Genomic DNA, 144,179 nt, shown 5'->3' on the forward strand with positions numbered 1-144,179 from the left:
TCCAAAGGGGTCAGTTTTTATACCTTTTCTGACTAGCTAAAGTATCTTTATCACGCATTCTTTCTGAAAATCCGAACTTCTAATTGGCTGAGCCATGTCAGTCCACCATTAGGTCATATTCTCCTGACCAAGTCCGGGGCCTCATCATAGCCCTTATTGTTCTTAGTTTCTCCATCCTTTTTGCTTCCTCAAGAAAGATACATTCTCCGAGCACAAAACTTTTCACTTCCTAATCTTGGCAGGCCATACTGCTTCCTGTCCTTGGAAATGTCACCAAGAACACCTTTGACTCGACCACATTTGCTTCTGCATTAAACGTTGTCAGTTCAGCAAAAATACTCTTTGGTCTGCGCATGAGTGAAGGCTTCACTCTGGTCAAGTTTCATATTCTGCAGCACTGCCAGCCATTTTCTTAGGCCCATTCGTAAAACTAATGTATAAACAAACACAAGACATCAATTAATGAAAGATTTAGAATTCATTCTGTTACCCACCCTCCTTTGCTAATTATTAACCCATTAATAAATGTTACCTAGCCAAAACATATAAAGCAGCAGACAGGATTCTTTCTCAAACGTATGCCATATAAAGACAAAAAGACATAACATAAGCACACACAAATAAGCACATGCCATTAATAAAACAGCCGCATTTAATTCTGACAAAAACAATAGACAAGGTTAGTTTATTATTTCCCACGTACATGTAGATGCAACATAGAGCACATATATGAGCACATGTATTAGTCCCTTGTGTCGTGTATGCATTTTAATCTAGGTTGATTAATATAATTCACTTCATGCTGATTAATACGATTATTTTATTATGAAAATTTAACTTTGCGAGTCAAAACAAATATATTTCTCAATCTCCCTCCATCAATAGCAACATCAGCAGTTTTAGTGCCTTAATGACAACCGTGTTACCCCCCCTAAAACATGATCAAATGGATGCTGGTGCGCAACACTTGACCACTGCCACCTTTTTAGGAAACTGCAAGGCATTCTAAAGACTAAATATATAACATACATTTTTATGGGGGTTCTAGACGATGATAAGAAACCCCTTTGTATCCATAAAAGGCCAAAGTTGTGCATCACTCCAAAGGCATACTTTCAGTCCATATACTAGGTTAGAATTTTTCTTTGGCTAGAATATAGGTTCAGATAAAACTAATAGGCTCAGCAATTTGATCAGAGTGTACAGTGGGTAGGTGACAACTCTCCACAATTTGATTCACAGTGCATACAGTATAATCAGCAACTAAGACACCATCATAGAAGGAAAAAATCCCATGACCAGGGTATCACACTTCGGGAAGGCAAAACGGTCATTTCTCTTTTCAAACATTGTGCCCTTTATTAGCCAATTCAGGGAGGATATAGATGGAGTCCTCCTTGCAATGATTTAGAGTAACAGATGCCAAAAGTAAATTACTAACATATTGGACTAAATTAGAACCATGGGGAGAAAGCAACATATCTAGAGCTTTCATCAGGGCCTGGGAAATAATTGAGGGGGACTCTGTAAATCCTTGAGGAAGTTGGGTCCATTAAAGTTGGGACCCCCGAAATGTGAAGGAGAATATATACTGACTCACCTCATGTGTGGGGATAGAGAAGAAAGTGGAACAAAAATCAAACACAGTATACCACTGAGCATTTTCGGGAATGGAAGAAAGGATGATAGCAGGGTTGGGGACACAGAGAAGCTTGGGATTACCACTTTATTAATGGCTGTGAGGTGCTGTAACCATTAGCTTTCCTTGCCTCACCTGTCAGGAGAATTTGGGTATTTCATCTACAAACAATAGGCACTAAAACTCCTTGTTTAACTAAATCTACTATCAGAGGGGCAATCTACCCCTCTGCTTCAGGCTTCAGAAAGTAGTCCAATATTCTAGGAAACTTCTTCTGAGGAAATAGCTTCACATTTATGGGTTCTATCGAAGAGATGTACCCCACATAGTTAGCCCTTTTGGACAACAATGTGAATGGTACCTGTGAAATCAATTCAGTTAAATCAGAGGATATAGTATCTTTACTTACTTCACTTTGGCAACTTTAACTCTCGCATATTTGTGTGAGTGCCTGGTTTTCTTCTTGTCACAGTACATTGAAAAACACCCCTTCCAGAGTGCAAAATACCATACAGTTAAGTGTACAGAGAATGTTCCAGCCTAACAGATTAATTTGAAAATTAGGCTGAGCAAAAGGGAATGTTTATCACTATTGGGACCCAGAAAAAGTGCACAACGGGTCAGGATTACAGTGAGAAACTGATTAGAAAAAGTGACTGCATTTATGGACATGCCCGAGAGAGGTAAAGTGCAAGAATTCTGATGTTTATAAGACCTGAGCGGCTAGCACCCATGTCAATGAGACAGATAGTGTGCTTACTATTAATGACACAAACTACATAGCGGCCTATTCGACCTGCAAGGATAAGGTATTCCTGGCACAGTCTAAATCTCTCAGGTTGCCCTGAAATTCAGGATAAGAGTTTTGGTAATCTGATGAAACCCAGACTGAACAGGGCGGACCGGTGCATCAGAAACAATGTTAGGACAGTTATGTTTGCAGTGCTCCAGCTGTCCCCAGGCAAACATGACCCTCCCACCCCTGCTACCAGGGCCTCCCTGGCTCCTTACGTTGCCTTTCCCAACTTTTCCTCCTCGCTTTCCCTCCCCACTTTTTTCCTCCTTTCCCGGCGCTCCCCCCTACCCTTAATGGTTCTTTTCATGTTCTGCAACTTCAATTAAAACAGTTTCAATTCCACATTCTCTTTCTTTCTCTCATGTGATGCTACGCAATGGTTAGCGACCGTCACTATTTCAGCCAACTGCTTAGTCTTCCATCTGATGCAGATAGTCATCAACTGACTGCCAACATTGAGTAACAATCCCTGCACGAAGACAACGCCTACAGCTTCCTGAGCTATCTCTGTGGGACAGGCAATACAAGAGTATCACTTAAACACATCGTTAAGTCTGTCTATATAATCAGCTGGTGCTTCACCCTTATTTTGCTTACAATTCGAGAATTTAGCCCAAGCGGTATTTAGCAAACACACATCCAGATTCGCATTCAACATGGGTCCTTTGCTTCACTCAACTCCCCTTCATTACCCTTGGCAACCCTTGGCCATGCTGACTTCTCCACCAATCCTTTTCTCATCTGACTCAGCAACACTAATCGCAACAACTGACTCATTGTTTATTTCCAACACACTCTGCAGTTCCTCTCAGAACTGAGTGAGGGTTTCCCGCACGATAGGGAACTTATTCTTAATATTCATTAAATCAGAGGGGGTCCAAGGAATGCGGACTGTTATTCTATCCCTGGCCACTGGGTAGTCTCTCAAAGGAAGATCAGTGGGGAAGGATGGGTCCTCATCAGCAGCGTCACTCGAATAAGGAGATGGGAAAAGCCTCCTGGAGAAAATTTCTGCAAGCTGCCTCAAATTTTCAAGAGTGATAATAGTGATTCAATCTCTACAGACTCTATAACCGAGGACAGACCGGTCCCTGGTCCTAGACTGATCCACTGTAGTATCGGCAGTCTCTTGGCTTCTTGCTCACAACCCTTTACCAGGTGGTTTAGTGTCAGTCAGGGCCAGACTGGCCGTAGAGGGCACCGGGCATTTTCCTGGTGGGCCAGAGGGGTAGGGGCTGGTTTTTAGTGGTGGGGGACAGTTTTGCACCAGTGCTGCAATATCGCCCCCCTGTAATAAAACCGGCAGCAGTGCTTAAGCGGAAGCAATGTTGCTTCTTGCTTCATTACTCCGCCCCGCGGCCGGTCCGGCAGAATTGCCAGGGCTGGTTTCTGTTCCCAGTCCCGCCCTGGTGTCAGCGGTTTTCAACTGACCAGTGTTCTTGCTTGAAAAAGATCCGTTGAAGCATAATGCTAAAATACATGAGCTTGAGGACAGTTTCAATATCTTTTCCTTCAGTACAAGTCTATTGAACCTAATCACATGACAGAAACGTTGTTACTTTTAGGAAAAAACGTATCTAATGAGCATGTGGTAGGATCTTCTACTAGATGAAGTGTTTAAGGAGAAGATATCATTCATGAATAAAACACTCGGTTCTTTATTCTCCCATAATCCCACTTATTATTGCCAACACTAAATATGAGGTTACGCCTTGCAGAATTGTTCAATAAGATGGCTTATGGGTTGTAAAGCGAAGCATAAGTGAGGCCAGAGGACACTTTAGATGAATTAGAAACAACTTCCGTACTTAATTATAGAATATGTCATCACACACGGATATGCGGAAATATATTTAAAAAACAATGTTGAATCATATTGGAATATATGATATGTTTTCACACTAGAGATAAAAAAGAAAGCTGATATTTATTATTTGAAGGAATAATGTACTCATAAACATACATACGTAGGATATTGCAAGCCTACTCGGAATTTCCTGACCTTTTGTAAGTACTTGGTGTAAGAACTCCCCGGTGGGTTGCAATATTCTCAGTTGCTTACAGTGCCATGTTTTGGACATTTTTCATATTCATTTTGACATAAGTAGATTTATTATTTTGCAGCCCTGTGTATTCGTTATTTTCAAGCCCTCTGGGTACATTATTTTATGGCTTAAATATTATTTTTTTTTATGGGGAACTTGGTCATTCCCTCCGGCTCTGTAAATGTATTCTTTTGTGACATGCATATTTGCATTCTTCTCTGGCCGGCATATTCATTATTAGCCAGTCCAGTATACTTATTCATTCCCGACTCTGCATCCACATTATTTTCCAACTGTGCATATTCAGTCTTTACTGGTGCCTGCTGTTGACCTTGACCTGTTCTCAGGATAGGACGCTCCCCCCACCGCCCCAGCGTACCCTGCTGGTGATGTGTCCTCTGTCTGCTGCCCCTCGCTGCTGCTGGGAGTTCGAGGCCCTCCTCCACCCGCAGGCCTGCGCCTCATCCCTGTGGCCCAGTGGCTGGCGGTAAGTATTCGGTCTGATCTGCTGCCTGTTTCCCATATTTGTATTGTATTTGTTGCCTGTTTTCTCTGTGCGCTGCTTTAGTGACTGTTTCCTGTATTTGTATTGTATTTGTTGCCTGTTTTCTCTGTGCACTCCTTTAGTGACTGTTGGCTGTATTTGTTGCCTGTTTTTCTGTGCGCTGCTTAAATAACTTCTTGCCTTTAGTTCTTCACCGCCCGCTCCCTGCACTCCCCTCATTCCTTTCCCGCCGTTGCGTCACCTGCAGCCCCGCCCCCTCCTCTCCCATTCGCTTCCCGCCAGCCGCCTCCCAGCTGCTTCTCCCTCCCTCCACCCCTTCTTAATGCAGGATGCTGCGCGGCCTCGCCGCTGGCGTGCCGGGAGCGCGCCAGAGGCAAGCCCGTCTGCGCCTGTCCGCGCCTGTCCGCGCCTGGACCGTGCCCCGTGCCAGAACTCCTCGACCCTGCGCACCCCACCGCACCATACCCAGCCTCAGCTACGATGCCAACTCTCTTCACGCTCTCAACACCGGCCGAGACCAACGCTGCAACCAGGCCGCCCCGAAACGCACCCATGGGCTCTTTTCCTGCCGCAGCTGCAGCTTCACCTGTGACAGAACCACCAAACCATCAAGGACCTGACCCAACCACCTCCGCTGCATACTCCTCAACACCCGCTCCGCACGCAGACACGCCATCGAGCTCTGGGACCTGCTCGACGCCACTGCCCCGGACGTAGCCTTCCTGCCCAAGACGTGGTGGAACTACTCCTCTGCACCAGACATCGCCATTGCCATCCCAGACGGCTACAAGATCACCCGCAGGTACTGCGCCAATGGCATTGGAGGAGGAATTGCCATCGTCCACAAGTCCACCCTCAAGGTCACCACCCACGCAGACGACACCCTCAACGCCGCCGAACACCTGCACTTCCGGATCCACACCGACCCCAACACCACCCTCAGAGGAACGCTCGTCTACAGAGCCCCCGGACTCTGGGCCCAGTTCAGCGACTCCATCGCCGACCTCGCTAGCACCCACGCACTCGCCTCCACGGACTACATCCTCCTCGGGGACCTGAACTTCCACCTCGAGAACAACAATGACGTCAACTCCACCACGCTGATCGGCAACCTCGCCAACCTCGGCCTCAGACAACTCATCACTGCACCCACCCACGTCGCCGGCCACACGCTGGACGCCGTCTTCTCCACAAGCACCCACGTTGCCTTCGACCACACCACCGAACCCCACTGGACCGACCACCTCTACATTCACTTCACCTTCAAAATACCAACCACGCACCACCGCACCCAACAGCTGCCTCGCCGCGGCTGGAGCAAAGTAAACGAAGACCAGCTGCTCACCACCCTCTCCCAGAACCCACCCACCGACCCCACCAACCCAGACGTCGCAGCCCGCAACCTCAGACAGTGGATCGACGCCTGTGCCAACACCCTCGCCCCAATGAAGAAACCCTCCAACACCAATGCCAGCAAGAGAGCCACCTGGTTCACCGACGAGCTCCTGGCCTCCAAGCGCGCATGCCGGAAACTGGAGAAGAAGACATGGATCCACGAACGTACACCGGACAACCACGCAGCCCACAAGGCCGCCACCCGCAGACACTACCACCTCATCAGATCAGCCAAGAGGTCCTCCTTCAAAGACCGCCTGGATAACAACACACACAACAGCAAAGAGCTCTTCCGCATCGTTAAAGAACTAACTAACCCCAGCGCCAACACCAACGACATCCCGCACTCACAGGAACTGTGCGACTCACTGGCCATCTTCTTCCACCGCAAGATCGCAGACATCCAGGACAGTTTCAACACCACGACCAACCCGACCACGCCAGACTCCACCCTTCTTCCAAACACCAACAACACCAACCGCCTTACCTCCTGGTCCAACGTCAGCGACGATGAAACAATCAAGGTCATGAACTCCATCCACTCAGGATCTCCGACAGATCCGTGCCCACACCACATATTCAACAAGGCAGACGCAGCCATCGCCCCCCAACTACGGAAGGTCATCAACATCTCCTTCGAAACAGCGACATTCCCGGAAAGCTGGAAGCACGCCGAAATTAACGCCCTCCTCAAGAAGCCCAAGGTGGACCCCAAGGACCTCCAGAACTTCCGGCCCATCTCCCTGCTCCCGTTCCCGGCGAAGGTCATCGAGAAAATCGTCAACATGCAACTGACCCGCCACCTCGAAGACAACAACATCATGGACCCGTCCCAATCCGGATTCAGACAAAACCACAGCACCGAGACTGCCCTCATTGCCGCCACAGACGACATCAGGCGCCAATTAGACAACGGCGAAACATCAGCCCTCATCCTCCTGGACCTCTCGGCCGCCTTCGACACGGTCTGCCATCGCACTCTAAAAACATGCCTCCAAGAAGCCGGTATACAAGAGAAGGCCCTCCACTGGACCACATCCTTCCTCTCCGGCAGGTCACAGAGCGTCCGCCTCCCACCCTTCCGATCTGAGGCCACCGACATCATCTGCGGCGTCCCCCAGGGCTCCTCCCTCAGCCCTACGCTGTTCAACATCTACATGGCCCCTCTCGCACAAGTGGCCCGCCACCACAACCTCAACATCATCTCCTACACCGACGACACTCAGCTCATCTTCTCCCTCACCAAGGACCCACGCACCGCCAAAACCAACATCCACGACGGAATGAAGGCCATCGCCGACTGAATGAGGAGCAGCCGGCTGAAACTGAACTCGGACAAGACGGAGGTCCTAATCCTCGGACCCAACCACTCGGCCTGGGACGACTCCTGGTGGCCGACCACTCTCAGGACAGCACCGACACCCACCAACCACGCACGCAATCTAGGATTCATCCTCGACTCCTCCCTCTCCATGTCCAAACAGGTCAACGCCATCTCCTCCTCCTGCTTCAACACCCTCCACACGCTTCGCAGGATCTACAAGTGGATCCCCATCGAGAAGAGAGTAACCTTCAAGATACTCACCCACGCCTACAAATTTCTCCACAACACTGGACCCCAATATATCGACGAAAGAATTTCCTTCCACATACCCAAGAGAAAACTCCAATCCACCAACCTCGCCCTCGTAGAAACCCCATGCATCCGCAGACCAAGAACGGGTGGAAGAGCCTTCTCTTACATCACGGCAAAGACTTGGAACAAGCTCTCGATTTACATCAGACGTGCACCCACTCTGCACACCTTCAGGAAGAGCCTCAAGAACTGGCTCTCCGAATGACCCAGAGCTGCACCCTCTACCTCCCCCCCCAGCGCCTTGAGATCCTCACGGGTGAGTAGCTTGCTTCACAATTCCCTGACTGATTGATTGATTCCTTTCACCCCATGTGAAAGGTCCTGCATCACCCTTACGCCTGCCATGAGGCAGGGGTAAGGTTATGACGCATTGGCGTCCTAGAAGTGGCGTAGTGAAATCTCATAGATTTAACTGCACCACTCCTACGACCCTTTCTTGCGGGGGAACGCCCATCCTGTAGACATTATACCTAACGCAGGTATAATGTATCGCAGGGGGTTACGACGTGATGCATCTGCCTAGATGAGTCACTTTGTAAATATGGTACTACATGGCGCATTAATTATGCCACCGCTGCATCACTATAAGTGCCGCAACTGCGATGCAAAAGTGGCGTAGGCCTTCATAAATAAGGCTTCGGGGCTTTTTTCATTGTCAGATGGGCGCCAGAGTGGTTCTTAGGGAATCAATTCATGCTTTGGAAGTGTTTCTGCATTTATTTCATCAGACTTTGACACAGGGCCAGAGATAGAAAAGTGAGACAAGAGGAAGAAAGAAAAAGATCGAGAAAGGGAGAAAACATAGCCTGCAAAAAAAGTCCACATTTGTAAAGCGCACAATCACCCGTAAGGGTCTCTAGGCGCTGGGGGCCGTCGGGAAGATTAAGCGAGCTATTGCCCAGAGTCACATGGTGCCGGTAACCTGCCGCCGGAGCCGGGGATCGAACCGTGGTCCCCAGATTCCAGCGTCAGTCGCCCTGGCCGCGGCGCCACACCTCTTTCACTTCCTCTTGCAAGGGTGAGATAAAGATGCATGTAGTGTAGGGTGGTGAACGAAAGAGCATTTCAACAGGGCACCAGTGGGCTGGACTCCGGGGAAAACTTAGGGCCATTGCACTTGTTGTGTCGTTTTAGTTTTTAGAAATTAAGCCCTTCTGCTATTTTGATTTCATTTTTCAAAAACATTTCCCCAAAGCCTCGGAGTAGCAAGGGAGGAGGGGGCACGGGCTCTCCTAGACACCGCCCGTGGTCTATAATCACAGGGCACAGCGTCGACACAAGAAGAAGGGTCTTTGAAAGCTGGCCGCTCCCAGCTGCCAGGGCTGTATTTATCTATTTTGGTGCTGTGGCTGCTCCCAGGGACGCTTGTGTGGGCCCTTTGTGTGGCAGCCACTGCAAAATAAGTGGAAAAGTACAGAACTGCGGATGTTTGTTAGTCAGGAAAGCATCCCGTCAGCCAACAGCAATAGTGCCCAAGATGCAGCGTCTGTGCCGTTGCTATGGACACCGATGTCAAGCCGACCCCCCATGCCAACACCGCCAAGCAGTCCATTGAAGGGCCACTGTCAGCCGCAGGGGCGTGCATCAAAGGGACACAACGCAGCTTTAAAAGAGCAAGATTCAAATTCCGCCACAGTTGTGTTTGGATCTCAAACCGGGTGCCCTTGGACAGAATTAGGACAGTTATCTCTGGGAAAGAAGGATTTCAAAGAGTCCGAAGGGGTTGGTGAGGGCAAATAGAGCCCCCGAGGGCCACAAACCACGTAAACTCTAAGGCAATTTGCTTCTAGTCCTGGGTGAAAGGAAACACAGGGCCTCTTTCTGCACAGCTCAATTATGTGACCTCATCAGAGTGAATGCAAGAACTATTGACTTTGGCAATGTGTTTCAGCCATGTTGCACACCAATGTGGCTGTTGTTCAGCATGGCTAAAAGTTAACGTTGTAGAGTGGAGTAGAGTATCGTAGAGTGGATTTGTTGGTGTAGAGTGTCAGAGTGATGTAGGAGAAGTAGACAGTGGTGGCTCCTCCACTAAGGCGGAGGAGCGTCGCCCCACTGCTCCAAAGGGAAAATAAAATTATAACATATTGTTATTACCACTTTATTTTCCCTATTGCAGTTAGTAGTGGGGCAGGGTTGCCCGGAGCAGGGGAGGAGTGGTGTACACTCCCTAAAAGCGCAGAACTGTTTGGCCAGCACTCTTGAGCCGACCAAATTGTTCATGCGCACTTTGCATGTTCCTATCAGCCTGCATTGCACAGCCTGGTCAGGAACATGCACAGGCTCCCTGTTCCAGTCTGAGTGCCGATCCAAGGCGCTCATACCAATCACAATGCTTGGAGGAATAGGGTGGAGGGGATTGATGTAGTGGGGTAGATTGCATTGGAGTAGACTGGGTGGATTGAATTTGGTTAGAGTGGTGTGGATTGGAGTGGGGTAGAGTGGAGGGGATTGGGTGGTGTAGAGTGGATTGGAGTAGAGTGGGTTGAATTGGCATTGATTGGAGTAAAGTAGGGTGGATTGGAGTGAGTGGGTGGATTGGATAGGGTGAATTGGATTGGAGTGGGGTGTATTACATTGGGTTGATGTGGGTTGATTGGATTCAAGGAACGGATTGGAGTGATTGGACTAGAGTGAGGTGGATTGGAATGGAGTGGGGTGGTTTGGAGTCGGGTGAATTAGAGTATTAGTATGGAATGAATTGGAGTGGGTGGATTGGATTTGACTGAAATGGATTGGATTGGAGTGGATTGTGGTGGATTGGATTGAACTGGAGTATGGTGGATTGGACTGGTTTGGGTGGATTGGACTGGAGTGGAGCGGGGTGGATTGAGTTGGATTGGGGTGGACTGGATCAGAGTGGGGTGGATTGGAGTGGGGTGGGGTGTTTCAGATTGGAGTGGATTGGATTGAAGTGGGTGGATCCGATTGGGGTGGTTTGGAATGGTGTGGATTAAGGTGGGGTGGGTGGTTTGGATTGGGGTGGGGTGGGGTGGATTGGAGTGGCGTAATTTGGAGTGATGTGAATTGTAGTGGGGTGGATTGGATTGGAGTTCATTGGATTGGAGTGGGGTGGATTGTGATGGATTGGATTGGGCTGGAGTGGGGTGGTTCGGACAAGTGGGGTGGATTGGACTGGAGTGGGGATGGTTGGATTGGAGGGGTGTAGATTGGGCTGGATTGGAGTGAAGTGGATTGAAGTCTGCTGGAATGGATTGGAATGCTATGGATTGGATTGGTGTGGGGAAGATTGGATTGATGAGGGGTGGATTGGATTGGTGTGGGGTGGTTTGGGGGTGGATTGGATTGAGAGGATTGGATTGGAATGGGCGAATTGGATTGGGTGGATTAGTGGGGGGTGAGGTGAGGTGTGGTGGATTGGAGTGGGGTAGATTGGATTTGGGTGGATTGGTCTGAGGTGGATTGGAGTCAGGTCAATTGGGCTGTACTGCACACGTATGTGTTAAAGCATAATTTCGGAAATTATACAAGATCACATTCCAATATTTAGAAAAAAATAATGATAATCTTTTGCGAACAGTTTCTACGAGCAAAAACAAAATCATCATCTTTTGAAAACAGGGTCTACGAGCAAAGACAAAACAAAACATGTGTGCAAAGGAAGAAAAGAAGACTTGGAAAATAAAGGAAAATTAACTATAGAAATACAACTTTATAATTGTGTTAGTCAAGCTGGGCACATGTTTGCCAGTCACACGCTTTCTGTTTGGTGGACACTAGAATTTAAAAAGAACAAAATAGTACCTCAATCACATCGGGGGCAGCTGACAGGCACTGATTAAGTTGAATCAATCAGTGCTTGGTCCCTGCTCCTCAGAAATAAGCAGAAATGATGTTTGGCCTGCAGTGACTAATTGCAGGGCTCTAAAGAAGAGTGCCACGCAAGCCAACAAATGGTCAGCAACAGGCAGGCTCCAAGCCCTTTTTTTGCCATCAATTGTGTCTCACAAGTGAGACACATACGCCAACACATGCTATCACAAGCTCGACCAAAAAAGCACTGGCAAAGCCAATTGGGGTCGCTTGGAAATGTTCAGCCAGTGAAATGATTAGCTTTATCTATGCCGAATGGCTATATTAAGAATGTAGAAAGCAAAAAAACTTTGCTTGCTACACTTTGAGGGTGTTCATCACGTTCAGTGACTCAACATGTGTTCTTTCAAGACTAGTGTTTTGGATAGCTGCATTTCTATATGGTTGGGGAGTTTAATATAGAAACCTGCAATAAACCCTCTAGTAAGATGTGTGGATATACAAGTATCCATGGGGGCAACCAAACTAATTTCCCACACAATCCATATGATGAGGCTCTTAATGAACTGATCCTCAGATATACTTTTGAGTTTATGGAACATAAGGAAAATGGATATCCTCTTTCCTGGGGAACCATTCTGGTTCTATTATCCTGGTATCTGTAGCTGGGCTTAGATGGGTGGACTCTTATTGTTCCAATCCTTTTTAGCAATCATCACCCTTTGTTGATGTTGCTTAATATTAAAACACAGTAGACCAAGGGACCACAAATGGCGGAACATATAGAAACCCATGGTACAAATGGTATTATCCTCAGGTGGACACATCTCAACGGAATTGCCCTATTAGAAAAAGTGTTTAGGACTACCCCAATTCATTTTCCACCTGTACTAATCAAAATTCCCTGCCCTGCCAAATTATAGATGCTTTTATTAAATTATTAACAGCCATTGCGGGTAACTTGAGATCAACTAGAAAGAGGTCTGATAACAAACCCATTAGGTGTCAAATCGGAACCTGAAGAAAGCCCTCCACACCCACCCCAGAAATAAGGACAATATTTTAACCTTGAGACTTGCCTATAAGCAAATGCTAAGGAAAAGAAAAGCAGAGCTGCAGGAGGAAGCATGGGCAAAACTGCAAAAGGTAGCTGAAACAAGGGATGTTACCCTTTTTTGAAAACTATAAATCTGCCCTTCTTGAAAGATTTGTCAGCTCCTTGGGTAGTGTCATCAGTCTAATAGGACGACTGGCTGAGTCCTTATGGTGGAATTTTCAACCCAGCAAACCAAGACCTGGAAGCTTTGCCTGGAGCAATATGCTTTGTTGGGCCATCATACCTAAAACCATTTAGTCTAGTGGAGGTTACTACCTTCTTGGAAAGTTTTGCTGCTGCGAAGGAACCTGGCCCTGATGGGGTCCCAATTGAAAAATTTAAATCATGTATTAATTTTTGGGCCCCTATACTGATGCAAGTATGCAATGCAGCAGCCAGAGGATATCTGCCCTCATCTTGCACAGAAAGTATTATTGTAATGTTTTTTTAAAAAGGGGACGGGGGACACAAGGTGTTATTGCCCAATATCCCTCTGCCAAACTAACGGGCAAGGTTGAAATCTTGGGTGACAGACAATCAGATCCTAACAGACGTAAAACATGGTTTTAGAAGAAATGTGGGCACCATGGAACAATGTATTCACCTTCAACCGCTCCTCAGAAGATTTACCCTGGCGAAAGAGGGCCACCTCCATTTATCTTTTGCTGATTTGAGTAGTGCTTTTAACCTGGTAAATCACACCAAGCTGAGGCAGTCACTGGTTAAGATCAGGCCCCCACTGGAATTGTGAATTTTTTGTCGCAGCTATATGCACAGTTCAAATTAAGGGTACATTACAGGCTAAGGGGAGAAGTTGCATCCCAGTTTAAAATAACCTGAGGAATTCAACAAGGCTGCGTCCTTGCCCCCCTTTTATTCTTATTTTATATTAATGGGGGAGATGAGTTTTTACAAAAGATAAATGCAGATGCTCCAAAAGTTGGCCAACGTCTAACACTGGTACTCCTATATGCTGACGAGGCTGTCCTGATATCTGGAACTGGTAATGGTCTCCAGCTCTTGATAGACAGTTTCACCACGTACATGGAGGACAAGGATATGGAAATTAATCTAAAGAAAACCTTTACTATGACGTGTGGGAAAGGGAGACCCGGGAAGAAAACTCATCACATTAAGGGAGCAGCATTTGCTCAAACAGAAAGTTTTATATATCTAGGTGTAAATTAATCTAGTAGTGGCCAATTGAGGACTCATGTAGAAGCAGCAACACTGAAATTCATTAGATCCTCAGAAGCTCTTTTTAAATTTGCATAAAATATTGGTAATAAGCCCATTAGAGAGCTGTTGACCCCATATAGAAGTAAATTATTTCCTAGTGTTAATTATGAGGCTCCATTGCGGGGACTAGCAAATTGTAAATTGTTGCAGACACAAAACAATCTTTATCTTTGCAGATTATTAGCTGTGCCCCATTCAATCTCCTTTTTATATTGCTCATAAGGAATTAGCAGCCCCATATTTAGTGAATGGCTTGCAGACAAGTCCCATCATACTCTGGTATAACTTATGGAGCAATTCACCAAAGAGATAATAACAGACTGTCTTACTTTGGAACGTAGAGCAAGAATACCTTGGTTGGCATCTGTAAACAGTTTGCTAAAGGAGGTGGATGGGAAATCGAGCATTGATGAGCCAAAGGGAGTATTACAATTAAGTAAGAAAGGTTATAACTTGATTTTCATGGGGAAAAGGATAGCCGATAGAGAAAAGAGAGAGTGTATCCAACCGACAGTGTCAATGTACCTCTCATGCCCCATGCAATCAAATTCCCAGCACTACCTCATCTTAGTATCAAATATTCAACAAAGATATTATTTAACAAGACTGCGAATAGGCATATTGCACTTTTTGGTTGCCTTCCCCAAGATGGGTTTTTGTTCCCAAAAGCTACCTAAATGCCCATGTGATGGCAAGTCCCATCAGAATACATTGCATTTTTTTATTTTTTAAATCTTTAATATGGATCTGAGGAAACAAATACTCTGGCCTTTGTTTTAGTTTTTTAAAGAAAAAAATATTTATTATAAAGATGCTTTCAATATTATCCGTAATCCTAATAATGTGAATCTGTGCTATTGAGTTTGTCAATGTTTCATATGCCATCCAAAGAAGGAAACATCTGTTATACCTGGACCCTCAGCTGATGTTTTTGACAATGCCTTTTAACATGATGACCATTAAGTTGGTGCCTAGCTTGGTATCTGGTGTCCTGCATCTGTACATCTATCTATCTATCTAAGTTGGGAGATCCTTTTTATGGATTTTACATAGAACTTTTATTAAGATCTTTTGTAAATTGTATGCAATTCTTTTATGGATATTTTTATCTGAATAAACATTTATTTGATTGATTTGATTGACTCAGCATGTGCATGTGTTGTGTCATCACATGCATTGCCATGACATTACGAAGCAACATGGTGGCCATCTTAAAATTATGTAAAACAATGTTTTTGTTGTTTTCTATACATTTAACACAGTCAAACGCCGCAACTACCTTTGCAACTACCTTTGCCACTGCCTGCAGAGGTTTATAGATTATAACTCCACTGTCATTGGCAAAGCCAATAGCGGCTACCATTGTGGATCAATAAGGGCATTTCCAAGGCAGTAATTTGGTGCATGGCATGCCACAGAGGCACACGAGAGACATCTGGGCACCACCAGGGCAACTGAGGGGTTTCGGAAGAGAGGGCAGGAGAAGAGAAATGGGGGCCTCAAGGGAATTAGAGTTCGAGCATGCTCTGAAAACAAAAACATGCGCCCCAGTAGTGTGCAACACAAATGCAAAATAAACAAGAAAAATAGTTCCATGATGTTAACAGTGGAGGGCTACACTGCAGTCAATTAAAAGCAATGGAAAAAGAACTACTCTCCAGGGGAAGGATGAACATAGAATAGGGGGAAAGCCACCAATAAAAAGAAGAGAACTGAGTTGGACAAGAATGTCATCTAATCATGTGCAAGGGTTTACTCTGAAGTATTGTATATAATAATATCTGAGACAGACAGCTGCAGTGGTTTGCATCAAAACCGAAAATAAACATGGACAGAAAGTTCCATATTTTTTACCAGCACACAGGGGCGGCTCCTCCGCTGTGGCAGAGGAGCAAGGTCCCACTGCTGTTGGGCAGCACACCACAAAAATATTCAATTTTTGGAAACCTGAATACGGTTATGAATAGCACTGATGTTTCAACCCATGAAACCATTGGTTACACACATAGGATGAGCAGGAAAAAATGTGCTGAAAACAAGTTTTAACTCATGTGATTGATGCGGTAACAGCTGTTGGCTGTGCTTTACCCTTTTTGTGTGAAGAAAGCTTGCAGTGCAACTGGGGGTGCTGTACCTGTTCTGTGAAGCTTGAGCTTCTCCTGCCAATTCAGTGCCTTTCTGGGGATGCTCAGCCTGTTCTTTGAGTAATTGAACATTGAAACGCTGTCTGTGCTCTTCATTTCCTGTGCTTCAGAGAAGCCTGTAACTCTGCTGCCTGGATGGGACCCGCTCAGCGTGTGTGTGCAACACTGCTGTCCAGTCTGTCTTTGTCAAGTGTTGTTTGCACAGGTGGGGGCTGATGTGCACAGCATTTCTTGGGCCACTGCTTATATTTGTACATATTCAGTCGGGCCATCAAACTGGTGTGCCCTGCTGGAAGTAAGTGCGCCAGATGCGTGCACACAGTGCAAAGGCAACTGCCCACTCAGTGTTAACTTCGGACTGCCCCTCGTGCACAACCAGGCCCTTTTTAGGTCTGGTTTGGCAACGTAACTCCCTGCAACACGTATTGTTACCAGTTCTTCGAAATGTACATAGTATGGGCTTTGATTCCACCAAGAGAAGTATTGTTCTCTCACCTCATGCTATTGACTATTTGGTATTCCCTTCCACCTGCCAGGAAGTGGTTCCATTCAAATGCACAAAGGGCTATTTTACTTCTGAAAATTTCTCTTGACAGTCATGCAATTTGTCACTTTCAATTCTTTATCCCCGTACGGATTTTATTACAAAAAAACCCAATCTTGAATTTGCTAATTTTTGTCAGTAATGGCAAAGCTAATAGGGTAGGCTTTAAAGTGATAAATGACGGGCGTGCAACACATGTAAACAGTATTTGAGAATGACTATGTTTACATGCACAGGCACTTTAAAGCTAGACTTATTGGCCTATGTGTGTAGATTGTGACCTCCCTACTGTCATCTGGGATCAGATGCTGAGGTGAATGCAAAACACGCCTCTAAACGCTCCAATTAATCAAATAATAAAGATGTAAAACATAGGTCAACAAAGAAAAATACTGTACATTGACTGGTTCTATTGCTTGGACCACACAGATGTTTGTGGATATCAATAGAGTTCCTGGTTCGGTATTTCTTTGGCAGGCAAGTTAGAGGGCGAAGGGCATAGCATATTAGCCCTTGTACCACATGCTGTTATGTCATTACTAGTGGCGCGTTCTGGCCTGACTGAGATTGGTGATTTCAGCCATGTCACTGACCAGATATGGTCTGCACCACAAGTAATCAGAATCTTCCGAGTCATACAGGAAGGTCGGTAGAGTCTAGGCGAAATTTAGCCGGCTGCCCCTTTGAATCTTTGGAACACGGATGCATTGTGGGTGACTTGTTCTCCATGTCTCTCAACTGTGATCATCCCCATTTAATGTTTAAGGGATACACTCAAAAGGCATGCAACATTTTCCATGAGTTCCATGATGCGGTGCTGGTTAAGGTGTCCCTCAATGCCTTCCAAGCAATATGGACACAGCATGGACTAGGATGCTTGAGAATAATTTCTGTACCACCGCAAGAAATTATGAATGGTCCACTCTAGATCAGTTTGCTGTTCGACCTCATCGTCATTATGTTGTTAAAATGTGCATGAAGTCAGACCTCGCGGTTAGTTGAGGCCTCATGGGTGTGATCGTTCAATGTTATGTTACAGTCTCTCAGACAGCTCTAAAAGTCCGTACCTTGGATAGGGGTTCAATGTGTCTGGTTTGATCTCTTGGGGCATGCCTTGCATGGCAAACATATTTTCTACCTTGGAGCATCATTCTCAAGTGAAACAGATTCAACAAATTCCTTGACAGGATATTGGGCGCATATATGGGCCATCTTAACAGCATTTTAGGCCCCAGGGCAAAGCAGTGCACTGGGCCTTGCCTACACAAGCACTCACAGGAAAAAAAATGCTTAAAGGAAAATTTGGGCTATATTCTGGTCTGCATGGGACCCCTATGCGAGTGGGGACCCCTGGCAATTGCCAAGTGTGTCTATGCATTAGGAGGGCACTTTATGGGTGTAGAACTGGCGTTTTAAGGGTGCAGTGAGCTCTTGTGCAAGCAAGGAATATGGGCCCTTATGTCATCAGCTACATGTGGGGTGTGGAGGGCCCCTCACACCCATGGTCCCACCGTGCACTGCACCGACTGCACTATGGATATCCATGCCAGTGTGACTAGCAGATGTTCCTCCTCTGGGACGGCGCAGACATCCATAATTAGATTACCCCACAGGGTCTGGCACCCCTCTCCTATGGTGATGGGATTAGAGGGTTTCGACAGAGCTGTGATCGGGGTGCACTCCGCAGCCGTCTCTTCTACCCAAGCATTCGATCCGAGGAGCCATACCTTGGGTTTAACATTGTTTAGTCGCCCTTAGTGAGTGTTGTGGAAACTAGGCTAGGTGGTACAATAGTGCAGGTCACACACAGAACTAAAGCTTCCAAGGTGAAGCTGCGTTTGAGGCTAAGCTGCCAGATGGCAGGGGGCACGGATGGCATGAGATGCTGAGTTATTGACACCAGATCAACAGCGCAGGTCAAAGTTGTACTGTTGTGTTCGATTTTAGATTCCGAATGGATTTCCCGATTCATGCCCTTATATAGGCATAGAAATCCAGTCCTTATTTAGGCATAGTCCATGCTACCCAAATGCAGGCATGGCTACTTCCATCCGTTCATCTACGTCACAACGAGTTCCTGGAAAAGCAGACTCTTAAGCCGTTAGGGACTTCCCCTTGCCTGGATTTTGATTTCTCCAAGAACTCATTTATTATGCATGAGCATCTATTCCTTAGGAGTTCATTCATGACGTTCATATGCCCTACTTTACGTCAATACTGGCATTCCTAAACACCTTCAAGGTATAAATATACCTTCACTTGCTACGGCAAAGCACGGTGTGGTTCGGTGCAGTTAGACTACCTACTTGCACGACGCAGCTCGCTACAGCAAGTGCCGAAGGAAGCCAACTCTCCAGGTGACGCACTGACCAGAAGATGTCATCCTCCTGCCGAGAATCCAGCTCGAGTGTTTCTGACTCCCCTTTGGGGGGTGTTGGGAAATCGAGCACCGAGAAAGAGATACCAACCTCTCTCATTCTAAGGTATGAAGCTGATTAGAACCTAGAGAAACCTTTGGCAAAACTAAACCTATGCTAAAGACAACACCTACTTCTTCCCTCGTACTAGACCTAGGTTAGGTACACTGGGGTAGGCGTATTTTAAAAGCACCAGTTGAGTATTTTAGTCTGTGTTATTTATGTATGTATTTTTATATATAGCAACAGACAATGCCATTACAGTACTATTTTATATTACAGTTTACGCTGTACGCATTATACTTTGCATTCTGTCTAACGATTGTAGCAGTTCATATCTCTTGCATGAGAAATAGGACTGTTCAATAAACCCTTTTTATTGAAACGCACGTCTCTCTATTTCTATGCAGCTCTGTAGAAACGAAGCACGCACGGTTGACTGAGTGAACTAGTTATCTATTGTATCCACAACTCTGGAGATATTGTTTCGATTCTAGGGGAAACAAAGTTGTCATGTTTATGCTACTACCACTCACTAGCCCCAATCTGGGATTCCCCTGGTACACCGGATTGCTTGTTAGATAGACTGGCTCTCCCTTTGAGAGCGGCAGGCCTTACGAAATGGGGGGGGAACTGTGTAACAACTCGGCACTATTAAGTTGGGAATCCTTATCGAACATAACAGAGGGCTCCATTACAAGATTCAAATTTTATCAGTTGTCTTATTGGGGGGGGGGGGGCAGCGTTGGGTTAACGAAGAGGAGATCCCACTCTTGGAATTCATCAATAGGGTGGGGGGATGGAAGGGGGAAGTTGCGCTCTGGTACAACACACTTGTGGGAGCAAACGACAATCTAGAAGCTGAAACCACCAAGCTTTGGGACAATCTTCCAGTCCAAAACCCAGGGGAGGTGCTGAAGGTTTGGACGGACTCATTTAAACTTTCTCAAAAAATCATAAAACCATCCAACCTTAGAAGGAACCACCTGTTCACGCTATACAGGGTTTACTGGACTCCAGCGAAGCTCTTCAAGCTCTAGGCAGAAGTACACTTTTGTCCAAGATGCAAGTTTCCAGCTGCAGACGACAGACACATCTTTGTCGACTGCCCTGAAATTACGAGTTACTGGGGAGAGGTGTGCGAGTTCCTAGAAGAGGCTGTATTATCCCCAATTACTTGTAGTCCTAGATTGATTTTCTTTGGCCTTCCCCCTGATTATGATATTAGAAATTGTACTGTACAGTTTATTTTCTACGTCATTGTTATTGCCAGGACGGAGATCTGCAGGGAGTGGAAGTCTGTAAACCCCCCCAGATTCGTAGACTGCTTAAGAAACATCATGGCGGTTAGTCGTTTAGACATGTTGTGTGGTGGGGAAAGCGCCATTAAGATCTGGTCTGCTTTAAATGCATGGTCTGAGAGATAACCTCCAATGAGTCCAATGATTATGCCAGAGGTTAGTGGTCCTGTCCTCCCTAAGTGGCAAGATACATCGTGAATGGGAGTTGGATTAGGAAACGACCTACCTCTGGGCGATCTTCATTGGCTATCCACAGACTCCAGGGAGGGATCAGCTGGTCTGTGATAGTGGCCTGGAGAAAGCCTATCTAGAGTTGATATTTTCTGGTGGCATTTATGAGGACAAAAAAGAAAAAGAAAAAAAAGAAAAAAAATGTTTATGCGGTTGTCAGAGACGAATCCCTTCTTGTTTATTCGAGAAAGTTTCTAGTGACCTCTGAGTTAGCTGGCACACACAATTAAGTTTAATATACTCAATAGAGACATACTGACCTCAGTCCTATGTCAAATCTATAGTGTATATTATTTTAATGCGCATATCCTATTGGGAATATAGGAACTACACTGCAGTACGTCAGCAGTTTGATGCCCCATTTTCGCATTCCTGTAGGCCCAGAAATAGTGGTAATGAGAGGTTTGTGATTAGTGAGGACTTCACATTTGTTTTTAAATAGCTACAGATGCAAAGTTGGTACACCCGCCCACTTTATTGCAGGGCATATATATTTCTCTTTTACTTGCAGCAACAAATGTGGTTGTTGCCCAGATGTCCAGTGTTTGGTTTTGTAGTACCATTGTCACTGCACTAGGTCAGACTGGCCACCATGACTGCTACACTGGCTTTTCAGGGGTCAAGCTACTTCATCGTAGATCTTGTAACAGAGGACCTTTGGATTCGTGTTTCTGGTTTTTAACAATTTTTTTATTCTCACTTTACAGGTCTGGGTGAGACTAAAGCTGCGTCCAGCATTAAAATCTGTATATTTATAAAACAGCAGCATGTCGTGTACATTGATTTGGCAGTAACTGGTGGGAAATCTGGAAAGGGTAAAAAAAAATACAAGAAAAATCTTGTAATGACACCATCGTGCAAGCCTTCGAAAGAAGAGGATACATCACATACATTGGATCAACATTTAATATTTGATTACATGGTGCCTCTTTTGAATTCTCTTTTGCACTTAGTTAATTCTCACTCTGGTTTTGGGGTAGTGATCAGGGTGGTGATAAATCAGCTGCAACAGGTCACAATTCCGATGAAGCTGTAGGTAGTCAAAGTAGTTTGCATCAGTTTAACCAGTGTTAATTGCTCTGACCTGCTTCAGCTCTGCCTTCTCTACCTGGCCAGCAAAAGGTATAGCTGAAGAATCCCACTGCGCCCTTAAATAATTCACCTTTTGCCACTGCAGAGGGCTGGCACTCAACAGGCCTCAGTGCTTCGGTGTTCAGTGAAGGATGTTCCGTAGGTCAAAATGTCATCGTTCACATTCATGATGCCTGCGACTTCTCTTTTTTATTTTAGTTTTATATGAGGAATAAAACATTCAAAGTAACCATTATGGACAGTAAGGACTATCTACGCCAGCAACGATACCATGACATAGAAATGTTACCTTGAATATCACTCGAAACATTCATCCTTTGCCCTCTCTCCGTCCTCTCCCACAATATCTGCCACATTTTCTGCATACTATAAGGTTCTCTGGCCTGAATAGTAAAATTGCCTAATCCCACATTGTAGGTGAATTGCGTCTATAAGACATTATAAAGAGAAAGCAAATAGTATGAACTAGAAATTACAAACTAACGAGGCACTCCACAGTGTCTGCCACTGAGTCATATTTCAAAATATTTTTATTGAAAATAAAATTTTACATATCCATAGAAAAGACATTCTTAATACTGTACTGGTCTTGCAAGATTGCGGCCTGGCGGGGCCTGAGAGAGAAAAAGGAAAGGAGAGAGAAAAAGAGGGGGGGGGGGGGGGAGGTTGGTTATCGTTCCAGGTATGCGTCGAGAGCTTCCCACATATTCTCCTTGGCTGTATGATTTGCCGCCTTTTGCTTGGCGGTGATATTATCTGCCCCCCTGAGGAAGGTTACCCAGTTGAACCAGCGCTTGAAAGTGGCTTTGCTGGTGTCTTTCCAGTCACCCAGAATCGTTTTCACTGCAGCCGTTAGAAGGACATCGACCAGGTCTCGTATTTCTTTAGACTGGAGTTCTGTCGCTAGGAATGCAGTGGCTGCCCCGGCTAGTCCTCTTTGTATCTTACTTCCCGTTATTGTGTCTATGACGTTGTAGACCTTGCCCCAGAAAGCTTTGACTTTGGTGCACTCGAATAGCATGTGAGATAGGTCTCCCGTGGCACTCTGGCAGTTCCAACATGTGCTGTTATCGCTGGCTCCAACCCTCCCTAGTTTCGCTGGTGTCCAGTGCAACCTGTGAAGTAGCCAGAATTTGGTTTGTGCTAGCTGTGGTGTGATTTTGTTTTTGGACGCTGTCGTCCATAGTTTGGCTCTTTCCACTTCGTTCAGCTGTCTCTGTATGGTCTCCTCCCAGAATGCCAGCGTCTTGTTGTTTAGGGTTGTGGTGCGTGGTGTGATTAGCTTGTAGATTTGTGCTATTTGGTGGCCCGTCTTGTTTAAGTTTTGTGCGTATTGTATGATGGTGGGTGTTAGTTTCGTTAGTCCTGCTTTGGTGACAGCTGCTTTTATTTTGAGGAATTCGTAGAACTCCTTGTTAGGCAGGGAGGTTATCTGCTGTAGTGCCGTGTAGGTGAGTGGGGTGTTCCCTGCTTCTAGTTGCGAAGGCGTAGTGATGCCTCTGCTTCGCCATACCATGCTGTCTAGTGTTTTCCCTTTGTATGTGACTTTGGTGTTATGCCACAGAGATTCCCATTTGGTACCTTTGATACTCACTGCCATTTCCCTGTCTACTCTTAACAACGCTATCTTTGTGTTGTGAATTATTGCGTTTCTGGCTTCTGGGTGCTTGTGGGCCGTGAGGGCCATGATTGGGTCTGCGCCACCCAGAAGACACCTTTCCAGGTCCAGCCACACCGGCGTGTAATCTGGTGCGGGGGCGATCCAGTGCAGACCCTGTTTTGCCAGGGACGCCTTCTGAAAGGCTTTGTAGTTTGTGAGGTTCAGTCCGCCTTGTTCTTTTCTAAGTCTGAGTTTCGCTAGGCTCATTCTTGGTTTTTTCCCTCCCCAGAGGAATATGTTGATGCTTTTGTCTAGGCGTTTGTGGAATTCGGGTGTGAGTGTGAGAGGCAGCATGGAAAGCAAGTAGTTTAGCATGGGGGTAACCATCATCTTTATAGTTTCTATCCTACCCCACCAGCTTATGAATTTGGGGCTCCATGTGTCCAGCTTGGACTTAATTTTTTTAAGCATCGCTTCCTCGTTATGGTCCAGTGTTGCCCTTAAGTCCCTTCCGAAAAGGAGGCCTAGGTATTTTAGGGGTTTTGTTTGCCATGCTAGGCCGGATGTACCCAGGACATCCTTGGTTGTGTGGCAGTTCATCGGTTTGCACTCGGATTTCTCCCTATTGAGCTTATAGCCTGAGACATGTGCATACTCCTCTATTGTTTGCACGAGTGCCTTAATTGACTGTTCTGGGTTGTTTGTGGTGATCAGAATATCGTCTGCGTATGCCGCTAACTTGAAGGCTTGCCCCTCTATCTGCACCCCCGTGATCCGGTCATTTGACCTGATCATGTGGAGGAGTGGTTCCAGGGCGAGCAGGAATAGACCCGGTGATAGGGGGCAGCCTTGCCTTGTCCCTCTCTCTAGTATGAGTGTGTCTGATGTGGCTGCGTTAACTACCACTCGCGCCCGGGGGTTTTTGTACAGGGACATGACCATACCTCTGTATTTCTCGCCTAGACCAAACTTGAGCATGCATTGGTTGAGGAAGGGCCATGAGACTCTGTCGAAAGCTTTTTCCGCATCCAAGGCGATCATGACCGCCTTTTCCGCGCTGTTGGCCGTTCGGTTGATTAGGTGGCATAGCAATCTGGTGTTATCTTGCGATAGTCTGTTTTCCAGGTAGCCCACCTGAGATTTGTGTATGAGCGCGGGGAGAAGTGCATTTAGTCTGGCGGCCATGACTTTTGCATAGATTTTGCAGTCCACGTTAATTAGAGAGATTGGTCTGTAGTTGTGAGGGAATTGGGGGTCCTTCCCTTCTTTGGGGATGACAATAATGTTTGCCTCCGCCATTGAGTCTGTCATATTTCCGTTTTCTGCACATGCTCGGAATACTCTGACAAGTGTGTCTTTGAGTAGCGGTTGGAATTGTTTATAGAAGGTGGCTGTGAAGCCATCTGGTCCTGGGGCCTTGTTGGGTTTTAGTGAGTCTATGGCCATCCCAACCTCCGCTTTAGTTATATCTTGGTCTAGGGCCTCTCTTTGTTCGTCGCTTATACTGGGTAGGTCCAGGCCTCCCAGCAGGCTTGCCCCGCCATCCGCATCTAGCGATGTGTCCGCTGTGTATAGTTCTTTGTAGAACTTCCTGAATGTTTCGAGGATATGTTTATTCGCTGTGTGTGTTTTATTGTCTGCATCTGTTATTGTGGCTATGCAGTGCTGCCTTTGCTTGGCTTTCAGGTAGCCTGCTAAGGCCTTCCCTGCTTTGTTCGCCGAGCATAAGTTTATGGATTTGTATTTGTTGATCCACGTGGATGCCCTCTCGCTTAGGATTCTGTTTAGCTCATATTTTTTCTTTGTTAGCGTTGTGAGTGTGTTCCTATCTGTTAGGTTGGCCGTGTGGTTCCTTTCTAACCCCTTGATCTGCTCCTCCAGCTCCTTAATTTTTTTGTTCCTGCCCCTGTTCATGCGTGCTTTGATGTTTATGAGTTTCCCTCTTATTGTTGCTTTAAGCGCGTCCCATAGTGTCGCTGGCCCTGTGTCAGCTGTGTCATTAAATTCGAGATAATCTTTGATCGCTTCCTCTATTTCCGTGATATTGGCAGGGTTTTCGAGTATGTCACTGTTAAGGCGCCATCTCCTGCTCGGTGTTTCGTTGTGCTTGCCACTCAGGGAGAGGGATACGTGTGCGTGGTCTGAAATTGTGATGGGTCCTATTTCCGTCGTGTCAGTCAGGTGTGTGTGTGTGTTGGACATGAGTAAGTAGTCTATCCTGCTGTATGAGTTGTGCGGGTGCGAGTAGAAAGTGTACTCTCTGGCGCTCGGGTGTTGTAGTCGCCATGGGTCCGCTAGTGAGAGTTTGGTGCATAGGTTTTTAAGTATGTTCTGTTCTTGTGAGGCATGACTAGGTCTGTGTGGGTGCCTGTCAGTTGCGTTATCCATCGCCTGGTTCATGTCACCTGCCACGATTAGTAGTTCGCCCAGTGGGACCTTGCTAAGTTCAGTTTCTAGATCCTCCCAAAAGTTTTTGTCCCCTGTGTTTGGCCCGTATATATTGGCTATGTGTACCCTCTCATCGCCTCTGTTGATTGATGTGATCAGCCTCCTTCCCATGGTGTCTGTTGTGTTTTCGTTAGCCTGGAACTTCCCTTTCTTACTGATCAGAGTAATGACCCCTCCCTTTTTGTTGACTGCCGGTGAGCACAGTACTTCGCTTATCCAGCTGGCTTTCATTCTGTTTGCGTCCTCTGCGGACACTCTAGTTTCTTGCAGGACGTATATGTCTGCCTTCAGTTTGTAAAGGTAGTCTAGTGTTTTCCGTCGTTTGACGGGGTGGTTAAGCCCTTTGACGTTAAGTGACACTATCTTTATGTCTGAGGCTATCTGTGCCAGGCTACTATTGTCGGGAGCCATCATGGTGTGCTGACTGTGTCGCTATACCTACGTGCACCCGTTGTGTATTGCCCCTTTGCTCTATTCTTGCCTGGTGGCAGCCACGACACACACGCCTCCCCCTGAGGTGTTGGATGGGATGGGGGTATAGAAAAGAGGATAGAGAAGAGAAAGAAAGAAATGTACATCCGCCAGGCTCTGATTGTCCATGCAGCAGGGCCTCCCCCCCGACCCCCTCCCCCCCTCCGCCCCCCCTCCCCCCTGTCAACGTACTGTAAACGTGCGACAGCAACGGTTCCCGCCCTCCGCTTCCCCGGTTCCATAAAAAGTCTGAAATGCCCCCGCCCCTCCTTGCCCCCGTGCTGCGCTTTTAGGCAAAGGATATGGTTGTCAGATGTCCAAACCCCTGTTATTGACCTTGTGTGGTTGTCCATGCTCCGCTGGGTTTGACAGGGTGGGGGAGTTCAGTGTCTCTACACATAACCAAAAAAAAACACATTGTTGAGGTAGTTCTGTTCTCCGATGCTTTACGTCCTTTCCTTTCCGTCCCTTCCTTGAGGTAGTTGTTGTACGCCTTCCGCTTTGCAGTGTCCTTTGCCGCCGTGTCATTTGCCGCCCGCTGCCCCCTTCTCTTCCGTCTCTGAGCTATCTGATGACGCTCTTCTTTTTGCTGTGCCACTGAGTCATATTGACATAGTATCCAAACAATACACTTTCCACTCCAGGTCGCACTAAAATTTGCAGTCAGTTTTGTAGGTTTTGTACAGTTAGGACCTTTGGAATGGTGTTACCACTTTCGGTAAGAAAGAGGCCCTAGTGCGAAGCACCAACTTATCAGGTAAGATGGTCAGGTAAGGAGGCTTAGTTGACAGAGCCTGCAATTCGCTCACCATCCTGGCAGAAGTTATTGCCACAAAAAAAGGCTTTTGGATGGAATGCAACTGGAAGGGGCAGTTGTGCAGGTTCAAACAGAGCACGCATGAGGAAGGTGAGGACCAAATGAAGGTCCCACTGAGGCATGATGAAAGGGGCGGGTGGAAACATATGTAGAAATAGATTTAAAATAGGGAATTTAATTTAATTTAAATAAAAAAAGGTTGGCCTGGTAGCTTCGAAAAGGCAGACCAGGCCAAAAGTCACCCCTTAAGAGTGCCCACAGAAGAGCCATGTTGGGCAAGGGTCAAAATTAATAGGAGAACTTGAGAGTGAAACAGAAGGAAGATCAATAGATTGTTCTGTACAATATGTTACAAATTTGTTCCACCAGCAGGCATACACGGTCTTGGTAGAGGGACGCATGGCAGCCAAAAGAACATTACAAACTTAGGGAGGAAGGTTGAATGCCATAAAGTGCACCGCTCAGTCCACACGCAAAAAGGAGTAGAGTTTACAGGTTCAGGTGGAGGACCCTTACCTGCTGCTGCAACTGAAGATCATCCCAAAGGGGCAGGCTGATTGGAGGATCAATGCTTAATTGGAGAAGCTCGTGATTCCAACCTCTCCGTGCCCAGTCCAGAGCCAAAAGAATTTCCTGGGCCCAGTTGCTCCAGATCTTCTTGAGCACTCTGAGCAGGAGTGGTATGGTCGGAAAGGCGTAAAGAAAGCCGGAGCTCCACTAGAGTTGAAAAGTGTCTCCGTGTGGGAGTCTCCTTGGAAAGTCCAGTGCGGAAAACTGCTGACATTGCGCGTTCTCGGCAGAGGCAAACAGATCCAACCAGGGCTCTCCCCACTGTTGAAAGAGACCTTGCATCACCTCAGGATGGAGACACAATTTGTGATCCACTAAGCATGGACGGCTGAGTTTATCCCCCTTGGCATTCAGAGAACATGCCAGTATTGAACCACCAGCGATGTGCCCTGCTCTCGCAGCCATGCCCAGAAATGCAGGGCCTTGTGGCAAAGGGTCCAAGACCCCACCCCGACCTGTTTGTTATAGTACCACATGGCCGTGGTGTTATTCGTGAACACTTGAACCAGCTTTCCCTTGATTGAATGAAGAAAGGCTTTCAATGTCAAGCGAATCGCACAGAGCTCCAGCAGGTTAATGTGGTGCCAGAATCTGCCAGAGACCAGAGTCCTCTGAGCTCCACCTCTCCCAGATGACTGCCCCATCACAGGAGTGATTCATCTGGCACTATTGTGTGATATGGGTGGGGAAGGAAAAGAGGTCTGTTTCGGACCAAATCGTTGTTGGTCAGCCACCACTGCAGGTCCTGCACAATTCCCTCTGAGATCTGGACTATGTCGGAGAGATTCCCTTGATGCTGTACCCACTCGAACTTCAGATTCCACTGCAGACCCCACATATGCCATCTGGCATGTGTCACAAGCATGATGTAGGGGGCCCATTTTCCAAGCTCGCTTAGAGTCATTCTCACCGAAATCCAGGATAGAGGCTGAAACAGCAGAACCCGAGCCTGAATATCCTGGACTTGCCGCTCCGGAGGATTGGCCCAAAACTACACCATGTCCTGAGCAGCTCCGGTGAAAAGAAGCAATTGAGAGGGAGTCACGTGTGACTTTGGCACATTGATAGTGAACCCCAGCGAATGCAGGAGGTTCACCGTAGTCCTGAGGTAGGAGAGCTGGGGCAAGGTCACCTTTAACAGCCAGTCGTTGAGGTAGGGGGAAGACTGGCACCCCTCATCTGCACAAATGAGCTGCGACCACCAGCATCACCTTGGTGAAAACCCGAAGGGCACTGGTAAGGCCAAAGGGGAGCACGATGAACTGAAATTGCTCATGGCCTACCGTAAATCGCAGGTAGTGCCGATGAGCAGGCAGGACGGAAATGTGAAAATAGGTGTCCTGCAAGTCCAATGCTACATCCAGTCTCCTGGGTCCAGGGCTAACAAAAGACCTGAGCTAGAGTGAGCATCTTGAACTTTTCCTTTTTGAGGAAGTAGTTGAGGGCTCGCAGATCCAGGATAGAGTACAGGCCCTTTTCCTTCTTTGGGACCAGAAATTAGCAGGAAGAACAACCACAGCCTACTCTGGCACCGGAACCCTCTCTATGGCTCCCTTGGCCAAGAGAGTCATGACTTCCTCCTGAAGGAAAATCAGGTGATCCTCCGTCAGTTGGTCATAAGTCAAAGGCATGGACAGAGGGGTAGTCTCAAAGGGAATAGAGAAGCCCCTTCGGACTATCTGAAGAACCCACCTGTCTGACGTGATGTTTTGCTAGTGGTGGAGATTGGGGCTGATCCTGCCACCAACTGGCCGCCCATGATCTTGAAGGGTCAGACTCGGAGGCGGAAGTGGTGGGGGAAGTGGTGGCCTGACCGGACTTCTGGCAGCCTGACTCACAGGGTAGGAACAAGTTGTGCCCACGTCCATGCAGAGGTTGTGGAAATTGCATGGCCTTTTAACTGGGGTATGGCTGGCACAGATGAAAGCCCCTTCCGTAGCCACGAAAGGGTCTAAAAGCAGACGAGGAATGTGTGGCCACTGAGAGGCCCAAGGACTTATCCATAGCCTGTGAGTCTTTAAAGCACTCTAGTGTCATGTCTGCTTTGTCTTCAAAGAGACAGGTGCCATCAAAGGGCATGTCCATGAGAGAAGCCTGGACATCCCCTGAAAAGCCATAAGTTCTCAGCCAGTCATGTCGTAGAATAGCCACCAATGACATCGCTCTGCCCAGCGAGTCGGTCGTGTCAAGCCACAACAAATGGCGAACTTTGTTGCATCTGTCCGGTCTGATACTGCTTGGGAGAGGATGGCCCGGGCCTCCTCTGGCACTTGTGGCAGCACTTGCCAACTATTTCCCACAGGGATTGGGAATAACGGGCCAATAGGCATAAAGTGTTCAGGGACTGCAATGCAAGGCTTGCAGAACAAAAGATTTTCTTAACCCAACTCTCCAGCTTCTTGGATTCCCTCTCCGGGTGTGCAGACGGGAACGTGCCTAGTGAGGTAGAGGCTTGGACCGCCAAGCTCTCCGGGGTAGAGTGTTTGGTGAGGAAATTTGGGTCGTCCGGTGCAGGGCGATTGTCCTATTCACAGTAGACCCTGTGCTGGAACCAAGTTCCCAGAAGGATACCTGTCAAGGCCTCATTGAATGGCAGGAGGGATTTCGAGGAGGAGACACCCAGCTGAAAACCTCCATCAAGAGGTTAGTCTTGACTTCCGCTAAAGGGAGCTAAAGGTGCAGGACCTCAACTGCCCTTCTAACCGCCATAGCATATGAAGCTCCCTCCTCCATAACCATGGTAGGGGGGAGAAAGAAGGCTAGAATTTGGACAGAAATCTAGTCCAATGGCCTCATCCAATTCCTCATACCAGTCCATTTCGTGTTCAGGCTGGTCTTGCAAAGGGTCCAGCGACCCTTCCCAGTCCTCCTCCATTCGTAGCCATTCAAAATAAGGCTGAGAACCGACCTAGGACCCAAGGGTGCCGTCAGCGCTGGAATCAGCATCAGTAGGCGCAGATCTGGCTCAGGGTCGTCGACGTTTGTCCAGATCCACCACTGGATCTATTGGGGGCATTGGTGTCAGATCTACCAGTGCCCCGCTGGAGCCGCCTCTCAGCCTCCAGGGCCCAAAGGCATGCTGGGAGGGTCAAGTCACCCAAATACAGGGACGCAGCGTCATAAAATTCTTTGAGCTGGGCAGGGGTCGCTCCAGCTCCCATGAAGGCAGGGAAGCGAGGAGCCGACCCAGGTGCAGGTTCCGTAGAACGAGGCCTAGAGTGCAGAGACTCCTCTGTCACGTAGGCTGACAGACGGGGAAAAGTTGGAACACGCTTCAACGTCGTGTTTTTTTTTAAGCCTCCTACCCGACCTGCCAGACGACTTCGAGTGGGAGGACAAGGACATAGGACTCCTGAGTGATGCCCGTACCTTCCTCTCGACCAAGAATAAAACCTCTGGGGTGAATGACACAGTGCTGAGTGCAGGGCCGCAAACCACTTTAGGAACCGCTCTTCAAAGCTTTCGAAGCCATGGCCCAGCAGTCGAGCAAGACAAAGTGGTGGGAACGCCCCAGGCACCATACATAAATAAAGTAATCCATCACCGACATGGCGTGGTGGCAGGCAGCACATAGTTTGAATCAAGAAGTCTTCTTTGACATGTTGGAAAAACATACACCCCAAAAAATGTTAGACAAAGCGTTGGAAAAACCCTAACAAAAGGTGACAGAGGGTAGCTCTCTTCACGGTCTGAAATAAAACAAACAACGCAAGCACTTTGAGGTGGCAAGTATATCGGGGACACGGATATCAGAACTGCGGAGATGGCACAGACAACATCACATTGAACTGACCAACGCCACCTAATGGCGCACAAGGGTATTGCTCGAAGAAAAATCTTCCAGATTCATTCCAACGCCTGGGAAATTCAATGGTAACGGATGTGCGGTTCGATATCTCCATCAGATTCAGAGGTCAACATTTTATCTGTTTATAGCGCGTCTGAATTTGAACTATAACGTTGGCACAAAGACCCTTTTTATTATCCCATGTGGATATTTCAAGATTGACATCAGAAATGTACAATTCATTGGGTGTTTGACATTCTGTGAGGATCTTTCAATGCAAGGGCTCCAGATTTGAGTTAGGGCTAGACAAAGGATCTTCAGTATAAACAACTCATTAGGTAGACGCCTAAGTTAGTATGTCAAGTGTGGCAAAAATAAACACAGCTGAAAATAGCCTGGCCCAAAATCTACAACCTAACAATGAGGTGACCAAACAATGTTGTCACTGGTGCATTTCTAGGTCCTTTAGAGTGGTAGCATTCAAGTCAATGACTATCTGGCAGTTATGTGTTCGATGGGAGCACTTGTAATACCAATACAGCACCCACTATGCCATCTCCAGGTGTACCTAAAGTCTAGGGCCCAACATTTTTTGGTGGCATAGGTACGGACTTGACCAATGCCACTCACCGACCTTAAATACATTACCATTTCCCCTGGGAATCATACTTTTTGGTTGTCAACAAGAATTTCAAATATTAATATCTCAAGAGCTGGATGAGATAGAAGTATAGTAAAAATGGTTCAGGAATCATAAAAAAACAGAGCTATCAAATACAGCAGGACCTCTATTCCAGCCTCTCAAGGTCCACTATCTTTTCTGTCTGGCAATGGGACAGGGGAAAATGCAGGGGCAATGCAGGAACAGAACAGGCTCGCCAGGTCAGGGACATGTGATGCAGACCTGGCCAGCTGGGCTTCAGTGATCTTGTTGCTCCTGCCTGACCTCAGTCTATTGAGATGTCCTCCATGAAGATTGTCCTGTTAGTTTGGCGGTGTGCACATCTTTCAGAGATCAGGTCAACCTCTTTTGGAAGGTGCAATCCAGCTGTTTGTGGAGATCGATAGGATCATCAGCTCTCCAATTTGTGAACCCAGTAAAGACGCCCTAATGCATTTATAACTGTATTGCATGGGCCCCATATTGAAAAAGCGCCGACGTATTGGACTTCAAAAATGCAATGTTTATCATCGCTGACATTCTGCCTGGGTAAATTAAAACGGAGATGGTTCAAGGGTGGCAGTATTGATCCTCCTCCTGTGGCCATGGCAGGAAGACCGAGCTAACTAGAGCGGTGTGTTTTTGTTTGTTGCAAGGTTCATGCACAACCTCCAATCACGGAGGGGTGCAGCATCCCTTTGTGACCACTTTCCCAGGACTTTTGGAGCAAGGAGTTTGGTGAAGATGATTTTGCGTATTGAGGGCCAGAGTGACCAGCACAGGTTGCAGATGCGCGCACCCCAGAAACAGAGCAAGAAGATGGGGGAGCGGGAAACCTACCGCATCACGGAGATGGGCTGGGAGCCTACAACCACTCATCAGAGAATACGTTTGAGGGAGGTTATCCTGAGCAGTGGTATGTCCACCTTGAAAGAATGTAGCCTGCATGAAGGAGGGTCCTATCTTGTATACTACACATGCAGGGACCAAGTGACTCCACCAGTCACTAAGTGTGAATAAGCCACGTATATGAACATACACCCAAGTCTCATCATGTCACAAAATGAAAGCAAGCAACACCAGTTACTGTGACTGGTTGGACCTACACCTGTGGGGGCAGTAGGCATCTCCTCGCTGTTGTAAAGAGGCCTGTGCCACTAAACTATTGATTAGCTGCCGCCACTGCCAGTTACCTTAGTCTTGGTTCAGGAAGAAGCAGTCATCCTCACTCAGATTGGGGCACATTTTGAGAATCTCATGGGCACAGAAAATATTAGAAAAGTAAAAGAATGATGTACCTCCAGTGAACGTGCGTGATTGTCGGAGCAGCACAGCACAGTACAACAATTCTAAACATGCTGAGGACTGAAGTCCCAACATTCTGCACCTACACTGCGTGGTGAAAGCTCCCACTGGTGTTCTATGTGAGGCCTACATTACTGCCATACCTCTTGTACACATTCGTATGCAAGAGAGCCTTAACTGATGCTGTTCACATTGAACCTGGTCGGTTTGTGAAGAATGCTTGCACAGTCGATGCCATGCTTCACTTGTTCAGATTGTGCAACTGAACGTTCCCTAGCTGCTTCTTGTGCTGGCCCCTTTGTGCGTGTGAGGGAAACCTGCACTCCTGTGCACTGTACCTGTTGAGCTGCACATTTCCATGCTGCCCCTCTGTGCGAAGAAAGCTCATACTATTGCAGCCTATACACAGCATCTGCTGTCGAGGGGAACCTTTGATTGCTGTTGCCCGTTTTACTTTCTTGAATGTGTGCGGCAAATCTTGATCTACAAGTGCTAACCCAGTCGTTAGTGCCTGTGCCGAACCCGTCCAGTAAGGTAGCACGGTACTGTACTGCTATTGCCAGCGCTACACATAAAATGAACAGACAGCAACATATTTCCTAACCATAGTGTGCATATTGTGTAAGCAAGGGACACCTGCAATGCTGCTTCCCATGATGCACCAGAGACAGCTGCCCTGTGCTTCACCTGTTTCACTTGCAAGAAAATATTGCAATGCACGTGCCCATTCATAACTAGGGGCGTAGCTTAGTAACTGAGATTCAGGCATGTCAATCTCAAAATTCCCAACTAAACAAGTGGTGGGCAGTAAGTTGGAGGGACGAGATGAACAAGTTTCAGGATGGACTGCTCCCTTGAGCAGCAGGGTCAGTCCTGATTTGCATTAGGTGGGCCTTGGCAGTAGCACAGTGGCGAAACATGATAGGTTGGAATGCTACTTAGAGCAATTGCCACAGGTTTGTCTATTTACAAGTATCTAGTCCATTACTTTTTGGTGTTTGATTTCTAATAGTATGCCAGAAAACTTGAGACTGGTGCAGCTTTCCAAGCCTACTATTGCCAATGTTTGTGAATTTCAAAGTGTAGTAAATATGCGCCTAATCAAAGAGTACTTCTATGAGTGCAGATTTACTACTTTTTTGGTAAATCAGTCACTATATTTGCACTCTAAAAAATTAACAAGTTAAAAGCTCTTAGATAAGTGAGAAAAATCAATCAATCACCGACAGAGCAGAACCAACTCACTGCCCGCAGACTCACAACCCAAAACACCATCCCCAGAAGCTAGGCCCCTGACAATCCCACCAGTGTCTGCTAGTTCTCAAGGGGAACACATGGCTAGTATCACGTATGACACAATGCCCTGGAGTCCGTGCTCTGGGATCACTTATTTTAAATGAATTTTAACTACACACACTCTTCTTCATCTTTGCTATAAGAAGTCTAGATGGAGATTTGTTAAATCAGTGCGTTTAGGCAGGGATTGAATATGCTACTTACCAGTATGCATCTGCTCTTGGCATGTAGGGCTGCTGACATTTATATCTATAGCATAGATCGCCGCCTAGTGTTGGGTCCGGATGATTGCACATTGTTGTCCTGGAAGAGTCTTCGAAGTATCACGAGATAGGTGGCTCCTCCCCTGGACTACAGTGCGCATGGGCATCGACTCCATCCCCAGATTGTTTTTAGCCATTGTGGCAGAGATGGAGTGAAAAGTGTAAAGGATGTCCATGCTAATGACTGAATACAATAGTATATCTGCAGCTGCGACAGGCACCGGGGAGGAGGGCGGGCGATATGAATGTTAGCAGCCCTACATGCCAAGAACAGATGCATACTGGTAAGTAGCATATTCAGTTCGAGGCATGTGGGCTGCGAAATTCATATCTAGTGCATAGAATATATAGCAGTCCCTCCATTATCGGCGGCCGCCTGTGCCAGCTGCAGACGTTTGAAAAAGTGTTTTTAGAACAGCCTGCCCTACAGCTGCTTGCTGCTTGGAGTGCACATCTACACAGTAGTGTTTAGTAAATGTGTATGGGGTAGACCATGTGGCTGCTCTACAAATGTCTTCCAAAGGGATATTACCAAGGAAAGCCATGGAGGCCCCCAACTTGCGGGTGGAGTGGGCTCTCGGGGGGGGATCGTTAAAGTGCGCTTAGCCTTTTAATAGCAAATTTGAATACACTTAACGATCCACCTGGCTATACCTGCTTTGGAAATGGGGTTGCCTTTGTGTTGGGCAGAAAAGGCAACAAAGAGTTGTTTCGTCTTCCTAAAATCTTTGGTCCTATCAATGTAGTACATCAAAGCTCGTTTAACGTCAAGATTGTGGAGCATTCTTTCAGCCACTGTCTCTGGATTTTGAAAGAACACAGGCAGTTCAATAGTCTGATTGACATGGAACTGTGAAACCACCTTAGGAAGAAATTTAGGGTTAGTGCGCAGCACCACCCTGTTGGAGTGAACCTGTATGAATGGCTCTTGTACGGTGAGCGCCTGGAGCTCACTAACACGTCGCAGTGACGTAATGGCTATGAGGAAAGCCACCTTCTATGTTAAGAACTGAATCTCGCATGAATGTAGAGGCTCAAAGGGTGGACCCATCAGTCTGGTGAGGACCACATTAAGGTTCCATACAGGAGCTGGCGGGGTCCTGGGAGGAATGGCCAGTTTCAGTCCTTCCAGAAAGGCTTTAATGGCAGGCACTCTGAAAACTGAGAGATGCTGCCTGTTTTGGAGATAAGCCGCTATGGCGGATAAGTGTTTCCGAATGGAAGCATATGCTAGATTACATTTGTAAAGATGTAACAAATAACAAATGATGTTGTGAGTAGATGCATCTAGCGGGTTGATGTTGTGTTCTGCACAGTAAATGACAAACCGCTTCCATTTTGCCGCATAGCATGATCTGGTGGTGGGCTTTCTCGCCTCCCGTATGATATCCATGCAATCGGGAGGCAAGTTAAGGTAGCCAAATTCTAAGACCTCAGGAGCAAGATCGCCAGGTTGAGCTGTTGCGGATCTGGGTGCTGAATGTCGCCATGGCTCTGCGTCAAAAGTCTGGGTGTGAGGTGCAGCCTTTGATGCGGTACCACAGATAGTTCTAGAAACGTGGTGTACCCTGGTTGGCGTGCCCACGTTGGAGCAACCAGAATGAGTGTCATCGAGTGTTGCTTTAGCTTTCGTGCCACCAGCGGTATTAGAGGTGCTGGGGGAAAAGGGTACGCAAATTTGCCGGACCAGTTCATCCATATCGCATTGCCCTGCGACTGTGGGTGCGGGAACCTGGCGGCAAAGCTTCGGCATTTTGCGTTTTCCCTTGTGGCGAACAGGTCTATCTCTGGATGACCCCACTGCTGGAAGTACGGGTGGAGTACTGATGGATGTATCTCCCACTCGTGCATTTGGTGGCTGTACCTGCTGAGCAGATCCGCCATCTGATTGTCCTTGCCCAGGAGGTGTTCCGCCATGAGGAAGATGTTCCTCTGAATGGCCCACTTCCACATGCTCTGAGCCAGATGAGACAACTGTGGAGAGTGTGTACCTCCCTGCTTTTGAATATAGTACATGGCTGTCATGTCCGTCCGGATCAACACGACTTTGTTGCACAGATGTACCTTGAATGCCTTCATTGCCATGAAGATTGCCATCAGCTCCAGGTGGTTGATGTGCATCTTCCTTTGTTGTGTTGTCCATAGTCCCTGCACTGTGTAGTGGAGTACATGAGCTCCCCAACCCTGGAGAGAAGCGTCCGTCGTTAGGATGATCTGTGGAACAGGCTCCTGGAACGGTCGGCCCTTGCAAAGGTTGTGTGGATTCCACCAATGCAGAGAGTTGTATGCCCGACCGGTCACCAACACTAGGTCGTTCAACTGTCCTTGAGCCTGATTCCACTGATGTGCCAAGCACTCTTGAAGCGGACGCATATGTAGTCTCGCGTGCGGGACTATGAAGATGCAGGAGGCCATCATGCCTATCAACTGCATGAACACTCGTACTGGAAGCGAGTGTTGCGGTCTGAATTTCTGGATCAGCGACTGAATGCTGTTGATCCTCACAGAATTTAGCTGAGCTGTGGCTGCCAGAGTATCTATTGTCGCGCCTAGATACTGCCGCACATGGGCTGGCTGAAGGTGCGACTTTGGATAATTCAGTGAGAATCCCAGATCGTGAAGAAGGTGAATGGTGTGGGATATGTTGGCAGCGCACTGCTGAGCCGACTTTGCTTGGACAAGCCAGTCGTCCAGATAAGGGTAGACGTGAACGTTATGTCTCCTGAGGTGCGCAGCCACCGTCGCCAGGCATTTTGTGAACACCCTGGGCGCTGTGGTCACTCCGAAAGGGAGGACCTTGAATTGGTAATGCTGATTCTGAATGGTGAATCGGAGGTATTTTCTGTGTGATGGATGTAGTGGAATGTGAAAATATGCATCTTTGAGATCTAACGTTGCTAGGAAATCCCCTTGATTGAGCAACGGAAGAACCTGCTGCAGCGTGAGCATGTGAAAGTGTTCTGAGAGAATGTACTGGTTTAGTGGCCTGAGGTCCAGTATGGGTCTGAGGGACCCGTCCTTTTTTGGGATTAAGAAGTACAGGGAGTACACCCCTGTGCCTCTGTCTTCCACCGGCACGAGCTCGATTGCCCCTTTCTGCAGCATGACGAGCACCTCCTGCTACAATAAATGCAAATGCTCTGTTGACATAGGACGGTGCCTTGGTGGGATGTTGGGTGGAGTGGACGTTAACTCCAGACAATAACCGTACTGGATACGTTTTCTGACCCACCGGTCTGTGGTGATGGATTTCCAGACTGGCAGGAACTGCTGGAGTCTCCCCCCGACAGGTGTTGTATGGTCGGGGGGCAGTGACAAGGCGTCACTGTTTGTTGGTGGCGGAGGATCAGGAGTTGTTGTTTCCACGACCTCTACCCTTGGTGCTGTTGCCACGATAGCCGCCTCTACTCTGCTTGTTGTAGGAGGTCTGCGCCCCACCTTTAGTGTACTGTGTTTGCTGGGACATCTGGCCTCTGGAAACACCTCTATTGCTTGAGCGACGAAAAGTACTACCCCTGAACTGCTGGGACTGGAGAGCCCCCATGGACTTTGCAGTCTAGGTGTCTTTAATTATTTTTTCCAGGGTGGTATCCACCTCAGGTCCAAATAAGTGATCAGGGTTTACAGGCTGATTGAGGATGGTGGTTTGTATCTCTGGTTTGAACCCGGAGATTCTGAGCCAGGCCTGACGCCGCAACATTACACTTGTGTTAATGGCCCTGGCCGCGGTGTCCGCTGCGTCCAGTGCACATTTAATAGAAGCATTTGAGATAAGCTTCCCTTCTTGAATGAGCATCTCCGCTGCCTCTTTATACTCATCTGGCAAGTGTTGTAACAGAGTCTCAAGTGTATCATAGTGTGCCCTGTCATATCTAGCCAAGAGTGCCTGAGTGTTTGAAATACGCCAGATATTAGCCGCTTGAGCCGCCACCCTCTTCCCTGATGCTTCTAGCACTTTAGATTCCTTGTCAGGGGAGGAGCATCACCAGTAGTTTGTGAATTTGCCCTCTTCCGGGCATTAGAAACAACTAGAGAGTCCAACGGCAACTGTCCCTTGATGTAGGTAGGATCGCCAGGTGCCGGCTTATACTTTTTTTCAACTCTGGGGTCTATCACCCTGGCACGTGTGGGTTCTTAAAAAATGTCTGCAGCATGTTTTAAAACACCCTTTAGCATTGGCAGAGTCTTGACAGTCTTTTCAGAGGTGGAAAAGGTATCAAACAGAAAGTCCACTTCAATAGGGTCAGCATGCAGCTGGACGTCGTGATTTTTAGCTGCCCTCTCAATTAGAGCATTAAATGCCGCAGAATCCTCAGTAGGAGAGGTTTTGACAGTATATACTTGAGTGTCCGGGGCAGTTTGCGGATCCCCCGGGTCCCCAGCATCTGCCCATGAGTCATGGTGATCCTCAGGATCAGTGTCGGCAGGGAAGTTGTACTCCTCATCGTCCCCTTCCCCAGCCTCCACATCTGAGTAAGTGGGTGAGGTTGGAGCAATGTCCTGAGGCCGCGGATTAATCGGTTCAACCAGAACTGGGGAATCCGTAGAAGCCTTTTTCCTCTTCAAAGGAATTGTGTATGACTCCATAGGCTGTGCCGGCGTGATCTTTCGCTTGTAGAAGGAAAGTTTACCGGTGTCGGCGTCGATAAAGTGTTCCGACTGCTCCTCCAGTAGGGGTTGTCGATGTTTTGTGCCTACAACGGCATGAGGAGGCTTCGGCCCCGTGGACACCTTCCCGGGCGCGTCGTCGACCGTTCTGGGCGCGAACGCCTTCGGTGCCACTTTCGGCGGCAGCGTGAACTGGATCGGCGCCGTCGACTTTGGCGGCTTGGCAGCGGGCTTCGGGGTGGAAGTATCCTTCGGATCGACTGCGGAAGCCTTGTGTCTGATGCGTTGCAACGAGTCCGACACCTGCTTTGTGAAGGATGCGGACGGTTTTGTCGACCCAACAGGTGTTCTCGGTCCACCAGCATGTGCTGACTCGAGTGTAACAGTACTTTTGGCCTTTTCTGGCCGACGTGCAGGATCGACAGCTTTTGGAGCTCCGAGTCCTCTGTCTGTGTCGACGGCCTTCGGCGCCGACGGTTTTGGGTCGGCGGCTTTGACAACCGGTATTTGTGCCCAGTCTTCGGCTCGACGCCCTTGAGCAACTTCGGCTCGACGCCCTTGAGCGACTTCGGCTCGACGCCCTTGAGCGACTTCACCGGATGGACAACCTTCTTCGTCTTCGGCTGCCCCGACATGTCTGAAGACGAGGAGGGGACCAAAGCGACAGGCGTCTTCTGTTTCGATGGCGTCTCTATCACTTTCGGTTTTGTCGAGACCGAAGCTTTCACTTTCGGTTTCGATTTGACCAATGGCGGCTCCGTAGAAGTGTCCGTAGCCGGGCCCGGAGGCGAGACCGTGGATCCAGGTGCAAGATCTTGGGTAAGGCCATGTGGCGATTCCTCGACCTGAGCCTTAGTTATTGTTCGAACGGGGCATAGCTCTTCACCCGAGCTATCTTCCGTGGCCCCATAGGCCTCATTGTCGTCTCCTACCTCGTCGACGACGTCTTCCGTGTCGAGCATTTCGACGTCTGCGTCGTAGTTGGAGTCTATCTCTTCCGCTGGAGTTGAAATCGGCTCTCGATCTTCCTGCTCGTCTGCTTCTTCCCCCTCGAAAATGTTCACCGGGTCAGGGGCCGTCTGCTGGGCCTCCTGGCGCGCTACGCGCCAAAGTCGAATCGTCTTCTTGGAGCGAAAACGGGAACAAGCCATACAGTTGGCTTCATCGTGATCCGGCGACAGGCACTTGTTGCACACCGGGTGGACATCGATGTGGGGATACTTCGAGTTGCACACGGGGCACCTTTTGAACGAGCTCCGTTCCATGATGTGTCGTCGAATAAGTCTGGTTGCGTTGACTGGGCCTCGAGCACCGAAGAGCCACGAGACTCCTCTGGATGTCCGACTCGGGAACTGAGCCGGAACAGAGCTGGGCACCGAACGCAAGACAATACCGACGCTATAGGAAAAGGCCTTTGGGCCTTAAGGAAAGTTTATATCGATTCCGATCTTGAGTGATCAAATATGCATCCGAACCCAATGGCGGAAAAAAACAATCTGGGGATGGAGTCGATGCCCATGCGCACTGTAGTCCAGGGGAGGAGCCACCTATCTCGTGATACTTCGAAGACTCTTCCAGGACAACAATGTGCAATCATCTGGACCCAACACTAGGCGGCGATCTATGCTATAGATATGAATTCAGCAGCACACATGCCTCGAACGCATGTTTCCAGGCTTGGTCTTTTACAAACCATTTTATCAAATGACTGAGGGCCCTGTGCAATAATCCCAAGACGGAAATAGAGGTGGGTGCACAAAGGAAAACCAGAGCCAGAACTGAGAGAAAGGTCTGGCTTAGCTTTTAGAGTCCATGCATGAGCCAAGTCACAAAACGTATGGCATGCATATCGTGCAACAAACAATGTAATTGTCTCTTTAAAATTCAAAAAAACTATATTTCTGGAATGTGCAGAAGCATTTTGTCTTAGTACATAAGATTAGATCACTGCATGAAGAGACCTTTATTAAAAGGGATAGTTTTTAAACATGAACTTAGCAATAATAATGGCTCTCCTCCTCCCCCAACAGCGCCATTAATGAACTAAGAGGCGGCAGTAGTCCTGTCAAACCTAAACATGGCCTATATTCTTATTACAGATGGAGCAACATTATAGACTATTAAACATAAGAGGTGCTTGTATAGCGCACATTACTTTAACTTTAGCATTTAAAACTGCGCTAATACGCGGTTACTGTTTTGACTTTTATTTTTGGACCACAACAAAAACAAGGATGCAGACATACGACGCGACTCAGACCCCCCAGGCCCGACTACCAAGCCAAGAAGACATTTATTAGGGAGATGTAACACCCTAAACAACACCACCCCCGAAGTTAAGCCCCTGGATGCAACTTGCACTGCTATTTCCCTTGCCCTACAGGTTCCTTTAATGATGCTTGCTTGCCAGTGCTAGTGTCTGCACACCACTTTGAGAGAGTGATGCTGCCCCTGTAACCTACCATTACTTGAGTCAGACTTGTACAGCAACTGCACATTCTGTTCATGGTTTGTGTTGGAGACAAAAGTGTCCCGCGGATTCCTGTGCTTCAAATTATGGGTGTGTAAATGTGTGTGCTTGAAGCTTGTCCAGCATCTGTATATGATCTATTTCTTTGGTTGGACGAAAGCTTGCACTCGTGCAGTTCATAATCTATCAGTTCAGAGTATGAAAATAGTGTGGTGTGTGCCGCACTTGTTCTGCATGTGAGGAAAGCTTGCACGACTTCTAGCAGTGTGTTTCCCTCTTGTGTAGCTTGTAAAGCTGCTGCCCGTGATTTACCCGTAGCGTAAGAAAACCTTGGTTGGTAGGAGTCCGTATCTTGCCTGTTTTGGATGGGGGTTGCTTAACTGCTGCTGCCCATACTTTACACGTGTGTGCTTCTACGGATCTCTGCACAGCTGTGATTTGCGATAAGTTTTGTGCATGGTGGGGGTGTAAAGAGAAACTGCACTGCTTTTGCTTCTGCATTTTGCCACGTATGTGGTTGTACTGTAATGCAACATTTATTTAGTGCTCACGCCCCTAGGTAAAGTATTGAAGCACTTACAAACATGGGCAGCATGCTGCAAAGTGTAGGGTGTGAGTGTGGAAGGGAATTGTTTTTTGTTTTGGTCCTATGTGGGAAGTGCTTCCATGTCATGCATGAGGACCACCCAGATGTAGAGATCGTACAATAGGATGCAGCACTTAGCAGATGGATGGACGAAGAAGTGTGAGATCTAGAAGGGCACTTCATGGTTTTCAGTAAGCTGGCAGCTCTCAGCAGCTTCAAAGGTTCCTTTGGTATATCTTATCAGTCCACTTTGCTGGTTAATTAAATGGGTTGCCCGTTCTGATAAAGTTGTTTAAAGTTTATGACGCGTAGCCTAAATGTTCCATATGTGACAACATCTTAGCCTGGCTTCTTGCAAATCTCACCTGACACTGTTGCCTGTGCAGAGTGTGAAGGAAGGCTGCACGGATGCTTTTTTGGTGACACCTTTACTTTTCATGACAAAAATGGGTGCTCATGCACTTCATAAATGTATCGAAGGGATTTTATTAAAAGACAGGTGAACACATCATAGAAGCATGATTACACAGAAAGGCGAGGCGAGACAATAAAAAGTGTCCTCGTGGCGCAAAGCCCCTCAACTCCATCTCTCCTAGCAGCTGATTTGGGGCTTAAGGCTGGCGGATCATGTTCTCTCAGGCTTGTGCGTGCTGGCGGCCATTTTACGCATTTCTGTAAAAGAAAGAAGCAGGGAAAAAGAAGTTAAGCAATCAAAGGGCGACACCTGCTGGACATATGCGGATTAACATAACAGAACCAGAGCAGAGAGAACAAGCAAAGCAAGCAGTACAAAGAATTTGCGTTTTAGTTCAGACGTACAGCCAAATCCGCACTTTTGCTCACTCACACATAATGGCTCAGATTTACTATGATTTTGCGTCGGGATTTGTGTCGATTTACTAAATTACGCAAAGCCACTTTGCAAGGCTTTGAATGGTTTAGTAAGTACAAAGTAATACAAGGCAATGCAAAGTGCTGTCGTGCGTTATTTTGCGTCGGGTAGGGATGATATGGGTGGATCCTGGGCATTTCCATTCATCCACCCATGTATTTTGGTTCAAACCCATATTCACAAAGACTTGTAAAACTAGGTTTGCGCTAAACGGGCATCCCTACTCCACAGAAGCATTACGAGGAGAAATATCTTTATTTCTCTCCTTTACATCCTCTTTCCATGTGTGCAGGATTCTGCAGAATACATTACAAGGAGGAATATACCTCAAAGGGTTGTTTTTGTACAGGAATGTTAACCTTCCTGCACAACAGTACCCTGCTCGCAACACAGGCACCGTTGTACTATGTTACAAGGTTGCTTACAATGGCGCTAGACAGCTTACAGTGCACCACTGCAGGAAAGAGCAGCATTGCATAGCTTTGTAAACATGGAGCATTTCTGCTCACTCCCCTTCATGCAGTGCTACGTCACGTTAAATTATAGTGAATGTGCCCGATGCATCTTAAAAAGTATTGTAAAGGCGAGCAGCATAAAAATGTTAACAAATATGTGACAAACCTAAAGGGACAGTGTGCGTATAGATCCAAAGGTCTTGCCTTGCAGAACTATCAAGCCTTCCAAAACAGAAAAAAAGCGGATGCTAGAACCTAGAACTTTTTTCGCCTTCATTTGGGCTCATCAGCCAGGTATAGCTGGGTTCCAGTGCTAACTGGGGCAAAACCAGTCCTGGGTTGCTAGTGTTCCAGTTCATGGAGGACCTGGACTGGCAGTTCGGGCTAGACTGTACCCACTGGAGCAGGGTCAAAACTGATTTGCATATGGCTGCATCTAAACTGAGATGGCATGGGGTGCAAAATAACAATAGACTGAGATGCAGCCCAAGTAATTACAAGTGGCTGAGATTAATTCAAACATTCTATCCATCACTTTTATGTATACTTTAGTGTGTCACCCTAAGTGGGAAGAGTATGCCTAGACGTGGGTCCAGTCCACCCTGTGTCACTGAAACCAAGCTATACCTGGCAGCTGAGCCCTCACTAGGGTGATACCAGCCCCCGGTTACTTGTGCTTAAATTTATGGAGGACCTGGCTAGCAGTTCAGACTGGAATGTTCTCACTGGAGCAGGATCAAGACTGATATGCTTAATGTTGGATCCAAACTGAGGTAGCATAATGTGTAAAATAACGATGGACTGTGATGTAGCCCCGACTAATTATCAGTGGCCGGATTAATTCAAGCATTCCATCCATCAGATTTTTGTATACTTCAATATCATATTTTGAATAGCCACACAGAATTGTTTATTTGCAGTTTTAAATAATGTGAACTAGATTGATCAGCGTAGCAGAGCGATTTGCATAGGAGAGTGGAGTTCACCAAAGTACAATGTGAAAATGGCAAAGGATATAAATTACACCCCCAAAATGAGGATATAGATAGCTAGATAGAAGAAAAAAAAGATTGGGAGATATAAGGGTGAGTGTACGCCATGAAAATGTTATGAGCATATAGTCCTACATGGTGGAAGGATCAAGAATATATTCGTTTATTTGCAGCAAAGTGGGTTGACAGAGAATTCTCAGTGTCAAAGTGATATGGGTAAAGTCCAGAAGTCAGTCTTCTCTCCAGCGAGATCTAGTTCATGCCTACTTTGCCTTGAGTCACAGACTAATAGTGATAGAATCCCATCATACATGGACACCTCTATGGAAAAGTAAATCCTTGAGTTCATTTTTGAAGTTGCCATAGGACGGGTTAGCTCTGAAAGCTGAAGGGATAGAGTTCCCAATGCCGGAGACACTTCCCAAGAAAGACTGTTGTAGAGGTTTTGTTTAATAAAACAAAGGAGTTTCTAGGAAGACATATTCTGCACTTCCAAGAGAAGAGGAGCTACCTGTGAACATTTGTTGTGGGCCAAGAACGTATTGTTATTCCTATTCCATGGGTTTGTGCACAATCCAGACCACTTTAAATCAGGGAATTGTGAAGCGCGCTACTTACACGTGAGGATCTCAAGGAGCTGCGCTGGGATTCTGCTAGGGCGAGGTCGACGGAGCGGAGGATTCTTTTGGGCACGTGGAAGGAGACTCTTTCATTGAGGTATTGGGTCCAATGTTGTGGAGAGATTTGTAGGTGTGGGTGAGTAGCTTGAAGGTTACTCTCTTCGATGGGGAGCAACTGGAGGCCTCGCAGGTGTTGGGTGATGTGCACATGTGCATGCAGAGGAGTCTGGTCGCGGTCTTGTGGATGGTCTGGAGTTTGCATAGCAGGGAGTTGTTGATTCTAGCATAGAGGGCGCTTCCGTGGTCCAGTCTGCTTGTTAGGAGTGCATGGGTGTCCGTCTTTCTGGCTTCGGAGGGATCAGCTGGAAAGTCTTGCAAAGGATGCGGAGGGTGTTGAAGCAGGCAGAAGCAACGGCGTTGATCTGGCGGGTCATGGTGAATAAGCTTCTGCCTTCAATGGAACACCAATTTTAAGGTGAACATGATCTGGGTGTGCTGGTCTGCTCTTTTTGTGCTGGATATGAGTACTGCTGCCGGAATGAGTGCTGCTTTTAATGGTGTTATGTGGATTTTGGTTAGGTCAACTAGCAGGGAGTTGCTGTAGTCCAGTCTTGACATCTGTCTGAAGTCTTCTGGGGGAACCAAAGATTTGATGTTCTGAAGCCCTCGAATTTCATGTTTCGCTCCCCTTAAAAATGGCATTAATATGGGCATGCAGATTCAGGAGTTTGCCTAGAGTGAGGCCTATAAATTTTGCTATCTTGACAACGGGTGGCTTACACGTAGATTTATTGAATTTAGGCGAGTTTGCACAGGACTGCATCCTGAAACTCCTTTGTCTGGGGACGCAGTTTCAGGCGGTAGACATCCAGGTCTAAAAGGTTTTCTAGAGTTTTCACCCGACTGACTATGTCCTCAGGGTAGGAGACTTTCAGATATAGCAGTCATAAGCGTATAGATGTAAAAAAATGTTGACTTGTCCTAGGATGCAAGTGAGGGATTCGGGTAGATACCTGAGAGAGGTAGGAAGATGATGGAGCTTTCAGAATTCCTTTTTGAAGAGGCAGATTTGTAGAGAGAATTTGGTAATTTGACTTGCTGTGTGTGAGGCAGCGCGGAAATACAACATGGCTGACATCTGTGACGAAGCCCCAACAATGGAGCGCGCTCCAGCTCTCCTTGAACAAGGGGTGGGAGACTCACCTCGTCCCTGGGAAGGGCGAGACAACAGGCACAAGAAGGGAAATGAACGAGGAGAAAAACAGCAAGGAGAGACTCTAAAGCGAGACCTATGGGAGGACATAAAGGAGAGGGGCTGGAAACCAGAAGCGGCAACCATGGTTCCTGAGGAGGATTTACCGTTCAGAGTATATAACATTGAGGAGCAAGCTACTGGAGCATCCAAGTACCCAAGAGACACCAAAGCCAATGATTCTGAAGATGGACAGTTGTGCTGTGCCAATCACGGTCCCAGTGACTAAAGGATTGAGTCAAACGCCTAGGATGCCCATTCCACGGCCCAGGAGATGGGTCGGGGTCAGAGGCAAGTACCAAGGAATGCGCTGGATTTTTGGTGGGCCTGGTGGGGCACCAGGAAATAGAAGGCACTTGGGGCAGAGAGAAGTGCATGTGGATGGAAGGGTAATTCCATCACCAAAAGGTTGTAGCCACAACTTCCTATTGTACACAATCACCCTTGCCTGGTGAAGGAGGCACTCTGGTGAACCCCCTAGAAAAAGTGACCCGTTCCAAATCCTTGTTTTGGATTTTTTCCTTTTTATTTTTGTGTCTGTTTAATTCGGGTGCCCTAAAAGACACGACGCTTCCTGAAGGAAAGGAGACCGATCACCAACAACTGAAGCCTTGAGAGACTGATTTGAATCTACTCCTGTCCTTTACTCTTTTGTTCTTCCTGTCTAATAAACATATACGCAACACAAACCAACACAGCGTGTATAGCGACAACTTCTACTACTACACTATGCTTAGTTGAAAAGGTAAGATCTGAATCATATCAGAACTGTGCCACTGGTACCCATTTGTTCTTCTAGAGATTTTAGCACTGAGGCACGACTGACCTTGTCGAATGTAGCAGAGTGGCCAAGGAGCACAAGGTGACCGGATTTGTCACTATTCGGCATACACAGCGCATTATTGACTATCTGAAGTATCGTGGTCCCTCTGCAGCAACTGGCTCCGAAACCGGACTGGAGTTCATTCAACAGTTTGTGTATTTCAATTAAGTTTTTTTTAACCTGCATTTCAAAACAGCCATCCGCATCCTTGGAAATAATACATATGTTTGATACAGGAAGGATTTTCATCAGGCCTCCATAGTCTGTATCTGGTATTTTTAAACGAGGAGTCACTAGGACAATTTTTAGGCACTCTGCAACTATCCCCCTTTAGCAGATTCCTTGATTGGGCTGGTTAGGCAGTAAGTGAAGTACAAGTTAATCTTAATGGAAAATCAGGTGGGATAGTGTCCTAGAAGTACACCAAATAATTTTGCGTTACTGATGAGAGTTATCATGTTTGTGGGTCAGTGCCAATTCACAAAGTTCTGAGATGGAAAACTCTACCCTTTTAACTTTCTCTTCACAGAATTTAGAGAATGTATTCACAACACTCTATGGAGTCAGAGATAATAAAATATATTAGGGCGTGGTATTTGATGTTGAAATGTTTCGTTGGCCTATTTTTTTCCAGGTTGATTTCCAATCAAATTAAAGTGCCCTTGCTCTTAAATATGTTTTTTTGTGTTCTTTGCATTTTTTTCCATAGGGCTTGGAGGTTTTGTTTGGCGTAGTCCTTGCACCATAAACGTTAAGTGAATCTCAGACTTCTCTACTCCGTTAACTCTTATATACCCTTGAGCACATTTGATATTACTTGGTCTCTTTTTGTTCAACATCTATCATGAGCTGGTTGTAGTGAACTAGCATAGCATTAGCATTAAATTTAGTTTGAGCGGGTCATTAGCTTCAAAGAGATTTAGGATATCAGGACTGAATTTTAGGTCTCGCTTGATAGCGCAGCTGTAACCAGACATAATGTGATCAACCTAGTACAGTACAGAGAGATGCTTCAGCTTTGCTCACATGTTGGCAGCCAGGAGTACATTTTTTGATTGGGCAGAAGCGGTGTGCTTTCACAGAAAAGTGCTTCACCTCCACACAGATGTGGTTATTTTATTTATCCAGGAGCCTGAGCTAGCAGCCAGCCATCTGCCTGAGACTGAACTTTCGGCAGCACACACATGGCATTGTAATTAGGGCTCCCGGTTTTATGGTATTTATTTTTTTTGCCATTTCCATCCGTATTTATCCATATTTATTTTTTGCTAATTTTAGGAATTTTATTAAAAGACGAGTGAACACATCGTAGAAGCATGATTACACATGGTTTACGGAGAAAAGTCATGCCAGATTTCATGGTTGTGATCTGGTTATTTTGAAACATTACGACAAAGCAAGTAGACATAACCAACTTGTTGTGAAAGCATGTGTTAAAGACAATATACTTTTAAGGATGGCTTGTTGTTACACTGTGCTACGTCTATAGGCAGGTATTTTGTTAGATGGAATCTCGCAGATTACTGTAGTAGTCAAAGCTTTTGATGTTGGTGGCCCACCCACCCAAACAAACAATTGCGATAGACGATTTGTACTATGGCAATTTTGATTAGGCTCCATTATAGGGAATTTATATTGTTTTGACAACTGCGTTTTGTACATACCCGTATTTTATTACGATATACTTGATTAATGTCTTGTGGGAAGGCTTATGACTAACAAAGTAGGTCGGAGTTGGTTATGGTGACAAGCCAATGATTACGGTTATTTGCCTGATTGTTTACAATGTATCATTATGATACAGGCGGTAGGCCTGACATGCTGGTTGTCAAAAGCATTTCTTGCAGTCAAAAGGCGTTTAGGTATAGATTGGTATTGCTCTGTATTAAAGCCCACTGTTCGATATCGTGTTGCATGAAAATTCAGAGATTACTGTAGTAGGTTTTGATGCAGGTTATCTCCTTTGGCAAACAAGTTTACACAATGTAAACAGTCAGAATCCTTGTATGGCCTTCCTAGGAGAGACTGTATATTGCTTTGCCAACTGTAATTTTGTATACTATGTAATTTTAGGACTGCGTGCGGATGGTGGTCTTGTGGTAAAGCTTAAGCTCAGAACAAAAGGCCTCAGTAGGTTATAATCCAACCATAACATCTAGAGGTCTGAATGGTTCAGTAGAAAAATATTTTTATATTGCCATAGGTATGATCTGTTTATTATGAAACATTATGACAAATGCACTAGGCCTGACGTACTGATTGTGAAAATCATATGTTAAAGTAATTCGGCACTTAAGGGTGGATTGCTATTTCTGTATATTAAAGCCTACAGATAGGCATTTTGTTACATGAAATGTCACATACTACCTTTGTAGGGGTAGATGTCTGTGGTGGTTATCAAATCTGACAAGCCTTAGGGGTAGAGGATTTGCACTGCAATAATTCTTGCTATAACCTCTTATTTGTCCACCTGGATCGTTAAAAAAAAATACACATATTATATATATCCATATACATATACACAGAGGACCTTTGGGTCAACTCTGTTCTGCCACTGGCCTGCCCAAGTGTCATTTACACTTTTCGTCACTCCATGGCAGTTACTGCATGGGATAATGGTTCAGTCCACATCAGTCATTGGCTCTCTTGCCATGTGAATGATGTTATTTTCTAAACGCATGTGTAAATCAACCTGAAAATGAGTGTGCTTTAGAGTCAGGGATGAATGCCCAGTTTTTTAGTCAAATTTCTGCTTTCATTTCTTTGCTCTCCTCTTTTTTTATTTAATGTTCTTTAACAGGATACTACAGCTCTCCAAGCAGTGCAAAAAATCACCTGCCTCATTTCATCTGCAGTACGTCACTTCCCAGGTGACCAGTTCCTCTAAAGCAGGAGACCATCACGGAATGCCGTTGTCCGCAGTGTATCATGGTTTTAACAGTCCAAGAGTGCCAACACATTGGTTCTAAATGCGGCAGCAAATCTGAAACTTTAAAATGGTGACAGACTATTGCAATACCTCTGCAGGAAGGACATCCACTGATATTTTTAGTTTACTTACTGCAAGCATATGCCTAGTATTTAGTCGGCAGCACATGCTCTTTTTTCTATGGTATGCTTTTAATTTATCTTGCATATATTGTTGAGTTTGTGTGTGTTTTAATGCGGTAGTGTGAGGATGAATGTAGCAATGAGTGGATGGATGAATTGATGTGAGAGTGTAAATTACAGTGTCAAAGTGCATGTGTGATGACTTATTGAGTGCCTTAACCCATCGATGGCACAAAAGGGCATTCATTCATAAGCCAGAGTTAGTTGCATTGCCATTGCTTGTTAACGCCTTAGCTGCGGCCGTTATTTCAGCGCAGTGCTGGGCGTTCCAAAGAGTGGACGGGGCCGCGTCAGCCGTTGAACGTTCGCAGCACCAGCCAGGTAGTGCTCCGAACGTTAAGCGGCCGACGGCAGCAGCAATGGGGTTAATATTTACTTAAGCTTCCAACTCGGGTTTTACTTATGTTTTAACTGTCCCCAGATTTACGTTTTAGTGCTGTGGAGGTAGAAAGGTAACCGGGTTAAAATTTTACAAATCTAATGGCGTCCGTATTAGATTCATGCTGTCTGATTGCACCCTTTTCATGTATGAAAGCGGAGTGCTTTTGGTCATTATTTTGGTGGACAGTCGAAAAGTTGCTGTATTTTTTGAGTCACTTCTATGTAGGTTGAAATCCCAAGAAGATGGTGGTGGGACTGGACTTCACTGCAATGAGTTCTATCAGTTGTTCAATAAGCAGGTCGTTTTCGACTGGTAGATGGGGAAGTGGGGGGGGGGGGGGGCGGGTAAAGGTGAAATACGGTAGATTTTTGTCGACGGGCAGAATTTGTAAAGTAGGGAACCATTCCATTTTCAGATTTTTGCATTGTGTGGCAGATCTGTGGATTAGGGCCATCCCGCCTCTTATTTATTTTTTGCAATCTTAGGGCCAGATTATCATTTTGACAGCCTTGGAGCAGGCTGCCACGCCAGCGCCCCACTCAAAGACCGCCAATCCTGAAGTCAGTCAACCCGCCGGATTGCGAGATGTAATCCTGTGAGGCGATACTGCGGCAGCAGTTGCACGGCTGTGCCTTTCCAAGGCTCATAGGAGAGCCTTAGAAAGGCACAGACGGAGGAGCGCTGCAGCCCATTCAAGCATGGACAAAAATGCACAATGTTGTGCATTTCTGTCTGCGAAGGAGCAGGGGGGTGCAAAAATACAGGGGGGGGCACACCATGTACCCCCCCTCCCCCTTGCATGCACCCCTATGCACAGAGGTAAAAGGGAGCCCTCCAGGGCCCCCATAGTTTCTTCACCATAAACCTTATCATAGCGGGCTCACCACCATGAAAAGGAGGGCAGTGAGGAAACTCGTAATATGCTCGGTGGTGCACAGCTAAACTCTTAATCGGGTCTTAGTCTAGTAATTGACATCCTACACAGAATGGAAGTTGATGGGGCAACTGATGGTTTCTTCCCATGCAACATTTTCTTTATCTCTATGATTTTCAGCTCTGTCTTAAAGGTTTCCTCTCATGAACTGGTATTACAAGTAAAGAAATAATGTCAGTGTTTTGCATCCTTTGCACACAGTGATATTAATTGGCTACGAGACGTCCAGGAATACTCTTATGACTTTGTGCAAAGTTTTTGTGTCATTTTTCTGGAGTTTTTTTGTGGGGCCAAGACAGCTAAGCGGTCTGTGGTGAGATCTAAAAAAAAGAGGCAGTGTGGGGCTCTAATCATCAGAGCACAGTATGTTATACATGTATTGGCAACAAATACCCGAAGATTGAAAGAGGGAAGACAGCAAGATGAAGAGGTATGACCAATTAATGAAATAGTATTCCTACGAGCGATCATGAGAACTTCATTTAAGGTAGGGAAGAGGACCTGATCATGCTCAGGTGAGCTATTTCATGAGTGTACAGGGAGACTAATAGTCTTCCCGTCAAATTAGACATTTTAAGTGTTGGGGCTTTAACAGCAAAGATAATCTGAATACTCAATTGTAAGATTTTGTTCCAGGGATTGGAAGGAGTAATCTGGGTGGGCCAGTATAGTTTATGAGAGCTAGCATGTAAAGCAGGGGCTTGTTAGAGTTATGTTTTGGTGCAACACAATGTTCACCAATTCTCTGGCCGCCAGGAATGGAAGGGAAATCTGGTGGTAGCAATGGGAAGTGACACTCAAGGCAATTAATGCCTAGACACATATTGTCCTGTTCTATTGAAAGAAAGTTCTGGAATGCAAGATATAAGTTGATGAACTGAGTGCAATCCACTATAGTGTAGACAAGGACCGTTTGTCATCTGGTGTACATCAAACCACACCTATTATACTCATACCAGCAAGTTCCGAAGTACCTTGGGGCTTCCCTCTAAGCCGAATTCTCTTCAACATATACATGGCCCGCTGGCGGTCCTAGTGGAGAGCTTCAGGATAAGAACAGTTTCTTATGCAGATGACACCTAGTTGCGGGTACCAACTGAATCTAATCCTGCTCAGGTATGAGAATCCTTGAAGGCCTGTGGAAATATGGATGAATAACTGTAGGCTCAAATTAAACTCTAAAACAAAACAGATATTAGGATCATTGATAATGCATCACCGATCTCGTCCTGCTCATGGTGTCAACGGGAGTCAAATTCTACTCTGTCCCTCAGAAACCAGATCACCCTAGTTGCAGCCTTCTGGTTTGCCTTCTAAGAGTCCTAAAAAAGAATATACAATGCAATAGGTCTCGCATTCAATAGAGTTTGAGCTATTAGCATTGTAAGGGACAATGCCTTTTATTTATGTTTTGGGTTTTTAAACATAAATAAAAGGTATTGTCATTCACAACACTAATAGTTTAAACTCTCGCAAATGCGAAACCTATTGCATTACAATAAAGGGCCTTCTCGACAGCTTGTTAGATTGTAAATATCAGAGGAAGAGACCAGCCTGTGAGGTCTTCAAAGTAGTGTTAAGTAGTGCAGTGAAGATGATATGTAAGTGATGTGAAACACACTGACACAAAGTGTGAAGTGAGAGACATATGATCCGAGCTATAAACACTAACAAAGCGCTCCAACACCTTTCACTCTGTGATTACATGTAGCTGCTCAGAAGGAAGAGCAGGGGGGGCTCTTTCTTGCCCTCTCTATGATTTGAGTGTGCAGTGTGGCATTGGGTAATGTAATCGCCATCTTTGGCCTAATAAAAACACCCCAGCTGTAGTAGGGCCCTGGCATCACCTCCTGGTGCAGGGCGGGCTGTGCTTTACGGGAGGGATGGATGGTCTTGGCTGCAGCTCTGACCTCGTACAGTGCCCCTGCTATTACTAGTGAGTGAGAGGCACAGAGGTGGTGGTAGAGGTGGTGGTATTGGTATTTATATATGGAATTTATAAAGCACCGGTATTGGTGGTATAGTTGGTATTGGTGGTGAGATTGGTTGTTTTTGTATTATTGGAGATAGTGGTGGTATTAGTAGTGGTGGTGGTAATGATGGTATTGGTAGTGGTATTTATTTATTTATGGAATTTATAAAGCGCCGGTATTGGTGGTGGTGGTAGTGGTGGTATTGACGGTGGTGGGGGTATTGGGGCGGGTATTGGCATTGGTGGTATTTATTTATTGAATTTATAAAGCGCCAGTATTGGTTGTATTGTTGGTAGGGTATTGGTGGTGGTATTGATGGTGGATTGATGGTGGTGGTGGTATTGATGATGGTGGTGGTAATAAAACAGGCTTTTGAAAAATACCTATCAGGTGGAGTAATGTAGATAACATGTAACACAGATGTGCTGTTGTCAGCTTCAGCCCATGAACACACAATTATGTGCTACCTGGAATTCACATGACTTCATTTGCTAATCATTTCTAAATCCATTTTACTTGGGGTGGGGGGGTTGACACAGACAAGAGAATGCAGGGTTACAGTGATTGAAAGCGGATTTCCGTGTTACGGGGCTGCCGTGCTGCTCAAAAAAACACAAGCGGTTTCCGCTGAAGCAGAGCACGTCCGGCCTGCAGCAAGAGGAACTCAATAAAGTAAATAGTGCTTACAGGTCCCAAGTAAAGGGGCCCGTAGCCATGGGAGGTTACAAATGAAGACAATGCCGTACTAAGGAGGGACTAACAAGCCTATTAACATATCCGAAGGCAGCATCTACGAAAGACATGGACACATGCAAATGAAAAATATTGGAGGAAAGTGGGGCCGGCTTCTCTCTCATACTCTACTACAGCAGTCTTGCAGAGCGAGCAGTGCATGCGAGCTGCTGCTAGGCTCAACATACAAAAATCTTGGAATTGCTTGCCTTAGACTGGAAAACCATCATACATGATAATACTGCCTCCAGACTCCACTATGCCAATTACCTGTACCTAGACCTCCCTAGGAGATGTACTCAATGGATCAATTAGTACAGAACACAGTGTCACAACTCATTCTCAAAATTGCTCAAAGACAACAGTCTGTGACCAAACACTTAAAGTCTCTCCACTGGTTCCTGATCCAAGGCAAAATTAATTTTAGCGCCCTTACTAGAATTTATAAAGCCTTTCACAGGACTGGTCCTACATACAATTGGAACCAGTTTCAACACTACTGTCCTACATGTACATTATGCTTGTCTTCATCCTTACTTCTTAAAATCCCCAATTTCAATCTGCTCAGAAAGGCAAGATCCTTTGTAACCAACTTCCCCTAAAGATACGCTAACTTCCCACTGTCTTCCATTTGCAAGAAGCTGAAACACTGGCTCTATGAAGTAGATCATTTTTCACACATTTGTTATTCTGTTCACTTCTGTCAGTGTTCCTTCTTTCTCTCTAGTGCTAGGATGCCCCTGATGGCGCATTTGATACCCTTAATACCTTTCCTCATTCAAATGGTTAGTCTTTTATTTATCGGATGGAGAACACCAATAAGCAATTAGGGCATTGTAGGAGTTACCAGCTTGTTCAGTTTCCCTTTAAACTTGGCAGCCTAAACCACCTACTTAGAGTGGCAATGGAAGGCTTTAGGCCATTGAAACATGAGGTAAAGGTTGAAAAATAAGTAATTCAGAACCCTGTAAGATTCTGCGCCTGCATAAATGATTTCAGCCATTCAAACACCCGCTGTATGAAGAAGAGTCCATTCAACTGATGGATATTTTGCTACTAAGGAAGGAAGGTCTCTGTTTTGGTTAAAGTGAAAATCAGATACCATCTTAAGGGAGAAAAGAGAAGGAACAGCTCCTCAGTTAAGAACATATCCGTGTAAAGAAGTGCTCCCAGTTCTCAAAGTCTTTTTGGCGATGGTGATTGGCATAAGGAAAAGAATGTTGGGGGTTCAATGCTTGGACTGGAATTCAATCCCATCCAGCTGCTCAAGATAGACAGACTGTAATACTTTCAGTACCCAAAGAAGGTCCTAAAAGGGGAGGGTATTGAAAAGCTTAGGCCCCTGAAGCATGAAAGTCAAGAAAGGACTGGAAGATTTTATAATCACCTCTCCAGTGCTCACCAGAGCTCAATAAAAAAAGATCATGGCCAAGTGGATTCAGAGGGTGGGCAGCACATAAACAAGTACCCCCACTCAGGAATTCTAAAACCTCACAACGAGGGAAGCCAAAAAAACATAAAAAGGCACAAAGAACAGATTTACAATGATGTGGATAGATTTCAGTATGACATCCTGCCTGCACGGTTTACAGGGTTAAGAACATCACTCTCCATCTGATAAGGGAAAGGACACGGAGAGCCAGCCAAAGAAGTGGTATGTAAGAAAAAGGTAGAAGAGGAGGTATAGGAGGAGGAGGAGGAAGGACACACTCCTATGCAATCGCCATCTGGTAGTGAAGAGGAGACTCGGACATTTGAATCGAGAAAGGTGCGACAAACACCAAGGATTGTGCACTCCTGCTCCTAAGCTGTGTTTTTTTTAGGGATAAGTGGTAGCAGACAAAAGTCAAATAAAATAACCTTTGAACACTTGACTGAGGAGTTAATACCACCTAGTTCATACCACAAAGTCCAGTATCCTTAAATAGTCTGAAAAACAAAATGCAGTCTGTGGCAAACAAGTCCAGTACCTACTAACCAAACCACTCAAAGCCACAATTCCTGCTTCTGGCTCAATCCTAGGGACAAATGGAAAATCCTGCTCAGAATACCTGCCTGAATGCAAATCAATCCCCAGACAGCATAATGCTTGCAGATAGGAGGGGAAAGTCTAATCACTCAAATAGTTTCACTGCCAGGGAATTGGATCTCAATCCCCTTGGTAATTTACAAGGGTCTTAGTCACAATCCTGTCTATTTGGACATGGACTGAGCATCCTAACCAGTAATCTACAAATGCCTGGGTATAGGTGGATATTGCAATTAGATCTCACCAGTTTAATGATGGGGATACCTTCCACAATGCCTAAGGACCTTGAATATAGGGCGATCCAAATGTTTGTCCTCATTCCTTTATGCTAGCATTTGTGGTCACCTCTAGAGGGGAGAAGGTTCACAATACACTTCTTTCAGGAGGTTGTCTAGCACTAGCCGCAATTGGAACACTTCAGAGACAGGCTATGAAATGGACAGTATGTATGAATTCCACTTTGAAAAGGCATGGCATATTAGGGGTGTGAACTGCATATTAGTCTATGACATGCCAAATACAAACGAACAATCATTGGTAAAGCAAGAGGTCTCACTTCTCAAAGGAGTTACCTGACCTTTCAGCTTTGTAGGTGCTTTTTAGCAATGTTGAACTTATTTTTTTTTTAGCAATGCTGTAGTGACAAAAAGAAGAAAATGATGTGTTTTCTGATGCAGAGCAGCACTGGCAAAAAGTAAACTAGGTCATAAAAGTGCAATTATTTACTGCCCCGGGAGCAACTATCGGAGTTTCCTCCTTTAGGGGGGGGAGGACTTCAGGAGGCTGGCGTGGAACATCTCCTCCGGCTCACCTATGGACCCGGTCCTGCATAAGATCTGGAAGGAGTATGAGGTAGAATTATTTCCTGCCCTTCGCCAGATCTGTAATCAGTCCTTGACCAGTGGCATTGTGCCCGGCCGATGGAAGCAGGAGGTGATATCCCCGCTGATGAAAAAACCTTCGCTGGATCCAGATTGCCCTAAGAATTATAGACCAATCTCGTTGCTTTCTTTCCCGGCAAAGATTGTTGAACGTAGGGTCAGTTGTTTACGGTCTAAACATTTGGAGCAACACCAGCTGCTGGAGGATTTGCAATTTGGCTTCCGCCCTGCACACGGGACAGAGACGGCCCTGGTTATGGCTATGGATAAGCTTTGAATGCGTGCAGACAGGGATCAGACAACCGCTTTGATCTTACTCGACCTGTCTGACGCATTTGATACAGTAAACCATGAGATCCTCCTGCATAGATTGCAGGAGGCTGGGGTGAGGGGCTGTGCCCTGCGGTGGTTTCGCTCCTTTCTTGAGGACAGACAGCAGGCTGTGGCCCTCCCCCCTTTTCAATCTGCGTTCTCCCCAGTAACACACGGGGTTCCTCAAGGCTCGGCAATCAGCCCTATCCTGTTTAATCTTTATTTAAAACCTCTGGTCTCCCTGATTAATTCATATAAGATTAATACGATTAATTATGCGGATGACACTCAACTGATTCTCTCCTTTGAGGGGGAGGATTCAATATCGGTTGAGACCTTCCATGAGTGTTTTCGGGATGTTGCTTGCTGGCTGCAGGTTAATTCCCTGCAATTTAACGCTGGCAAAACGGAACTGCTCCTCTATGCTGGGAGCAAGATTCCACACCCTTTTCCGGTTAATCTCTGGCCCCCTGAAATAGCCACTAAGGTTTCTCCTGTTAAAACAGTGCGTAACCTAGGGGTTATGCTGGACAGCAAGTTGACTATGGAGGCCCAGGTTGCAAAAACTGTATCCTCCTGCTTTGCCCTGATTAGGTCTCTTCGTAAGATTATGCCACTTCTTCCTTCCTCTGCTCGGGCTCTGGTGGCCAGATGTACCATCCTGAGTAGACTCGATTATTGTAATGCACTTTTGCTCGAGTCTCCCAGTTCTCTGCTTGATAGGCTTCAAAGAGTCCAGTCTGCGGCGGCCAGAATGGCCCTGGGAGGGCCTAGAAGAACGTCAGCCTCCGCAGCCTTGGCCGAACTTCATTGGCTTCCCCTCAGGCAGAGAATACGATTTAAGTCACTCTGCCTTGTTTTTAAGGCCCTTCACGGGCTTGGACCCAGATCGCTGCAGGCTAAATATACCTGGTACTTCCCCGCCAGGGTGCTGTGCTCCTCGTCTGCCCGTCTAGTGAGAGTTCCTAGTTTAAAAAAAAAAGTCAGGGCTGGGGAAAGATCTTTCAGGGTGGCTGCGGCAAAGCTTTGGAACAGCCTACCTTGGGAGATTAGGCAACTAGATGAACTTCTCCCGTTCAGAAAATCTGTGAAGACCTGGCTGTTCCCTAGGGTTTGAGTGTTGTTCTACAGCTGTCCTTCGGTCATGTTCATGGAGCTCCAGCGCCCGGATGCCTGCAAGGCGACAGTGCGCTTTACAAGCTTTATAAATAAATAAATAAATAAATAAATAACCTCCCTTCTCTACCCCTCCAGATTTCCTTCCTCTAGGAAACTTGTTATGGCTGATCATCCAGACTATCTCCCTCATCAGTCAGAAAAGTATCTAGTTACCACCACGGATGTTTGAGAAAAGGCTTTTCTACACATTGTTGAGCATAATGTTCACATTGAATCTTAGTTTTTGGAAGTAGTCCCTACTACTTAGGCCCCTTTCTGGCGGTTGCCAGGGAAGGTAGACTCACTATAGAGGTCAGAGGTCCTGAGACTGAAACCTTTAAAATGACATTAGGAGCAAGCTAAGAGGCAGAGAACACTACTACAGATAGCCCTCTTGCGCGGCTTTAGCTGTTTATTTTGGTTACATTTCTTCCTATGCCCTTACAGGTTTCTTCTTCCTTTCCTGTAGGGGACTCTGAACATTAGGACATGAGGATAACAGTTTACTTGGGAAAGTGCTCTCCACATGACTGCTTCTCATCAGCTAATACAAAAGCAGAATAATAGCATGTGGAAGTATGCCTGCAGACCATGCTGCTCTTTAATATGATTTGTAGATATGTTACCAAGGAAAGCAAGTGTTGAAGCTTAGTATCCACTCGAAAAAAACCTGATCTTTATTAGGAAGTGTAGGTTTGAAGGAGCACAATTTACCAGCCACAGAGAAATATCAAGCTCTGTGAGGGTAGTTCCTCTGTGCTGTCGGCCAAAAGAGACACCTCTGATTTTTGTTTTTCAACGCCATTTGAATACTCCTGCAGTGCATTAGTGCTACCCTGCTGTTGACACGTCGGCAAATTCATAGATGGTGACAACTGGTCAAATGATTGCTGTAAATCCAGTCTTCTTCATACCTTTGTCCCTGCAGCCTCCTGCCTCCTCAATAATGATACGCGTGCCTCCCTGTGGGAATTCGGAGTTCTAGTTCACTGACTGTGCAACAATAAATATCCTACTATAACATCACTCAATGTCACGTATATGAAGAATTTATCCTCCCTTATCCCTATCCAAAGTGTATCTTGTCTCCTTTCTTCACTTCATGAACACATTTCTAGAATCAGGGATGTTGCCTCACCTCACTAAAAATGGATAAATCCTACTCCTCTATGAAAAGCCACACTTGAAACCAGCAAAACTCAACAACTCTGGTTTGTTTACACATGTTCCTTTCCTTTGGGGTACATCTAGCTCTAGGCTCATCTAAACAATAACATTCTCAAAGATTACCCAAGATGATAATGACATCCTCAAAAGGAGCACATCATGACTCGTGCTCAGCATGCCAGTCATCTGTTAGTCCCAGTGAGCCCCGTGCAAATTCTAGATTTGAAGCAGGGCTCAGCATTTTCTGTGATGGGATTTATCCGCACACTGTTATAACAGTCAATGGTTCACCATGGGCCCAAAGCTACATTCTGCAAATTTCCAGAAATGCTGATGTGAGCCATGGAATATGCCCCCTCCTCCAATGTAGCTTTTACCTCTACCTATGTATCCTTGAATCTTACAGTAATAACTGATGTCGTCTTGAGATTACAGCCTCTGTGGTATTGGCTTTGTTTAGGATTTCTGAATCTAGGGGTGCTTTTTGTCATGTTACATGAACTCATATATCTGCCGGTTACACAGTATAGCTGCATAGACTACTTTAAATTGCACAAGTCCCAGCCCATGGTACTTTTAAGTTAAAAGTCCTGCATCTGTCTAGTCTGCCTCATTCAAAGCCCAGTCTCATACATTTTAGTAGGTGCCACGAATTTCACAATTGACTCAAATCTTGATTCTGTTTTGTATGGGTCTCTATCCTCAATTAAATTCTAGCCAACTCACAATTCCTGTTCTTTCCTTCCTTTTGTTTATTTACTAAGCTTTACAATCCTTACTTGTATGTTCTTGATTTACCTGCTGCCCTGTTCAATCTCTGACACCACTATTTGTGTACACCATCTATTATTTTCGGCATGGTGCCTTCCAGGAGTATGCGAGCTAAGTATCTGCACCATGAAAGCAACATCACAAGGGTCACCTGTGCCTTCTATGAATTCTGGGAGCAGGACTGTATTACAACCCTGAACTGTCGCAATTAGCTATATTGTGCATAATCTTTCTTTCCCAGTTTAGTGAATGTTGTCTGGTACTAACCTCTACAATGCCTGTTGGCAGTAGTTCAAACGTGTATGGCTCTAGCCACAGTGTTAAATTAGTGAAGCACTACTGCAGTAGAGGTATGTCTGCACCAGTAGATCACAAATCAAATGCCCATTTACTACAGTACTATCAGCGTTTTATCCTCTGTCCCCCTAGAGAACGCAGAGTTGGGGATCTTCCTAGCTACCCCTCGCAAGACTGCATTATTCCTGCAGGTCATCTACATCTCATGTACTCTCTGCAGTCACAGCAGAGACACTTCTCCAGTTCAAGCTATGTGAGTCACATGAATCCTGGGATAAGTAGACCAAAGCCCAGACCCAGTACAAAGCTATTCTCAAGTGCCTGCTGTACTTTGGCGGTGAGGGCCCCATCTGCTTTAACCTGATAGAAAGTGTGGGCTGTACACTCGAGGAACAGGTGGTCTGTGAGGAATGTGTAGCACGGCCTTAACCGTACCATCTTTCAGAGCCAAGACCAGCACCTTACCTGGGAATGATAAGGGGCTTTGGGCAGAGAGGGGTTGGCCAGCTGGACACTTTTGGCAGCCCAGCTGAAAGGAACCTAGATACTCAACACAAAAATAAAACAAACAAGGAGGTGAGACTAAGAAAACTTTAATGGAAGTAGGAGTGGATGACTGTAGTGTGCCTTAGAGTTGGACAGTTGACTTGTGGTGTTGAAAGAGAGAGACTATTCCTTGAAGGCACCAGTCCTCTTTTTTTTCTTCTTTTTTTTTGTTTGTAAAGCGCGACAGCTGCCCAAGCAAAGAAGCGTCCCGGCACTGATAGCAATGAGGTGGACAAGATCAGGGAGGGGCCCCAGGGAAGGCCTACGGAGTGGTAAAGAAAAAGGTTTTTATGGCTTTCCTGAATTCTAAGTGACTGTTGAGCCCACGAATGTGGGCGGGCAGCGAGTTCCAAAGGATGGCCACTCTGTTCCGGTAAGAACGGCCTCGGCCGCGAACCCTCCTAACCCTAAAAGCAGGTTGGCCATGATACCAGGAGAGGCAGATTTCAGGACTTTGAAGGCTATACAGAGTGCCTTGAACTCAATCCGCCTGGCCACAGACAGCCAAATGGAGACGGGGAATGAGGAGAGATCGTGCGGCCGCGTTTATACCCTCTGTAACCTATGTATTTCTGTCTTGTTTGCTCCCAAATACAGTGCACTGGCGTAATCAAGTCTAGACATAATCAAGGCCTGAATGATGATCTGCCTTGTAGGGGCATCAAAGAAGTCCAGGATGGGTTTGAGCCCTCGCAACAGCAAAAAAACAGGTTCCAGCCACCTTTTTAGTTTGGGTCTAGAAGTTGAGAGATGCATCCATCCAAACCCCTAAGTACTTCACTGCCTGCTTGGGGGAGGGGGCAATGCCTAGGCTCTTGGGCCACCACAGCTCATTCCATTGACCATGGTCTTCCCCCACCAACAACATCTCCACCTCCACCTCCACCTCCAAAACGCAGCGGGCTCAGGCAGGAGCCCTGTGGCACCCCTTGCTTGATGAGAAAGCTGCCAAAGGTGAGGGAGGGGGGGGGGGGGGTCTATCACCTGCAATATCCTATCAGCAAGGAACGAGGCAAGCCACTTCAGGGCTGATCCTACAATTCCAGCCTCCTCCAGGCGTCGCAACAGAATGGCATGGGACACTGTATCAAATGCAGCACTGAGATCAAGAAGTATCAGTGCAGACGTCTGCCCTGCATCAAATGCTGTCCAAAGATGGTCCGTCACAGCCAGGAGCGCCGACTCTGTGCTGTGGCCAGGGCGAAAGCCATTTTGGGAAGGGTCTAATGGGTTGTTGGAGTTGTCCGTGATCGTTGAGGCCCAAGGTAGCAGGAGATCGGCCGAAAATGTTGGGTCCAAGAAGGGTTTTTTAAGCAGCGGTATCACCCTGGCCTGTTTCCAAGCTGTAGGCACGATCTCAGTATTGAGAGTCCCATTGATCACGTGTCCTAGGGGGAAGTAAGATAGTGGATAGAATTTTCCGAAATTGGTCAGGTTTCAGTGGATTGGCTGGAGAGCCGGACTTGATTTTGGAGCTTAGAGCAAGTAATTGATCTGGAGGAATAGGTGGAAAAGCATCTAATGTGACGTTGTTGTGGTTGCAAGATACCTCAAGAGGGCCGACTTGGTCAGTAGGGAAGCACTTATAGATGACTTCCACCTTCCTGACAAAGAAGGTGGCGAGCTATTCACACTGCTGATCAGTGGACCTGCAGCACCTTTCTGAGTTTTAAGGCAGGAGACTATCAAAGAGATACTCTTAGCCGGGTTGGTACTCTCGCCGATTTGCTGAGCATAGAATGCTGCACGCTTGACGTGGATGGTCATATGATAACTTTTAACGGCTACCTGGTAGCGATCCTTGGAGGCCGGGTCAAAACTCTCTTCTCCAGATGCTCTCCAGCCTTTTACAGATTTTGCACAGTTCAGCTAATTTAGCTTTCTACCATGAGTTGGATTTTTATCTACAATTCATGGACAACTTGGCTGGAATCCGGCGATCCAACGGCTGGTTAATCAATCGGTAAAGGCCGAATTAGCCTCATTAGGGTCAGCCAGCAGAACTGGGATGGTGGAGGAGAGGTGGGCTAGGAATTGGTCCCAGTTCAGTTTATGCCACGGGCGTTTAAGGTAAATTACGAGCTGGTGTGATGCCCTGAATGGACATGGGGACTAAATAGTGATCGGACCAACCCATCGGGACAGGGGGTTGGACAGTAAGGGAAGGTATATTTGTGAAAACTGGGTCCAACAAGTGGCCAGCCGAATGCGTTGGCCCTGAAACCAGTTGATCAAGCTGACAAGCTGCAAGATCGGCCACAAAATTAGCTACATCGGAGTCAGAGTGATTATCCAAATGCAGGTTAAGATCTCCTGCGACTGTAAAATTCGAAGCATTAACCGCCAGAGCGCGGACTGTCTCGATAAGAGCTTCCATGAAAACTTTTGATGGACCCAGGGGTCGATAAACAAGTACGCCTGTCATAGTGTAGTTAGGATTAAGGGCGATTTTAAAACAGGCAAATTTACAGCCAGCAACAGGCTGCTTTATAAAGGTGCAGAGGTAGCCGGTTTAAAAAAAAAAAAACACGATACCCCCGCCTCTAGTTTCCCTATTGAGGATATAGATGTTATAAGTCCTTTTTGCTGGGGGGGGGGGGGGGTCAGCTGCGAGGGGTTACTGGTATGACAGGCATGAAGCCACAGCATCTGCAGCCAAAAGGACCCTCTAAGCTACCCAGGCCAGATTGCTTACACCGGCCAACCCGCATCCTGATTGCTAGCAACTCATTCTGGGCACAGGTATACCCCATTTTATCAAAAATGGCAGCATGTCTGGCGACGAACTGGCACAGAGGGGCTTGCCTTCGGCACGGCCGGGCTGTCTCTTACAAGGTTAACGTAGGCCCCACAGACTTTTCCAATCACATTTTACTAAATAATGTGGAGGTCAAATTATAAAATGAGAGGTTTAGGTGGGCCCCTCCTCAGTTGACATAGTGATGGGAAATTCACTTGACTATACCCGATATTAGTTACCTGCCACACCTTGAGGCCTGATTCGTCGAGACAGTTATCCAGTCAGGGTCACACTTATTGGATGCCGACAGCTTGGCTGTGCTCTCTGGGGAGGAAGTAGCTGGTTTAGAGACGCTCACCTAATGGTGCTATGTAATGTCAGCAATCCGTCCCAAAGCACAGAAGTCAACAGCCATTAACAACCTTTTGGGAGACCATCAACCATCTGCTGGGGCACCTGACCGATGCCCCTTCTGTGTCTGCAGACAAGCTGGAGGAACTGGCTCCCAGATAAGCATAGAAGCTCAGGACACTTAAGCAGATGCCAATCTGTAAATGTTGCAATTAAAGAAAGAAATGGCTTTTCTGCGACAGGATTTTTTACTATTCAGTGTCGGAGTTTGACCAGTCCATCCATAAAGATGACGGCAGGGTAGACCAATTAGAGGAAATAATGGCAGTTGGAGCACATCATAGAGAGGTACTGGGCACCAGAGTTCAAGAACTGGAAACTCACCATCAGGGTCTGCCTGACCGAGTCAATGATGGGTGAAAATAAAGCCTGCAGTGTTAACTTGTGCATCAGAGAGATCAGATCTCCGGCAACGAGCTGGAAGATTATGTGCAGCGCCTCCTTAACTCTATTCTGAAAAGAACAGAAGATGCTGCCATTGACCTCTGAGCATTCTATGCGTTTCAGATAGCAAAGAAATTGACTCCAGGTGTGTTGACCTGGGTGTACTTTAAGGCGAAGGAGGATATTTTGAAACCAACAAGGTTAACTGACTCCATAGTATAGAAGTACCTTTGTCTTCCACTGCTGTTCTGCCCTGACATTGACAAGTAAAGATCACTCAAAATAGTAACAGGTCATCTTCAAAACAAACAGATCCCCTATAAGAGGGCCTGTAAGTTCTGCTGGATGTTAACTTTAAATGGGAAATTGACGGTTGTGACTTCAATAGAAAAGAAAGCATGAACTTTGAACTAGATGTGGCGAGGAAGGCCCAGATAAAACAGCAGAAGTGCTGAGAAAGACATGGCAGAGACAGCAGCCACAGAAAGCCAGAAGAAAAGCCACCAACACGACACAAAGAAACAATTATTCAGCCAGCAACGCTGAGCCCTATTCCAATTAAAAGATCGGTCCTAAAAGGGGCCCCCTGAAAGACAAAACGTACTGTATAATAATTCTAAAATCAAGGAATGATCACCTAAGAACTGACCATCGCCTGGTAAAGTAAGTGCATGATAGACAGATGATAGGGAGGGGGGGGGGGGTGCGGAGAGATTGCTCACACTTTTCACATGCTCTTTTGTTTTATCCCTCTCTTCTTCCTTTGCTGAATTCTAAGCTCTTCCCTCTCTTTGCTTTTGACAAGACCCAAAGTCAGAGAGCGAGCCCCTCATACTGCGAGGTTAGACCACTGTTCTCGATTAATACTTAGTAAGCAAATACGTTAGGGAGTTTTTATGTTCTGATATTGTCTGTTGCTAAACGCATTATTAGTGGTTTATGTAACCTCTTTGACACCATCTTCAGTAAGAACCAGTTGGCGAGATGAACTTGGTTTACTGAGTTCTCTCGTAAGTGTCACTGATACGAGAATGCCTGGGAGAGACTGTATGAATCACGTTGAGTGGATGGATAAATTGAAGCAATGCATGTTATCACCTCACAAAACTTAACATAGCCTCAAGTGCACCTCGCACGATAACATACCAGCCACTAAACAGTGAAACAAAGCACTCTTGCATTGGCTTCATGTGAAGGGAGCAAATAACGTTGTCCCCCTTAAGGAGACCTACCTCCTGTCCACTCTTGCATTGGCTTCATGTGAAGGGAGCAAATAACGTTGTCCCCTTTAAGGAGACCTACCTCCTGTCCACTCTTGCATTGGCTTCATGTGAAGGGAGCAAATAACGTTGTCCCCCTTAAGGAGACCTACCTCCTGTCCACTCTTGCCAAACACCTTAAGACTCAATATTTTTCTATACCGGTGGACTCCACTACCTCACAGGTCAAAGGGGTGCCTATCCAAAATCTGTTAAGGCATTCAGAGTCTCCAATTCCTTTTGTAGAGACAAAGAAGGACGAATAGCGATCTGGCGAGGCATGCTCTAATGGCACCTGCTCTCAACAGTTTCAGTATATGGACCGAACAACAAGGAGAGTTTCTATCACCACTTTCTTCTTCATATCACTGCCTTTGTGGTTGACCGTCCAGTGATAGCTGGGAGATATAATCTTACCTTGAATCCTGATATAGACAAGTTTGCTGCCCCCATGGCACTCAACCCCTGCCCTACCGGCTGACAGGAGGTGAGACTGATCTACACCTTAGATGTTTGGTGACCTACGCACATGGTTAGAGAGCGCAGGAGAGTTTACTCTTTCTCCTTAAATGTCAATAGGTTTAATTTGAGAATAAACTTTCCCTGATCTAAGCCTCTCATGCAATTGTGTGCTCTCGAACCATGCTCCGGTTCTTCTAACACTCCAGGTGGCGTTGGGGACCCCATGCTTCATTCAAATATTAGGGTAGCCTCAGAGAAAGACTTGGGGGAGAATAAGACAGAGGCCAGTTATATGGGACACAGTCAAAGTTGTAACAAGAGGTGAACTGATCAAACACAAAGCTACCTTCTGCAAGACAGCTAAAGCTAGATGTCTTGAATTGAAGGCCAAGATAGCTAGTCTCGGGAGCGTGGCTTGGCAAGCCAGCATGGCGGACTTGTGCTGAGCGAGCTCCGTCCAGCCCGTAATTAATCCGTCATTTATCCTGACTTTCCAAAGATAATTTGAACCCCACGGAGACCCTGCAGTCCCTCGACATTGGGGACACTGTCCTGAGCTGCAGCTGGACTTTTGTTGGGGCTTGTGGCAGCGCTGGGGAGCCTCGCCGGGACAGGGCCTGCTGGGGGCGCGGGCCTGGTTGCCCGAAGTGAGACCGGGACGCAGCGCTACATATTGCCCGACTCCTGCGTATTCCGTAGCGGCGGAGGCAAGGAGGGACATGCGCTGAGGCCGATCGGCAGACGGAAGCAGCAAGAAGGGGCCCGTGGCGTGGATAGAGGCCGGGGACGGCCCGGAGGTCAGATCGTACTGCGGAGGTTAGGTGCACCGCCTGGGGACGAGGGGCGACGGGCTGTACTCAGCACAGTGTGTGAGCCGGGGGTCCCCCGACCGCATGGGGTGGGCGCATACTCATTGCGGCCAGAGAGTTCCTCCCTCAGCAGTGGGGAGGCCTGTAGTGTGCGTGGCATTGGGCTTGGGCTATAGAGAGCACATGAGCGAAGCTATAGATCAATACCGGACGACCAATATGAGATCCGTTCCTGGAGCCGGGACATTCTGGGGGGCACTGAAACCCACACCGAGGCGGGGTGGACATCTCCTAGTGCACTTCAGCATGTAGGGAGTGCTGGGAAGAGTTGCTGCAGGCAGAGGCAGGCATAGAGGCACTAGAGTGCAGGAGTCGGGAGACACAAGTTGGCCAGGCTCGGAGACAGTTATTGCTGGCTCATCAGACTTATGCAGCCCTTCTGATAGATGAGGCCCGACAAGCCTGGCTGGCAACGCAGAGTATATCTGTGGGGAGACAAATCTAGTAAGATGCTACATCGACTGTCGGGGGGACGTTTCATTCTCAAGTCCTGTCAGGCATCTTGGGTCCAGCGGGTGTACCACTTACGGATCCTCTGGCCCTTACGAAAAGCTTTGCCACATACTATGTGGATTTGTATTCTCCCAATGAATGCTTACACCCCGCCACTATTGATAAATTCATAACTGATCTCCTGCCTAAGGCCGTCTCAGATGAGATAAGGGGCCAGTTGGAACTACCGCTGACGGATGAAACACTGGGCGAGGCATTAGTGGAACTGAATCCTGGGAAGGCGCTGGGGCCCGTTGGGTTCCCTAGTGAATTTTTTAAAAGCTATTTCGTGCTACTGGCCCCTCATTATCGATCTCGTAGTGGAGGAGGCCCATGAGCGAGGATCACTTCCCCCGGATTGCAGACATGCGGAGGTGGTGGTGTTTCATAAGCCGGGCTGGCCCCCGGAGCAACAAGCTTCCTATTGCCCAATCTCTTAAATATGGAGACAAAAATTCTGGCCAAAGCTCTGGATAATCGTCTTCTGCCTCACATCACCACGCTGGTCAACCCATACCTAGCTGGGTTTATGCCCCAGAGGGCCACCAGACATAACATCAGGCGTGCACATGTGGCAATGGCGGCTATCTGGCAGGTGGGTGAACCGGCAGCGCTTCTATTGGCTGATCTGGACAGGGCGTTTGACTCCCTGAGCTGGGTGTATTTTTTGCATTATTGCGAAGACTCAACTTTGGACTGCGCTTCCTTTCCTATCTAATGCTCCTATTCACAGATTTGACTTCGTCGGTGTGGGTGGCCGGTGCGACCTCGTCCACTTTCTCTATCAGGCGGGGCACGCGGCAGGGATGCCCAGTGTCCCCTTATTTATTTGCTCTGGCTATGGAGCCATTGGCTGCATGGGTGCGCATTGATACTCCGGTGCAGGGATTTGAATGGGCGAAGGGACTATCAAATAGAATTGCATTATATGCGGACGACATCCTTTTCTTTCTCACAGCCGGGGATAAAAAGGGGCCGCGGCTACTGCGTATCATGCAGATTTTTGGGGAGGCATCTGGATCATATATGGATCCCCATAAGTCCACGTTATGGATTCTCTGGGATCGGAAGAGCGCGTGGATCTCCTCTGTCCAACTGGCGGTGGGGGGCCAGAAATACCTAGGCATGTTTTTGTCAGATGTGCCGGCGGTATCCTGGGAGCGTAACCTGGTTCCGGTGTGGTAACGAATACGTGACGATATCAAGTCCTGGTCTCGAATGCCCCTGTCCATATATGGCAGATCGGCCATTTTTAAGATGGTGGCACTCCCCCGGCTACTCTATCAGCTACAGAACCACCCTTATCAGATCCCGTCCCGATGGTTGACAGGTGAATGCACCGCTTGGGCAGTTTCTATGAGAGGGAGTTGGCGGGAGGGGGGTGGGGGAGTGGGAAATCGGGGAGGGTGCGGGTAGCTTTGCGAACCTGCTGCTTGTCCACTTACTGTGGGGGGCTAGCGCCCTCAGATATTCGGTTGTATTATCAGGCCTCACACCTGCTGGTTCTTAATGAGTGGTGGCACGGCAACAGGGATGACCCAGCATATGTGGTGGAGGGGCAACTTATGGGCCACCACTCGCTGCATACACTCCTATACTCAGAGCCACTGCGGGGCTCACTTCCGTCGGCTACACGGGTGATATTCCCGATCTGGAAACAGGCGCTGCGACGGACGTGGAGGTGTAACACGCTGACCCGGGAGACTCCCCTGTGGAATAAGGGGTGCTTACCACAGCTGGCAGCCCTACTAGGATTCCGGGGGTGGGATAATATAGGCATCTCAGTCCTGGGGGATGTGATGAGGGGGCTGACGTTCAAATCTTTTCAGGACCTTCAGACAGAATTCCTCACGCCGCAGTCCCCGTTCTAACACAATCTTCAATTTAGGCACGCTTTATCCCCAGCTTGGAAGGCATGGAGTCCCTGCCAGAATTCACCCCACTGGAGCCAACATTATTTATGGGGGACCTCAAATACCATAACATCTCTCAGATCTATCTGTACCTGTCCCCTCACTGCTCTTCCTCACTTCAGAAAATCCAGGGGGACTGGGAGGGAGATGTGGGTCCACTGGAGGAGGAAGACTGGAACGATGCCCTGGCTGCTCCGTGAGGGGCGGCCATTGCCATAGGACTCCACCTCATCCAGTTCAAATACCTACACAGGGTTTATTTTACACAAGCGCGCCTGTGGAGGGCAGGGCTGGTAGCCTCTCCTGTGTGTCTTAGATGCAGTCGAGAGGAGGGCACATTTATACACACAGTCTGGCACGGTCCTTCCCTAGATCGTTTCTGGAGGGGAGTGTTTACCTGCCTCTCGGTGGTTCTGGGGTAGGAACTCCCCCGTACATCGCGGTTGGCTCTGCTGCATGATATGGAAGGAATAGGAGGCAATATTTACAAGTGGCATCTAAAGCAATTGGGCTTCGCGCTAGCGAAAAGGGACATTGCCAGGGGATGGAAGGCGCCGAGGGACCCCTCGGTGGCCGCGTGGAAGAATGGCTTGGATTTCTGTATGGGGCTCGAACAACCCATTCTGGTTGTTAGGGGGTGCCCGCACAAACACTACAAGATATGGAAATGCTGGACAGATTAACGGGGCTTGTTATTAGATCCACCACCAGCGACAGAGGCTCACCCTTTGGGCTGACTTACATACACATGTTGGGAGTGTGGAGGTGCTGGGTGAGGGGGGGCCCGAGGGGGTAGGTCCTCCTACTTAATTTGTAAGCTTTGCTCAGGGATGTAAGGACTCAGTGCGATCAGGGGGGGGGGGAGCGGAGTAGGGGTAAATTGTTATGTTATTCATGTTTTCGTACATCTATGTGAAAACTGTCAAAGCCATGACTTTTGTATGGTCTGATGTGCAGTCTTCTCTGGAGAGCAGAGCCCTGCAATATATGTGCACCGTGACAAATAAAAATTTGTTTAAAAAAAATAAATAGATCTCTAGTCTCAAGACCAAGCGCAAGGGAATAGTCCGAGAAAGGTTTACAGGGGCCTTCACTCCTGTAAGATAGAACTAGAACTACTGATGGTTAAAGACGCAGCCCATAACTTACTGAGCATTAAATAACTATATTAGGAGTAAGGAGACAAGCCTGATAAGCTGTTAGCATACATAATAAAATTAACTCGAAAATTAAATCCATATTATTAAGACATCGGATGGTGCACTTAAAAACTCGGATGAGGAAGCAATTTTGTACAGCACTACAAAATGGTGACCAAGACACTCCTATCTTTCAGAATCAATACCTTGAGGGAGTCCCCTTTCTAGATATACTTCAAGACCTGTTGGAGGGATTGGAAGAATCTATCTCAGAGAAAGAAATAAGGACTGCTATAAATTCTTTCCCAAACAGGCCTCCTGACCCGAAAAGTTTCATCTTTTTAAATTCTAGTCAATCCCCTTAACTAAACTCTTTGCAACATTCACAGTGACAGGTAAGATCACTTTTATGATGGAGTCCAGCCTCATGCTTATATTAAAGCCAAATAAAGATCCATCTAGATGTGATTCGTACAGGCACAACGTTTTGTTAAACAGTGATGCCAGGATTTTCACCAGAATGCTCACAAACGGAAGTTGGGATTTGGCCACTAATAGTTTCACCCTACCTAACAAGCTTTATATGAGAAAGGAAAATGGGAGACAGTACACGATTAGCCCTGAAGTTGATTGGTGTATCCTCTCGAGACAACCTACAGTTAGTCCTTTTCTCGCTTGATGAGCCGGTCTGGGCCTAAAATCAGAAGTTTAATATTAGCAAATTTTCAAGAGCCTTCAACTTGCAGAAATGTGATATCTCGACTGTCAGACCCCATTTTTTGACAAGAGGCATGAGGCAGGGCTGTCCACTGTCTCAATCTATGTTTGCATTAACAATAAAGGCTCTGATTCATAGAGTAAACACTAACCCCAAGATTACGGGTAGATCAGTAGCAGTGATCAACGCACTCCTCAATAAGCCCACAGCTAACCTGAATCAACTGACCAATCTCCCTGCTCTGCTATGCATCCAAAGTGATTAAGAAGGCCATCAACAAGCAACTCACAACCCACCTTGAGCTTTACCATCTTCTAGAGAAAACTCCATCAAGATTTAGGAAGAACCACCACACCAAAACAGCACTCATCGCAGCCACAGACGACATTAGAACTATCCCAGACCGATGAGAAATAGCTGCCCTCATCCTGCTCGACATCTCCGTAGCAATCAACAGGTTCCCACAACTCATCCTCTCTGTGACAAACAAGAAACCACCACCAGAACCAACTTCAGCAACTACATACCACTGGTTGCAGACTGGATGCGAACCAACTGCCTGAAGCACAATTCTAACAAAATAGAAGTATTTGTCTTCGGCAACAAGAACTACCTATGGGAGGCTATCAGAGCTAGTACCTACACCCACAGACCAAGCAGGAAATCTAGGGAACATCCTAGACGACAAGCTTTACAGAACGGCTCAAGTTCACCCAGTGAGCACCTCCAGCTTCCACATCCTATGCATGCTGCGAAAGATCTTAAAATAGTCAGCACACCAGACGGGTCATCACACAACCACTCATCCCCAGCAGGCTGGACTATGGCATCAACTCTCTACAACGGAATCTCAAACCGCACCACACCTCAGTACGCTTCACTGGCTCCTCAATCACACGTGCAGACAAATCAAACTTCTCATGCATACATACAAAGCCCTACAAACACATGACCAGAATACAGCCACATACACTTGCCAACCCACCAGACACCTACGCTCTGCCTCATTCTCACAAACTACCCGCATCCACAAAACCAAAAGAGGGAGGTCACTCATTCTCCTACATCGCAACCAAGTCATGGAACAACAACCCATAACACATCAGAGTCTCCTCCTAATTTCTAGAGTTCTGCAAGAAGCTGTAGACCTGGTTCTTCGTAGAAGCACCTCGGAGACCACTCAACCATACACCCGACCAAGCTCTTGGAAAGCCTCGTAGGTGATGTGTGTTCTATCGAGAAAACTGTTGAAGTAGATGAAGGTAGCCTTGTTCGCAGAAGTTGTGCTGTGCTTTTTGACAAATCCCACTCATTCTCTTCCTAAACTGTTAGAAGAGTTGTAGATATTCCAAACGTTTTTGGGTTTTCAAGTGAACTACAATAAATCAGTTGATCTACAACTGGGGTGGAGTCTTGCCACCATAAGTCACTTAAACGTACAGGATTAATGTCCCCCCCCAACCTTTGGTTACCCTTTTCAAAGATTTATACAGATGGGGGCTGCTAGAGATCTCATGAAAACTGAATAACGTTAAAATTACCCTCCTCCCGAGGCTTATGTATGCTGCAAGAAAAATACCCTTGATTTTTCTTCTTAAAGTAATTCAAAACATACAGAAAAAGATTATGGTCCTTCACTTGGAATGACAGATCACACAGAGTGGCGAGAAATTTCTAGATTGATCCCAGTGGAAGGGAGGGGTGGGGTTATTTATACATATATAACCTGGAACGAGCTCCTTGTGAACATCAGATGCTCTCCGACCCTGCACACGTTCAGGAAGGACCACAAGACCTGGCTTTTCGACTGACCCGGAGCTGCCCCCTCCCCTAGCACCTTGAGACCCTCACGGGTGAGTAGCGCGCTATATAAACCCCTGATTGATTGATTGAATTCGTAGTGGCACAGCTATCTCTGGCCTTTACCTTTTTTTTCCAATTTTAAAAAAAATAAAATAAACAAGCATTGGAAATGCAATAGGTCTCGCAGCATTAGAGTTTGTGCTTTTAGAATTGTTTATGGGTTTTTTTTTTTAAATCTTTAGCATTTTTGTTTCCTGTAGGCAATGCCACATAAATACAAAATGTGTCATTTACAATACCAATAGGTCAAACTTTCCTAATGCGAGACCTATTGCATTCACCCTCAACCCCTCACCCTCACACAGTGCAATAGGTCTCGGAGCATTTGAGTTAGAGCTTTTAGATTTGTTTATGGCTTTTTTTTCTTTGTAATTCTTTAGCATTGCCTACAGGAAACAAAAATGCTAAAGATTTAAAAAAAAAAAACATAAACAATTCTAAAAGCACAAACTCTAATGCTGCGAGACCTATTGCATTTCCCTGAGTGATGCTGTGGTGGTGCGATAGATAGAGTGAGGGCAATAGATAGATAGATAAATAGATAGAGATAGATAGATAGATAGATAGAAATATATAGATAGATATAGAGAGAGAGATAGATAACTAGAGTGAGGGCGATAGATAGAGTGAGGCAAATAGATCGATATATTGATAAATAGATACAGAGTGAGGGCGATAGAGTGTGGGCAATAGATAGAGTGAGTGCGATCGATAGAGTGAGTGCGACATATAGATAGATAGAGTGAGGGCGACAGATTGATGTGTGTGGTGTGTGTGTGTGTGTGTGGTTGTGTGCGGTTGTGTGTGTGCGGTTGTGTGTGTGGTTGGTTTTTTGTGTGGTTGTTTTTTTTGTGTGGTTGTGTGCGTGGTGTGGTTGTGTGTGTTTGTGTGGTTATGTGTGTGTGTGCGTGGTTGTATGTGTGTGTGTGCGTGGTTGTATGTATGTGTGTGTGCGGTAGGAGAAGGATACATGTGGAAGAGAGCAGCAGATCTGCACAGAAGAAAAGAACAGGGAGTTGGAGAAGGGGGCGGGGTGGAAGAGAGCAGCAGATCAGCCCCGGGAGAAAAGAACAGGGAGTTAAAGATGGATGCAGGGTGGAAGAGAGCAGCAGATCAGCACAGGACAAGAGAACAGGGAGTTAAATAAGGATGCGGGTGGAAGAGAACAGCAGATCGGCCCAGGAGAAGAGAACTGGGAGTTAAAGAAGGAGGCAGGTGGAAGAGAGCAGCAGATCAGCACAGGAGAAGAGAAAAGGGAGTTAAAGAAGGCGGTGGGGTGGAAGAGAGCAGCAGATCAGCACAGGAGAATAGAACAGGGAGTTAAAGAAGGAGGCGGGTGGAAGATAACAGCAGATCACCACAGGAGAAGAGAACAGGGATTTGAAAAAGGGGCGGGGTAAAAGAGAGCAGCAGATCAGCAGATCAGCACGGGAGAAAAGAACAGGGAGTTAAAGAAGGATGCAGGGTGAAAGAGAGCAGCAGATCAGCACAGGAGAAGAGAACAGGGAGTTAAAGAGGAGGTGGGATGGAAGAGATCAGCAGATCAGCACTGAGTGGTATTTGGAGTGTATGTTGCATTGAGTGCAGTGTAATTATGTTGTAAATAATGATGTGGCACTGAGTGGTATTGTGTGGAGTGTATGTTGCATTGAGGAGAGTGTAATTATATGGTGTAGTTATGTGGCACTCAGTGGTATTATATGAAGTGTATTTATGTTGCATTGAGTAGAGTAAGTATGTGGCGTGTAATTATGTGGTACTGAGTGGTATTATGTGGAGTGTATTTATGTTGCATTGAGCGCAGTGTAATTATGTGGCTTGTAATTATGTGGCACTGAGTGGTATTTGGAGTGTAAGTTGCATGGAGTGCAGTGTAATTATGTTGCAAATAATGATGTGGCACTGCGGCAGAATGGGTAATGCTGTTACACAGCTGAGCCCATGTACAGAGCCTGGGGCACAATAAGGTGGAATGAGGCACCGTAAGGAACAGTGAGGTGGAGTGAGGCGGAATGAGGCAGAGTGGGGGATGCTGTTTCACAGCTGACCTGGGTCCCTGGTCTCTGGGATGTCAGTCTTGCCAGGACGATTGCTCCATATGGACTTGGTCAAAGATGCAACATACCAAAATGTCTCTGGTTGGATACATATAAAAACTTATTGTTGATAAAACGTTCTGCAATGACGAACAGCACAGTTTCCCTGTGTTTTATTTGGGGCATGGGAAGGAGACCGGAAATTGTGAGAAGTTTGCAAACCGTGTATGGACGCTTTTTTAACAAAATATAATATAGGAAAGTGAAAGGGCGATGTTTATTTTGACTCAGACCGCGGGCGAGGCTTCTCCAGTCACTGATGCAGTTAAAACTCGCAGAGCGGAGTGGTTGAACACGAGAAAGCTCCTCATTCTTTGGCGTCCCACCTCACACGCTGCAACCCAATCCCCGGGAAGAAAAACAACAAAAGTCTGGTTACTCGAGCCTTGGGTTCCCAAGTAGTGCAAAGCAGGCCTTCTAGCGCTTCAAAGTCTAGTCAACACTAGCCATACAATTATAAAAATAATAGCAAAATTAATAGCTTTGTCATTCACAATGCCAATAGCAAATGTGACACCTATAGTATTTGTAATGCAATATGTGTTGTATTTATGTGAGACTTGGATATATTGATATTACAAATAACAATGGCTTTTTTTAAAATAATAATAATAATACTTAAATAAAAGTTGTGTAGAGAGAGAGAGTGCGAGAGAGGTGTGTAGAGAGAGAGAGAGAGAGAGGTGTGTGGAGAGAGAGTTAGAGAGAGCGATGTGTAGAGAGAGAGCTTGTGCTCTCCTGGCTCCTCGGGTCGGTTTAGTGTTAACACGTAATTGACAAACCCATCGTCAAGCAGGATGCCTCTGTCTATGTTGTTGCCCACTGGCGCCTGTTGTCTGTTTCAAGCAGAAGAGCTGGAGAAGGCGGATGCACATGCTGCTAAGGGAGAAGGGAGGGGGTACCCCCATAAGAATGGCTCTGTCTGCCTTGTCCCCAGTGGCGCCAGTTGTCGGTTCCAAAGTAACACTTGCTAATTAATAATTGTAGCAGAGAAAATGAAAAAAAACGACACAGATGTGTACCAACAGAGTGTAGAACCGGTATTTCTGTAACAAAATGCACAACCACGCAAATGTTTTTCCCTTCAGTAAATACTTAATGTAATAAAAGCGCTTGTTTTTTGAAAATTACCTTGCACCTCGCAAACAGAATTCCTTAATGCACGCGCTCTATATATTGTGGAACAAGCATACTAAGCCCTGTTGAGTTTTCAAACCACATGTAATATAATTGGGCATGTATGAAAATGAACTGTGCTTCCCTTGTGTACTTGTACACAAATGTAAAGGAGTAGTGCGAAATAATTCCAGGCTGTATCCTGAAAAGCGATCTTTACAGGTTATAGGTTGAATCCCTTCAATCTTGTACGTTTGTTTCGGTACGTTTGTTTCGCTAGCAAGTGAAATGTTGGTGGTTTGCATGTAAGAAGGGATAGATGTTATATTTGTCTCAAAATACGTAGCAAAATAATTAGATGTATTAATTTAGTGTAAACTTTTAAAGCTTGTAGAGATTTCCCTGCATTGGGTTCTTCATTATGCGCCGTTAGTTATTGTCACACCTCTCGGTTTTAGTAAAAAAAAAAAAAAATTTCATCCACCCCAGAGACTTAATTGCAATTAAATAAAACTTCTAAATTCACCGATGCACAGAGACATACAAACGCGCAAGCACAGATGAAAAAAAAACGTGCAAACACAGACCAGGCACACCTTTGGAAACCCATCCACTTGCAGCCGTATACACTGATGTATGCAACTACACATGCATGCAGCGACCAGCACATACAAACTTACACACGCACATAAATATACACACAAAAAAAGCATGCACAAACATATAGGGCATTAGCAATTTACACACACATAAAGAAGCACACATATGCAGGCACTCCTACATACCTACACATATTCACACTCAAACACACATGCATGGAGGCATGCTCCCGCACATATACACGCACACGCTCTTGTCTGTGAAGCGACTTTAATGAAACATTTATTTTAATCCTTCAAAAAATGCAACATTTTAAAGTGCTAATACGGTGGCAGCATGTGGGAATGCCCTCTGTGTGGGAGTACACATACTAAACGTGGTTAGTGGGCATGTGAAGCGTACGCTGTGTGGGAGGCGGGTTCAAATAAAGGCATGGACACATGCTCCCGCACATATATACAAACACTCTCTTGTCTGTCATGCGACTTTAATTAAAAATTTATTTTAGCCCTTTAATAAATGCAAACTTTTACATTGCTAAGACGGTGGCAGTGGGTGGGCATGTCCTCTGTGGGGGAGTACACAAAGTAAACGGGGCAGTGGGCGGGTGGAAGCGTCAGATGTGTGGGAGGTGGGTGCAACTAAAGGCACTGAGGCATGCTCACGCACATATACACTCACACGCTCTCGTCTAAAATGCGTCTTTAAATAAATGTTTATTTTAAGACTTTATAATTTTAAGACTTTAAAATATTTAAACTTTGACAGTGCTAAAACGGTGGCAGCGGGTGTAAATGGCCTCTGTCTGGATGGACGCAGGGGCAGTGGGCGGGTGGAAGCGTCCGCTGTGTGGGAGGCGGGTGCAAGTAAAGACAGGGCAGCTGGTGGAAATAAAACTGCTAAAATGAAATGGAAGAAGGGAGTAGGTGCATGCGAGATGGTAGCGTCCGCTGTGTGGGAGGCGGGTGCAAGTAAAGACAGGGGAGCTGGTGGAAATAAAACTGCTAAAAGGAAATGGAAGAAGGGAGTAGGTGCACGCGAGATGGAAGCGTCCGCGGTGTGGGAGGCGGGTGCGAGTAAAGACGAGAGCTGCTAAAAGGGAAACTGCTGAGAGGGATTGGGATAAAGGAGGGGGTACATGCGAAACAAGACGGAGGGAAGAGAGGGGAGGGGGGAGGAGAAATGCGAGGGGCCAGAGCGGGTAAAATAAACAAGACGGAGGGAAGAGAGGGGAGGGGGGAGGAGAAATGCGACACGGCGGGAAGGGGCAGGCAGGATGACTCAGGGGAGGGGGCGGAGCGGGGCAGAGCGGCATGTGGGTGTGAAGAAGCCGGGCCTTTGAAGTGAAGCTAAGCTTCACTTCAAAGGTGTCGGAGGAATGCGGGCGGCTGTGCACGCGCTTTTAAGCTCAATGCACATGCGCATTGAGCTTAAAAGTCACGGGCACTGCAAGGAATCGCCACGATTCCTTGCAAGTTAGATAAAGAGTCGATGAGCCCCTATAGTCTCGCTTGCTCGATGCGCATGCGCATCGACAGGCGAGACCTAAAAACACATTAGTACTGTATGGACCAGGTGTCCTGCGGGGTGCGCTCATCTAACCTACTCTGGCTACCACCTCGTTCAAAAAACTTGTGGGACTGGTTATTGACCTTTGGTGATATTCCACCATAGCACTGACAAAAGTAGTTCATTCATATCATGCAACAACTCACCTACACCCCCTCACTCAGATTCTTAGAAATCCAGACTTTCCACTAGGAATGTATGACAGCAGTTACTCCACCTGGTCTGAAGGCTTATTGCGGTTCTGGGCAGTATGTATGAGATAGGAGCACTTAAAACTAGAGATGTGTGCCAACAACTTCTTCCTGAAGCCACGGGATCTCTATAGTCAACCAAAATCCCTAAAGATATGGACATCGAAATTTCAGAGGACTTTTGCATACTCATTTAGAGAAGGGCGTTTGAATCTCAATTTGCGTAAAATACTAAGAAACCGGTTTTCAAAATTATGCTGGATGGTACTTGGCACTAATTTGCCTGAGGGCAGAGTATGGATCCTCAGTGGTTGCCAACATGGAAGTGATGTATCTTGTACTTATTATCATTCATATGGGGAGATGGGGAGGGGTGTGGGGGTTGGAGGGAAAGTTGGAGGGGGAGTCGGGGGGTGATGTGCAAGGCTTTTGGGAGCGAGTCATCCAGGAAAATAAAGGTAACACTGGAGTTCATCTGGCACTGAACTCTCAAATGATCTAGTAGGAGGAGGAGGAAGAATAAGCTTGTTTGTTTCCGCTGTTGACACTTACTGGTAAACTGAGATCTCTGCAGTTAGCAGCGATATTAACAGTATCTCAAAAGTGCAGGGCTCATCAACCCCCACAAACACACACACGTGGAATCTTTAAGCTAATGAAACGTGGAGTAATTTTGCAAGACAAAGTAACTCATTTTGAGAGACTATGGACTCCCTAGCTCACATATCAGAGACAAACCCTGGGAGCTCTTCCGCCCGCACACTCAGCTGTTATCTCCAGTTAACGAGAAGAAAGCATCTCCTACTTAATTTGGATGGGTGGGTGTGGGGCGAGCGCACGATCGGCAATTAAGATGATTGTACAATGGCTTTTGGTGAGAGTGTGGGTGATTGGTCTCATGTAGATCGTTAGAAAGTATGGTACTACCAGGAAACAATGTAGTGAACGTTCCACCCACTTACCTACATAACATGGGAATATATTAAGTGTTGATCAGAACTGGTGTCAATTTAAAACGTTAAAATAAAGTGTTTATAAAAAGGAACATTAATAATGTAACCAATATAATTATATTCATCACATACTTTGCCAACAAGCTTACAATAAAAACAGTCTCAAAAGTTTTTCAGCCATTTAATGTCCTTCAACTTCAAGTTGTCAAAAGTCTGTTTTACAAGGAATTTAAGTTAAAACAGTTAGCAACTCTATGGCAACAATTAACTTTTCCTACATCATATAATAAGAGGCACAGATAGTCATACAATATATTAATTAATTATAGCCTCCAAATTATGGAAGTGTGTATTCTTTGTAATGGCATTATCGTGCAAAACCCACAAGACTGATTAGCGAGAGAAAAAAAAAATTGCAACAGCTTCACATCAAGTTTAAAAAATAGTGCTGATTTTTGTTTAGAAAAATCAACATATTTACATGATCTGCTGTTAGTCTTGTAATAAGACAGTTCTCAGTAAGCCCAGCATTGGAAAATAGGCGTTCTGCAGGGACAGATGATGCGGGAACACACAGGTAACTCTGTGCCAGTTTTCCAAGAGTTGGAAAACGCTGTGCGTTGACCTTCCACCATGCTAAAGGACTACATTCCAGGGAAGGACATGGTTCTCTGAAGTAAGTGTTTAGTTCATTTTCCACTGCATTCTCCACATTACCTTTTACAGAATAATCTTCACCTAAAAGCATAACAATGGCGCTTTTCTTGGCCTCACACATTGTTTGGGGGGTTGGTTCTGCTAGTTCATTCACTTCAGTCTTCATTGGTTCGATTCCAGCCTTCGGAAGATTTTCTCCTACTGGGGATGCAAGCTGAAGAAGCTTTGATTTAGCTGTAACTTGGAGGACAGGTGAAAGAAACTGCATGTGCTTATGGCGTGGGTCCAACATGGAAGCAATCAGGGCTGGTTTGGCAGCTATGGCAGGATCATGGGGCTTCATTCGATGCTCCAGAGAGTGACGTACAGCAGCCTTGAAATTAGCAACATTTCCATTTTCAGCAGGTGACCCACTTCGGAGGTGAGTTTGAAGGAGGCTGTTGCAAATTGGATAAATATCTGAAATTGAGAAGGACTGTTCAGCAGATACTGCTGCTGTGGCATATTTTAAAGTGGAAAGTAGTGGCAAGATATCTTCTATGAACTGCCAGTGCTCATCTGGCATCTGAAGCTTTTGGGCAGCAGACTGTTTAGTTACAGAGCCATCTGAAAGGACAGCTGTTATAGCCCACCTCTGTTCACAGAGTCTTTCAAACATGTTATGTACAGACATCCATCGACTGCATGACTGGATCAGACAGTGCTGCTTAACCTGAAGCTTAGCTTGCTTTCTTACTAGAGCTTCTGCAGCCACTGAGCAGTGGTGGAAGTGGGCAACTAGTCTATTTGCAGCTGCAACAACGCAAGCAACGCCACAAGAAGAAAATCCATCATCTATGGCAAGCTGCAAAGTATTGTTAAAACAACTGATAAATTCCCATGTGACATACTTGGGTACGTCGGCAAGCACATCGCTTGTATGATCAAGTACGCAAGCCAAGACTCGTCCTGCCAGACCCCATCTTTCAACCACCAAGTGCAGCTTCTCAGCAACATTTTCTGCGGCATGATGCAATGCTAGACTTTCAGTATGTAGAACTGCTGATCGAAGCTCCCAGTTTTCAACATAATGACAAATTACAGTCATGTAGCTCTCTGCAGTCAATGCCGTCCAGCGGTAGGTGGTGAATGCTACTTGAACAGCAGCTCCCAAGTGTTCCCTAAGAGACCGGACACAGTTGTCATAGCACATTTCCAATCGAGACATCACCGTCTGTCCCCCTGGTACACAGTATTCTGGTTCAACAAAACTCATCAGCGAACGAAAACCTGTGCCCTCAACAACACTTACAGGCAACATATCGGTGATGATCATGGAGCACAACAAATTGGTCACTTTTTCGGCACGTTGTCTGCTGCATTTTCTTGAATTGCCGGACTCAACTGCCATCGACGTTTGATTTTTCCTTTCTTTTGCACATGATACAGAGGGATGCTTCAGCCTCAAATGGTTCAACATTGTTCCGGGACTATTTGCATACTTCAGCTCAGTTGCACACATTTTACACTGAACTGCATCGTCTCTAATTTTTGTGAAATAATTCCAGGCTTTACTCCTTTTTGCTCTCTCCATTTTCAGTAACCTCAAAGGACCCCCGTACTCCTGATCCTTTGCAATGTCTATATCACCCGTGCACTCTGTTGACCTCTGCTCTCATTAACGTTCTACCAGAAGCACAATGACCTCTTCAATCAAGAAAACATTTACATTCTTTCATTTTCCTAATAGTCGATCAGAAAGAGTACATGCATGAGGCGGTCATGTACTAATACATATGTGCAGCTGCTTATACAAGACCAAAAAAACGTTAATCAAATCACACAGATTGCTCTAGTAATGTGTTCGGGTCACACATTCTAAGGCGGATTAAGGGCATATTGCTAGAGGACTGGGCCATTGCCTTAACACAGTGGACTGCCAACCATAATATATTCTCCAGAACATTAACATGAATTTTGATCAAGCAAACTAAGCCAGTATAGGTGCAGGCATATATGGGAGCAGAGTATATATAGAATCTTGAATGCTTCAGTACATTGAGATTTGACCAAAGGTGTAGGAGAGTTTTCAACCAGTTTTTGATAAACCATCTAACTGCCTTCGAGGAAATGTACCAATTCTTGAGGTAAAGCACAACAAATGGGGTATCAAAAGGCAAAGTTCTGTTCATACTTCTGAGCAGATCAGTGCACTTTTCAAAACAGCTTTTTATTCAGGCAAATAAACCAAACAATTTCCATGTCGGAACATATTGACTGAAGGACGAGAACAACTGTCTATAAGAAATGCATGTGCAGCAACCTGGCAGCCCTGACGGTCGAAACCGTTTCCCCACCTTCGCTGGCGTTAGGATGGACGTTGACGACGTTCAGGCTACTTCTCTCCAATGTATTTTACTTCTTTCCCAGTCTTCTTTAAGGTGTCCAGTAGTTTGTCCACACTGAGGTCAGACTCAATGCAAACAGTCTTGTTATCCAGATCAATGTTAAACTCCACCCCTGACAATGAAAGAACATTTTTAATCATAGTTTTTATACAGCTCCAGGCATGCTTCAACGTTAGACACAAAATACAATACAAGACATAATCACACAGAGATGAACAGCGGGATAATGCCAGAGAGAGGACATAGAAAAAGAAAAAGCTACTTACATGTAACTGCATTTCTCCTGCAATTGTATAGTTCATAGATTGATATCCATCATTCTCTTTTTGGAGCAGGGAATCCCAGGTAACATTACAAATAGCAGCGTGGGTTAATAAGCAATAGAACAGTTTCCATTTCACAGCATATTTACTTTATTGTGATAGTCCATCAGCCTATAAGGTTAATAAGCTCCTCCTGAAATTCACCAGTATTCAGATTTCTAAGCACTAGCATGTAAGGAATATAAAGATCTGGGTCGTATAATGATACGCACATGTGCGCAGAGATGTAGAATGAAACTTTGAATCCATTTTATTTTCAAGAAGTGCGTGAGCTACTGCAAGAGAGACAGTTCATCAACACAGACATTAGAGAAGTTGGTGTCAGTTTCCTAAAGTATTTCTGCAGCAACGCAGAAACATAAAATTAAAAAAATTAAAACACATATTCCTCTTTTCTATGTTTTTCTGAGATGCGGTCTCTGTAGCAACACATGCACTGCAGACATACATTTCTTGAAAAAACAAGACAACAAAACCTCATTCTACGTTGGTGTGCATTCAATCATGGCATTGCCTATACACAACTATGCTGGATTATTCAGTAGTACTACTAAAATTAATGATACCACTTACATAGATTGTCCATTTCATGGAGAAGCTTTTCTGGATGTTCTAAGGCCATAAGGAGCTAAGTGAAGCTATTGATTAATATTTCTACATAATGTGGGGTGGATTCAGAGCCAAGCCACCAACACCTAGTACTGCCTAATCAGTTGGGCTTAGCTACATCTAACAACCTTCGTACCATATTTACAGTAATGAATAACCTCAGTCTAGAACAAACAGCGGTCTCAGTCTCTTTGAATGCGGCAAAGGCATTTGATTCAACTTTTGTCGTCATTGCAGGCTCGGTGTGGGCTGGGACCCTACCTGTTAAGATTGATAGATTTACTATGTTTGAGCCCGAAAGCTTGCATGTGCATAAATGGGTTTGTATCAGCATCGACCACTGGCATGAGCTCGGAGTGTGCGAAATGCATATCACAACACTTCCTTTACGTCTGTTTATCTCTTGATATCTATGTTTAGAGATGATATGTTCTAATTCTCCTGGGGTTCATTTGTCACCCATACTAGGGGAAACTGTAAAATTTGTATGCCGGTCAGGGCTACATATAAACTGGAATACATTGGAAATCTTACCTCTCGCGTAGGCCACAGCTCCGATGGAGACAGAGTACTCTTTACGATGATACTCAAACTCAATTTGATATTTAGGTGTTAAGATACAATTGGATAGCGATGCAGTGCTCACAGAAACCATGGTACAGGGCTTCTGTTATCAATGACAGGACAAAGTGTCCCTGTTAAAATGGTTATGTCTATGCTATGTTACCCGTTTGTCAATTTTACAATAACACCTTATAAACACTTTTTAAAACATGCTCCTTGATTCTGAAATTTACACTGGGAGGGAAACGGGTCCAAATGAGATGGGATATTTTAACATTGCCATATGCCAAAGGAAGCAAGTAGCCCAGATAAGCAAAGATTCGGGAGACTGCTGTTAAATGATACATTAAATATTGTTAGAAGGTACAGTTCTATGCACCCACATCACTGCAATACTTGGGTATGTTGCCAAGATGACTTAAAATAGTAAGAAAAGCACTGTTGCTGTTCCTGTCGAAGAGACTGTGTGGCTATAAGATGGATGAAGAGCCTGTTGCCACAAATAAAAGACTAGTTCAGGAAATTTGCATAATATAATGAGAAACAAGAAGCAATTGCGACACTGAAGACCACGAGCTGGCTTCGATGGGCTATATGGGTACCACTTAAAGGATAGCCGGAGAACATCTTGGATGCAGTTAAGTACGCAGAGAGGAATGTTTTAAAGGTATAATAAGACCAAGGAAGGGATCAGACGGTTTAGAACAAAGTGTTCTGATATTGGTCTTTCGGGTTAAGCACATTAGGTGGGTAGATCTGGTATAAGGGATGTGAAGGCATACCCATGGATATTTGCTGTGCAAAGCTGGTGATGCATATTTCGACAAGTGCATGTAGTTGAGGGTTCATACTTAAATCAATTACTCAATGTAAGAATGTGTGCACACAAGTGTGGAATTCATAAGACTGTTATAATATATATATATATATATATTCTTGACTTTGTGGACTGGTTAAAATCAGGACCACTGTAATTATGGGATTGTGCGGCCGCGGCATTTTAAGCATAAATACAGATTTGCCAAATTAGCCACATAATTCATTATCTGCTGCGTGATCTGCAGATTTCAACAAAACAAACGTTTCTAGCTCAAACGGTTTAAAGTTACCAAAAATGCAGCAACACATGTTGCGCAGTATAAGACCCTTGCAAAGGTTGACTGGTCACATTACAGTCTTATTGCTATATTGAGGTAATAAACGGGTACTAATGAGGTGCAACCAATACCCAAACAGTGTAAAAATGACTAAATAATGTAGTAATACTATCACAAAATGCACTGCATTATGCCCCATAATTTGCCTTCTTGCTGCATAATTTAACCCTGCCCTGCTTAAAATGATGGGCCAATACCCTTTAATAAAAGTATATTAGCTCTCAGCTAGAGGCTAAGTAGCCAAAAAAGGCTGTTCAAAAATGATTTAATGATTCATTGTACAAAAAATGATTTGTCACTGTACGTTTATCTGGCTCTGGATAGAGTTGAATGGTGGACCGTTGCTGAACCTTGAGACCACATTCAGTAGTAGATAAGGCATTCAGCAGTTGGGAAGATAATTTCACTGTGCTAATCACCAACTTTTTTCCATACCGATGCATAAGTCACAGTAATAAAAATAGCTCATGCGTTTTTCAGAATATATCTAGTTTGCCGGACTGTTGAAGTGTTCGGACTCCCGATGCTGGATGGTCCGGGGCCTTTCGGTCTAATGCAGTGAGCTGAGATCTTAATGTAGAAACTGAACCCTTTCTTTAGATATCAGAGCCTAGTCAGTTTTATGAAAAGGTGGTTTGAACTTTTTGTACAAATACTGCCCAAGTTGGAGCAATGAGAATTAAAGTGGATAATTTCTCCTTGATTTCTGTGTAAATGTGCAGGTTGAGGAGAAATTAAAAAAATATGCAAGCAAACATCCCAAACTAATTAATTCAAATAGGCTACTTTTGCCCACTGCTCCCCCATCCAGCTTACAACCAGTTCCTGTTATCCAACAGTTTGCAATTCTTGTGCTCTCCTAAATCCATTTAAAGCTATATCCAATTATAGAAAAACTACATAGTTATATATTTTCTCATTTGACAAGGGTCCAGAGAGACAGTAGCCATTTCAACAATGGCAAAAGCAGAACTGTGAAGGTCTAACTTTTTCTATAACCAGTGGCAAAAATGAGATTTCATTCCAGAAAGCTTTTGGGAGAGTTTACAGGAATAGACTCTGTAGGAGAGTAGGATTTGCTTACTATGGTTACCTCCACTTTTTGCTGGTGTTTCACTGTTTTTCGACTTTAGTCTGGCTGGGGCCCTGCTAACCAGGACCCCAGCCTAGCTGCTTCCTCTCTAAATTGATTGCATGTACATTAGGTACATTACAGATATGTTACTGGGTTACCCTTGTGAGCCCCTAGTATATGGTACCAAGGGCATAGGTACCCCAGAGTCCTACCAGGGGCTGAAGCATGTATTAAGCCACCCCAGGGAAGCCTTCCAAAATGGCACCACAGGACTGCGAATGCAGCCTGGGTACGGTGGTGCATGCACCCCTTACTAAGATTATAGGTTACCTAGATCTACCCTAAATCATTGACACATATAAGCCTATCAGTCACTCCTATGGCAGGACTTATCAATCCTGAAGGCAGAGTGCTTGGATTTGGGTGAGGGGTGCCCATGCAAGAGCAGGACCCCTCTGCAGCTTTCGGAGCCTATTCTCTGAGGCTGTTCTGTGATGCAGCAAGACCATATACTCTTTAGTGCATTATAACCTCGCAGTTAATGGTAACTTTGGAATGGCTGCATGGAAACATGTCGTGTTTGGTGTCAAACACATTGGAATCCTTCTGATACTGGATCCTGGAACTTCAACGCTCTACTCAAGACTAGAGGACGGAATAATCTCCCTTGGGGTCAAGAAGTGACTCCCCTGTTCAAACAGGCACCAAAGAAGCATCTTGCCGGTCTGCATTTCCGAAGCTCCCGCCAGACTCCGAAGTATTTGCGACTCAGGACACGGACCCCCAGACTTCTCAGAGGCCAACACAAGATCCCAGCAAAGCCGAGACCCACAGCCTTCACAAGTGACGTGGGACCAGAATTCCTGGACACCGTGCACATTTGCTAGTGCATTGACTTCGCGAGCTTTCCCAAAGTTGTGCATTGGGCTACTTGTAGTCCAAGCCCCGAGCACCATCTTCAGCAAAGATTGTGGGCCTACACTCCAAGAGTGTTCCGTGAGCCCGCTTCTAGCAGTTCTGATAGAGGCCCCTTCGCGATCCCTGGTCCGTTGACTGGTGGGTCCCACGAAGGTAACTCTACTTTCCTTTGGGCTTCCCTGGTTGCTCCAGACGTGCCCCACCTTCCCACCGAGTGGAGAGTCCCACAGACCTTGATGGTCTGCACCGAAGCCAATCTCGGCTTTCTGCGTGGGTTGCTGTTGCCAAGGCTTGTTGAAGACCCCTATGATGAAGCATGACACCAAGGGCTCTTTTGGTGTGTGAGGGGTATTTTAACAAACATTGTGTATGCCTTACATATCTAGGCAGACAATCCCCTTTGAGGTGATTTGCGGCTGTGTTCAGACACTGCACGCATCCCCCCTGGGTCCCCTGTGTCACTACCTTGGGTGGTTCCAGGTGGCCCCAGCGGTTCTACAGGCTCTAGGCCTGGTCTCTATGTCAGTCGTGGTTCTTATACCATTTTCTTAATATATGGTTTGGTACGCCCCTAGGGCTCAACGTATATTGTGCTAATTTACTGTGTGCTAATTAAGTTTACTGAATGTACTTTTGCCTCTAGCCTCATAAAGAGACTAGGGGGATGTGTTTAGAATAAATACATATATTTTATATAGATACCTGGTGTGGTTCGCCTTTCATTTGGTTATTCACGAGATTATAGGCTGGTAAAACAAGCTGCTTTACGTTCCTCCAAGACTTAGTCTGAAAGCTGCTCTCCACAGCTACCACTAGGATAGCTTTCTATAAAAGTTGTCTTTAACCTACCATCAAAAAGGGTCGTTTGGACTGGTGCAAGGTGCCTACTAGAATAGTGGACAGTATATGCCAGGCCAACTTCTCACAGACTGTACACTATTCTGCACTGCAAGCTGGCAAAAAGGAAGACTCTATTAGAGTACTCTTGTTACCAAACACGCTTATTACTGGATTTCCTCCCCATAGTTAATTTCTCAGGCTTCCGGCGCAACTGTAACCAAAAGGAGGATTTCTTCAGAAAAGCTGAAATCCTATCAGACAAATTGATGTTCAGGGGCTAACCAAAACACCTCGCTCCCCAGGCGCGCCTGCTCTGGGGAGACATTGTTCACACCAAAGACTAAAGAACCCAATTCCAATAGATTAGTATGCGTTACTGTTTTTTCTCCAGAATTAAATTTTGTCTCACAATCATTAAGAAACAATGGAAGATAAAGGCAGCAGGTGACCTTGCGTTGGAACCACCAAAGCTGTCTTTTAAAAAGGGGCACATGTTTAAATATCACCTTGTGAGGGAAGCTATCCCCACAGAAAGAGCACCAACTAAATTAACAAAACACTGGGGGATCCCATCTTTGATTGGCCACTATAAATATGGCCAGTGCAGCGTATGCCAATAATATATAGAATCCATACCTTTTGAACATGGGGACCTACAGATACCTTTAAAGAATTTCTCAAATTGCAATAGCTGTAGCTTTTTTTATGGTATAGTCAGTCCTTGTAATAAACTTTGTATAGGTAAAACACAATGAAAGCAAGATTTGCAAATGCCGGAATCTTCTCTGCCCCTTTAGTAAAGCACTTCATTAAACGTGGCCACTCCTAAAATGATGGCAAGTGTTCGTAGGACACCAGAAAAAGCTGGTGGAATTGAGCAGTTACTAAATGAAGAGGAACTCCGATGGCTCTTGCGCATTGACATGATGAGAACTGGCAAGAAGACTGGACCACTTTGGTGTAACTTCCTATATAAGATACTGTTGGTCGCACAGACCCCCTAAGATTTATGTTGTAAATAAAGTAGCACAGTCCTTGTAAGTAGTTTATTCAGGTAAGATGGTAAGTTAAGAAGAAAAGGATAAAAGCCCCACCAGGGGCAGTCTCCTGCCGCTCAGCCCTCCATCCAACTGACAGTCTCATACGCTCAACATTCTAACAAGCTCTCACACCAAACATTCTAGGCTGAGCAGCATGAATAAGTACAATTTACTTGGAACGTTGCCTCACACTATAAGGGCTAGTCACGACTGCTACTCCTTTTTGCCACTATTTAGGCAGCTATGTTTATTCTTTTACTTGGTCTGTTACTTTAACGGGATAATTATTGGTTTATATATTGCCCTTATTGTAATTTTTGATTATGTGAATTGTAATATTATACCTGTCAAGGGTTTGCTTTATTCTGTTCCATTCTTCCATTTCATCACAGCTGCTCAGTTCTCACTAACATGGTGATTACATACTACCTTGATCCTCTTTCTGTTTCGACTACTATGCAACATACACACTAACCAGACTTGTGGTAATGTCTTCGCAGATACCGCTCCAGCCGCAGGAGTTGGCACCTCTCATATCTTCTTTGAGAGCATCTCTCCTGGACCCTCCGAGCACATCCTGATCACGCTTGTACGAGTCCTCAACTGGCCTCGCTTACCCAGCTATTGTCGCCAGGAATATTGCGGAGTCCCCGACATACATTGCGTCTGGCGAGGATTGTTTTTTCGTATCAGTTTACTAAATTACCACTCCCCAGCTCATCTCTTTGTGTCTATAGGAGAGTTCCATTCATTTTCCACTTCATTTTCCTTAGACTAAACGTCCTTTGAACTCGGAGGTACTGGACAAGCTCCATTCAGAAGTTTACCATTTGCATTTTCTACCCTTTCACCACTTATGTGTGCCTCTTCTATGACTCGCATATTGTCCATTTTTTTTGTATCCACAACTGTGTCAAAAGCCTTGACAAATTGTGAGTATTACCCGTGTACCTTAATTCTGGCAAACATTTTCGAGCTCTTTATTCATTTATTTTTCCAGTACTATTTAGGGCTAAGTTATACACCTAGAGTACTGATGACGATTCTGGTATTGGCTTTGGGATCGAAACATTGACTGTAAATGCAGACCTTTTCCACATTGCGTACTGAACAATTAACCGCTGTATTCAAAAGCCTGCACACATTAATTGTGCACTTAATACATCTGTGCATCAAAAGTTACCTTTGCTAACTGTTATGGTGAGGTTTCTTCGTTCTGATTCTTTATCTAGAATGTAAGGTGAAGAACACTCCAACACTAACCTTCTGTTGTGTTTATGTACAGAATCTGCAAATATCAAAGACTCATTCTGGCATGCAAGACACAGTCCATGCTCCCAAATAAACTAAACCTAAGCTTCTGGAACACAGAGGCAAGGACAAACAGCACCCTCATACATCTGAATCCACCTCCAGGAGTGATTCATATTGTACAGTGGCCAGACTGGCGTTAACTCAAACTGATGAGAAGCAGATTTCAAGTATAATGTACTAAATATTTCTTTCCCTCCAGTACAGCTAAGATCTCCTGAATGCATAGAAGGGGGTGACAATCCACAATTACTTGTTTATTAACTGAATGAAGGTCACACAGTCTAAACATTCCTATTTTTTTTTAAACAAAAAATATAGGCAAGATCCACTCAGAAGCTTAAACAGATTCCTTGGCAAACTAAGCAAACAACTCTTGCAAAATTAGGGCAACTCCTTCCTGACAGTTACTGGAACAGTCCTTAGTTTACACCTAACTGTATGGCATTTTTTAAACTGTATTTCATGAGAAAACCCTCTCACAGTTCTAAAATATTTAAGGAATACGCTTTTTAATTTTTCTAACACTTTCTCCAATTTACCATCGGTAGTAGTCGTACAAAAGTGACTCAAAGTCAGTCACACAATATACTAGATATTCAGGAATGGGACTGAGCACATTGGCCATGTTCCTTTGATGTTGCCAACCTAAAACTCGTTGACCATACCTAGAAACAAACACCTTTCCCATAATGAACCCCCAACATAAAAAATATTCTGCCTAGTAAAACATGCATATCTGTTTTTCTAGGTCACATTGGTGTTAGCTTCATCACACAATGTTCTTGTCCCGCACCAAGGAAAGCTTTATTACAATTTTTTTTTTTATTAGAGTTTATATATAGCGCGAACTAGACCCGAGAAATCGGGTAGTATCAGAGAGTTTTATTTTTCACAGCTCTATGAAGCAAATATGTAACCTTCATGTTGCTCAGAAAAAGGAGGAATTTATCTTTAACCACCGGTTCGTCAACTGGTGAAAGTGTAAAAATTAAAACATTCCACCACAATGAGAAGTTCCTCAGTAGAATGTTCCTTGAATCAGACTTATACCTTTGAACACTTCCTAATACACGGCATTTACTTAAACATAAAAGGTGGTAACAAGGAAGATGTTCAAAGATATCCTGATCTTCCAACCTCAACAAGTTAAGAAACACTTTCTTTCTGTTGGAACTGAAAGAATCCCCAACCATATCCAGTATATCATTTTTAGGTCTCATCTAACAGCACTGTTGCTGCGAGGGGTATCGTTTACAGTAAAGGGCTTGGAGCCCCCACATTACTTACCATTCCCTCGCCTGACTGTCAATCTTTTTAGCTGTCTCCTAATTAGCCACCATATGCCTCATGCCACTTTCTTTTATTTCTCTGGAGCATAGACCAAGTACCAATTGATTTTGTTTAATTGGTGTCCTTCTGTTCCTCGAGCTGCGATTTAAGATACCTACTTATTTTTTTATTTTTAAACCCAACTTTCACTGACCAGCATTTTTTCTACCATTGACTTTGTTCTACATTACTTTTTTTGTTCTGCGCTTCCTTTTATCAACACTTTTGGGTTGCTTAATTTCTTTTGTACTTTAATATTTCCTTTTACAGGAACAAATAAATGGCATGAATGTTTAAAAACAGATCTGAGACTGCATGTGTGCCACGGACTCCAGAAGCAGCTACCCTCTCCAATCTACCCAACTCCACTTCAATCTACCCCACTCCACTGCAACCCACCCCAATCCAATCCAATCAGCCCCACTCCAATCCACTACAATATAGCCCACTCAACCTCACTCCAAACTACCCGACTACTCAATCTAGACCATACACAAATCTACCCCACTAGACTCTACCCCCAACAACCTACAGCAAACAACCGCACACTACCCCCACCCTAATCTACCCCACTAACTCAAACATATCCCACACCACACCATCCCAAATTACTCCACTCCAATCTACCCAATTCACACCACTCCAATCCAATCTACCCCAATCCACCCCACCCCACCCCACTAACCTTTAGCCATTATGAACAGCAGCCTTCCATCAGACCTTCTATTCCCACCAAGTTAAGTAACAACATTTTCTTTCTGTTGGAACTGAAAGAATCTCCATCAAAATCCAATATATAGTTTTTAAATGTTGTAAGCCATTTCTCCCATCGCATTGATGGCTTTCCAGGTTCATGTAAAAAAAGGTGGCTGTTGATTAACATACCCCATGTTGTACTATGTATGTTGGCTTTAAATGGCAACCACTGGCTAGTAAACAAGGTTTCCATCTTTTATTTTATTTTTTTAGTTATTTAAACAAATCAGTGCATACTATGGGTATTCTTTCCTAACCATACCACCATAACACGTTAAGTAGGGACAGAAAAGTGTGCCATGCTGGCTTGATTCATAATGACCAACTAGCACAGAACACATAGGCCTCATTGCTGTAGGTGTTTTATGCACTGCAGGATTGCAGACAGGGTCACAGTTGCCAAATAAATGGTACCTGCGAGACAGATTCACTGCCAGCGTTCCAACAAGAGTCCTGGTTCTTCACCTCTTTTCTAATAAGGTTTATGAGGGTGTATGATGTGTGGAAACATCTTTGTGCAGCAAATCTTGGGAAAGATTTATTAGTAGGCTCACCATTAGAGCTAAAAACTCACAGTGAAATTCGGTAACCGTGAAAGACTCTCAAAGCTAATACATCGTAGTCCTCCAAGAGGTTCAGGTTTGAGGAGAGTCAGACTCCTGCCCTAACTCCTATTTTTCTTCTACCTCCTCTTTGCTCTGGTCTGTTTCAAGAGACTCTTGCAGTGTTTGAAGGGTTGGGCAGAAGAGATGTATGTCAGATAACCAATGTGCGAGTATGGCTTACAAACACGAGAATCATGAAAGTCAGCCGAAGTGCGGAGATGTAGCTGTCTGTGGTTGGCTCAATGTAATACAAGATGAATTGTGTGTAGGCAGAGTGAAGGTAGTGGTGCATCTCAAAGAGCCAGCAAAAATCACTCAATGGGTTTCTGCCCATTAGTGATGAAAAAAAGAGGTTGTAGACAGGAGTTTGAGTACGAAGAGCCCGCCATTAACAGAGATTGTGTCATCATAAGGGGGTGGTCACCAAAAAGGTTCGGTCTGACAGCAAAGCAGAAATGACAAGGACTAGGCATCAAGAAGGGCAGAGTGCCAGATTTTAACTTGACTGCCAACAATGAAAAGGTGGCTGTCAACCAGGGCCTCATCAAGTAAGAAATGCAGAGTCACTGATATGGAAGAACTCATCAAAATGCTATCACTAAGAAGTGCAATAGTTGATGGCAAAGCAGGTGGCAAAGCAGTGATGATGCCATTTGAGAAAATATATTTCACTCTCAAGAGGGAGACTACCCGTCAAGAAAAAATGGGTTTAGAAAGGCAGTTTTGATTTATTTGTGACCAAGTATGGAAACTTCAGACTTTCCTTTTATGCAGTTTTGAGGGTAAGAAGCCAGAGCACTCCTTGCAGAATCATCCCATGCAGAGGGAGTATCAATTGATAGGGCCTCAGAGCCGAAAAAGGAGGTCTCCTTTTTCTGCCTTTAAGGGGTTTTGTAAAGAAGGTACGGCAAAGAGCGCAGTTCTTAGGTGCATCATGTAGGTGAAATCAATAGAAAAGATTTATGTGGATGATCCACACTAAACCTTGTTATAAGGTGCAAGTGGCATGTAACTGGGAAAGTTCTTTGATATTCCCTGGAACAGGGTTCAGTATTAATCTCCATGCAAGTACCCAGGCTTTTGCTGAGTGTAGAATGATAAAACCTCAGAAGAGTGCCAAGAAACAAAACACAAAGATTATATGAAAGACTGAAGATAAGTTACTGCTGTTGAAAATCAGCCAATGCTAACGAAATAGATGCAAAGGCCAGAGCTATTGATCAGGGCTCCTTTACACAAACTATGGGTTCTACGCACTTGTAGAACCAGGAACCAACAAATCTGTGGCATAATAGGATTTTCACCCTTTCAACACAACTTGCAACAGCATTTCTGCTGCAAGTACTAGATGGTTAGTGCTCTATGTTAGTGCTGATGAAAACATCTAAAGCAAACCACTTCAGTCCCTGTTTGAGGGCACCGTCTATGATCTACTTCAAAAAGTCCCTGTGCAGGTAGTCATATCTTTTAAGGGTACCAAATATCTTATATGAACTACAGCAGTAGATTAAACCCTAATGCTCAGGAGCAGAAAGACTTATGTAGATTGAGATCTTGTTTACATCAAAACCTCCACTTTGATTGCATTCTGTTAATTATCCAACTATACGAAGGTAAACCCACGTGGAGCCATTTAAATTAAAATCCATCAGCATTACCTGTCGCTCTCCCAAAAGTAACTATTTGTTCTGATAAAACACAGCAATGGAACATGTCCTGCCCTTTTCAAACTCTAGACAGAATGTGTGATAGTTAAAGAACATCTAATGAACAAAACAAGAGTATTCCAAAGCAATTAAGGAGACCATCAATATGGAGCAAGAAACGACTTCACTTAAGGCGTTTTGAAGAATACCCTCACTCACCACCTAGTGATGACATGCTTCATCATCGGGCCCCACAGAGGGGATCTAGCATCCCCTCTGTGTGCTGCAACGCCAGATCTACTGCGGAGCGGGTTGGTGGGCAAGGACAGTGCTGTGCAAAGAATATTAAGTGAGTGATGTGAGGTTTAAAAAAGTCTGTAGTGTATCAAAATTAATTTTATTAGGATCACTAAGGACTTATCAATAAAATGATGTGTAGGAAATACGTCCACAATTATTCAAGTGGTAGTTTCCTAAGTCAGTCGACATGTTTCAGCCACGAAACGGTGTGAATTTACCTGGCATTCTTCAGGACTTGGTGTGAGTAAACCCTGGCGGTATGGACTCTCTAAGGTCCACCCTTACCTAGGGACGTGAAAGTGAAAATAAATAATGAAAAAGTGCAAAAAATTAGAAAGAAAAGCTGTCTTTCTAATAACTCCTGGTTTAGGAGGCTTTTTTAAACCTCACATCACTCACTTAATATTCTTTGCACAGCACTGTCCTTACCCACCAACCCGCTCCGCAGTAGATCTGGCGTTGCAGCACACAGAGGGGATGCTAGATCCCCTCTGTGGGGCCCGATGATGAAGCATGTCATCACTAGGTGGTGAGTGAGGGCTTTCTTCAAAACGCCTTAAGTGAAGTCGTTTCTTGCTCCATATTGATGGTCTCCTTAATTGCTTTGGAATACTCTTGTTTTGTTCATTAGACTGATACTGGGGTGTAAGAGTATCCCACTACCCTACCTCTCCTTTTGTTTTGATATAGTTAAAGAACATCAACATATAAAATAGATTGACAACGATAACAGGGACAGCAGCAAAGTAAATAACATCCAGACACAGTTCAGTTGTGATAATGATTGCATCAGTGCAACTTGACATTGGCATCGGCAAATGCAGTGCAATCTTCGCTCAGTGCTAAGAAAGAAGCTGAAAAAGAGAGAGGGAGAGCTTGCACAGATATGATCAAAAGTACGGCCTATCAGCCAGGGTGACTGAGAAAGACTGCGACCAACACAGAACAAAAGCATGTTTTTGGCACAATAGTATTGTGCTGCTGCCTCGATTTCAAGACTTACAATTGTGCTACTGGTTAATGTTCAAGTGCACTGAAGTAGAAGAAGAGAAATCAGTCTACTGTCACCACGGGGAATGAACGACTGGGAGTAAAAGGCATGTTAACCAGACCTATTTTCCTGTGCACTGGAGCTCACCAAAACACTCTTCTGTATTAACATTCTAAACCATTTTTTCATATTAGGTAGTAGGGTGAGGAAGCACATCCCAAGCCTTGTCAGCAGCAAGATCTACACTGAGGAACTGGCAGGCCAGCCATAATGCATCAGATGCTATCTCACTGCCATTCCTCATTCAGAAAGCCAGGACAGGTAACTTTGATGTAGCAGAGACTGAAGCATGGATTGGATAGCAGATACAGTTTATTAATAAGACTCTTCTGCATTGACATATAGGCCACTAGACACATGTATATTTGCAAGGCAAAAACTCTAAGGAGATGTTTTTTTAACCCAGGTTTTTTTATCCAAAGCTAGGAAAGGAAATGTAGAAAATTTGAAACGTACAAATAAAGTGTAGCACCTACAGAGTACGGGGAATAGGTGCTGGATGGATACTGGTGCAGGATCACAGGGCTGTTTGGTGTGGATTATTAACTAAGGTACAGTTGTGTGGATACTGTTCAGGTGGAGGTAGCGATGTAGGTTGCAGGTGATTGCCAGTAGGACTTATACAGCTAGGTGGCGGTGATAGGATTAAGGCAGCAGTGTAAGGTGTACGTATTTGGGGTAATGAAGAGAAGGAAGCAATATGCGATGGGCTGAACAGCAAATGGGTTTTCAATGGGATATGCGGAGAGGGGTGCTTAGGCAGCCTTGTTTGACGGAGGTATAAGCCACAGAAGATCCATAAAGTAAGGGGTTAAAAAGCGCTGTAGGGTTTTTATGGTCTGGCTTGACAGCACAGCTGTCACCCAACAATGACATGAGATCACTAGGAGAGGGACTTTGGTTCAACCCACCTATTGAGAGCCAGGAGTACATGGTTTGAAGCCATGTGCTTCCACAGAAAAGTGCTTAAACTCCACACAGCTGGGACCGTTTTATTTATTTAGCCAGATTCCAGAGATTGATCTTTTAAGGGCACACACACACGCTAGTAAAGCATCTTGCATAACTAGATAATTTATGGTATTTTTCTCAGGCAGCACCACAGGAGGAAGTCCTAACCTAGGTGGATTAGGTCTGGCTTGACAGTGCAACACTTACCTAACCACTTAACCTACAACAATATTATTCACCAGTTCCTTGGTCCTACGCTAATACATATTCATTCCGGCAGGATCTATTGATTATACTTCACATTACCATATAACATTATTTTAAAGCCAGACCTATTGGCATTGCCAATGCTTGTTTTGGTGATGGCAGCACACGAGTGAAAAGTGGGAGTCTGGAGGAAATATGGTTGGTATGTGTGGCAGTATAAATCCAGTTGCCCCAGAGAGTTCAACCAAGTATGCAAGTTCAACCTCAATGTACCTTTCAATAATAGATTTCATTTTTGGGTGATAAACTGGATTTAAAAAAAAAAAAACACAGAACAGCCAAATATTATGATCGTTTCTAATTGCAAATTACCATTTTTTGCTGTAAGCTTCCACTGGCCACAGTAAAAGTCAGACACTAAAATATTGCCTAACTCCAAAATGAACCACCGACATGGTCGTTGTGAAAGATCTTCCAACGGGGAGGTCAGGCCTTGCAAGTAGATGCAACTGTGACAAATGATCCTCTAACTAACATTTGGGCAGATCAGATCCCAGTCATGGCATTCTATTGGCAATACCTTTCCATAAGCAGTGAATACGACCAGGTGGTGTTTCCTGACATTGGCAGGCATGTGGCGCCGGGTGTGGCGCATGTTGAGACTGGTTAGACTAGGAATGTATATAGGTGTAGATACATCTATTTATTTGTCGTTTTTCTTGTAGTGCGGTGCATCCACTACCTGAGCTCGTGCCAGGTGAGGTGGTGCTGTTCCTTCCCATCACGTGGGTGAGTGAATCTAAATTTGTAAATTTACGAATTGGTGATTTGTGACCGAATTTGACGGTCTTGAGGATGGTCAATAACTGTTTATGACCAGCACAAACTACATAACATTATAATTGATGGCACAACGTGCATGTTATTTAATTTTACTTTTCGACAATGTACCCTTATATATACTTTTTCCTCCTATGTTTAGGATGAGAAGATGATCATACATACACTATTCAAGTGATATGGTTTATTTTGTCTAAATTTAAGCAGTAGCACTAATGGTCCTGAGGAAGCAGCAGGAGATCTCAAGACTCCGTTCGTCTGCAGAAACATGTCGACCTTACATCTCTTTTTAGTGGTCATTTGTTATACTACTAATTTGCACTGTTTTTACTGATTTAGGAGTGTGAGGGTGTATATTAAAAATTGTTTTTCCCGATCACGACCTAATTTTAGAGCCTTCTTCTCTTTCTTTTCACAATACACTTTTTTCTAAATACTGCTACTCAGTTCCCCATTAGACACGCCATTCTTTCACATCTGCATCAACATTGTGGTTACTCCTGCGCATGGTGTATCACCTGCCAGCACAGGTTTTTACCCCTGAATGTGTTATATACATATGTACAAGAGATCCCAGATGATGAAGGGCGGTCTCGATGGTGGACTGATGGGAACTCGTTTTTGTTAAACTATTCCCTGTTGTTTTCTTGTATATTTAGGTACATTGTTCGCGTGGACTCACTGTTAATTAAGGTTGGTGTCAATTCTGTTCAGGGGGTTTAACAGGTAGGGTCTTAAAACTTACCCCTGGGACCTTTCTTTGTGTTTAGTTATTCTATGCAACCCACCAGCGAAAGACAAAGCAGCTATATTCATACTCGAAGGTAGAAGGTCAGGCGACAAAGACATGAGGAGAAAATACACAAGCCGTTGTGGAGCAAACTAAGCCTATTCCAATAGGTCTTTCTGTTCCTGGTTACGGTCACAACATGAATACTTTGATGCCTGGGTATCCTTGTGCCACTGAAGCTGCTGGTATGAGCAGCCTTCTTCCCTCCAGACACTAACATTCCCACAGCACCAGTACTGGATTAGTGTAGGAATACATGTGGCAAATACCAAGGTCTGAGTGACAGGGGAATGTTAATCTTTAATGAGAGCTGAAGGGGCTCTGCTGGGTGCAGACCTTGTTCTCTGAATAGAGGGGCTTCCTGAGGGTAGTGATTCAATAAGGAGACCAAACAGGCGACAGAGGATGGGTGCAATTAGACACGCGGACAGATGCCTTGAACTGTGGAGTAAGTTAAAGCACCACTGCAGTTAGGTGTTTGCTGCTGAATAGACATAGGGATTCATGGTTTCTAATTAACTCTTTCTGAACAGAAGGGTGACCAAGACTTTAATAAATAAAAAAAATGATGACTTTAGAGTTCACACTTGAAAGATTGTGATGCCGGGCTTGGGTAGGAAGGACCTTTTGAAAGGCAGCTATGAAACCATGCAATACAGTCCACAGACTGAGCACGGCATGAATGTCAAGAACAGGCTGAGGTTTAGTACAAAATGGTGCCTTACATCTAGGGTAGCCGTTGAAATGAATAGTGGTCAGTGTGCATTGCCATCTTAGACGGCATGCAAAGGAAGACTGGTAGCATCAGGGCACTGCATCAAATTAGGAGTAACATGGTCTAACTAGAGGCTCAGTATGAGGACAGTACCAGTTACACTTGGGTTAGGGCCAAGACTTCAAACCAACCCTGAAGCGAGTGGGGGTTGGAAATTAAGTACATATTTAAAAAAAAAAAATAGAGTTCACTGGAAAAAAAAGTTACAGCTGAATTATAAATATGAACGCACACAATACAGGTCATAACTCACGGTGTCCACCATGCACAAAACACCTTTTGCCAAAAAGGCACACGCACGCAAAAACATTCAACAGGAGAACAACATGGCGAACACCGCGAATTATGATGTGTTATGGGCATTCATAATCAGAACGGTCAAATGGTAGTTTTACATGTTTAATCCAGAACCAAAACTCCGTTTTTAACTGTTTTTTTCAGTGGAAAACTATATCTCACAAAATGCTTGTACACAGAGCAAATAGAAACAAAAGCAAAATTCTCTATAATCACTGGAAAATGTTGAGAGACTACGGAGAATTCACAACAAATATTATGGCATGATGCACGGCAGTGGAGTAACTCTGTAGAGGCAAAATGCATGAAGCAAGCAGAAACCCTACCTTGCGTTCCACTCCTGTAATACCAATGCAATATTTGGGAAACATCCGTTACAACGCGGATGTTTCCCCGCGGTGCTGTTACGACGCGTCCGTAACAACGCAAGTCGTTACCACGACTTGCGCTGGAGGGCGCTAGAAGATTAAAAATAGTAAATTTACTATTCCAACACCTTCCCTAGTGTCCACGGGGACTGGTGTTAGAATAGTAAATTATACTATTCGACATCCGCGCCCCCAACGCAAGTCGTGGTAACGACTTGCGTTGTAACAGCACGCGTTGTGACGGTACGCGTTGTACCGTCATACATCCCAATATTTTATCCCAAATAGTACATGGGTGCTAGTAGGTATCAACTAGAAAGAAGCAATCAGCAAGCGAGCACACCCACACAATAACACAGCTTATGAATTGTAAGGGCAATCTGTGTTAACGTTTATTTTCCAGTAGGAGACTGTCCCTAATGAACCTACTGATTGAAAATGTAGTTTCACCACAGATTTTCGAGGCTGTGCAGAACGGTTTATTCTCTCTTGCCTCACAAAAATCTTAGGTTAGGACCTTCGCTCTGCTCAAGTCAATACTCACCATCAAGCTTGTTTAGGACCCTGGTGACTGCACTTGAGCAGCCTTCGCATGTCATGTCCACAAAAAACTCCCGCTTCTGCAATATAGAAAACGTAATAAGAGAAAGTCAGAGGGCCGTTATACCACTAGTCAATGTAGAAGGCTATGTACTCAAATACACCTGCAGGGACAATAATCACTGTGAAGGCGGAGAGGCTGTGTGAGTTGTAATAACATCTGAACGGATTAGGCTTAGCATGGTAGCAGATATCTGGTGTATTCTTTATGCACAGTAAGTGGACCAGAATCCCTTTCTGCTGCATTTGACCACTGAACAAGAGAAACACAAATAAGTTGGTCCGTGTTAAACACTGGCACCAATGCACATTAGATCTTAGGGGGTGTTTGAAAGATATACTCTAAGGTAGCAGGATAGACTTGATATTCTGTGGTTTACGACACAAAATAACAAACTTCCAAATATTACATGCAAGGTGTGCTAAGCAGTGTATATAGCGGAGGCTGCAGCAGCAGTGCAAGCACTCCAACAGAGATACATAAAAGAGCAGGTGCAGCACAGGCAGCCATAAGGAAAGAAAAAAAAATAATCAAGATTGGGACAGTATCCTATTGTGGTGTTCCCTGATCCCATCTGTGTTTCTAGGCAGGCAAGGTTGAAGGCAGGGTCCAGCTCTGGGCCGTTATATTCCAAACCATGTTGCAGGAGAGGGCTGCGCAGGGACCAGCTGCAGACACCTATTTTTTTCTCAGATCTAATGTGTCATCAGTCAGAGCATCTTTGTGTGGCAAATGTTAAAAATTGGGCTCCTGGTTGGCTGAGGTATGCACCCAGGCCTGTCAGGAACTACCCCTCTAGTCAGGGTAAGCAAGATACACAGATGAGGTAACATGTGCTCACCCTCTGGCACAGAGCAGGCAGGCTTATCAAAAGAAGCACTACATACAGTAATTGTACAACACGCACAGCAACAAAACGAATACACCATAAAGCCTCCACTGAAATGATATAAATACAGTAAATACTTTTCAGGATATGCAAATTATCAAAAGCAGGTAAAAATAAGCCTTTCTTAAGTTAGGAGCATAAGAAAGTACAATCAAAACACAGTTTTTTTTAGGGTTTTGAGTGTAGGAAGAACACTTGTGTTTTTGACGATTATGCGCGGACATTCCAATAGGGTTGCACGGAGTTTGGCTTCACAAAACAGAGGCTCGGAAGTTATGCGGCTGGCGAGGAGTGGTGCAAGTCATGGCCAACGTGCACAAGCATGCGATATCTTTAGTGAGTCTCCCCGGGACCACCCCGGTCCTTTGTACACAGAACCTTCTCCAGGCGCTCGACTCAAGCAAGGCGAACCGCTGACTGGAGGGCTGTGCCTCTCTCCCAACACACTGCACATTTGAAACACAGAACAAGTGGGCGATCAGAAATAGTCAGCTGCAAACACCAACAAGCATTGAAAATGCAATATGTCTCGCCTTTGATTAAGTTAAAGCCATTTGCTTTGCTAATAGTATTCTATTCTAGTTTAATTATTTAGTGTATGTTGTAATATGAGCATATTTTGCTCTCCCCTCGCCCCTTTCTTCTGCCTCATGCTATTGTAGACTTATTTCAAAAAAGATCGAATCAAGGTGCAAGGTGTTTTAATTTTCACCACACCTGTCCTAAACATTCGTTAGCTCATTACTCAGAACATGAATATATACACATTACACACAAATTCAATATGCCCAAAGGGGAGAGGGGAAAGTGCAGGGGAAAGAGATATACATTTCTTGATAGTTCAACATCACTATTCAAAAATTTTTCAATTGCGTATGACCATATTTTAGAATCACAAGAAAAAGTTACATAGATCCCCGGAGGTGGGGTCAACAACAGTGTGTGAACATCAACATAATATTTTTTATACAGAATCTCTTATTTAGCTATATACATTAGACTGTTCTAGTTAGTAGAGAAAGTCTACGTTTCGACCCATAGGATGTAGGACAGTAGATCCTTACTACGCGGGTCTTCGTCAGGACGTGAGGGAAGGGGAGGAAGGAAGGGCTGTTCCTGCTCAGGAGTCAGATAATGGCCTGATAACACATAGTTCTGGCCGTGGCCGTGTGGAATAGTGGAATTGGCTGTACCTCTGCAGTAGTGCTGTGTAGGATCATTGAATGGGTGTCATTGTAGCTGTTTTTTATATTTTGTAGATTGGGTCCATACAGCGTCAATTTCATCAATAAATCCAGAATAAATTGTATAAGGAACGTGCGAGCCAGCGTCTGTCCCGGTCAGAGCACAGTCAAGATGTGCTGATAAAACGTAATCCGTATAGAGAAAGCTGTATCTCTGCTTTAGTATGGAATCCTTCAATGCGCTGTCATTGTGGTAGGAGGGTTTTAGTCGTGAATTAGGTCCACAAAACGTCCACGCTCCATCACTTACTCCGAAGTAATTTTGGTAAGCGCGCGTGCGAGGCAGCGTCTAGCCCGGTCCCGGAAAAATCAGGATTTTTCCGGGACCGGGCTAGACGCTGCCTCGCACGCGCGCTTACCAAAATTACTTCGGAGTAAGTGATGGAGCGTGGACGTTTTGTGGACCTAATTCACGACTAAAACCCTCCTACCACAATGACAGCGCATTGAAGGATTCCATACTAAAGCAGAGATACAGCTTTCTCTATACGGATTACGTTTTATCAGCACATCTTGACTGTGCTCTGACCGGGACAGACGCTGGCTCGCACGTTCCTTATACAATTTATTCTGGATTTATTGATGAAATTGACGCTGTATGGACCCAATCTACAAAATATAAAAAACAGCTACAATGACACCCATTCAATGATCCTACACAGCACTACTGCAGAGGTACAGCCAATTCCACTATTCCACACGGCCACGGCCACAACTATGTGTTATCAGGCCATTATCTGACTCCTGAGCAGGAACAGCCCTTCCTTCCTCCCCTTCCCTCACGTCCTGACGAAGACCCGCGTAGTAAGGATCTACTGTCCTACATCCTATGGGTCGAAATGTAGACTTTCTCTACTAACTTGAACTCCTACAGAACAGTCTAATGTATATAGCTAAATAGGAGATTCTGTATAAAAAATATTATGTTGATGTTCACACACTGTTGTTGACCCCACCTCCGGGGATCTATGTAACTTTTTCTTGTGATTCTAAAATATGGTCATACGCAATTGAAAAATTTTTGAATAGTGATGTTGAACTATCAAGAAATGTATATCTCTTTCCCCTGCACTTTCCCCTCTCCCCTTTGGGCATATTGAATTTGTGTGTAATGTGTATATATTCATGTTCTGAGTAATGAGCTAACGAATGTTTAGGACAGGTGTGGTGAAAATTAAAACACCTTGCACCTTGATTCGATCTTTTTTGAAATAATTCAACTCAACATACTGTGAATTTAATTTGTTGTGTTCTGTCTGGGACCCTTTCTTTACATACCGAGCAATTACCCAGGTCCCACTGACTATATGGGTTCAACCCCAAAATTTAAAATATATCATGCTATTGTAATCCTCACTATACGAAATTAACACACATACTATTCTTCCATTCATTCTCCTTCCAAATCTGAAACCCTGCTCTTTTCCTACTAACGCTATGCTTTAAACTACAACGCAGCTAACAAAACAATTCTAACTACATACAACTGCAACATATCACAAATATACACTAAATAATGCAAAACTAGAATACAATACCATTATTTTCAATGCTTGCTTTTTTAGGCAGAGGCAACTGGTGCTCATGTAAAGCACTCTGATACCTTTGTGTCAAGTTTGCGCTATATAAAACTCAGGAAAAAATAAATATACGTTCATTCTACACCCCGCTCCAATTGCGTGCGTGTGGACTATGCACAGAATCAAGATAAGCCTGTTGTGGCATCTCAGAAGCATATTGTATCCACTGTGCTTGGATATGCTCCCCTATAGCTACTAATTGGTCCAAAATATTTGGTACTATCACCTTTTCCTAAACTGGCTCGACTGAGTTGCACTTAAAATATAGTACAGGAGAAGTGCTGCTATGTGTCCATTGATCCACTGTTGGCAATGAGACTGGCAGCTTGCCACAGGGCGAGGGACAATCCGCCTGCGATGGCAGGCAGAATGGTTGCAGGACTTAACATACTGTCAACAGCAGAACACATTATCTTTTGATTCCACCTATGAACAGACTGACATTTGGGATCCACTGCATAACTGTCTCTTCAGAAAAGGCACGCTCACTCCTGGTGGACACCCAGGCTGACAGTGCTAATAAGGCTGTTCTGCTCGCTAACAGCTGTACCTGGTCACACAATAGTGGCTAGTTCCTCCGGGGGAGGCCGGATCATCGGTGGACATTAATGTGGCATATGTGACCGATAGGTCTAGCATTGTATAAACCCTCGCTGTTTCAGGTGGCTAGTTTGCGTGGACGCAGCCCTCTTGGATTGTAAGCGTCAATCTCTACTCGGCCTGGTTCATTGTTTATGTGAACACTGTATTCTATGTGTGCTGTAATGCAGGGCATTGTCCTGGAGATTGTGTATGGCAGTGTTGTTTACATTGCTTTGTTATTCTAAGCTGTTGTATCTACCCACTGAAACTTAATAAATAAAAATTGCAATAAAAAAAAGAAAAAAAAGTATACCTTTAGTAAAAACGAGGATAACACACAGAATCTTTTGTCCAACTATCTCTCAAGAGCATCGCTCACCGCATGTCTATTTCACACTTTACTGAATCAGTAAATTGTTGTTACCAAACGTAAATCACAAAGCAAAGCATCAATGTTTTTAGTGACTAGCTTGTGCCTTAAAATAAGCAAAAACATGCCTCAATTGCAAAACCAATTGGATGCGCATCATTCTGCACAAGTTCTTAACATTTGATCCAACTTGAGTTATACAGATTGCAAAGGTTTGCTCATTTCTTGAACAAACATATGGTCAATCAAAATGCCTTGTTCAGTTACCAGCTTTTTGTGAGGGATTTCGAACATTTCGAAACTGAAATCACGTAACTGCTGCATCGCTAGAAACAGGAAGCTTGATCCTGCAATGCTTCACTCTGCCTCGAAGCTGGGAAATCGTAAAATGTTGGAACCGAAAACGCCCAAAGAGGTGATTAGCCAATCATTTACAGCACGTGAGATTCCAACTGGGAGGCTGTTAAGTGGAATGTCTGATCCTCTTAAGTAAATAGGCATTTCTGTTGACTTTGCCAGCATAGCTTTTTCGAGCCTAGTCTGAAGCTATAGTTGCAAGGGCTTACAAATACAATAACAGAAATGTCTTTCTTCCCTAATGAATTTTCCTATCACTAATTGTGCCTTCTTTTGCGATTTTCCCGATTTGACAATCTAGTGATGATGTATTCTCTCTAAAGGTCAATGTTCTTAATACGTCATGCGTGGTCCTGAAAGGCAGTCAGTGAAACTACCAGTGCATACTTCACAATTACTGCAACATAACGAATGACACCAACAACTTTTTGTAGACATTTTTAGTAGCAAGTTAACGGATTACACAGGCTGAGTTAACTCCCGGGCAATTTAGGTGTCAGTGTGAACTCAGCGAACAGCTGACACCCATGCTGAAAAGGCTACCACTTTTCTATTGACAACCAAACCAATACCATTACATTTTATTTATAGCTCATTAAATGTAAAGGGGTTGCCACTCCTGCCGTCAAACACCTAACAAGTCAAAGTAATATCAAGCAAGGTCTGCCCCACAGTCGATAATCCGCGGAAAATTATAACTATAAAACTTGTAAAGCTATATGAAATACAAATTTAAAGTTCACCTGTTGTGTCGTGAATGCAGGTAGGATTTGATATGTAATAGGTTGAACCCTTTATAGTGAAGGAAGGACTGTATTTTTGGGAGGGTAATGCGGGTCTGCAAAGTCACCCTAAGGAAGTCAATTGTGGCATTTTGCAAGTGTGACTATAATTGAAAAGAGAGTGATGCTGTCTAAATAAGGATGTGTTGGCTGGTATGCAAGTCTATTTTATTCACTCAGAGACCGACTCTTTCACTCACCCTAAAACTGATTATTTACAATCACAAGGGCTCCGCCATCCCACCTAAGGATTTAACCCCCCCAACACACACAAAAAAGCAACTTCTAATGGACTTACTTCGTATGCCTCAAGGGTTCTTCTGCCTTTCCACTCAATGTGGCAGTCTAAAGTTTAGGGTTGAAAAAATTGCATTTTCACAATGAAAAAAAAGGTTATTTCTTTAACATTAATGTTTTGAGGGGCATTTATTCTAAGTAATTGTTTCTAAACATTAACTTAAAAACGATCAAGAAAACACCACTACCTTGACGACACTGACATCAGTGAAACAAGGAAAAGGTTTGTCACGTGGACTGTATATAGACAATGTCGTTATAAGCGAAGTAACATTACTGCCATGTAAGCCATATACAAATTACGTTTGTATAGCCTACGTACTGAAATAAGTTCCTCCAAGGTGCATGCAAACTGATCGCTCAAAAAAAATAAAACACTGAAATTCTAAATATTTGCCTAGGATCACACAATTTGGTCAAGTGACGAACGTGAGCCCATTTATATATATTGCGAACTTTGCCTGACAATATTAGAGCACTTTAGGAAAGCACAATCCCTTGTTACATATTTTTAGGCACATGGATATTTTGTGATTTGCCCTAAATCACAGGGAGACTGAGACTGGGATTCGAACCTGCCTCAGCTCCAAGGTCTGCAGCTGTAGATGCTAACCACATTGTAGTGACATCTTCATAAAGGGGACGAACTCCTTGAAATGGTATTCAGGTATTTATTCGAGATGAACTTCAGGAGAAGCAAAGTGCATGCAGTAACACAAACAGGAACAGCATAAATGAGATCATAGCATTCCTATTCAGTACAGAGCAATGCAGTAGATTCCATTACACATAATAATTCTAACAGCTCTTAAAGTAACATGCAATCACCACACATCCCCCTTCTTTAAAACACAAAAGAAGGAAGAATAAATAATAATCACTGAAGAACAAAATCATCAAATTTGCCAGGAGTTCGAATAGGTCTACCAAAACTGCTAGACTTAACAACACCAGCATTGAGTGAGTCCTGTGCAGACGGAAGGTCGGAAACAACATCTGCAGGATTCTCAAGATGAGGACAAGGACCACCCCTAGTATTTGCATCAGGACAGAGAGGTGCGAGAGAACGATTGAGACACTCAGGAACAGAAGAACTAGTTCCAGGCACAACCGCATCATCAAAAGAATCAACAACATCCCGCACATCCCCCTCCTTTAGATTTGAAAAGACATTCAACCACCAATAATCCCTACATACATGCTCACAGCTTTTTGCAGTAACACCCTGCTTGGCTAAAGCTATGCGACTCATGTGATGAATGCTTCCATCCTCCAACTGAACGGTGTTCCTCATAACCCTAGTGATACGCATAGGATCTGAGAACCTGGATTCCAATTTACCAGATCTTCTTCCAGACTTTACTCTGGCCCACTGTCCAACTTTTACAGACACTTCTCTAGTACCATGTTTGCTATCAAAAAGCTCCTTATTCTTATCCTGTGAGGTAGTAATGGCGTGTTTAACACGATCAGTATCCCAAAGATACCTTTGGCTCCTGCCCATCCAACCTGGGTTGATTTTACAATGGGGAAATCTCCCACGCATCAAACCGAAAGGGCTCTCACCAACAGTGTCATGAATGGTAATCCTATATGACCAAATAAGTTTGTTCAATTCATCCTCAAAATTCTTATTAGCTCTTTTTGCCAATTGCAAAACCCCTTTTATAACTCTGTTGACTCTTTCAACGACAGAATTACCCCTAGGGTGATACAAAGCTGTAAACTTCTGTTCAATTCCAATATTGTCCAAAAATACCTTCATAGCCTCAGACTTAAATTGGACGCCATTGTCCGTTAAAATTGAGGCTGGAAAACCCTCTTTCAAAAAACATCTTTCCAGAAATCTAATTACTGCTTTAGTATCCACAACATGAACAATGTCAACTTCCAACCATCTAGAAAAAAGATCAACTAAAACTAAAATATACTTCAAAGAACCATCCTGCCAACACACAGGTCCAAGAATGTCTAATGCAACACATTCCCAAGGTAAATTAGGACACCCTAAAGACGACAAAGGGGGATTCAAGGTCTTCTGAGTTTTGTCTGCTTGCTCACAACTGATACACTCACGAACTTTTCTCTCTATATCGATGTCAATTCTAGGCCACCAATACAAAATTTTAATGTTTCTTTTGGTACGAGCTATACCAGGGTGTCCTTCATGGCCAATATCGATAATCTTGTTCCTGATGCCAGATGGGGGAACAATTCTTCCAGCTCTGCAGACAAAATCGCTTTCAACACTTAACTCGTCCCTGACCTCCCAAAATGGCCTTAAATTAGGATCGGCCTTAGATTCATTAGACCATCCACTAACAATTCTCTCCTTGACCTCATGCAAAACTGCGTCATCTTGGTACTCCTTCTGCCAGACTTGTTTAGAAAGACCAGGAACATCATCAAAAACACCAGCCACACAGTAATCCTTCCATGGATCATTGTCTAATTCTCTGAGCGGTAAAGAAAACCGGCTCAAAAAATCAGCTATGACATTTTTGGTACCAGGCACATACTTCACATCGTATACATAATCCTGTAATCTCATTGACAATCTAGCAATCCTGGCAGAAGCTCTGGAAAGACCATCAGTGGTTAGTAGTTTCGTTAAAGGTTTGTGATCAGACCTTAGTAAAAATTTCTTCCCCCATACATATTTTCTGTAATGCTCCATGGCCCACACACATGCCAATGCCTCTCGCTCTATTACCGAATACTTTACTTCGGAAGGTGACAATGAACGAGAAGCAAAAGCTATAATTACTTCATTCCCTGAACTAGTTACTTGTGTGAGAACACCACCAATGCCAGTAGCACTTGCATCCGTGGTTATAATGGATTCGGCATGAGGATCAAAACCTTGTAGTGATGGTGCCTGTGCAATGTCTCTCTTTATGTTTTCAAACGCTTGTTGGCAAACATCAGTCCATTCAAACACAACCTTGTTTTTCATCAAAAGACGCATATCGTACGTCTTCTGGGAAAAATTATTTACAAACTTCGCATAGAATTCTGCTAAACCCAAAAAGGATCGCAGATCGTCCTTGGATTTGGGTGCAGAAGCTTCAAGAATGGCCTCAACTAATTCTGTCTTGGGTCTGATACCGAAAGTGCCAATCTCATGTCCCAAGTATGTAAGGGACTCTTCTGAGAACTTACATTTGGTTCCTTCAGCCACCAGACCATTGCTTCTAAGTATTTCTAGGACTTCTCTAAGGATAGAGTCATGATGCGTTTTATCTCTCCCCATAATTAAAATATCGTCCTGGAAAAATACGACCTCAGGGATATGGCTGAAGAGATTAGACATCAAACGCTGAAATACTGCAGCGGCTGACGCTAGGCCAAAAGGCATTCGCTTAAACCTATAACAGCCAAAAGGTGTGCAGAAAGATGTGAAATGCCTACTGTTTTTGTCTAGGACAACCTGATGATATGCAGCTGATAAGTCCAGTGTAGAAAACCATTTTGCGTTTCGTGTCAAGGAGAGCATTTCATCAATCCTTGGTAAGGGAAATTGGTCCACCAAAATGTTATTGTTGAGGTATCTTAAATCTACACAGAGACGGGCCTTGCCATTGGACTTGCGAGCTACGACCAAGGGCGAAACCCACTCAGCTGCTTCAACGGGCTCAATCACTTCATTGTCTAACATTTTGTCCAATTCCCCTTTAACTTCATCACGTATTATAAAAGGTATATTTCTAGCTTTATGCACTTTCGGGATTGCACCTTCTTTTAAATGGATACAATGAGTAAAACCTTTGAGTTTTCCCATATGACCCGAAAATACCTCAGGAAACTCCTTAAGTACCCACTTCTTTGTATCTTCAGACTCACATGAAATCAAGACTTGTTCTTTGCTATTGGGGTTAAGAATGATATCTAGGGATTTCTGGTCCTTCCAACCTAAAACGGATGGACCAACTCTAGCCACATACAACTTTCCGATTGCTTTCCTTTCTTTAAAACGGAAAATTAGTGTTCTAAAACCTAAAAAATCAATATCATTCCCAGTATAGCTTTCAGCGGAAACATCATTGGTTTCTAACCAAGGGCCTATTTTGTCCACAAACTGATCCCTCCAAACATCTTGTGAAACAATTGTGTAAGGGGATCCGGAATCTGCAGCCACCTGGATGACAATACCTCCTACTGATATTAGGCACAACGGTTTAGATGAGGAAGAACCTGTAATGTTTACTACCACATCTTTTCTTTTTATCAGATTAACATGTGAATCATTCTCTGAGGAAGATGAATTGTTATCACTATCTTCTTGAACACAAGCTATTTTGCTTTTGGGTTTTTGTTTAGATTTGCGATTACAAACCCTTGAAAAGTGTCCAATTAAACCACACTCTAAACACTTAGCCGCTTTGGCTGGACATCTCTCATACGTGGCGGAATGCGCATAACTACCACACCTGTAACATATTACATTGCTAAAGGTTTTCTGTTCCTTGTTTTCATACTTTTTTTTGTCAAAACGATTCGGTTTTTTCCTTTCGAATTTTTTCTGACTGGTATAAAAATTATTTTTCTCCACAATCTTACCAACCACTTCTTCCTTTTTATCTTGTGACAAAGTAACTTTAGCACACCTTTCTGATAGTTCAGCTTTTTTCACTAAAGCGATAATATCTTTCAAGCAATTATCACCCTCCACCCACAATTTCTCTTGCAATGTTCTATTTTTAGAGTACATAACAATCTGATCTCTAATCAGATCGTCATGCAACTGCGCAAATTTGCATTTTGCAGCTAACTTTTTCAAACTAGAAACATACTCTTCAATGGACTCATGTTTTTGCTGCTTCCTATGGAAAAAGGAATGTCTGGTGACAGCAATACATACTACAGGAGAAAAATGGTCATCAAGATCTACAATGGAAGCTTTAAACACATCCAAATCTCCATCTGCATTTTGATGTTTGTGCATTTCATTAAAAATACGAGTTGTGCCCATCTCGTTGCCAATTCTGTTGTGACATCTTCATAAAGGGGACGAACTCCTTGAAATGGTATTCAGGTATTTATTCGAGATGAACTTCAGGAGAAGCAAAGTGCATGCAGTAACACAAACAGGAACAGCATAAATGAGATCATAGCATTCCTATTCAGTACAGAGCAATGCAGTAGATTCCATTACACATAATAATTCTAACAGCTCTTAAAGTAACATGCAATCACCACACACATCTACCCACCACATAAAAACATTCATCATTTTAAATCACACTTGAAGCGTAATGGAAGGCAGTGTGCCGTATTTTATGGCAATATTGCCAGCTTCCTTTGTCTTAACAAAACAAGCACTTATGCACTTGCAAATCCAACAGATCTCGCCTTTGGGGCCTATTGTATTTGCCACGGTTTTAGGCGATGCTTCACAGCACTGCTGATTCTCAACAGCATGGCTATAGGGGGAAAGAAAAAAAATGATGCGACTTTTTCCCCCCTTACTCTGTTAAAAAACTGCTAATCAGTACAACAAAAAGTTGTTCCACAAAAGGCAGCAATGGAAGGTCTAAAAGCCAGACAAAGAGAGAGATGGTAAGTAAGGAGACTGTGATCCAAGGGAGGGACTAAGACAAGACTGGCAAACTGTAATACGGAAAGCCATTGAATAAAAAGCAAGCAAATGACAGTGAAAGTAAAGCCAACGAATAATAAGCCCATGCAAGTGCTCAAAAAGCCCAAAATAGGGCTTGTGAAACCGGACCGCTGCTCTGTCTGGTAGGCTCCACCTAAACAGGCAATTATTGGGAGGTGCTCAACACTTTATTGATAGCAATTAAGAAGATTAGCAAAGCAGCCCAGAGATAATGCTCAAGGAGAATACAGATCTTCATCAAACATACGATATGTGTACCTCAGCTGGCCATGGGAAGACATTCGTTTACATATACTACAATGATTCATCTGAAAAGAAGAGCAGGCACCCCACCCCCAAGGTTCTGAGAATGGCACACAATGACAAAGCTGTGCAAACTTGTATAACCTGTATATTCCGTATAGCCTGTCCAAATAAGAGATCTGAAGTTAAAATTAAGGCACTGTGAGTTTCTCACAGTGCCTGTCAGTGGGTCAAACAGGTTTCAGAATACATGGGCATTTGCCTTTCTGCAGCAGCACCCAGAGGCAACCATTGTGGTTCCTGCTGGATTTAGGTGTACGTGTGTTGTTGTGTTGTATATCCGAATGCAATAACAAAACGCGCAGATAGGACTCAAAATACCTTCTGGGTGGCACACTATGACAATCACAGAAATTTAGTCTACGTCAAACCTTTAATTACACAGACCAAGCCCCCTTTAGAGACACTCCAACAAACACAGTAATTTCATCCCACTTACAGCACTGATCCCTCCATCCCAAAACCACTCACCGGCATTTCTCTGTCTCTTTCTCTCCACAGCACACACCGAATCTGTTCTTACGAGCCCGACAGAGTAAATAGAACAACAAATCCCATTCCACCTCACTTCCGCTTCCGACGTCTCGCTGATGGAGTTTACTGACCACGCCTTCATATCCGGGAACTGTGTTCCTTCGTGCCGCTGCACTTTCTGGTAAAGGGCATTCAGGAATACGTCGAACCGCGGCCATTTTAGAGCTTATATTTGAACCCAGTGAGACGACACGGTGCGGCGGAGCCGTCACGGGCGGAACTCGATTTACGATCCACATAGCGTCAGCATTCTGTCAACTCACCGTCACCTTCTTTTTATAATGATATTCACCCTATTAAAAACAACGTTTCCATAAACTCCCCACCGTTTGTAAACCTACTGCACATTAAGGTGTCATTTCTAAGGAACATCGAAATGCCAAAAGTTATTTTTCTTTGATCGTTAGCTCTAGACTTTCTAATTAAAATCACAGCGAAACCACATTGTTCCGCACCAAAGCAAAGCCCTGTAAGAAATCCTAACGTGGCTATAAATGCAGAACTTTTTTCCATTATGCCATTGTAATTAAGCTCAGCCTAATTTCTTGGGTTCGGTATTGATACAAGCCTCAACATGCCAAACCTGGTAGTAGTAGTCCTGCCAAGTATCGATTGATTGATTGATAGGCTTTATTTCGGTATGCAAATACCATAAAAGCAATACAAAAATACGATATGTAAAAATGACATATACCATTTTATACACAATTGATAAAAACAAGTACAAAAGTTGACTAGACATATTAAAACAAGGATTAAATTGACACGGAAAGCCTTCTATTGCGAATCAACCAAGCCCATTTCAGAAATTTTGACACAGCACATACAATCACGGGTGATGTGTCAGTCTTTAAAATGCGCATCGCCACTATACACTGACGAATGCCCAGCAGTCTACAGAGTGGTTTGAGCCAACAAATCCGTGGCCCACGATAGTCCGGGCATTCAAATAAAATGTGGACAACTGACTCTACACAAGTGGGACAGGATGCACAAAAGGGAGAAAGTTGATTAGGGCCCTTCCAGCGGGCGACTACCTCTCCTACTGGTAAAGTCCCCACACAAAACTTAAAATACAGAGTGCGGTCAAGCGGGATGGTAATATTGTCTAGGTAGGTTTCGTATGCCACCACCTCCTTAGTTCTCACAAAGGCTACTGTTGTGTTGCAATGGCGTGAGTCTAGATGTAATTTCGCAGAGACCCAATTCCAGTACAACTTTTTAATAGTAGCCTTAGGTGGGGCAGATTTTGTAGACCAAGCGTCAGGTAGCCCTATCTCCATTAGTAGTCAGTTCAGTTCAGTAAAATCTTTATTTCGATGAAAAGTTCATCATAAAAAGTACATAATACAAATGATGCATTATCCCAAAAAAATATACATTCATTGTGAGACTGAACCATAATATTTAAAAACATATTGCACAGGGGGGTTGTTAAAAGTGTTAAAAAAGAGTATTTCAGAATTATCTTTATTCAGTCACAGGTTTTCCTAAGTCTTACTGTTACTCTCAAAAAATTTATAATTGTGCACAAAGTACGGGTATCAACAGCCATTTGTAAAAAGTTCAGGGCGGTCTTGGCTTGGCAGATTTTAGCCTCCTTTAAAATATCAACCAGAAATCTCAGACGGGCATTTGGTAAAAGGAACATAGAAGTACAAAATGAAGGGTGTCCTGCGGAGACCTATTGTCGCAGCCGCAGGCACCCTTCTGCTCAACCGTCACTGTAAAACCTGAGGGATAAGCTAAAATATGATGTAACAAGTGAAGCCTAAAACGACACATTAAAAATCTATCCTGATGATTATACATTAAAAATAAATAAGGTTCCATACCCGCCCAATTTCTCACTTGGCAATGTGCCACCACTGATTTCTTTAATAAATCGGAGCTTAATCTTTCTGCTTCAAATTTATCTAAAAGTTCTCTTTTAATTTGATGTTTGCATGTAGGAGTAATGGAAGTCGGGTCGCTGAAAAGTGATGGGTGGTTAATGGCTTCCAGGGTCTCTTTAATGTACCTTAACCACGGAATATTAAGGTGATTGACTTTAAGCAGGCAATCGCTGATTATTTGCCTGCTTAATTCTGCTACAGGATTTACCCATAGCCTGAGCCAAGTCATTACAGGCCTTATCTTTACCAGATCAGTGATGTAAGGTATCCCCAGTTCTGTATGTGTTATTCCTGCTGGGGTGCCCTGTGGTACTTTCAGAATTCTTCTCAAGAATTTATCCTCCTCTAGTTGTAGGAGCTTGGCATCCCTGAAGCCCCAGACCTCTGCTCCATATAAAGCTTTTGCGGTACTAACCGCTACATACAAATTCATCACTTGTTCTGGAGACCACCGCCCCAATCTACGGGCAAAGTTGTAAATCGCTCCGTTTGCCGATACCAGCTTTCTACATCTTTCATCAATTAAAGGGTCGAACTTTGTATCCTTGTCAAACAGCAATCCTAGATAAGAAAATGAACTTACAATTTCTAGTTTGTGGGACCCTATTTTGAATGCAAATGTCCTACTGGGCTTCTTGCCGGCTATCATAATATAGGATTTACTTAGATTCACCGACAAATCTAATTTTTCCATGAAGTCCACGAACCCGTCTACGAGTTGTTGTAGGCTCCGAGCCGTCCTGGCAAGCAGGACGGCGTCGTCTGCATACAACAAAACTGGTATATGACGTTTTCCTGCTTTGGGGCAATCCACATTTAGGGCAACCAAACTTCTCTTTAAATCATTAATATAAAGGGAAAACAAAAACGGTGCAAGAATACATCCCTGCCTCACTCCGCCAGAACACGGGAAGGGATCAGTGCTCCCCCCCGTGCTATAGCGGACCTTGGCAGTGGTGTTCCAATGGAGTTCCCTCAATATGTTGATGAGTCCTGGCTCAACTCCCAACCCACTCATCAGCTCCCATAGTTTGCTCCTATTTACATTGTCAAAGGCTGCCGCCAGGTCCATAAACTCCATAAAGAGCGTGCCTTTATTTACCCTTGTGTATTTTGTTGTTAGTAAATAGAGTTTAAAGCATTGGTCGCTCGTTGATTTACCTTGCCTAAAGCCGTATTGGGTATCTGCTATCAGTGGCGGCTGGTGACATTTAAAAGTGGTAGGGCGACACACATCTATTGTACTCTTTCATAGCCTGATAGTGTCTGCACATGGATCGCTTTTCGAATGCGTGCTGATGGGCACGAAGTGTGCATAAGCAAGGCACAGACACTTGAGCGGTTGTACATATAACAAACTTTATGCATCAAGAGCAATTACAACAAAGTACAATATTCAGTCAATTCCCAATGTTTCAATTAGTGATCAGCTTCGTGACGAGATCCAGTTTGCCTATATACAAAAGAAATGCTGCTTTGAAGCTACACTTTCTGCTGACACATCACTCACTGCAAATCGTGCACAATGACCGGCATCAAATTCAGAACTGTGAAAATGTGGCCATTCTATGAGAAACCCCACACGCTGCCGTTCGTAGCACAATCCTCGTATTTTACACACATTTTACTGGTCTAAGGGTCTGCGGCAGACACGCATTCATTGCTAGGATGTCAGTGACGATTGATGTATGTTGTTTGTAAACTGTGTAATGGGTCTTGCAATACCCGCTAGAAAAGCCAACCTCTGAGTCCAGGCAGACGCATTACTCGGGCAATCTTTTACAAATATCTCCTCTGCTGAATTCTTTTTAAGCAGACACTTAGCACTACAAGCCTTTGTACTTGACCCCGTGCATGAGGCAGGTGAATCGAGCGCCGAACCACTTCTACAGCCCAGAAAGCGTGACATTCCTTGTTACCAGCGGGAGGAAAGGCTAATTGAGAAGTGTGTATAAAGGCTGTAATGAGAGCCATTTACATATATTGATTAGAAGCCGGGCCACCAGCTCTCATTTATCACCACCAGCAGCCGTGAAATCTTTCCTCACGCCGATTGGCACTGCTCGTATTCCCGCTTCTCTAGTTATTTATTGCTTTTTTTCTCCTCCTGAACCCCAATCAGCTGGAATGGCCCTGTAATTACTCCGACTCCTCCACCAGCTGCGGCGATTGCCAAACTGCCATTAAGGTGCGCCAGCGCCAGGAGACAACATGCCAGCTTCACTGCACACCCTCACCGCGCAAGCTAAGCAAAACACATGTTTGGCATTGGCAAAAATAAATATAAAAAACTTACCCCACCTTGGCTTGGCTTCCCGTCCGACCGAGACTGCAGACTCCCGCCATCCTGCATTTTGAATGCGTCTGACGTGGTTGTGTGGGCTCAGTCTCGTCGTCACTGCAGGCAGCCTCCCTCCCCTCCATGGCAGCCGGCGCGAATTGGTTCGGCCGGCGGCCCTAAAAACGTCATTCCTCTTGGTCTGCATGCTGCAGAAGGAGAGTGGGAGGAGGCTTGGGGGAGCGGCTTGCCCACTGTTGCTAATACTGTCTGTTTGGACAGCCTCTCAGGCTGTCCAAACAGTCCGTATTCACAACAGTGGGCAAGCCACTCCCCCAAGCCACTCCCCCCTGCCCTGAGGCTCGAGCTCGAGGAAGTTTGCTGAATGCTGACTGATTTCTCGCCGTGCGAGAAGGGCAGGCAGAAACAAATGGTAGTTATAAATAAATAACTACCATTTGTTTCTGCCTTCTTCTCGCACGGCGAGAAAACAGGGGGGGCGGCGCCCAAACGCCCCCACGGTAAAACCGCCACTGTCTGCTATGATGTTTAGCTCATCTGCCCATGACATCAGACGACCCAAAACTGCCCTTCCCAGTAGTTTGGCTGAAACATCTATCAATGATATTGGCCTGTAGCACTGAGGGTTATCCCTACTCCCCTTTTTGAAGATAGGGACAATCAGGGCCGTAGACCAAGATCGCGGTAAACCCGTTCTAACAGCTGCATTTAAAACCCTAGTCATAATGGGGGCCCAGAGGTCAATATTACTCAGATAGAGGTCAGGTGGCGTACCATCAGGCCCTGGCGCTTTATTGCGTGTGAGCCCTCTAATCGCTTGGGTAATTTCTTGGAGTGAAAAAACCACCTCGCCTGATCGACAACCATCCCAGTCCCCTATAGGCATAGCATCAGCATCGTGATTGTATAGACTTTTGAAGTGTGTCACTGTTATGTTGGGTTTTTCCTTTAAGGCTCGTGGGAGACTGACTTGGAATGTAATGATGACATCTGGAATGTTATGTGCATGCTATGATTGTGGGGACAGTTAAGGAGCCACGGTGGAAGGCAGCGTACGCTCCCTGGCGCTCACCTGTATTTGTATACCTGCTACATTAAAGTATATACTTCAACCCATGGAATTGTGCATCTTTACAGTCACCCACTGCTCCGGGAGGATGTTATTACTAATTTCCGGGGAGTTTCTCTCTTGGAAGCATGGCCTATTTATGATTCTCCAGAATTCATTAAAGTCCCTCTGTTCCCCAGCTTCTCTCAGATCCGCCCCTACTTCTGATTGGAGCGCGGTCTTCCTCTGCTTTACTTTAGTCTTGTATAATTTTCTACATAATGCAACTTTCTGCTTGTCCCTGGGAGTGGTTTTAAGGCATGATTTTAGGGCCCTAAGCGCCTTTGCACATTCAGAGTCAAACCAACGTGGCTGTATTTCCTTTTTTACAGTCCCAGTTACTTTTAAAAGTTCGCCTACCATATTAGTTAATGACTCAAAGACCGAGGTCAGCTCCCTACCATTTACTGCGGGGTCAAGACAGTTTTCAATCTGGGTTTTACCTTTTGTTACCAGGGTTCTATAAAACTCCTCTGCGGTAATTTTAGCCCATCTGAGCCGCCTCCCCTGATCCGTAGGACCCATTACAGCGGTGGGCAGTTGGTTTTTTCGGGATAGGGCACAGTACACTAATTCCATGGTCAGCGGGTTATGAGATTAAAAGGATTCCAATCTATAGTAACCTCCTTCACCCTGTCTTTAGCAAAGGAGGAAATCAACATATAGTCGATAATGGAATGGCATCCTCTCCCCTTAAATGTTGGAGTCAGGCAGCCGTCCCTCCCCGGGGTCACCATATCAATTGTATGGATCATTGCATAATTACCCAGGATCTTCATCAGGGTATTACCCTCCATGGTGTGCTCAAAGTGTGGCCCACTCACCATCGGGCAGGCTGACCAGTCTGGATTTACGGGGATCAATTTGGAACAAAGGTGGCAATTTAAGTCCCCCACTATCAAGACTACAGGTTTGCCACCCCTTCTCTGTGATTTAGTCTCATGGTTGAGCCTCCTCTCTAATTCTTGGGTTACTGATTGGATTCCTTCCCCTAAAACTGAATTGTAGATGTTAAATATCCGTAATCTTAGCCCCTGTCCCTGGAATTCAGCCGCCTGAATTAAGCGCGACGACCATAAAGGTTGTGACCAGGAACCTTCCAACTCTAGATTTACGTATAGCGTTGGCCCCCCTTTTGCTCTTCCGGACCTTGATTCGGTTGCTGGTACAAAGAAACATTTATAACCCTCAATTTGGTAGAGAGATGGATCTACCGCCCAAGTCTCCTGGAAGGCTATAATATGATAACCATACAGATTTTTTTCCAATCGATATTATCAAATTTCCCAGCCAAACCAGCTATGTTCCAGGAGAGTACCCTCAAGCCTTCTCTTACTGCTTTCCCATCCTCCTTGCCTTGTATTATTGTTGGGACCGGGTCTGCCTCTCTACTCTGGGTCACTTCCTGGTCCTCTATATTTATGTGTATTGGGGGTAGAACTTGCCTCGTGTCTGGGATACTTTCCTGGCCCTTCTGCGCCCTGTGTTTATTTCCTTCCAGCTCAGTCGCCCTTTCTTTGGGAGCATAAGGTAGTCAGTCTAGTTCCTCGAGGGATAAAAGTGGGCTGAATCTATTTTCCCACTGCATAGGATCATATCCTCTCTGCACTTTCCCTCTTGACCAGCTGTTACTTGCTCCTACGTATCCTGATCTATTTTGGGCAGGGCACGGAGGATTTGGGGCACGTCTTCTTGGGTAAAAATATCCTAGCGGTGAAGGACATACTGTGCTGGTATGATTTTTATTAAAGCCGCCCAATATGTATTTCACCAAGTCAGTGTCCCTAAAGTTTGCCACAATACAATCTCCTGGGACATCCTTCCTCCTACAACCTACCCATTTTGTTCTTCTCACAAGTAAGATCTCCCCACATTTTCCTCCCCTCAGGGGCCTGTGTATATTTAACCACTTTGCAATTTTAGTTTTTAGCTCGGCATGCGACTCTCTCTCCCCTGCCCTAAGTACTGGGACCCCCGTAAAGACAACCACATAGGGGCAAGCTTCAGGTGGCAAATTAATGCACGGTGGAACATAGTCATTTGGAATGTCTAAAAGCTCAGATCTAGTTTGAGATTTCTCTGGGCAGCCATAACTTTGTGCTATTCCTGGTTGTGGGAGTGTGGGGTTTGTATTCTGTGGTATCTTGACCAGGGCATTTCCCCCCCCTTTATTCCCGTTTCCCCATTCTCCTTGTGCAGCGCCCACTGGTGTATCATGTATTTGTACCATACTACACTGCTCATTGCTCACAAAGTTATTTCTACCCACCGACTGATCCCCTGTCCTGATCCCTACTGTGGGCTGGTTTACCATTTGTTTACTATCCGGTGTAGCCTTGCATTTACCCTGCTTTGCTAATTCATTTATTGCTTTGTCTAGCTTACTTATGATTGGCTTTAGTTGGTTCACAATAAAGGTTTCCATCCGTTTTTGAAAGTCGCCCATTACTTCCTCCAGCCATCCTGGTGGTAATTGTTGTCCTAATCGCATTACTTCGCGTTCTTCAATCACTGCCTCCCCCTTACTTTTAGTTCTCCCTGCTGCTCTACTTTGCTTCTTTCCTTTCACATTACCCTTCTTGTTAGGTCCTAGTTTGGTTTTTCTACTAACTGTTTCTTTTGCCACTTGGGCACAAGGGATGGTATCAGCGGGGTCTTCTAGCGATTCGTTTACCGATGTTTCTAGAATTTCTAGAGTGATAGATTGTGTGGGTGTGTTAGGGGTGGGCAGGCTTCTCTCGGTACGTTCTATCTCCCTATTTACTTTTTGCAGCATCAAATCAATTGCGGTTGGTTGTAGTACCCCATTTAATGCCATGCTTAGGGGATTCTCAGTACGAGTTGCGTTGTTTTTGCTCGTAGCAGAGCGTGTTTTTGTCTTGTTGGCCATATCCTGTAATTTGAAGGGAGGTTTTATACAGCTAGAACTAAGAGTCGATGCTTGGCCCTCCAAGCTAGTTTAATTTTTCACACACAAAGTAAAAGAACTCAACTTTGCCTCTACCGCGTGTATAAGTGTAAGCCCTCTATCAATGTCACACTATCGCCAATTGAGGGTTTGTTGAAATCAAAAGGTTTTGAACTTATAGGCTACACACAATAATGTCACTATCTCTTAGATTCGATGTGAATTCTCCTGTACCTCTATTGAAGACTCAAGGGGGGTGGCCCGGCCTGGCCTCTTCTGGCCGCTGATGGTCGCAGATGGTCCCGCCCTTGTCCCGGGCTTCTCCCGGCTCGATCCCGCGCACGTCCCGCGGGGCGGGAGGAGCTCCCTATCCTTAAGACGCCTCCGAGGCGCACCGCTGACCTCACTCCCGCGCCGAAAGCTGGGGCAGCTGGGAGTGGTAGTCTCACCCAGCAGTTTCCCTCACGGCGCTCGGCGGAGCCCACGGGTGGTGGTTTCAGCAGGCAGCAACAGGCAGCAGGAGCCGTTTCCCTCGCGGCGCTCGGCGGAGCTCAGGTGACAGAAAGGAAATAGGCAATGCACTGGAGGAGCCGTTCCCCTCACGGCGTGTCCACTCGGTACTGCTGGTAGGTCTCCCAGGAGCTTCTAGCGCTCCCTATCCTTAAGACGCCTCCGGGCGCACCGCTGACCTCACTCCCGCGCCGAAAGCTGGGGCAGCTGGGAGTGGTAGTCTCACCCAGCCGTTTCCCTCACGGCGCTCGGCGGAGCCCACGGGTGGTGGTTTCAGCAGGCAGCAACAGGCAGCAGGAGTCGTTTCCCCCACGGCGCTCGGCGGAGCTCAGGTGACAGAAAGGAATTAGGCAATGCACTGAAGGAGCCATTCCCCTCACGGCGTGTCCACTCGGTACTGCTGGTAGGTCTCCCAGGAGCTTCTAGCGCTCCCTATCCTTAAGACGCCTCCGGGCGCACCGCTAACCTCACTCCCGCGCCGAAAGCTGGGCAGCTGGGAGTGGTAGTCTCACCCAGCCGTTTCCCTCACGGCGCTCGACGGAGCCCACGGGTGGTGGTTTTAGCAGGCAGCAACAGGCAGCAGGAGCCGTTTCCGTCACGGCGCTCGGCGGAGCTCAGGTGACAGAAAGGAAATAGGCAATGCACTGGAGGAGCCGTTCCCCTCACGGCGTGTCCACTCGGTACTGCTGGTAGGTCTCCCAGGAGCTTCTAGCGCTCCCTATCCTTAAGACGCCTCCGGGCGCACCGCTGACCTCACTCCCGCGCCGAAAGCTGGGGCAGCTGGGAGTGGTAGTCTCACCCAGCCGTTTCCCTCACGGCGCTCTGCGGAGCCCACGGGTGGTGGTTTCAGCAGGCAGCAACAGGCAGCAGGAGCCGTTTCCCTCACGGCGCTCGGCGGAGCTCAGGTGACAGAAAGGAAATAGGCAATGCACTGGAGGAGCCGTTCCCCTCACGGCGTGTCCACTCGGTACTGCTGGTAGGTCTCCCAGGAGCTTCTAGCGCTCCCTATCCTTAAGACGCCTCCGGGCGAACCGCTGACCTCACTCCCGCGCCGAAAGCTGGGGCAGCTGGGAGTGGTAGTCTCACCCAGCCGTTTCCCTCACGGCGCTCGGCGGAGCCCACGGGTGGTGGTTTCAGCAGGCAGCAACAGGCAGCAGGAGCCGTTTCCCTCACGGCGCTCGGCGGAGCTCAGGTGACAGAAAGGAAATAGGCAATGCACTGGAGGAGCCGTTCCCCTCACGGCGTGTCCACTCGGTACTGCTGGTAGGTCTAGTCTTTTGATGACCCTCAACCATTTGATCCTAGACCACCCTGCCATGTCCATAACCTCAGACAGAGCCTCCGCGTAAGAGGCCAATTCGGGCACACGCCACAACCTTGCCCAAAGAAGCAGTGGGCGAAGTTGCGCTTGGTCCCCGATAGGTCTACAGCCTAAATCCACAAGCACTGGCACAGTTGGAGTGCTTAGTGGCAAGGTCATCAGGTCTTTTAGAAACTTGTTCTCTGATTTGACTATTGGGTCCAGGTTGCAGATGCCCCACAGCTCTGCCCCATATAAAGCGGCACTGACCCCTCTCGCTTTGTATATGTCCACTACTGGGCAATGGGTTTGCAGGATGAGGAGCGTTGTTTTTTGAGTAAGGCTCCTCCTACCCTTTTGTGGCCCAGTAGCATTTTATAGATATATGGATTCCAGGAAAGGGAGTCGTTGAGGCGGATACCGAAATAGTCAAATTCAGAAACTCTCTTTAGTGGCTATGAGTTCAACGTCGGAGGTCTGCCAAGTTTCCTGGGGGGATTCATGACCAGAAACTTGGTTTTGTCTGTGTTAATTACTAGGCCTCTCGATAGACAAAACTCCTGAAAGCTATTTAAAAGACTCTGCAGGCCCATGGGGGACTTTGAAATGAGGAGAGTGTCATCCGCAAAAAGCAGTGTAGGGATCCGTTTGCCCGCCAAGGAGGGAGCATCCGAGGGAGTGCCAAGCAGATGATCGACCACTCCGTTTACATAAAGCGAAAACAGAGTTGGCGCTAAGACGCATCCTTGACGGACCCCCCTTCCCACAGGAATTCTTTCTGTTTTCTCACCCTTCGTGCCCCAGTGCACCTGTGCAAAGTTGCCATCGTGAAGTTTTAACAGTAGGGAGAGAATGTAAGACGGCAACCCTAAGTCTAACAGGACCTTCCATAGTTTCTCCCTAGGAACCAGGTCGAAGGCAGTTTTTAAGTCTATAAAAGCCAGGTATAGACTGCCCCCTCCCAACACCACCACCTTCCAGTGGAGAAGAGTTAATCTGAAGGCCTGCTCGATGGTCCCGGTACCAGAACGGAACCCAGCTTGGAGGTCCGACAGAATGTTATTGTCGTCCATCCATTCGAGCATCCTTCGCAAGATCACCTTCCCCGCCAGTTTTTGGGTGGAGTCTATTAGACTTATTGGCCTGTAGTTGGCAGGGTTGTCCCGACACCCCTTCTTAAATATCGGGACAACCTCTGCCCCCTTCCAGGATTCAGGAATGGGAGCGCCCTCATTGATGGCATTTAACAGTGAGGATACGAGAATCCCCCACTCCTTGGGACTTGCCCGTAAAATATCACCAGGTAACCCATCGGGCCCTGCTGCTTTCAACGGTACCAGGGTTTTAATTACGTCCATCACCTCTCTGACGGTAAAAGGAACAATCTCTAAACCCGTTAAGCATATTCCTGCAGGGGGAGTGTTGTTAGTAGGTGGGTCACTTGCAACATAGAGGGATGAGAAGTGATTGAACCAGCTCTGGGGAGGGATATTGCACGTCATTAATGTACTGTCTGGCCTGTCCCTAGATCTTATAAGGGCCCAGAACCCTCTGGCATCCCTGTCCAAACATGTTGTCTTCAGATCCTCCCAGAAGCAGTCCTCCCATTCCCTTTTTGCTGCAGTCACAGTCAGTGTGTAGTTTTTCCTTGCCAAACGTATGTCGGTTGAGGACTTGCTCTTCACAGCGCAAATCAAGGAACTTTTCATCTCCCTGCATTTTTTTGTGTACCAAGCATAGGGATTCTGCCTAGGTTTGGGCTTATCAGCACGAGAAGCCATGTTGGGAAGATAAAAGAGTTCACTCAGAGCCTTAGTGGTAGCACAAAAGAGAGATGTTACTTCCTCTGGATGTAGCGAGGAATCAGCTAACCTGGACTGGGCAGAGGTCAAAAGAGTTGAAATGGATAGGACTTTCTCTTTGTCCATGATAATATTACCCCATTTTAAACGCCTGCCACAATTAGAGGGGTGAAGCTCCTGGTGAGCTAGCACTAAGGAAGACACATCACCTACCGAATGCTCCGTCCAGAAGGGGCGAAGAGCAAGGGAGAGCAGGTTATGGTCGCTCTCTACTGAAGGAAGAACCTCCATGTCCAGCAAGTGGTCCCAGGAGTTAGCATCAAGAAGAATATAATCTATTCTAGACGTGTGGTCCACCCTGTTGTAGGTATGCGCTCCGGAAGGATCCTGAGACGTCCTACCATTCATTGCCCTGAGGTCGAATTCCAAGGTTAGGGAGTAAATTTGGACTGCCACTTGGGACCACCTTCTGATAGGAGGTAAGGACAACGCTGGTATACCTCTCTTGTTATCGTCCTCAACTGTCCCCAGGGAGTCCTCCAGCCCAAGAGGCTCGAACGTGCAGTTGAAGTCACCTGCGACTAGGACGTGGGAACTATCGGGGCCCCCTCTTAACCGGGCTTCTAGCTCGGCAACAATGGGTGACAGTAGACCTCCCTTTGTACCCCTAACATAGATGTTAAAAATGTCTAAGGCTGGCCCTCTCTTGGGTCCTGTGAGCGATATACTCAAAAGGTCAAGGGAGTCAGTCACGCGCTGGGTAACCTGATAACCAAGCGAAATAGCTACCCATATAAGCAGACCTCCAGAGGGGCGGCCCTTCCCAGAAGGGGAAGGGGCTGCTGGCAGGAAGAAGGATGAATATCCTACCTTGTGGCATGGTTCCGTACTCCAAGTTTCTGGGAAGATACAGATGGAGAAGCCCTCCACCAAGATGTTCCAGTCAGGAACAGCCAACTTCCTCGCAATCCCAGCGACATTCCAGCTAAGAATTTTTATGACAGGATCGGCCGTAATTGGCTCGACATGGGGGACACAAGTAGTATCCTGCCCTTCCTCAGGGAATAAACAAGAAGCTCTGCTTCCCCCCTCAGACCCACTACCAGGACTGTCGCCCTGAGGTTGGGTACCGCTCTCAGTGATGATGGACATCCTACTGTTGAAGGTAGTCTCCAAGGAGCGTGGATCTAACCGTGGGCTAATGCCCGAGGGAGCGAGAACTGTCCCAGGGAGGATGTCGTTTCAATAGCCTGCGGTTCTTCCATAAGTCCCCGGCCATGGAATTTGCTGATAAGGCACAAAGAAGGGGTCGAGTCCGGGAATGGGAAGATTGTGATAACAATTTACTTCTGGGGTGATACCAAAATGAATGCCAGCTGGTCTCGGGTAGAAGAAAGTCAAGTCGACTACTTCAATGCCGGCACTGCTAGTGCCTAAATTCTGCCCAGAAATTAGCTGAGCTACCCTGGGATCCTTGAAATTAACTACCAGACAGTCCCCCTCAAAGCGCTTGTGACTACTACCTACCCAACCTACCCTTCTAACACCTAGAATCAGCCCATCAACTTCCTTGGGCAGTGGTCTGTTAATCCTTAACCAGTGCATGGTTTTATTTTTTAGCATCTGGAAGGATTCTTGCTGCCCAACCAACAATGGTGGTACGTTGGTAAGGATGGCAACAAAGGGGTAGCAGTCTGGGGGCAGATTCATAGGAGGTATCCTGCGGGGCACTTTAGGAGGAACTGTGTCGGATAGGCTAGAGGGGAGAGGAACGGGGCAAGTCAATGGGGTTTGGGCTAAAGCTTTGGAATTATTATTGTTGGATCCAGGGTTCCCAGTTTTGGATCTATCAATATTGCCCGTGGCCTCGATAGCTAAGCGCTTCTTGGGTTGGGATGTGTTTACCCGTGAATGGTCTGGAGGGTAGGGAGTGATCTGGTGGATTTGACCTGGAGGACGAGACCCCCCTTTAGTGGTAATAACAACAGGAGGAAGGGGCTCTGGAACAGGTACCCCACTTGCCAACCCACTTATGTTGGAGGAATCGTGTGGAGTGTTAGAGGTTGACGTATCCGCTTGGGCCCCCCCTTTATTACAGACCCCCAACCTAGAGTGTGTTTTAATTAAGGATTTAGTTGAGAAAAAGTTGTCTAAGGTCGCTTGTTCAAAGCTGTCCAAACGGTCCGCCAGCCTTTTGACTCGTTCTACAATAGGGGTCAGTAGAGATTTCATCAATTTCTCTATCTGCGTGAGTAAGGGTGAATCTGGGGGTATGATCTCGGCAGGAGCTATCGCCAGAGAGTCACTCGGGTTAGATGATGAATTACCCGAGGACACCCCATCCTTGACAGCTTGAGCCCCACCTGAACCAGCCCCTTTTGGCTTACAGGAAGCTCCCGCTCCTTTACCAAGTTTCCTGAATTTCTTAGGGGGTTTAGGGTGGCAACCATTCCGGGGACTAGTGTATCTTTTCCTTTTAATATGAGGGTTTTTGGGGGCTGCGTGGGGTAACACATCTAATAGGGCAGGATTTTCCTTGTCAGTAGAAGTGATAATTGGAGTAGTAGCATTGGGGGGAAGCAAGTTGCTAGAGACAGCGACCGATGGCTCGTTTCCGGTCGGGAAGTCAAAACCTAACGTACCTTTCACCCTGCCCAGACTGTGCGACTGTGAAGAAGCATGGGGCATTTCCCCTGAGTCTGGCACGGTTAAGGGTGGTGAAGAAGGGACCAATGCCAGATAACCCAGGGGGGGCCGCTTCTCTAAAGGGAGTTTAAGGAGTTCGATAGATTGCCTGCGTTCAGCGCGTCTCTCAGCTAGGGCAATCTCTTTATCAATATCGTGAGTGGCCCTAGTGAAGTACTTGTCTAAGGGACCCATGATTGCAACCCCTACCGTGGGCGGGAGGGAATTCAATAGGGAAGTAGTTGGAGGTGAAGACATGCTTAGTGGTCTTTACAGCACGAGGGATAAGCAGGAACGATGTAAACCATAGCAGGACCACTCAAGGCTATACAAAATAACAGTTCGCTTCACCTTAAGCAGTAAGGTCCAATAGATGACGCTGGATGACAGAGAGAGGGCCCAGCCCAGCAGCCCCTGACGGCCACAGACGGCCCGCCCTTGTCCCGGGCTTCTCCCGGGACGCTCCCGCGCACCGGGGGTAGGTCTTGTTCTTATTGGGTGTGAACCGTGCAGGAGGCGGGGCTAGCAGGGAGAGCGGGCCAGGTGTTTCGAGTTGGCCAAACAGGGACTCCTGGGAGATGGAGTCCCCGCACTCTCGCTCGCAGCCCTGCCCTGCCCCTGTGCTCCCCAGTAACAGCAGCAAGTTCCCTCGCAGACCTCCTCCACGAAGCGGGACCCGCGAAGCGGGTTCCGCGAGCAGTAGGCTAGTAACACAAAGAGCAGCCCAGCAGGATCATCCAACGGTGCAGCAACCTCCTAGGACACAAACGCGGTGCAGAGAATCCCGTTGGTCAGCGGTTAGGGAGAGTTTTTCAATGTCCTGTGTGCAGGGGGCGGGGCTAGCAGGGAGAGTGGGCCAGGTGTTTCGCGTTGGCCAAGCAGGGACTCCTGGGAGATGGAGTCCCCGCACTCTCGCTCGCAGCCCTGCCCTGCCCCAGTGCTCCCCAGTAACAGCAGCAAGTTCCCTCGCAGACCTCCTCCACGAAGCGGGACCCGTGAAGCGGGTTCCGCGAGCAGTAGGCTAGTAACACAAAGAGCAGCCCAGCAGGATCGTCCAACGGTGCAGCAACCTCCTAGGACACAAAGGTGGTGCAGAGAATCCCGTCGGTCAGCGGTTAGGGAGAGTTTTTCAATGTCCTGTGTGCAGGGGGCGGGGCTAGCAGGGAGAGCGGGCCAGGTGTTTCGAGTTGGCCAAGCAGGGACTCCTGGGAGATGGAGTCCCCGCACTCTCGCTCGCAGCCCTGCCCTGCCCCTGTGCTCCCCAGTAACAGCAGCAAGTTCCCTCGCAGACCTCCTCCACGAAGCGGGACCCGCGAAGCGGGTTCCGCGAGCAGTAGGCTAGTAACACAAAGAGCAGCCCAGCAGGATCGTCCAACGGTGCAGCAACCTCCTAGGACACAAACGCGGTGCAGAGAATCCCGTCGGTCAGCGGTTAGGGAGAGTTTTTCAATGTCCTGTGTGCAGGGGGCGGGGCTAGCAGGGAGAGCGGGCCAGGTGTTTCGAGTTGGCCAAGCAGGTACTCCTGGGAGATGGAGTCCCCGCACTCTCGCTCGCAGCCCTGCCGTGCCCCTGTGCTCCCCAGTAACAGCAGCAAGTTCCCTCGCAGACCTCCTCCACGAAGCGGGACCCGCGAAGCGGGTTCCGCGAGCAGTAGGCTAGTAACACAAAGAGCAGCCCAGCAGGATCGTCCAACGGTGCAGCAACCTCCTAGGACACAAACGCGGTGCAGAGAATCCGCCAAGTATCACGCATCCAGTCCTGCCAAGTATCACGCATCAGGCATTAGACTAACACATTTTAGTGCGGTGGTCCACATCACCTCACTGAAATACATAGTCACGCATAATAGTGGCTCCTGAGCTGTCAAGCAGGAGCGCTAGAAACCATTGCCCAGAAGAACTGAAACTAAAGCTGGAGGAGAGGCAGCGCGGGGGCTGGCTCAGAGTCTCCAGCTGTAGCTGCTACTCTGCTACAATGTAACAACAATAGGCATATGCGATACTACTTTCCTGACTGCCGTGAGAGTAATTACCAGGTCGGGAGGTCAGGTCGAGTTAAGGACACATACTTTAATAGGGGCCGTCGAGGCTGCACCAGCAGTCCTGAATAAAGTTTTGGCAGGTTCCCACCGCGGTGCGCCACAGTAATTTACATAAAAAATTATGATCCAGGCACTAGAGGGAGACTACCCAGCACTGTCCTCCTGGGCGGCTGCAGCAGAGCGAACCACCTGCGACGGCCTCAGCACTGGAGCTGTCCATCCCAGAGCACCCAGTCTCTCCACACAGCTAGTGAGCTTCAGAGTCCAAGCGGAGCCCTTGTAGCCACAACGAGACTGCCCATACGAATTGCCGCTCGCCTCAAAGCAAAGTGAGTGCCTATAGTGAACTGTGACTCTGCTTGGGCTAAAAAATTGCGCTAATTGAATAGCGCTACCGCGCGGTGACATCACTGGTGCAAGTCTAAAAAATTGATTTCAGCGCAGCTACCGGCGGGCGTCAGTTTGGCAGGTACTGGTATCTAAAATTGGTGGGCATAATTTTACCCATGGATTCTATGCTGAATTTAGTAGTTCCTCCAGCTCGAATCTGGACTTGTATCTTTCATAGTCACGCATAATAGCGCCTCCTGAGCTGTCAAGCAGGAGCGCTAGAAACCATTGACCAGAAGAACTGATACTAAAGCTGGAGGAGAGGCAGCGCGGGGGCTGGCTCAGGGTCTCCAGCTGTAGCTGCTACTCTGCTACAATGTAACATCAATAGGCACATGCTATACTACTTTCCTGACTGCCATGAGAGTTATTACCGGGTCAGGAGGCCAGGTCGAGTTAAGGGCACACATTTTAATAGGCGCCGTCGAGGCGGCACCAGCAGTCATGAATAAAGTTTTGGCAGGTTCGCACCGCGGTGCGCCACAGTAATTTACATTAAAAATTATGATCTTGGGACCGGAGGGAGACTACCCAGCACTGTCCTCCTGGGCGGCCGCAGCTGAGCGAACCCCCTGCGGCGCCGCAGTACTGGAGCTGTACATCCCAGAGCACTCAGTCTCTTCACACAGCTAGTGAGCTTCAGAATCCATGAGGACCCCTTTCGGCCACAACGATCGGCCCATATGAATTGCTGCTCCCCTCAAAGCAAAGTGAGTGCCTATAGTGAACTATGACTCTGCTTGGGCGAAAAAATTGCTTTAATTGAATAGCGCTACCGTGCGGTGACATCACTGGTGCAAGTCTAAAAAATAGCTTTCAGCACGGCTACCGGCGGGCTTCAGTTTGGCAGGTACTGGTATCTAAAATGGGTGGGCATAATTTCACCCATGGATTCTATGCTGCATGTAGTGGTTCCTCCAGCTCGAATCTGGAATTGTATCTTTCCACCCAATTTAGAATCAGTACCGTAATTAATTTTTTTACAGGGTTTTAAAATAGCTGCATTTCTACTTGTGGTCTGAGTAAGACGTTGCAGCCCAGCCATGTCGAGTGCCTGGAGGCAAGCTTCCGCAACGAGATACATGCTGCACAGACAACTCTGCTCAGAATTTACCACATAATGAGCATTCAGCAGCACTGCACGTGGCGCCGGCATGCAGCCAGAACACCTCCTCAAATTAGGCCCTGCGTGTATTAACCCGTATAGCCTTCCTTGTTAAGATGAGGGATTCTTTTTTATCAGGAGACTCACTTTGATCTTCTGCTTCTTTCTCTCGAAACTCTCTTCCAGCACTTCCCCGCCTTCCTCCTCACGTAGGGTTCTGTCAAAAGAGCCTGGTTTTGTACTAACTCTGCGACAGGTGGAAGTAGTTAGAACGTTTAGGGGTCTATTAGGATGTCGGCGGATTGCCCCCGTCCACATGGCGGTGGCGAACCGCCCGACATTTCCCTCCATCCGCATCCCGTTTCCCCCCCACCATATTACGATGGCAGAGGGGTCCGCAGCGGACAGAAAGAACGCCCGCCGCTTTTCCGCCGGCCGACTCGTTGACCGGGCGAAAAACATCTCCAATATGGTGGCGGTGTCTGCAAGACACCACCATCCATATTAGGATTCAGGCAGAGATCAGCCTTTCTCCGCTATGGAAAGGCATGCGGTCTTTAGCATTGGGGGCCCGTTGCGGGCCCCTAGGGTGTTGGAGGAGTGGGGGGTGCACATGGGGGTACATATGGTACCCCCCCTTCATTTGCATGCATAACGTGGCAGGCACCGCGCAGTGCCTGCCACGTTGTACATGCAAATGCACAAGGTGCATCCACAGCATTGTAGCGGGCGGTGCTGTGAGCACCGCTTGCCACAATGCTGGGAATAAGGGATGCCATTGTGGTGGTGGCATCCTAATTGCCGGTGCGGGACCGCCGGACCACTGGTGGCCGGTCCTAGCACGGCTAGGGTCCTCCCGCCATCCTAATAGGCCCCTTAGTGTCAAGACTACAACAACACCAGTCTCTGCTGACTTAACTGACTGGTTAATTTATTACATGATATAAATGACAGGTCCAACAAATTGCTTTTAGCGCGGCCAGAGGCTTCAGTTAAATGGAGAACATTGACAACATGTTCTCTATTTAACACAAAATAAAAAAAATATTCACATTCTCAAAAATGTATTCATTTTATTATATTTAGGCAGGTGGCGTCTGTTAAATCAGCTGCAAAGATCCTTGTTGGGGGCCCTCATTGCACTAGGGCGCTTTGACTACATTGGTACCGGATCTCCGTTTATATGTACCAATTAAATAGTTTCTTTTAACATTCTGGTAATTTTCTCGACAAACCGGGCCCCCAGGAATTGCTTCTGCTGAGTGGCACTGGCTGAGTTAAATTACAGGTAGAGGACGCCTGTGTTCAACCTCCTGATCTTGACACACAAGTGGAGGTTAGTGTCCTTCCATTTCTGGTGCTTTGCAACACTTTAAAATTCTTCTTGGAGTTATGTTGTTCAAATGCGTGTAAATATATATATATATATATATATATATTTATGAGCGAAGGATTCCCCCGTTCAGTTGAACTCACAGGAAAGACGTGACTCACACTCCACGCTGCTGAGATTTGAAGGTTGTTTATTTAGGCTGACACGTTTCGAGCAAAAGCTTGGTCACAAGCCAAGGATTCTATGGCAGGACCGGAGGCTTCTGATTATGCTTTCTCATTTCTTTACTGCACAAAACAGCAGCCAATGAAAATGAAAACTACAATGTAAAAAACAACATTTCCCATGAGGCTTTGAACCACGCCTCTCATACAACAACCAATCACAGTGTCCATAAACATATATAGTATCGAGACACTAATCTGGCCTCCTCTTTCTTTGCTGCTCCGCAGCCCAGATAAGTGCTCTATACTTTATGTGTTTATTATGCTTGCCTTGAGGCCTATGCCTTTGTATATTGAATTAGCGCGCTGTATTGGGACTATTCCCTGTTGGTATTTACTTCGCTTTATGCCTGTATGCATGATTTATCGTCCGCTCTAGCGGGTGTTGTTCGCTTGGTGTCGCGCTTCTTACTGTCGTTCACGGTGCTGTCTCACCCCTTAGATCGGGATCGGAGCTCCGCTCTGGGTCCCGGACCCCCTGGGTGGCGCGTGTTGCGCCCGTAGGCTTTCCCCGTTCTCGCACTGCTTGGTTGCTGCAGCGGCCGCTTCTTAGCGGGCCGCGCTAGTGAGGGGTTTCGCCCCCCCCTCGGGGAGAGAGACGCACGCCGGAGCCAGGGAAGCCCCGCGTACGTCTCTGAGAGCTCGCGCACGCCGGTTTGTGCGCGCGCAGTTCTCGAAGGTGCCTGCTTGACGCTCTGCCCCCGGCTGAAGTGGGGATCAACGCAGCTTTGGCCAGGAGCCGAGGGCGATTTCTAGCATCATCTGGCAGCGTTTTTCACTGATTTGGGCATCGGAGCCTCCCTGCTATTAACCCTTACCTTCCTGTGATTCTGGAAGCTCGCCATTAATTTTTGAAGGCCCTTTTCTGTTTTGGAAAGGGCTACTTACCTCCATTAGTCCTAGATTGGGACTTTATTTCTGTCCTTTGGTATTTCTGGCTCCTGCGCCTGGCACCCCCCAATTTGACGCCCCTGCCTGGGCTGGTTCTTAGCTTCCCTCTGGGGATTTGAGTTTGGAATTTGCTGAATTCCGTCTAATGATGGCAGACACTGGGTACTGCGATGAGGAGGATGCTGCGTATGAATACCAGGGTCAGCAGGAGTTCTATGAGGGAGACTCCATGGAAGATATCATTGATAAAAAGCTGGATGCCAAGTTGGACAAGGCCCTCTCATCAGCCCTCCTTCCCTTGACCAAAAAATTGGATTTACTGCTCCCTGGTAAGCCTATACCCCCCCCCAACAAGGACTCTGCTCGTCCCCCCCCCTAAGAAAGGGGCTCTGGATCCTGCCTGGCCCCACGCCCAATCATATGATAAGATTTATAACTCTAAAGTGTCCCTCCCCTCTGGCAAACCTGTGTCCTCCCCCCACTCTCCGTCCCCTAATTGCACCACTACTGACACGGGCACCGATACAGATTCGTCGGATGCCGCTCCCCGCAAACGCGCTAAGAAGCGTAAACATACCTCCCCCGTCACCCCCTCGCCCTTTTCCTTTGATCCGACGGATATTGTCCACCCCAGGTCCTCTGACTGGGTCCCCCCTCCCGCTGTGGCGGCCTATTTGGAGACTCACCTCCGTAAAGGGTTTGATAAAGAGGTCCGATCCCGACTGAAGTCCGAGTGCCCCCGTCCCGATCTACCCCACAAAGTGGCAGTTACACCGGACATTGATACCTCCATGACCACCTTTCTGAAAAAGTATAAGAAAGACCCCAAAAAAGGGATTGATCGCGCGCTCAGGGCGTGCCAAGATAAGGTCCTGGACCTTTCGGGCCCGTTGGCAAAAATCCTGGAGCTTGCCCTTCAGGCACAGGAGACTGGTGATGCCATTCACCCAGAAGTTTTGGCGGGCTGGGCTCAACGAGCCATCTGTATGCTGGGGAACGCTAACTGCGCTCTTGCCTCGGAACGACGGAAGTCGGTCCTTCTTCGCATTGATCCTCAACTGGTGGAGTTGGCTTCTTCCGAGCCGGGTCCTTTGGCGGAAGGCCAATTGTTTGGTGACAATTTTGTTAAGGACATTGCGAAATTTGTCAATACTTTTGCGTCCCTAGACAAGTCTCAGGCCTCACTGAAGCGTGTGTTGCATCAGGTCTCTGGTAGGGCCGGGCGTGGCAGAGGATGCTCGACCGGCCGCTACTCAAATCCCAGTCCTCAAAGAGGCTACGTCCCTAGGCGGGGCAGAGGGTACACGCAGGAACCGGATCAGGCCGGATTTTACCCCTCAAGATCCCGCGGCTTCAGGGGCCGCTACAACAGAGGCGTCAACCGAGGTTACAAAAACTTCGATAATCAGTCTTCCGGTAAGTCCCTCTCTTCCTTTGGTTCCACTAGGGGGAAGGTTACGGCATTTTGTCACGAATTGGACAAGTCTCACGGCAGATGCTTGGGTCCTTCGGACCGTCCAAGGTTACGAGATAGAGATGGTGACCTGCCCCCTGCAGCCCTTTCCCCCTCCCCCTCTCCTTTTTTCCCATCTCGAACAGAATTTTATAGACTCAGAACTAGACGAGCTTTTGGCAAAACAGGCCATTGCTGCGGGGCCCTTCATTCCAGAGGGCTTCTGCAGCAACGTCTTTCTTGTGCAAAAGAAAGGAGGCGGGCAGCGCCTTGTGTTGAATCTGAGGGACTTCAACCCCTTTGTTACTTACCGTCACTTCAAGATGGAGGGCATCCATCTCTTAAGAGACCTTCTGTTGGAGAACGACTGGATGGTCCGATTGGATCTGAAGGACGCCTACCTGACAGTCCCCATCTGCCCAGCGCATCAAAAGTTTTTGCAATTTCCTTGGAAAGGGCGCTGGTTTCGCTACAAGGTGCTCCCCTTCGGGCTGTCCTCTGCCCCTTGGGTGTTCACCAAACTGCTCAAGCCAGTGATCTCTCGCCTTCGAGAGATGGGAGTACGTCTTATTGTCTACCTGGACGACATACTACTCCTGGCCCAGGACCGGTCCCTCCTTCTCACTCACCTGGAGTGGACGACGTCCCTGTTACAGAATCTGGGATTCGTGATCAATACCAAGAAATCGGTGCTGATTCCGAATCAACGGATGGAATTCCTGGGCTTCCTGATAGACTCTGTCTCGACACAACTTCTCCTTCCCCTTCAGAAGATCAGGTCCATCAAGAGAGAGATTGCGTCCACCTTGGCCAAGGAGAAGATTTCCTTGCGGGTGCTGGCGCGGATTGTGGGCCTCCTGGCCTCGTCGATTCAAGCCATCTTTCCCGGCCCCCTGCACTACAGGGCTCTACAGAGACTGAAGATCTTTTATCTGCAGAGGAATTTTCATTACGATCACTTGATTCCTCTTTCCCCAGAGTCCCGGGAGGAACTTCAGTGGTGGCTGGATCACATGTCAGCCTGGAACGGCCGAGCTATCTTCGGCGCAGCCCCGGATGTGGTAGTCGAATCGGACGCCAGTCAATGGGGCTGGGGCGCTCGCTGTGGCGACTTTACCACAGGAGGTCGGTGGTCAGCAGACAAACTCTCACTTCACATCAATTGTCTAGAGTTGTTAGCGGGGTCGTTTGCCATCAGGTCTATCTCACCGCTGAAGAGCAATTGTTGTATACTCCTTCGGATGGACAATGTCTCCGCAGTGAGATACATCAATCGGTTAGGTGGGACGAGATCCCGAATGTTAGTCCACATTGCGAAGGACTTCTGGCACTTCTGCCTAGATCGCAAGATCTCCGTGGTGGCAGAATACCTTCCGGGGAAATTCAATCAGGTGGCGGATTGGAATTCCCGATTTCTCCGGGACTCCAGCGATTGGAGGCTCCATCCATCGCTGTTCTCTCGGATCATGATTATGCGAGGTCCGTGTCAGATAGACCTGTTTGCCTCTCGCCTCAATGCCCATCTTCCCCTGTTTTACAGTTGGAGACCGGATCCAATGGCGATGGGGACGGATGCGTTCCTTCACCATTGGGGGCAGCTGAAGAACTATGCGTTTCCACCGTTTGCGCTGATCCCGAGAGTGGCGGCGTTGTTACGCCGGCAGAAGGCGACAGTTGTCTTGGTGACCCCCTTTTGGTCGACTCAATCGTGGTTTCCCACACTATTGGAGTTGTCAGTGGATCTCCCCTTCCGGCTCCCGGTCTTTCCGACGCTTCTGCAGGATCCAGTGGGGGCTTGCCACCCACTGGTCCTGCAGAACCAGTTGACTTTAATGGTGTGGACGCTCTCCGGAGACACGAACGCCTTACAGGCCTTTCACGAGAAGCTTCCAGTTTTATGCAGCAGGCGTGGGCTCCTTCCACCCAGAAACGATACTCTGCTTCTTGGAAGAAGTGGGTGGGTTGGTGCCTTTCAAAACAGGTGGATCCCGTGGGATCAAATGTGACTGAGGTACTTAATTTTTTATCTGAATGTGCAACCTCAGGCCTGGCTTACAGGTCAGTTAATAATTTCAGGTCTGCTATTTCTGCTGGTCACGATCACATTGACGGTAAGCCGGTGGGGATGCATCCCCTGGTGTGTAAGTTGCTTAAAGGTGTGCGTGTGGCCAACCCTCCTCGGCCCAGGTACTCCACCATGTGGGATGTTGCTAAAGTGCTTACTTTGTTGGAATCATGGCCTGATAATGGTGCTTTGTCCTTAAAGCAGCTCTCTGCCAAGCTTACCATGCTGTTGTGCCTCATTTCATGTCGTAGAGTCTCAGATGTCAGGGCTTTGGATTTAGCTGGTAGGATGTTTTCTCCTCAGGGTGTATCCTTTGTCATTACGAGACGGACTAAGACCATGTCTCGCTCAGTTGATTACCCCGCTTTTCCACACAACAGCAAGCTATGTGTTCTTCAATGTCTGAAATGTTATGAGGAGCGTACTGTTGCACACAGAGTTGATCCTTTGGGGCAATTGTTGATTTCTGTTCAAAAACCATTCAAGCCAGTCGCTGCTGCTACCTTGGCCAGATGGGTCAGATGGGTTATGTCGGAAGCCGGCATTGATACTACTGCTTATGGTGCGCATTCTGCTAGAGGTGCGATGGCTTATAAAGCCTATTTACTGGGTTCTCGCCTGGAGGATATCCTAAGGGCAGCTGACTGGTCTTCAGATTCTATGTTTAAGGTGTTTTATTATAAACCGATTCCTCACGTTTCTGATGCTGTGATTGACGAGCTTTAATGTGAGCTTTGAACCAGCATAATCAGAAGCCTCCGGTCCTGCCATAGAATACAAAATTTTCTAGCTATCGCGACAAGAATTTTAGATTCTATTAAGGACACGGAGGCGAGGATTATCCCACCCGTTGGGACAGTTATGTTACTGTAAAGTTGTTTTGAAATGATGTTGTTTAACAACTTTATACCCACCCTCTGAGAAGTAGGATTTGTGGGCTTCTTTTCTCAAACTTCTTTTTCTGTTTCAGGAAATGATTCCAACAAGAGTTAACTGCCTCCTGTGGATGGTGCTGTCCTTTCCTGGTGGAGGATGATTCCCAGTGATTCTGGATTTTCTACGTTTGGGATTTCCTACGGATCTGTTCTCTCCGTTGAGAGTTAAGACTTTTGTTCACTGTGATAAGACTGTTCGCGCAAAGAAAGAGGAGGCCAGATTAGTGTCTCGATACTATATATGTTTATGGACACTGTGATTGGTTGTTGTATGAGAGGCGTGGTTCAAAGCCTCATGGGAAATGTTGTTTTTTACATTGTAGTTTTCATTTTCATTGGCTGCTGTTTTGTGCAGTAAAGAAATGAGAAAGCATAATCCTCGCCTCCGTGTCCTTAATAGAATCTAAAATTCTTGTCGCGATAGCTAGAAAATTTTGTATTCACCACCAGTGATCACCATTATAAACAAAGTATTTACAAAACATAAAGGTAGGACCATTCCTTGTCATTAACATGAAAAAATACTTGCAAAGTTCATTTGTAGAAAACAGACTCGCTGCCATAATTTGCATGAGCAGAGGTGCTGTTAATGTACACATTTAGATTAAAACATAAATTCAATTTATACATTTGGTACATGACATCATGGGTAATTTAAAGTATTTAAGACAATTTAATTACATTGCCCCGTAGGGTAAGACATTATGCCCATATCTTATTGTGCACAGTAGTGGCCAAGTGCCCATTTCATAGTGGCTTAGGAGCAGGAATGGTTCATCATAACATGTTATTTACAAAAAGGAAAAGGAAAAAAATGTAAATCAAATCGGAACAGAGGGAAAGGTTCTCAACGTGTTCTGTACCCAATGAAACAAGACAGTGCTTATACTTGGGGAGGGAGGGAGGGACGGAAGTGTGGATGACGGCAAGTGCCCGTCGTGTAGGGTGGGTGGAGGTGAAGGGGTTATTTACAAAAAAGAAGAAAAAAGGAAGTTTATTTACAAATAGATGCAGGCTAAGTTTGGTTACTGAGACAGGCGCGGTATCATGTATACAGAATGCGAGAAGACCACAACCTGCAGTCAAGGAGGGAGATTAAAGGAGGAAAGGTCCACAAGGGAATCTACCCATATTAGAGAGGTCAGGTGACACTAGCAGGTACTGGGCCTTATGTGAAAGTTTTCCAACCTGCTGACACTGTGTTGCGGTGGAGAGCTGTAAAATTTAACAAATAAATAAATAATGAAGGGTCCTTGTATTGCTTTATCCAGTTTTATTCTTAGTAATCAGGAATTGATGTACAGGATATAAGCAAGATTATAATTCAGTAAAGTCTAAGATGAATCCCCACCGGGAGCAGCAGGCAGCTGCTCAGCCTCAGATTTAATCAACTGTCATTTCAAACATACACACCCAGCACTCTATGTGACATCATAGATCTATGCTGAGGTAATTATAATCAACACTAAAGAAGGACAGAAAGAAAGGAAAAGCAGAATGCAACACATCTTTCCCCTTGAAAGAAACAAAAACAATAAAAACAACAATAAAATAGAAAAGATAAAAACATCAATAGGTGAAAGTATGAAAGGAAGTAACGTAAATAGATAAGATAAAATATCAAAAGGTGAAAGTAAGAAGTGAAGTACAGTTACCCACAAAATAACAAAACCACAAGAATGGAAATAGAAACAACAACAAAATTAGAAAAGGTAAAAACATTAAAAGGTGAAAGTATGAAAGTAAGTACAGTCACCTACAACATAACAAATCCACAAGAATGGAAATGGATGGATTTGGTAAAATACATATGAACTCCTCTAAAAACATTAGAGCATTTAAATGTTTCATAACAATGAAAAACATTAGAGCATTTAAATGATTCATATCAATGCAAAACATCTCTAAAATTGAACAACCAGCGGCTCTTTAAACATCGAATCAATAATAGAGCACCCTGTGGCTCTTTAAACATCTAATATACTGAACCCCTGTGGTGCTATACATGAGCACCCTGTGGTTCTTTAATATACTGAACCCCTATGGTTCTAACATCTAATATACTGAACCCCTGTGGTTCTATACATGAGCACCCTGTGGCTCTTTAATATACTGAACCCCTATGGTTCTATACATGAGCACTCTGTGGCTCTTTAATATACTGAACCCCTGTGGTTCTATACATGAGCATCCTGTGGCTCTTTAAACATCAAACCATGTGAACACCTCTTAAAATATCAGAGCACTAATGTGGTTCACATAATAAAATAGAGCAATAGAGCTCCTATAAACATTGAATAAATTGAACACCTCTAAATTATTAGAGCACATATGTGGTTCACGTACCAAAAATAGAGCAATTGGGCTCTTACAAACATTGAATAAATTGAACACCTCTAAAATTTTTAGAGCACATATGTGGTTCAACAAGCATTAAAGCTCTTCAAAAGATTGAATTTTAAAACACGGCTTATCCTCGGATGTAAACCGTAAACACCTAAAATCAAGAAGTACTAGAACTCTTCACGTTAAAAGGAATGGAGCACCTCAGAATTTGGGCACTATTGTGGCCCTGCAAACGTACACATTCAATATTTCCCTAAATGAAATTGACTGCAGTAATCGTATGAGCATATGAATATCTGCAATCAATAAAATCTGAATCAAATAAAACAGAGCACCTCAACCTAAGTTAAGCATATAAATGGCTCTCTTCATTAAATAAACAAAATCACCAATAACTGGAAAACTCAAACAAATTAAATTATGTATACGAACTATAGATGAGAAAGTATAACTTTTAAAGTTTGCATGTAACATAAAGAAATACTGGAGCTATCTCTCAACTGTCATTCATGAAACAGATGAGCACACTGAATTTCTGAATCGTGCACGTTATAACTCGTTCTTGAGCTGTGCATATCAGTGTAGTAGAGAGTCACAATAGGTAACCAAATATTTTCAAAGTACCTTTGGATTTTGGTTTTCACAAAATAATTAAAAGTTGTCAAATTGTGTTTCCGATCGATGTAGGAAATATTTCTCGGTATTTCTGACGATGATATCGGCAAAGTGAAATCAAAATGGCTGCCATTGACGTATTGACGCTATGTTGCGTCGCGTGCGCTGTGCTGCGTAAGCAAGGTGATGACATCAGCTGTTAGCTTGGACGGAGTGAACATGTAGAGCAATCCGTTGTCAAGGTGATGATCACGCCATTGAAACTTCGTCACACAGTGTCCCGAAGACGATGTAGGTGCTCGAGCCATGTACTCGTAAGTCGTTACTTTTTTGAAAATCACCTCATGAGTAAAAATCCAAGTAATATGTGAAAAATCATTGTCAGGCACCCAAATTGCGCTAGAAACTTTGAACTTCGAAACATCGCAACTGTCACACTCCCAAACTAAAACTGCACGTCTTTTGCCGATGTTATATTTTGTGCTTTGGGAAGTCTCCAAAAAATTTGAAAATGTCATATCCAATATGCCACTTTAAATACGATAAAATTAAATAGTTCTACTTTGAAGATGATAATTTAAATAGTTCCAAAATAGTAACTGCCTTATGTTATAACAACGAACATTACTCGAAGGCACACCATTTCTTATTTCAAGTTCACTTCACACCGGAACTCGATACTTGTCCCCGGTTGAGGTGTGTTTCATATCCCTTTTCTCGAAATGTTATAATTTGTAAAATTGATCCAAGCAGTGGCAATTTTAATTTGTTCAAGACCGAATTAATTTAGCAGGTGGCAATTTAAACATCCAGTCATTAGGAATACTTCAGCTTGTCTTACGCTCATACCAACTCTCTACTTACTTATGGCTGTCAGATGTTGTAGACACCGGTGGGGAAATCAAAGGGTTGGCATGAAGTTCTGGTAGTTCATTTCAATTTCTTTTGTAGTGTCATCACGCGTAGTTTCTTCCGCAATCGTCGCCAGTGTAAAATTTAACAAATAAATAAATAATGAAGGGTCCTTGTATTGCTTTATCCAGTTTTATTCTTAGTAATCAGGAATTGATGTACAGGATATAAGCAAGATTATAATTCAGTAAAGTCTAAGATGAATCCCCACCGGGAGCAGCAGGCAGCTGCTCAGCCTCAGATTTAATCAACTGTCATTTCAAACATACACACACACCCATCACTCTATGTGACATCATAGATCTATGCTGAGGTAATTATAATCAACACTAAAGAAGGACAGAAAGAAAGGAAAAGCAGAATGCAACAAGAGCCCTCCCCACCACACAGTATGTACAGAGAAATCAAATATCATTCGTAAAAGGCAAAACAGAGTCCAAAATTCTAAGTTGTACTTATCCAATGTGGACTGAGAGTTCCTCATGCTCATTAAGGCCGAAGGGGTTCTTGGTGTCGAGGAGCAAGATGTGCTTAGACTCCAGCACTCGCAGTTGTTTCTCCCGGTT

General features: G+C 45.7%; 1 protein-coding gene across 1 annotated transcript; it reads right to left on the reverse strand.

Annotated features, from left to right (window-relative positions):
- Positions 1–43,202: 43,202 nt before the first annotated feature.
- ATOX1 (antioxidant 1 copper chaperone) lies at positions 43,203–114,982 on the reverse strand. Its single transcript, XM_078653630.1, has 4 exons — positions 114,734–114,982; positions 102,182–102,257; positions 83,832–83,994; positions 43,203–43,408 (listed from the first exon to the last, which is right to left on the reverse strand). The coding sequence occupies exons 1-3, from the start codon at positions 114,737–114,739 to the stop codon at positions 83,870–83,872; spliced, it is 207 nt and encodes a 68-aa protein (XP_078509756.1). The 5' UTR covers positions 114,740–114,982; the 3' UTR covers positions 43,203–43,408; positions 83,832–83,869.
- Between the last annotated feature and the right edge of the window lie 29,197 nt (positions 114,983–144,179).

This window comes from Lissotriton helveticus, chromosome 7, assembly GCF_964261635.1.
Source record: "Lissotriton helveticus chromosome 7, aLisHel1.1, whole genome shotgun sequence".
NCBI lineage: Eukaryota > Metazoa > Chordata > Amphibia > Caudata > Salamandridae > Lissotriton > Lissotriton helveticus.

What these genes read in the sequence shown, in the direction of transcription:
- ATOX1 (XM_078653630.1), bottom strand. An exon ending in GGTCCTAAACAAGCTTGATG is followed by an intron (nt 83,995 to 102,181) that starts GTGAGTATTGAC and finishes TTTCATTGTCAG; the next exon opens with GGGTGGAGTTTAACATTGAT.